Source organism: Actinia tenebrosa, unplaced genomic scaffold, assembly GCF_029948245.1.
Source record: "Actinia tenebrosa isolate PJP-AT-01 unplaced genomic scaffold, QUT_ActTen_1.0 PGA_scaffold10__47_contigs__length_13832649, whole genome shotgun sequence".
NCBI lineage: Eukaryota > Metazoa > Cnidaria > Anthozoa > Actiniaria > Actiniidae > Actinia > Actinia tenebrosa.
In genome coordinates, this window is record NW_028292570.1 from 8,865,809 (window position 1) to 9,008,746 (window position 142,938).

The 142,938-nt window shown below is 37.7% G+C and overlaps 9 protein-coding genes and 1 non-coding gene across 18 annotated transcripts; 6 read left to right on the plus strand and 4 right to left on the minus strand.

The window, feature by feature from the left end:
- Positions 1 to 202: 202 nt before the first annotated feature.
- LOC116305751 (uncharacterized) lies at positions 203 to 7,096 on the minus strand. Of its 2 annotated transcripts, none has more exons than XM_031715736.2 (6): positions 6,940 to 7,096; positions 4,431 to 5,070; positions 3,364 to 4,059; positions 2,321 to 2,449; positions 1,883 to 1,915; positions 203 to 1,191 (listed from the first exon to the last, which is right to left on the minus strand). In XM_031715736.2, exons 1-6 carry the CDS (start codon positions 7,093 to 7,095, stop codon positions 1,166 to 1,168), a joined length of 1,680 nt encoding a protein of 559 aa, XP_031571596.2. In that variant the 5' UTR covers position 7,096; the 3' UTR covers positions 203 to 1,165. The 2 variants fall into 2 exon arrangements, with proteins under 2 accessions (XP_031571596.2, XP_031571597.2); XM_031715737.2 differs by lacking the exon at positions 6,940 to 7,096 and adding an exon at positions 6,409 to 6,653.
- A 430-nt stretch (positions 7,097 to 7,526) lies between these two features.
- Positions 7,527 to 40,141, plus strand: LOC116305737 (spliceosome associated factor 3, U4/U6 recycling protein). Its single transcript, XM_089026827.1, has 27 exons — positions 7,527 to 7,695; positions 8,618 to 8,744; positions 9,718 to 9,822; positions 10,402 to 10,526; positions 11,042 to 11,101; positions 12,031 to 12,074; positions 12,555 to 12,616; positions 12,785 to 12,912; positions 13,072 to 13,227; positions 13,814 to 13,918; positions 14,332 to 14,365; positions 15,049 to 15,159; positions 16,639 to 16,701; positions 17,262 to 17,320; positions 18,137 to 18,243; positions 18,564 to 18,676; positions 19,694 to 19,770; positions 20,085 to 20,228; positions 20,751 to 20,811; positions 22,153 to 22,231; positions 23,645 to 23,726; positions 24,861 to 24,944; positions 25,781 to 25,885; positions 37,290 to 37,379; positions 37,827 to 37,910; positions 38,665 to 38,804; positions 39,609 to 40,141. The coding sequence occupies exons 1-27, from the start codon at positions 7,531 to 7,533 to the stop codon at positions 39,775 to 39,777; spliced, it is 2,679 nt and encodes an 892-aa protein (XP_088882953.1). The 5' UTR covers positions 7,527 to 7,530; the 3' UTR covers positions 39,778 to 40,141.
- Positions 40,142 to 42,656: 2,515 nt separating this feature from the next.
- Positions 42,657 to 57,121, plus strand: LOC116305741 (uncharacterized). The gene is made up of 6 exons (XM_031715724.2): positions 42,657 to 42,729; positions 43,391 to 43,543; positions 46,643 to 46,743; positions 53,814 to 53,919; positions 55,841 to 55,921; positions 56,528 to 57,121. Exons 1-6 carry the CDS (start codon positions 42,657 to 42,659, stop codon positions 56,779 to 56,781), a joined length of 768 nt encoding a protein of 255 aa, XP_031571584.2. The 3' UTR covers positions 56,782 to 57,121.
- Positions 57,122 to 59,033: 1,912 nt separating this feature from the next.
- On the plus strand, positions 59,034 to 68,185 carry LOC116305753 (DBH-like monooxygenase protein 1 homolog). Its single transcript, XM_089026830.1, has 14 exons — positions 59,034 to 59,351; positions 59,584 to 59,730; positions 61,399 to 61,566; positions 62,197 to 62,280; positions 63,741 to 63,929; positions 64,666 to 64,768; positions 65,501 to 65,667; positions 65,932 to 66,004; positions 66,232 to 66,317; positions 66,468 to 66,506; positions 66,587 to 66,646; positions 66,915 to 67,045; positions 67,393 to 67,546; positions 67,891 to 68,185. Exons 1-14 carry the CDS (start codon positions 59,088 to 59,090, stop codon positions 68,068 to 68,070), a joined length of 1,845 nt encoding a protein of 614 aa, XP_088882956.1. The 5' UTR covers positions 59,034 to 59,087; the 3' UTR covers positions 68,071 to 68,185.
- A 425-nt stretch (positions 68,186 to 68,610) lies between these two features.
- On the minus strand, positions 68,611 to 78,392 carry LOC116305729 (uncharacterized). The gene is made up of 12 exons (XM_089026831.1): positions 77,887 to 78,392; positions 77,273 to 77,335; positions 76,727 to 76,786; positions 76,022 to 76,111; positions 75,385 to 75,462; positions 75,000 to 75,071; positions 74,593 to 74,664; positions 73,880 to 73,957; positions 73,023 to 73,192; positions 71,749 to 71,889; positions 70,118 to 71,635; positions 68,611 to 69,937 (listed from the first exon to the last, which is right to left on the minus strand). Exons 1-12 carry the CDS (start codon positions 77,907 to 77,909, stop codon positions 69,651 to 69,653), a joined length of 2,652 nt encoding a protein of 883 aa, XP_088882957.1. The 5' UTR covers positions 77,910 to 78,392; the 3' UTR covers positions 68,611 to 69,650.
- A 1,836-nt stretch (positions 78,393 to 80,228) lies between these two features.
- LOC116305743 (scavenger receptor cysteine-rich type 1 protein M130-like) lies at positions 80,229 to 84,497 on the minus strand. The gene is made up of 5 exons (XM_031715726.2): positions 84,052 to 84,497; positions 82,861 to 83,016; positions 82,171 to 82,497; positions 80,929 to 81,270; positions 80,229 to 80,665 (listed from the first exon to the last, which is right to left on the minus strand). The coding sequence occupies exons 1-5, from the start codon at positions 84,170 to 84,172 to the stop codon at positions 80,304 to 80,306; spliced, it is 1,308 nt and encodes a 435-aa protein (XP_031571586.2). The 5' UTR covers positions 84,173 to 84,497; the 3' UTR covers positions 80,229 to 80,303.
- A 12,251-nt stretch (positions 84,498 to 96,748) lies between these two features.
- On the plus strand, positions 96,749 to 117,740 carry LOC116305738 (uncharacterized). 7 transcript variants are annotated; one of them, XM_031715715.2, is made up of 7 exons: positions 96,749 to 96,886; positions 107,439 to 107,679; positions 109,616 to 109,801; positions 110,120 to 110,479; positions 111,463 to 111,870; positions 114,649 to 115,200; positions 115,731 to 117,740. In XM_031715715.2, the coding sequence occupies exons 1-7, from the start codon at positions 96,866 to 96,868 to the stop codon at positions 115,748 to 115,750; spliced, it is 1,788 nt and encodes a 595-aa protein (XP_031571575.1). In that variant the 5' UTR covers positions 96,749 to 96,865; the 3' UTR covers positions 115,751 to 117,740. The 7 variants fall into 7 exon arrangements, with proteins under 7 accessions (XP_031571575.1, XP_088882961.1, XP_031571573.2 ...); XM_031715713.2 differs by lacking the exon at positions 96,749 to 96,886 and adding an exon at positions 101,991 to 102,084; XM_031715719.2 differs by lacking the exon at positions 96,749 to 96,886 and adding an exon at positions 101,991 to 102,084 and having other exon boundaries at positions 111,463 to 111,776.
- A 4,100-nt stretch (positions 117,741 to 121,840) lies between these two features.
- On the plus strand, positions 121,841 to 121,912 carry Trnae-cuc (transfer RNA glutamic acid (anticodon CUC)). Its single transcript has one exon. It is a non-coding gene; the product is annotated as a tRNA-Glu (tRNA).
- Positions 121,913 to 125,297: 3,385 nt separating this feature from the next.
- LOC116305744 (alpha-N-acetyl-neuraminyl-2,3-beta-galactosyl-1,3-N-acetyl-galactosaminide alpha-2,6-sialyltransferase) lies at positions 125,298 to 135,336 on the minus strand. 2 transcript variants are annotated; one of them, XM_031715727.2, is made up of 5 exons: positions 135,198 to 135,336; positions 129,162 to 129,255; positions 127,591 to 128,487; positions 127,370 to 127,483; positions 125,298 to 127,011 (listed from the first exon to the last, which is right to left on the minus strand). In XM_031715727.2, exons 1-5 carry the CDS (start codon positions 135,223 to 135,225, stop codon positions 126,852 to 126,854), a joined length of 1,293 nt encoding a protein of 430 aa, XP_031571587.2. In that variant the 5' UTR covers positions 135,226 to 135,336; the 3' UTR covers positions 125,298 to 126,851. The 2 variants fall into 2 exon arrangements, with proteins under 2 accessions (XP_031571587.2, XP_031571588.2); XM_031715728.2 differs by lacking the exon at positions 135,198 to 135,336 and adding an exon at positions 132,201 to 132,366.
- A 165-nt stretch (positions 135,337 to 135,501) lies between these two features.
- On the plus strand, positions 135,502 to 140,507 carry LOC148912962 (uncharacterized). Its single transcript, XM_089026836.1, has 2 exons — positions 135,502 to 136,020; positions 139,249 to 140,507. The coding sequence occupies exons 1-2, from the start codon at positions 135,732 to 135,734 to the stop codon at positions 140,271 to 140,273; spliced, it is 1,314 nt and encodes a 437-aa protein (XP_088882962.1). The 5' UTR covers positions 135,502 to 135,731; the 3' UTR covers positions 140,274 to 140,507.
- The last annotated feature ends 2,431 nt before the right edge of the window (positions 140,508 to 142,938 follow it).

Sequence of the window (142,938 nt, forward strand, 5' to 3'; positions counted from 1 at the left end):
GCAGGGTAAGACAATTAATTTTGCTTGTTTTGGTGGCGCGTTGTTCAGCGTTTTAGGGTCGCCCGGGCTGGGCAGTTGCAGAAAATCTCATTCGAGAAGCTGGACGTGAAGAGTGTGAGATTCCGCCTTACCCCATCTTGGAGCTCCAGCCATCGGAAATATTTAACACTTAAATTATTTAGGATATTTCACTTATGAAAACTGAAATATTAAACAGTTTATTTGGAATATTTCACTTAACCAAATACAGGGAATAAACCTATTTCAAAAAACGTTGTCATCGCCAAAGGTAATAGGCGATGTCATTCCGAGAAATGGTTTCGTCGACTATAAACAACATTGAATCAGTCTCAAAACTAAGGTCTATCTTCTTAACGAGAATAAGAAGCAGAAACACAAGTCATTCCAGCTATTCTTGGATCTTGGAATGACCTATCTCCTATTGCTTTTCGCCTATCTCCTATTGCCTATCGCCTTATCGCGATGGTAACGTTTATTGAAATAGGTGTATACACCTAATTGAAAAAACGTAATCCATCAAAAGAACGCCTGCTCTGCAGGCTAGGTTCGAGAAGGTCATATCTTCGAAGTTAAGACTGAAAAGGATTTTGGATACTCCGAAATGTGTATTATATTTGCATATAGACATGTAAAAATGTACAGTAGAGCAAAGTCGGTCGACCTAGATTAACAACATGCCAAAGCCATGATACATAAAATGTGCACAGGAAGGGAAAACTGCACTATGCATGAAATTAGCATAATTGGGTCTTCCCATGCTCCCCTTCGGTCTTAGCTTTGATGATATAACCTTTTTTTGAACCCGACAACGTTTTTTCAATTAGGTGTATAAGAGAAATATGAAGTCATAAAAATAAAACAAAGACGAGACAAACTAAAGGCTAAGTGAGGGAATAGCTCAATGGTCCCAATGATATTACGCAGTTTTTCAGTTTTCCCAAACTAGACAAATGTCTTTCAGAAATATGAAACAAGACCGACTAAACATATGCTTGAAATAAATGATCAAGTTCACACAATGTATTACCTAGAACGACTTGTCTGCAACATACGCTATATCTGTTTCTACCTTTTTATTTACTAGTTTATACTTCAGCAAGTTTTCCTATGGACTTGTTTCTTTCTAGCTTGAAAATATGGAGTGTCATGGGCTGTAATGATGCACCCTTCCTGCGAAAGCAAATGTGTCAAATCATGTTATGATGCAAGTATTTTTGATTAATATTTATATTCATGAGAGAATTATCTATTGTTAAAAAAAAGCTGTTTCAAATAGTTCTAAGATAAACCTGGTAAGCAAGGCATGAAATTAACTCTCGTAAACTTGCAAAATGCGAGTGAAATTTTAAGAAAAAAATTGACAAGCTAAGTTTTGCAAGTATGACCTCAGACCAGAAATTGAAGGACTGAAAAGTCTAGAACCCAAATGAAAATGGTTGAAGCCGAGTCTCCCCTTTCACTCAGTAAGAAACTCATGACCCTCTTATCATCCTTTCAGTTAAGTCAACAAGAAACTCAAAATAAAAGGTTGGATCTCACAAAAGTTCAAATGTTTACTAATAGCCTTATCCTCTGATGCCCCAGTGCCTCCCTCCCCTGCCCCCCCCCCCCCCTCCCCCAATTTAAAATTTAGGTAGATTGGAGATTGGATGGATGGATGAGAGATTTCTGAGTTTGCCGACCAAGAGTGAAAGAGATAAGTTTGGAGAGATGAGAGTTTGAGAGACACAAGTAGACAATTGATTTTTTAACTGGAATAAATAATTTGGACAGTTGGGTATAGTCTTAGACTATGTTTTCTCATGTGGAAACAAGTAATAAGCAAGTACAGTGGAAATTACAACTGACTAAAGACATTTACCTTGCTTGTGCCTCACTCGTACTTCATTGCAACCTTATAGTCAGGAAAAAAATTGTGTTAAATTACATGCTTACAAACTTGGAAGGTGACCATGCATAAAATTAATATAATCAATACAATTTGAAGAACAAGTTAGAAAAAATAATGCTATAAAAGGTGCGTTATTGGCAGCGTTTGCAGTGTGGTAGCGTGATGTCATTTGGCCACGGCATCAGTACAAAGGTTGTAGGAGCAAAAGTCGTATTTACATGTAGTTGCCATGCCCACCTGGACAAGAATTGGGTAACTTTTAGGGGTCATTTTCAAAATTTTGGATGACCATCCCTTTACATGAAAGTGCCCCCCTTTGATCTGTCATTTGTGGAATCTAAATTCAAGTGAATTATGTAATCTATAAGTCTTGTGCACAATTTAAAAAATAATAATACTAAAAAATACCTTTGTTAAGGAAGTTGACAGCTTCCTTGAGATCAAATTCACAAAATGTTTTGGAAGAATGAATAGCTGAGTCACAGGAGCCGACACTATTGACATCCACACCACTATCACTATTGTACTGCAGTTCCTCTGTTATAAAGCAACAAACAAACACTATTACCCAATGAAGCTCATTAACTTTGCAAAACTGTTTGGGAACTTAAAAGTGTTTAGATTTATAACAATTATATTTTATTCAGTTTGATTTCATGGATGTATTTTTGATTGAATCTGTCTAGAATCATGCATAATAATGGCCAATAAACAGACAGACAATCCCTTCCTCCTCTCTCCCAATCACTAGACGTACATGCAATATTTCAAAGCCAACAATGAGGACTGGACGGGATTTAGGACTTGAAATCCCATCCAGTCCGATTTGGAGGCTTTGAAATAACTTCTCATACTCAGTAATACTTCAGGAGGTTATTTGTTTAGGATTGAAAGACTTAAGGGACAGATATGTCCCTGAACTGAATTAATTTTGATCCAGTCCAAGGACTTGAGCAAAATAAATTTAGTGCTTTCGCAGAACTTTACCAGGTTTCAAGTACCATCATATTAACCAAAAAATAGCCTATTGATTGGCTAGATTACTCATGAAATATTAATGAGTATGAGAATTATTTAGCAAACACGTGATATGATATAAGATGGAGCTTACACTGACAAATGGCTTTCAAATATACAGCAGTTGGGATCTCAATGCCACAATCTTGATGCTATTTAGCCTATTTTCACGTCTTGTTTTCAGGATGTCACAATATCAACTGTTATTTTCAAAGCCATTCCTCTGCATGCTCACCATCCTCTTTCACATTGCCTTATGTTTGCTATATCAGTCTATTACTTTATACAAGATGACCTGAATAATTATTGAAATCTAGCATTAAGATTTCATGGACAAATTAACCACAACTCAGAGAAGCACATTTCTGTGCCATGTTTTTTTGAAAGTCACAATTCAAAAATAATCCTTTCTTCAGAATCTAAGGATAATATACCTGAGGATTTGGGCTTGCTTTTTAACGATGCATCTCTATAAGAAAATGTTTCCTTGGCATCTTCCTGTTTCCTGTCTTTTTCTTCATTTCTTTTTGAACATAAACCATTACCATTGTCCTTTGTTGCATTATTTGGAGTATAAGTTTCAAGAATTTCTTTACATTTTCCACTCTGATTTCTATTACTTGTATTGTTCTTAGAATTTTGCTTCTTAACACTATTGGTCTTGTAATCCTTTTGGAAGTTCTTTTTGCTTTTATGATCAGATTGACTTCTTTCTCTAGGATTTCTAGCAGCAAGCTCTTTCTTTTTCTTTCGATTGGATCGTCTAACCTGTGACTGCCATCCTCCTTCATCTTCCAATGCCGAGAGGTTGGATATGTCACCATCAACTGAATCAGTTTCCCCATGAGGTTCACATTTCTTACTGGTAATCTGATCTATTTTACTGTTACTCTCATTGCAATTTATTTGAATACATCCATTTATTTCCACAGTACTTTGTCTAACATCACCAATTGTATCATTCTTTTGCTGCACATAGATTTCATTGTCCTTATTCTGCATTCCTGTATGTTCATAGCTGCTAGTAGTTGCTCCTGAACAAGAATCAAGAAGATCAACTGCAGATTCAATAAGTCTACTGGCAGAAAGAGGAAACCCAAATGGAGGAGCAGACTGGTGATTATCAGAATCTGAAAAATAAAAGAATATTTTTTAATAGATTACAAAAAATACATAAGAGTCAATGATACCTTTTAATTGAGTTATATAGCTATGGCTTTGGAATTGAACTTAAAGCTTCCCACCCCCATGAATTACATTATGAGCACAACTTTTTGGCATGGTCAAGCCCAATTTCTCCATTGAAACCAATTTCCCTATTTCAGATCAAGTTTGTAGTGCTCTAAGCCTTGAGCCAATACATGAAAAAATATGAGGATGACACTAGAATAACAGGATAACTGACATGAAAAATATCATCTCAAATAGGTTCTTTCTTATCATAAATAATTAAGTACCACATTTAGGAAGACACAAAATAAATTCAGAAAGAAAAAATTACCATTGATATCATGAGAATAATTCTCATCTGTAGTCTTTGGCTTGCTCTCTTGTTTGGGACATATATTAGGATTGTTGCTATCTCCATCTTTTTCCTTACATATTTTGTTAGAAGTTTCATTAGAATTCATACCCTGGCTATTGAAACATGAAACTGCACAAATGTCTGCAACCAATGTTCTATTCATGGTAGCAATTCTTGAGCTACTTTGATCTGGGTCTATTAATTTATTAGTCATTAAAATCTTTGGATTTTGAGAGGAATCTTTGGCATTTTTGCTGCTTATGTCAACATTAGATGATTCAGGGTCTTCCTCTAAAAAAACAGCCTTGCTCTTCTTTTTCTTTCTTAATTTCTTTTTAGCAGATTTAGCACTTGTAACCTTATTCTCTTCTGTCTCTAGTACATTGTTCACATTGATTTTTTCCTCGTTTTTGCAGCCACCATTGTTAGATATATTCATAGTAATGTGATTACCAGCTGAATCAAATGTCATTTTTCTCTTTGTATTCTTTGATGAAGTGAGAGGTGATTCGAAGTGATCCCCTGAACCCAAAACTCTTGATTTTGTCCTGTACATATCAAACTGTATTTTAGGCAAGGCAGCCAGTTGTCTTGCCATTTCTTTTATTTGGTCAATCTGCAGAAAAAATTATCAAAGTGTTATAATAACTACATAAGATATGTGTCTTCAATGATGCTAGTCTCACTGTTTGAACATTTCAGTTCTACTAGTTACACACAAATTGCTGGTACTAAACAATGAATTTTAAATTTCATTTTTATTTTAATTCACAGCAATCATGACAAAAGGCAAAGTACCCTTCTCAAAATTGCCTTGAATGCGGAGCTAACATCAAAATACAAAGAAATCACACTTTTTCTTGATGGCTTTTGAGGCATTTTTTTGTAATTCCATGTTAGCCTCAAATTGAAGACAATTTTAAGAATGTTAACAAATGACCAAACCTAGTCATAAAGTAAACTAGACACACACCTCCCTTAACACTGTGGACTATATCCAGAGTTCTAGAAGCCCTCTGTACAAACTCTGAACGGCTGGTGGGAATATTAAACCACCTGGACCCGGTTGTACGAAGGGTGGATAGCACAATGGATACATACATTCTTATACAGTCGATAAGTCAATGCTGTTATCCAATAAATTCATCCACTGGATAAGATTTATCTGTTGGATTTAGCACTATCCACCCTTCATACCACCGAATCCTGGATCCAAAGATGATTAGGTAATTTAAAGTACAAGTTAATGTTATAACTACAAGGCAAATTGAACGTCTACAATAATTCTTTATCTTGAAATCATTTTTTAAATGCTGTGAATATTTAATTTCCAGTTCAAATCTGTAAACAGTAAGTAATTTATGGAACACTCTATCAAAACAAAGGATAAGTGGGATGTTAGCAATGTATTTAAAATCGCATTATCTTAAGCATCGATAAATAATGAAATTGATTTCTACAAGAAAATTGTTATCTCCCTCCATTAGCTCTTACTTAAGTTCTTGCAGTGAACGACAAGAAAAAATTAATATAATTGAATTATTTTGAAAACTGTCCTAAAGGGTCAAACGTTGAATTTTTTTTAAGATTACCAAAAATTATGACGCAATGCAGGAGTACGATGTGCACAATGAAACTTGCTTGTTAATGAAAAATCATAAAATATCGTATCTCGTACAAAATATTATGAAGCACCGTAAAATTTTATGAAGTACCGTATCTCGTACAAAATATTATTGACTGAGAGAAAAGATTACGCTACGAGTAAATGTTGAGTGCTTTACATTTGATGTAGGATTTTTTATATAAGTTAAGTTTCATAAAAGACTATATTAAACCCTTATATTCTAAGCTTTTAATGATAGCACGATTCTGCCTTTTTAACAAGTTCCTTGAGTAACTCGTCGTAAAACCCAAGTACTAGAGTAGAGACAACCAAGTTAGTTTTACTAACCTACGACAAACAGATCGACGTACGTATTCTATACCACAGTAACTGGACGTCCACGTAACACGTTGAAAAAAGACAATTGCTGTAAAATCCAGATCTCAGTCCTCAAGATATAATAAAGGCTGCAGCCTCCAACCACTTCAGTTCAGTAATCAACGAATGATCTCAGAACATTTGGTTTCAGCTAATAGATGGCTCAGTAACATCCCTTACTTCAATATCTTAAAATAGGAGACCTGAGTTCAGTAGCAAAGGGCAAGGATTGCATAATAAACTCGCCAGGTCACATGTCTTTTAATCTCATATGTTGAATATTAATACCTTATGATCTGGTACCTCACTTTTAAATTTATACTTACTTGCCCGGCAGCTAGTTAAACCTGGTATGACTGTATTACGGTGTCGAGTAAATTGAATAATAACGTATATAGATATAAGTATATAATTGGTACAAGACGGGAAAAACTCTATAAGGTTTGTTCAATAGCGTCTTGCTGTTATGGCAACCGTATAAAAGTCTTTAATACCACTTACCAGCTCAGTTTCAATACTTTCGGGAATACTGTCATAAATTTCGAGAAAATTTTCAATCTCATCTGCTCTCAGAGAATTTGCCAGGTCGAAAGCTATGGCTATTTGGTAGCTATTTAGCTCATTGTTCAGCAAAAAGTCATATTTTTCCTCTGCCATCTTCAAAGTCCATATCGGTTAAAAAACAATTTTTACTGCGCATGCTCCAACCACAGGAAGTCCAATAATATAATGAATTTTAAAAATTCAACTTTTTAAAAATAATTTGGGGTAAAGATAGTGTTCTCTATAACACAGACAAGTAAAAAGCGACCAAACGATGAACTAGTGAGTACAATTTTTATTAACGCGAAAAGGTACACGTATTCGTGGCTTCAACGCGGTTTTTTTTTCTTATCAAGTTGTCAACTATTTGAAGAACTAAGCTACTATAAATAATAGACAAGCTCAAAAATAAGAATCCACCAGGCCCTACTATTTTTGAGCTTATTTAATTTCTCTCCATTTGTTTTTCCCTCTCTCGAAATAGGGGGCTCTGATTGGTGAGTTTATTTGCGCGCGGTCCATAATCCCAGAAAGCATTGCGGATTCAAAATGGCGGAAAACATGAAGATGGAAGACGAAATGAAAACGTCAGTGGAACAGATGGAACAGGACCCTTCGAGTTCCGACGAAGATGAAGAAGATCAGGAAGACGATGAGGAAGAAAAGGAGCAAGGGGAAGTTGAAGACCCAGAAATTCACAGACTTGAACTTGAGGCAAGTTTTACAAAAGTTATACTCAGTATGTCATCAGAGTTTTATATGCGGGTATATGCTAAACCTACATAAGCTTACTTTACTTTATACAAAAAATATAAAAAATTGATTGATCATTGATGATTTTACTCATGCATCTTGAACATGACGACGTAATGAACCCTAGCAAAGAGCACCCTCGGTGCCACAAATGAAATTGGCCTGCAGTATACATGTAGGGCCAAAGCTACTGGTAAACTACCCTCTAAAGAATGTATTATAACCAGTAGTCTGCTTTGCAGTTGCTGGAAAATGAAAGCTAAGTATATGTAATATGACTCCATGCTGTCCAATTAAGAAATAATTGGATGAGGAAAATTCCGAGGACTGACAAAATTGGATGAGATCGTAGGCCGAGTCTAATTTGGCAGTCAGAGGAATTTTTTGAGTCTAATTATTTCTTGATTGGGGAGCATGAAATCCCATTACCTATTAATTATATAGCTGCCAAATTAATCCCATATCAACAAGACCTGTCCAATTAAGAAAATGATTGGACAGTTACCTATATGGAATTAATGAGAAGCTGTATAATTATGTCATTGGCTTTGGACATGGGCAAATTGGGCAGTGATAATTAGACTCTTCTAAGGTACCAGTCATTATTTATGGGGGAGGAGGGGGAAGGGGATGGGTCACCAATTCTTATGCAGGGAGGAAAGGGGGGGGTCATATAAATTTATGCAAGGACTCACCAAAATATTAGCAGGGCTGTAAATGTCACAAATGACCCTCAAAATGCTAGAAATCGCATTTGTAAGGGTCTAATTTTTCATTGTAGTATCGGCAGCTCTGTTTTGCAAACCAGGCTACCAGTTTTTCTTCCCTACTAAAATCAACCCTAACTAATTCAAACTGGTTCCTTTCTATTTGAATTGTTTAGATCCAGGCCAATCCATATAAGTATGATTCCCATGTAAATCTTATTGATCATTTGAGATCTTCTGGTGATTTGGATAAAGTTCGTGAAGCAAGAAGAAATATGAGTGAAGTTTTCCCTCTTACTGAAGGTATAACTGAACATCCTGTGCAATGCATTATTATATCAACATTGATAATATTTACATTTGACAAATTATTTTTTTCATATACATACTGAGAAATACTCACTGAAAATCTATTCAGTAAATTTTCATTCATTCACTGGTCTCAGCCAATCAGAGAGACGAACAACGTTATTTCACTGTGAAAAAAAGTCGTTCGCCAATCTGATTGGACGAACAATATTTTTGCACTGCACTTGAATGGTTTCCATCCCTGTGCTCATGGACTTGGTAGCTTTGTCATTGAGCGAAGCAGTAAATCTTGTCAGTGCTGTTGTTGTTCTACTAAAATAGGTCCTTTTTTACTGTAAAAAGTAAGCAAAGGCATAAAAAATGGGAAAAAATAGATTTGTTACTCCCAATGACACTGTAGAGGATTATGCAGAAAGTCTACAAAACAAGAATACTAAGGGAAAAAGCTATCTAACATCACAATATGAGGAAAGAGAAGTTCACAAAATAGAGCCACAAGAGCTAAATAGATATCTAGCAGAGTTTATTTGTTCAGTTAGACAAAAAGATGGAGAGCAATATGAGCCAACAAGCCTACATATGTATATAATAAACAGAATATAGCATGGAAAGTGCTTTGTACAGTTTTAATCACTTGTTTTGTATCAAAAAACTCGTGAATTAAAACTGTACACGCGCACTTTCCATGAAGTATTCTCTATTTGCTACATGTAAACTTTCTTGCTTTCTGATTGGTTGAGAGCTGCAGTAACTAAGAGGGTATACCAAGAAATTATGTCAACAAATTACATGTGCACAGAGACAGCATTTACTAAACTGTTTTTCTTTCAATCTTTTTGCGTGTTCTTTGAAATAATATTAGTTATGTACCCGCTCGCACTCATATTTTGGTAAATATTAAGAGGACATAACACGCTAAACCATTGGAAACTTGCTAGATTTAACATGTATCTGACTTGTTTTATAGAATTATGGCTTCAATGGATCAAAGATGAAATTCCTTTGTCATACACTCCAGAGAACAAACAAGAAATCATTTCTTTAATTGAAAAAGGAGTAAAAGACTATCAATGTGAGTCTATACACTGAATATAACATTCAATGTATGTAATAGTAAACGAATACCAGTTGTTTTGGTACATGTCCATTTCGTGTACAGAAACAACTCGACCCCAAGATGTATGTTTTGAATGCTTTTATTGTCACGTTGAATTGAAAGATCATTATTTGTATGTACTTGAAGTTCTAGAATGGTGCTAAAAAGAGTTTTGAAAGCTTTGTATGAAGTCGATTGAGAAGTAAATACCGATCAACACGAACGCTTTATGTGAAGCTGATCTAGAAGTAAAACATCAAGTCTTTTTTATGTAAATTTTAAATAAAACCTTTGAATTGAACATCCTACTGTACCAATAACCTACCAACAACCTACTATATACCCTATTCCTAATGGACCATTCTCATTATTATATTTAATGCAATGTCTAACATGGAAATACAAATTCCCTGGAGAAAAATTCTGAGTTCTTTTTTATTTTCATTTTAGCTTGACATCCAAGATAAAAACATTTAGAAGGGTCCATTGATTAGATGTAGTCATCTGGCCAATTAAAAAAGTAGCTAGAAGTTAATTCATTTGTGTTGTTTTTAGCTGTGAAACTGTGGATAGAGTATTGCCAGTTCATTATGGATAACATGGAAGGTGATGATAGTATTTCAAATGTCAGGAATACTTTTGAGAAGGCCATCACAGCTGCTGGACTTCATGTCACAGAGGTAATATGATGACATTAGTGTGTGGTGTTACTCACCATAATAGACCTTTCTCAACATTGTGGGGCTTAAACTTGAAAGCACAAAATACTCTTTTAGACTTTTTTCTAAACGAGGTTTGTGGCATTTCTTTAGTATTTCCTAGACTCCATGCTTAGAGACTGTAATGGTACAATAACCGAAAAGACTCTCTCTCGTTTCAATATTTTTTAAGATGGCAGCGAAAACGAGAGAGTTTTCGCTGCCATCTTGAAAATATTGAAACGAGAGAGACTGTGGACGAGTATTTTGGTTCCCAAAGCACGCCAGGTCCAAGTTTTCGGGAGCCATAGGTCCTTTCGGTCTTTGTACTGTTACAGTCTCTAAGCGTGGAGACGGAACGGACAAGCAAGAGACTGGAAGAGTCTATAGTATTTCCGTGTATATAGTGTCACAGGCAAGATAATAATTTTGAGAATGATCCATTACATTAAAGTACCAAATTATGCAACAAACAATTTTGTCTTGTTATTTTATAGGGATCCTCTATTTGGGATGGTTACAGAGACTTTGAAATGGCTATTCTTGATTCATTTGAGGTGAGATATTTAAAAAATCCCCTTGAAACATCTACCAAAGACTGTACTTTTTTACCAAATGTCTGTACTATGCATTAGTTACTATATAATGGCATGGGTATCATGCACTGCTTCGGCACTGTTTCTCACTACTGTTTACACCTGGAATTGAGTGGTTTAATGTGTTTTCTCTCCCTTACCACAAGGGTTTTTCTTCCATTTTCCTTCCTCTATATGAAAAGCATCATGTGAGTTGATTGTTGTATGTTGTAATTAGTGAATGTAGTGGTAGTGTGCAAATCTCATGGAAGAGCTCATTACTGGAAGTGGTCGTTGTAAAATATAAGTTGTAAATGTTGTTGAGGACCATTCTGTGTTGGCCAAATTCTGTGATCATGTGATGGCAGCCATGACAGGAGTCAGGAGCGATTGAATCTCATCTCATTTGATTTACATGAGAAAGAATTCAGTTTCCCAGGGAAAAAGACACTATTGTTGTGTCTCCTGTCATGGCCGCCATCACGTGATGGTGCAAAGCCTCTATAGTAAACAATATGACCCCCAAATTGGTATCAGTAGGATGTTGGTAGTTTGTTTGATAGTTTATTTGCTGATAGGTTGTTAGTAGGTTGTCGGTAGGATATTGATAGTTTGTCGTTAGGATGTTGGCATAATTAATGTCTTCAAGATGCATCACTCAAACCAAGAAATATTTTATCATTCAACTATTCACTTCATGTAGAATCAGTACTCACTGTCTGAAAGTATTGTCAGTTGAAGGGTTTGTGTGCACTTTAATTTCCTGCTAGCAGAGTCTCAGAACTCGTTATGAAAACCCAGCCAAAATGTTTAGAAACATGCTAGAAAGTTTCATGATACATTGCATCCAAGATATTTTTTACGATGTGTAAATCAGGATTCTGTGTGACTGTTACATTTTTTTTAAAAAGCAAATGTTAACAGATGAAAATATAGATTCAATGGAGGAGAAAATGTGAGTATAAATTACTGGTATCTTATTTTGAATGTCCCAAAACATTTGTTTCAGTGTTTACACTGTTTTTGCCCTGTTTTTGCCCCGTTTTTGCCTCATTAACTCAAACATTAAGTTGCAATTTGACCATTTTAGACCATTATTTATGTTTTTTGAATATTGTCTGTAAAGTAAGTAAGCAGAACTTTCGAAGATACAATGTAATTTTTCCCAAATCCACTTGGCTTTGCCACCGACAAAATTTTATGTTTGCTTTAAACCTGGTTTCTCAACATGTTCTCAAGAAAAAACATATTAACAGCATTATTGACTGTTACTTGCCAAAGATTCAATTTAAATGCCTTGTCATCCCTTTTGAAGAAAGTTGCAAGTTTCTTTATAGAATCTTATATACATATACATTGTCTTGGAAAGTGCCAGTTTATTGACGGCCAATCTCAAAAAATTTAATCAAGAACACCTCAAACATTTATTTTTCAGTGCATCACAAAGAGAGAGAATTAAATCTTTGTTTAAAAGACAGCTTGCCATTCCTCTCATGGGTAAGTTCACTAATAATTTATTCTTTATGGGCTACAGCACTTTGCATTGTGTAGTTCCAGAAATTATCCATACCCCTCCCCCCCTTTCCACTGTGGACATCTTTTTTCAGTCCCCTTGACATGGAAAACAACATACATTGTAAACAGTCCATGACTGCATGCTCACAGGTATGCAAGGGACAATGAGAGATTTTGAAACCTGGCTTGAAGATGATGATCTTCCTAGTAATGTGAGACAAGATTTCGAAAAAGCTGAGGCAAAATTGGAAGAAATACTGGCATATGAGGATGCTTTGGTAAGTGATTTAAATACTTACTAGGATTGAGCGCAAGAGATATTTAGTATACTAAATGCCTTTCAAGTTTAAGAAATGTACTTTGATTTTCCCCCCAGAGTTCCCCTTTCAGCTAGTGACAAAATTATATTAATCCTATAACTAATATTTTAATTGAAGGCAAGTGCTAAGCCTCCCAAGCTTACAGAGTACAGAACATATTTAGAATATGAACTTAACAAAGGAGACCCAGTAAGAATACAGTGTTTGTATGAAAGAGCATTGAAAGAGAACTGCTTGGTAGGAGACTTGTGGATAGAGTACACTGGATACCTGGTATGTCATACTGGATCAAGTTAGCTTCACTCTCTTAAGGCCGGTTTAGACGGTATGACTTTCGCCTACAACTATCGTATACGACACGCTCGCACCATCCTACAACTCGCCTACAACAGGCGCGAGCGTTTTGTATACAATAGTTGTAGGCAAAAATCGTACCGTCTAAACCAGCCTTTGTGATTCCCTACAAAACTTGCTACACAAAGACCTTGTTATGTGTATCCAATTGTTTTGGCACTTGACAGACTTGAGGCAGTTTCCATGAGGCTTGGAAGTAAACTGGAGAGTCAAAACATTCAAACCAGGCCCTTGATTGGGCTCTTGCTTTGTGCACAGATATTACACACTATTCAGTCCCACCAGTGTTCAAATAGATGCCAGTCGCATTAATTAGGGGTAGTGTTCTTCATGTGCTACATTTCAATGTATAAAAACATTTATCTGGAGTTACACAATACATTGTACGGACTTGAAGAGTTACACTCATATGCACACATCCTTTATATGTAATATATATTTTAGAAATTCAGATTATTGCAGCAAATTCCAGCCCTGAACTAAAGTTATATTTTATTTTGTGCAGGATTTCAAATTGAAAATGCCTTCCATTGCTATAACTGTGTATGAGCGTGCCCTACGGAACTGTCCCTGGGTTTCAGTCCTTTGGCAGAATTATATGAAAGCACTGGTAAGGCAGTCGTTTTGGAATTTTAAAAATAATAAGTAATTTGTGTTCATAAGCAAAGAATTACATTACGTAGAAAAATATGATACTCAATGTATTTGCACTTGTTTTTGTGAGAGTAACACTTTTAAATACCTTGTAGCTAACAAACCTGTGGCTCTTCTTCTGTAATCAAATTGGAATTTAGAAGTTGATTTTTGTGGAGGAAGGAAAGCCAGAGAACCCAGAGAAAAGAAACCTTGAAGTACAGAGAAAAAAAATACAGTAATGTGAATTGGTGTTGATAAACAAAAAGTAACATCCCATAACACTCTCGTGGGTAAAATGCCATTTACAACATATTTCTAGAATGTGGCACAGAGCGATAAATGTCTAGGTTCTAATTATGCTGATCTAAGTTTCTTTTACCTCTACAGGAGAGATCAAAAGTGGAAAAATCAAAAATCAAAGGTAATTTGTTCAAACAATAATGTTTTCCCATGGATTTCAAACCATGTGTCATTCCCTTGAGAATAAGATTATTTGTTTAAGTTGTGTCCATATTCATGTGTTTTCTCATGTGCAACTGTTAAACAAAGAAATTAAACTCAAGAGATTGCCATGAGGTCCAAAAACAGGTAAAGCGTCATGCCTAAGCTAAAAAGGTATAATGTTGGCATTGCAAATGCCGCCCTACAGATACACTAATAGGAATTATGTAGTTATTTTGTAAGTGAATTTGGGTAGGCTGTTAACACCAAGACAATCTTCACTTCTATGGTTAGTTCAAAGGAACTTTCACAAAGTCCACAACCCTCTGTTCAGTCATTTGCCAGGCTTTACGTCCTAAAAGCAGATGTATACTCCTGGTATCCATTTCAGAAATGGCAGGAAACGCAAATGAATTTTATGCAAGCAAGACAAGCTTGAACTCTTGCGACTACACCATGCTTGACATTAGCTTGAATTCTCTCTTTTCTTGATTACAAAACTCCAAGACAAGAAGGGGTCGCTTGGAGCAAGTCTATTAAAAATGCCATCAGGTTCTAGAAGGGTTCGAAGACATTTCCTTATAGAAAATGGAAAGCATGAGATTACATGGAGACATTGTCTTGGCCATGACATATTTCTTGTAATAAACCTTTTCCTCCCAGATACATTAGACAAAGCATTAACTTGTGGGTTCACTGTCAGCCAGGATTACCTACAGCTATGGCACTGTTATTGTTCTTTTCTAAGAAGGCAAGTCAAGGATTGGAATGAAGGTTCGTATCAAGGTTGAAAAATGTCATTGCCTGGAGACTGAATATTGTTTATTAAATGGTACTTGTAGCCATTATGGTAAATCAGGACTAGGGCTAGTTCGATCGGGTTCCTTGGCATACTGCTTTCAAGGGCCAGGGGGGGCCAAGGGGGGCTTAAGCCCCCACCAGCAGAAAAAAAACTAAACTAAACTAAAGAATTAGATGCTTTTTTTCATCGTTTTCTGTTGTGTTGACGGAAGTAACTCAATTAGCCCCTCCTAAACTCAATTAGCCCCCCCTAAACTCAATTATAGCCCCCCCCTAAAGGCTGGTTTTCACTAGCGACATAAGCATAAGCATAAAATCGTTATGTTCTAGTGAAAACGAATGTAACGGCAGCATAAGAAAAACTATAGGAAATTTTTCCGTGCAGGGGACTGAGTACGAGAATTTGATTGGCTTACCACTGTACCTTGTGCTTCTGTTTGTTAGCGACGGAAGCATAAGAATCTGGTTTTCACTAGCGACGTAAGGACGGAAGCAAAAGCATAAGAAAAAGGAAACCTTCCGTTCCTTCTGCTTATGCTTCCGTCGATGTTCTGCTTCTGCTTACGTCTCCGTTTTTTGATTTTCACAGGAACATAAGACGTCTTACGCTTCTGCTTCTGCTTCCGTCGCTAGTGAAAACCAGGCTTAAATTTTGGCTTTATCCGCCCTTGACTTTTCAGCTTCAAAGTGCTGGTCCACACTTCAACATCAACATCAACATAAGCATAAGAAACATGAGAATATCCTGGTTCACACTTTGGATTTCATAAGCATAAGCATTAAGCATAAGCATAAGAAAATGGAAAAGTTTTCATTCCTTCTGCTTCTGCTTCTGCTTCTGCTTCTGCTTCTGCTTCTGCTTCTGCTTCTGCTTCTGCTTCTGCTTCTGCTATTGCTTCTGCTTCTGCTATTGCTTCTGCTTCTGCTTCTGCTTCTGCTATTGCTTCTGCTTCTGCTTCTGCTTCTGCTTCTGCTATTGCTTCTGCTCATGCTCATGCTCATGCTCATGCTCATGCTCATGCTCATGCTCATGCTCGTGCTCGTGCTCGTGCTCGTGCTCGTGCTCGTGCTCGTGCTCGTGCTCGTGCTCGTGCTCGTGCTCGTGCTCATGCTCGTGCTCATGCTCATGCTCATGCCCATGCTGATTTACTTTGATGATTTACTTTGGCCTTCTCTGTTTTAATAATTAACATGGTCGTAAATTCAAAACTACTCGATAATTGTTGCAACATTTCATTCCTTCACTGACTTGAAGAACGTTTTCTTGTATGCTTTTTTGTAAGCAAGTTTTATGTGCGGCATAACTGAAAAAGTTACATAATTCAGTTTAAAGACACGGTGTGAAAACTGTACTTATCGATCTTATAGGGGCCTATGTAGATAATAGAAAAATTGCAGATGTCAACATATTTTACTGTTCCTAAACTACCTGTTGATGTACTTTGTCATTAGAAAGTCAAGAGGTAAAAGACTTGAGGGACGCATTCCAAAGCGCAATCAGTTACATGCAACACTGTAAGTACGCTACCTTACAGTTCCACGTTTTTCTCTTCTTTTTTTTTTTCTTTTGTTCTGTCTTTCTTTTTCTTGCCTTTTTCTTTTTTTCTTTTTTTCTTTGTTCTTTCTTTCTTCCTTCCTTTCTTCCTCCCCACCAACCAGACCTGAAAGTGCTAATTACCCCACCCCTTTTCAATCAATATTCTAGTGTAATCTCTTACTTGCAGAAAATACGAATATCCTCACAGAAATTAATGTACAAACACAGCTGAGCCGATTCTGACAGATGGCTAAAGTTTACGTTATGTCATAAGTTCTTAAATGTAACAAAAGCAGCATATCATGTGGACCAATGCCCCGTTTTACGACCATAGATGGCTCAATAATGAAGTCATCGTCCTCTTGGCCATCACTACTCCCACTATCATTTTCACTGTAATACAAAATTCTCTTAGACAAATAATAAGGCCCCCCCACCCACCAACCACTCTGAAACTTGTCCCCCCCCCCCCCCCCCCTCCTGCATAAATAGTGACCCGTTCCTTAGATAACAACCTTTGTGTTATCATTCTTGACAGATTTTGGTAAAGAAGGTGATGTTACAAGTCTACTTCCTCGGTACTTGGCTCGGATCGAGGTAATTTTTTTAGCCCTTAAAATAAGATTGCAATAATTACTAGACGACGTTGTTCAAAACTACTATTTATTCCTTTATTACAGTCTTTTGTAAGAATATTCAGGACATAGTTCATAGTTCGCCAGCCAAGCAGCGCGCGCGTTATTTTTATAAAACTCTATAATTACACCTTGAATTCAATTCAATTCTGATTTTAAAGATGTAAATAATTGATTGATCCTGATTAATATAGGAACTCTCTTCTAAGCGATCTGATGCCCTTAAACTGTGAATAACTTTTCCAGAGATTCACGGCCTTGGGACTGGGATTTCCAGCGGAACTTCCCATTTCCCAAAATCTGTCTCAGTATTATCTCAGGCCCCGTCCACACTATGTCGGATAAATTTCACACCGAAACCGAAAACAAAAGTTTTCCGTCCACACATGAAAACGAAGAAAATGTTTCACGTCCACACTTGTCCGATCAGAGGCGGCAAAAACGCTTCATTGCACATCTGAGCCTGTGCATCGAAGCTGAAATTGAGCCCGCGATGAATTGTTAGCCTTCCCGCCAAGTTCCCATGACAATCATGACGTCATCGTATTCGAAAAGTTCCGGATACGAAGTGTTCCGTACTAATACGGCTAGCCGGCGTTTTCAAATTGTCCCACTTTGAAGACCGTATTCGAAAAGTTCCGTTTTCGGTGAAGAATTGTTCTGGATTCGCCCGGACTAGTGTGGACGGTAGGCCTAACCGAATAAATAAAGTTGCGAATTAAAATTTATCCGGCATAGTGTGGACGGGGCCTCAGTACACTATGTGTATTTTGTCCAGGCTTTCAAGCTGAACAACCTAAAAGAGGCTCAACGTCTATGGGATCAGGTCATGGCTGGTCACGCACGTGAACTACAGTACTGGCTGGAATATGCCAACCTTACAAGGTTACAATATAAAATAATTTGTGTTTTTTTTTTTTTTTGTTTGTTTTTTTTTGTTTTATTTTGTTTTGTTTTTATTTTATTTTTTTTGTTTTTGTTTGCTTTGTTTTGTTGTTGTTGTTGTTGTTTTTTTTTTTTTGTTTTTTGTTTGTATTTTGTGTTTTGTTTTTGTTTTTTGTTTTGTTTTTGTTTTGTTTTTTGTTTATCATAATTTAAAATTGCAAGAACAACTTTTGGTTCCACAGACGAATATTCCAAACGGCACACAAAAAATGGAACAAAACTTTTAATTCCTAAGGTGATTCTTGGCTTTTCATCTCCAGATCTTGTCAGTCTCCATCCATTTGTCGTAAAATCCTTCAACGAGCCGTGCAGTCAGCTAGCGAAGACCCAGAGGGTGCTACACAAGCCTTGTTGAGCTTTGAAGAGGAAGAAGGTATGAAGTTTAGGTACAATAATCACCTTCCTTCGTGGCAACGAAGCACATGTAGCAAAATTGCGCGCAGTATTGCAGGTAATGTTGCTGAAGTAGGATCTTTTTCTTCTTCGAGTCACATGGCTTGCACATCCATTGCCTGCAACATTGCATCCCGTCAATGTTGCACCGTTTGTCCGTACCTTTAGTCTAGTCATAACATTCTTAGTTTCAGCCTGTGATCTTCAAAACTGGTAAAAACAATCATCTTTAGCCACAAGTATCTTTAATCATAAATCAATGATTTTTTTTGTTGCTTTTAATTTAGCATTATTTTTTAATAATAATAATAATGATGATGATGATGATGATAATAATAATGATGATGATGATATGATGATGATATGATGATGATAATGATGATAATAATAATAATGATAATAATAATTTTAAAAAAATCCCACATAATAATAATAACTTTATTGACAATAATAATTAACTAATAATTCATTATAATATGAGACGTGATAAGAATATTGCTATAATTATAAAACAAAAAAGGAGAGATTATGAATATAAAATAACAATTATATATAATATTTACTTATTTATCTATGAAACCATATTTGTAAAATAAATGAATAGCTCAAAACACGAGTCCAGCTCTTCACACTGATATAATACTATATTAAAACTATACATTTATTATTAAAATCTAAATATTTCTAAATTTCCGCTACATTGGCGTTAAGATTAAAGTCATTCAAGAATTCATTGTCCTTAAAAAAAGGGGTTCTTGTCCCCCTGACACACATGTGTACTGACTTAATTATTTCAAAAGATAATCGAGTTCTAATCCATGTTATAGTACTTGCATATGTGCCCCCTGTCTTCTTGGTTAATTTCTCAGTAAGGTGCTTTAGAAAAATCTGGCAATAATAATAATGATAATAATAATAATAATAATAATGATAATAATAATAATAACTATTGACTTGATGTTCTGTTTAATTAGTTTTCCATTTATTCGTGTTTCAGGGACACTGGACGAATGGGATGCATCTTATACACGCTGTCACACAAGACTAACAATAGTGAACGAACGGAGAGCCAAGGTCTAATTTTTTTTTATTACGTCATATCCATATTCCTAAGAGAAAAGTGATTTCGCCCTGTTTGAAAGTTTAATTCTACCAGGGAAGGAAAAGATGACTTCAGTTTTTCTTTACAACAACAACACCCACACAAACCCATTAGTTTTTTACGGGCGTTTTTTGAAAGATTATAATAATGTACAGCTGATTTAAACGAATAAAAGGCTACTAAGCTCACTATCCCCCCAAAATAAAAATAAAAGAACACCTAGTTACGTCCCTGACTAAGCTATAGTTGGAAGGGGGATAAATCCTTATTGTTATGTCTATCACAGGCGGCAGAAAAGGAAGCTACAAAAGAAGCAGCTCAAGTAAATTCAGAAAGAGCCACAGCTCATGAGAAAAAACATTCCAAGGGAACAAAGAAAGATGTAAAGAAGCTCGATAAAAAATCTAAACCACAAAACCTAAAGAGAAAGGTTTGGATTCTCGTATTTTTCGCGCGCTAACTTAGACATATAACGTAACTCCGGATTTGCGTCGTCGCGACCAATATGGTCTCGACGTAATTAGATCGAAACATGCCGTCAGTTATAGCATTGTGTGTGTCATGCTTCAAACAAGATGGCAATTATGGAGGAAGTAAGATTAAAACAAACCCGTAGGCACAGCCAAGACAATATTATCAATTTCTTTTAAGGCTTTTAGCCAATTTCCTTTGACCGGTAATGCGTACTAAACCTCGCGGCCATTGGCTTATCTCAGCATTGTCCCCATTTCAAATTATTTGGGAATGTGCCCAAGGGAATCGTCATGTGTCGTGAATTGGGAATTCCTTAAAACAAGGATAATAGCATTACTAATGGTATTACCTCCCCACGCCTCACTGGCGGGACACAATATTGTCAAATCGCCTACTCTTAACAAATGTTAATTGCTTCTAGCATTTTTTCAATTTTTCGTTTTCATTAATTTCTAACTATTTGTAAAAATGTTGACAGATGGATAATGAGTCTGAGATACCAAAGGAGACAAGCGAACCTGCTTTTAAAAAACCATATGGTATGTAATCACTAAAGAAACTCATCTTCATTAGGCTCAGGTCAAACGTCGAACTTCACATGAGCCGAAACTTATCACATCAAAGATGACCGTCTTGTTTTCCATTGTTTCAATTAGGTTCGGCTCATGTGAAATTCGACGTTTGACCTGAGCCTAAGAATTTTAATAAGGAGCTTACTTTTATATTGAAGAAAGTTTTGAAGGGGTAAGACGGGAACTTGGATTTGCTTATTTTACCCTGGGAAAAATGGGTTTTAGGTCACTGAGAGTTGGGGGACAGGGGCGTAGGTTACTGAGAGTGGGGGGGGGGGGGGGGGGGGGAGTAGATCACTGAGAATGGAAAGAAACAACAAAATGGGATGTAAATGTTTTTTAAAAAAGTTTCGTATTTAAACGCCGCATGGGAACTGGATTTTGTTACAAAAAATTGGGTGTGAAATGGGATTGGTCCCTTGAGGACCCTCGTAGTTATTAGGATGACTTTATCAGAGATGAAGGTTGCATTCAAATAAATACGAAGAACAGCGCAGACACTAACTGCGCACCTACATCGAGGGATTCCCGCGACATTTCAAAACCAGAACTTGAAAATGAATGGAAAAAACATTGGCTTAGGATATTTTTTATGTAGTCAAAGATGGATCGACTTGGGATTTTTATTTGAAATAACTAATAACGAAATAAAATATAAGTCTAGAGTCTACTTAATCACGAACAATCCAAAGCAATTAGTTCTTGTGGCCGAAAACTTCTCTTTCTGAATAAACCAATTTCTTTCTATTCATGTTCTCAGGGCTCGGTTGTACGAAGCCTGGATAGCGCTATCCGGCGGATAAATCCTTATCCAATGGATAAGTTGATGCTGTTACCCAATAAATTTATCCACTGGATAAGATTTATCCGTTGGATAGCGCTATCAAGGCTTCGTACAACCGGGCCCAGAAGGACTAGAGAAATGGTGACACAAGCCCAAAAGTACTTTCCCAAGTCCAGAAAGGAAAGTTTTCGGCCACAGTCGCTGCTAAAAATTCCGATCGGATTTATTGCGAAACGCTTTCGTCGAAACTTCGTTTACATAAATACGATCATTTGAACTTTATAACAATTAAAGTACGACCCGCGAAGTTTGATGTGTCGTTCGCCGACAAGCATTTAGTCGATGACTGTCAATCAAAGAACTGCAATAAAAAAATACTATCTCGAGGGAAGTTTTAAGCTAAATGAAAGATTTTAATACTCTATTCTCTTACAACTATTTACTTCTCATTTACTCATTTAAATCAGACAATCGTTTTTTAACGCTTTTATATTAAAATACAAGTATTGTACTTTGTCTCTCAGGGAAAGGAAAAGTGGAAGACAACGTTCAGGAAAATAATGAGACCGTTGAAGAAGAAACTAGGGAACATAAATACGAGAGGTAAGATCAATCACAGCCACGTACAACTAAGACCAAAAGGTCTGAAGAATAACTTGTAAGGATTTTTCTGGCATCAGCTAGCCCTGGTCGGCCATAGAACACTCCAGCCCAGGTCAGCATGGAAGACTGGTATTGATGGTTTTCAACCATTCCCAAGAGAATTAAATAAGAAAAGACACGGCGGCCATGTTGGAGGACATAACAAAAGAATTCATTGACAGTTCTTTTGTTAAGTTCCTCCAACATGGCCGCCGTGAAAACCATCAATACAGCTATTTCAAAAATGGTTGGTAAAGGTTTAGTTGCATATTGCATGCCAAGCCAGAGTTGCACTATGGGTAATGTGAGTACCATCAGCGAAAGGTCACAACGGTATGGAATTTTCCTAAACGTTATCTGCACGTTTATGATAATCTTTTCTTATGTGATGACATTGTTTACATATGAATATAATACACTAATTTTAAGCTTAGTATTTAAAGCAACAAACAAGATTCAGCATGCAACAAAAAATTCACGAACCTCTTATGAAATAACTGTATAACAGAAAACGGATACACTCGGCTTCCTGGGGACTTTGACATTGTTATGTATCTTAGTCTTTAAAAACCTAAAGACGTAAAAACTGGTTGTCATACTGTTAGAAAATACAGTTGAAGATAGAAATAGACTATGCATTGTAAGACGACTGCTACATAGTCCTACATTGATTCCTTCAGTTCTACGAATTTCATTGCTTGCGAAATCAACAGTCCTCAAAATACGGAAACGGAAATATTTTTTTCTAGAGAAAAATTGTTTTTTCAAAGTTAGTAAAAATTCCAAATTGACCGAGAAACCACATGATACCAACAATTTTAAACTTGCATTGCAGTGCAAATTACTAAAGGTTAAATGAAGATCTTGGTGAACTATTCACAAACAAATACTCCTAGCTCAAAAAAAAGAAATTTTAAGATCGTGCGAAAACTTTTGATTTTTGCGATTTTACGAGCCCTTCAAGAGGATCAAAAACAGCAAATAGACCATTTTTGCATTAGTCAAACACCGCTGTGTTCCTTGATCACAGACTCGTTCTTACAGGGTTAGCCTCGTTGCAGTGTTTAAATATTCACAAATACCAGCAATAAGGTAAAGAATGCACAACTTCAACAATATAAACACTTTGAAATTCCACGGACCTTGACTGGAATGCATTTAAATGGTACCAACATTGTCGCGATGACGTAACGTGCAAACGAAGAATTCCATACGAAATCGAGGCTAATCATGTAGAGCAGAGAATTCGAAACTGGAGTATTGCCATGGAAAAAACGATACTTTTCTACCCTTCCGAATTGTGTACCATAGTTAGCCCAGCTTATCATTTACTGATAAAAGTCTAATAGTGTTTTATTGACTTCACTTCGACAGGTCTTCAGATCCTAACAAAATATTCGTCAGTAATTTATTGTTTTCTATCACTGAGGAAAAATTGAAGAACAAGTTTAAAGAGGTTTGTATCTATTTGGCGTAATATTTATTATATAGAAACAGTTAACAGTTCTAAATGTTTCAAATACTGATAGGGCACTCCATGGCCCCGCTGTCGTGATACAGCAGTTTTCGTATGACCGTGAAAAGCTCACGGCACGAACACGGTCGTAACACGCTCGTGACACTCTCCATCCAATCAAATACTCAGAACACGGCGCTGACACGAAAGTTAATCACTGAGCCAATTGAAATTCTAGAAAATATCAAGGTCACTCTACGGTACGCTTACGGAACTTAGCTTTTCACAGTTATGCGAAACTGCTCTAAAACAGACACTTATTTACTTTATCTCTAAATACACGACGTACTTTAGGACGTGGAAGTATTAGTATAGGAAATACAATCTAGAATTAATAGACACTCGTAATGTTTTGAAAGTTCTTTAATTGCACTCGCCTAAGGGCTCGTGCAATTACAAGAACTTTCAAAACATTACTCGTGTCTATTAATTTCAAAATTGTACTCGAGATCGTACGATTTTTTGTTTATAGTTCAATCAACAAAATTTCAGGAAAAAAATGCGAAGCCGACGCCGCTTTGTCTATTTGGAGGCCGATTTTCAGTCCATCGCGCAACTGAAATGCATAAAAAAGATTAGTTCTTACGGCTTTAAAATTTTATTTATATGTTTTTAAGTACAAAATGATAGAAAATAATTGTTTTGACATTGTTTTGGCCGTGTTGCCATAGCGACTTAATTGGGTACTCCTACGGAGTACAATTAACGCTATAATTGTACTCCTCTCGACCAATTAGAGTCGAGTAATTTTGTTGAGTGTACTATAAGTGATATAATCCGCATATCATCAAATTAAATACCCTACGTGTCCTAAGAAATCAGGTCAGTATGCTCGAGAGGTACCTGGTTATGCTTTTGAAATTTTACTTCATGCCCGGCCTAGCACAGGGAAATTCTGTGTACTTGTAATCCTCTTGGGATACTTAGGATTCTAATAAGATTCTACCTCAAAAATCTCATTTTCTACTGCATCTGCCCTTTCTTTACATCCATAGTAAGGTGACCCGCATCACCTCAAATTAAATAAGATTCTAACTACTTCCTCTTCGTCTTGATTGTCCTTTAACTACATAGCTTGGCGAAGTGCAGGACGTGCGAATTGTGAAGAACAAAGCGGGAAAGTCTAAAGGATACGCATACGTTGAATTCAAAGATGAGGTCAGTAAATTAAGTGCGATGTGAATCAAGGGTAATACAGCTAATTTTCTACTTCATTCTCGCATTCAGTGAGATTTCGTCTTATTCCCTTGAGAATTATAACTTTTTCTACCAGTAACACTCGTGAGTTAATGAATGAATATTAATAAAACCACGTGGCATTTCGTTTCGACAATCTCCTTTTTTTAACCGATAGAAGATTATAAGAAACATTTCATTTTCGAGTATAAAACTTGACCCCTCGGCTTTAAAGTTGGAGTGTCTGCTCTTTTGACCCCTTCTTGCCTACACTCCCCCTTGCCTTCACTCCCCCTTGCCTACACTCCCCCTTGCCTTCACTCCCCCTTGCCTTCACTCCCCCTTGCCTTCACTCCCCCTTGCCTACGCTCCCCCTTGCCTACGCTCCCCCTTGCCTTCACTCCCCCTTGCCTACACTCCCCCTTGCCTTCACTCCCCCTTGCCTTCACTCCCCCTTGCCTTCACTCCCCCTTGCCTACGCTCCCCCTTGCCTACGCTCCCCCTTGCCTTCACTCCCCCTTGCCTACACTCCCCCTTGCCTACGCTCCCCCTTGCCTTCACTCCCCCTTGCCTACACTCCCCCTTGCCTACACTCCCCCTTGCCTTCACTCCCCCTTGCCTTCACTTCCCCTTGCCTTCACTTCCCCTTGCCCTAATATTATAACTGAAAAAGGGTGATCGATTCCTTACTTCGTACCATCTAGTTTTTCCAAGGGACCATTCAATTTTTATCGTCAATAGATCCTCTTCAAAAAACGAGTAATTCTGAGCTACTTGCCGATTCTATCATATTTCTAATAGTGTTACTATTTTTTCAGTCTCCAGTTCCAGCTGCTTTGGCATTAGATAGAACCAATATGGATGGAAGACCTATGTTTATATCACCGTGCGTCGATAAAACAAAAACCCCAACCTCGTTCAAGGTAAGGTGTTATTATTTACGTCTAAGGCACCGAAAAAAAACGTGTCCACACGTAGCGTTTTCGAATCATTATCGCCCGTTTCATTATCACAGGTTTCTGATAACAATATATTTTTCAGTGGTCGCCCCATTAAGCGTGTACTTGAATTTAAATATCTAGGAATTACTTTTGACGAACATCTTTCATGGAATTGCCATATCCAGTGTATTTTATCCAAAGCTGGCAAAAGGCTAGGTATGCTAGGGCGCATTAGGAATAATTTAACATCGCATTGTGCGAATATTATTTATGCATCCTTTATTCGCCCTGTTCTTGAATATTGTGATACTGTATGGGGGTGCTGTGGCATAGGAAATGCTACATCTCTAGAGAGCCTCCAGCGGCGTGCTGCAAGGATAGTTACTGAAATTGGTGAGAGTAATATAGCCTTAGATGCAGTTAAATGGCCCTCTTTACAAAGTAGGCGGGATGATCATGTGTTTAAACGTGTTAAGAAATGTATCAATGGGAGTTGCCCGCAATTTTTCAAAAATTATTTAACTTTTAACAACGCTATTCATAGTAGAATTACAAGACAAAGTAATATGTTACATTTGCCAAAGGTTAAAACTGAGCTTGCCAAGAAATCATTTTATTATCATGGATGTATTGTTTTTAATAGGTTAAGCAAATGATTTATAGGTCTATTTTATATTTTATGAATTCATCATCATATTTTATTTATATAGCTCTTTGTATTTATAGCTTAATTGAATACATTATTGTAAATATTGCAGATTAATAGTATTATAGCTAGCTCCTTTTAGTGTCTATTTTATATTGTATATTGTGTATATGTTTAAAAGAGCTCCTTCTGATAGCCAAAGGCATTTTGCCACTGACTGGACTACCCTGTTGTTATTTTATTTAAGTTTAAATAAAGGTGTCTATCTATCCAAACGCAATTATTTTCGGTGAAAAAGTTGCGTCGTTAAGGCCAATCCGCAAGGGAAAAAATCCGTTTCCAAATATATCCGGATACGTGTAGGACGCGTGGTTTCCTTAGCAGCGGTCTTAATTGTCGCGGTTCCACTCCCTCAAACTTGTATTGGTTGTAACAAGGTGATTTGATCCCGGTTCCCTGCTAGAAGAGTCAATTTTTATTTGGTATTAAAGGAAGGAGTAGAGACTGCTCGCAGGGATCCGGAATGATCCTGGTTACTCAGCTCGAAATGTCTCACCATTAGCAAAGATTTTTCCTAATAGATTGACATTTTCTTGATGTGATCTCATTTTAACTGAGGGTTTAAAAAAAACATCCAAAATTGATTGTCTTGTCTAAACCTTTCTGAAAACTGTCTCCTCGCTAACCGAACCTTTTTTTTTTTTTTTTGTAAATGACTTTCATTTCAATATGAAAGTAATGAATAATAAATCGTTTTAATTTTGATCATAGCAGGTCGTATTAGAAAGGGATTTTTTATATTTGCACCACGCGCGCCAGCTGTTTGTGACGCGGCTTATCTTCTTTCCCGCAACTTTACCAAATAAGCAATAAGAAGCTAAAATAAGAAGTAATAGAAAGTGCACAATCTTTACTAAAGTATACTGACGCACACTGTCTGATACATTAGCCATTCTTTACCCTTTTGGCTATGCCGATGGGTTCAGAAGTAAGCTCAGTAGCTATACGTATATTGGTAATTTTCAATGGGAATACAAGGATATAGTTCTGTCTGCCTAGGTCAGGTTTTGTTGGATTTCTGGTCCAAACAACCAATTGTCTATAAATTTAAGGGTTTGGTATATGTTTTAGCTTAAGGCTCGAATATAATAACTGGAATTTCAGTAAAGTCCGAACACCCAGTGCACATAAAAATGCGCTATACCGGCAAACTTGGGCTGAAATTGAAAAGGCAGGGAACCAAAAAATGAAGGTTTCAAAAAGTCTCTTATCGCTAATTATATCGTATTTCCCTTTTCATATTTTAGCTCGAAGGTGGCTTTATCCTTTCCTTCACCATATTCCAAAACGAATTTTTCTCTAGTTTGCTTTTTTTACACCAACACCTTTTCCAGACCTACCATTTACATCTTCGATTTCCGCCGGGCGCCGGCAACCAAAATCGATTTTTTTGGTTTTCTCAATATGAACATCCGTACATTTAATATAGGTGATAATATAGTTTCTCGTTCAATTTGGAAGAAAAATTTGCGCTCGTTTGTTTACGGCCTCATGCAATTACAGACTCTTTCAAAAATAAACTCGTGCAAATTATTTCCAAATTGCACTTGAAACTATACCTATACTATAAATAACATACATGAAAAAAATTACAAAAGAAAGAGACGAAAATATGTGAAATATTCAACGCATTAAGCTTAATATTTTATGTGAAATTCGTTCGTTCACAACCAACTACATTCAAATCGATTTTGGTTTCGAATACATGTAATTCGTATAATTTTTTATCTATTTTGAACGAAAAATTGGCTATATGTTTATTGTAAGAAGCTTTTTTTACTGTTAAGTAAATCTGAATCACTATGAATGAAGACATTTGGATTGGCTGACTTTGCAGCTAACTAAAGTTGTAAGACATATATTTAAAAAATTATACGTGACACTAGTTAATGAAAGTGTTCAGAAAACTTTGCGGGTCAGCTTGGGATCTTGTAGACCAAAGTATCGTTTAAGCACTTACCACATCGTGTTTAATGGTCTTGCTCATAGTCTTTTTCGTTTCTGTTTTAGATTTTTCTTTACTTCGGCAAAGAATCGCTCGAGTATTTTCTTTAGTTCGGCTGGCTCATTTCCCTCATTTCCCTCAATTCATGTCATACTTTGTTTCCTTCCCGCTATTTCTTCCATATATTCAGCCATAACGATGTACTCTTACTTGTGTTTTCTTTTTTGAACTGTTTTTTAGTTTTTTGCATAGTAAAATCCGTAAAATCTTTGCTTGCATGCTTTCACCTAAAATAAAATGGCTTCCATTTTCCCCCTCGATTTGCTTCAAATTTTCCTCAAATTTTTCGTCATAAAAATCTGTCATCTTATTGGCTGAAATCATTTTCTATTGTTCATTATCCAATCAAATGCGAGTATTCTGTTTGTAATTTGCACTGTATTACACTTTTCTGCACTTTTTTGCACTTTTTTGCACTGTATTACGTTTTAACAACACTGCTCTAAGCCAATCAGAATTGAGTATTTTTTTCATGTATGTTTTACTTATGTAATATTCCAAATAAAACCAAATATGAACAAATGTCTGGCTGTGGCTATCGATGATTTTTACAGGCATGCCCTCTTTAATAATAGCTACGATTACGAGTATTCCATGTGCAAACTCGCGTCATGCCGGGGCGTTTTGGTGCTAATTCAGCGCGCCGGAGATTAGTTGAGCTCATTCCACGTGATTTTCGCGCGCATCCTAAAGAATACTCAAAAATGAAAACGAACAACAATTTTTATGATTTCATGCAAAAGAATACTTGATGATTGTAAGAGGTTACGCGTTAATACAAAGCCGGCTATAGTTATTAAACTTGTTATGCGTTACTTGAGTTGCGTTTATAGAAACGATATTATTGTGCTTTCGTGCGGCTGCTGCCTTTGAAACAGCCGTCAGTATTAATGACTTAAGTGATCATTTTATACACCTATGTTTTAAAACGTTGTCGGTCGGAGAACGTATAACTCTAAGACCGAAATGAATTGTGGGCTGTAAATGAGCTGTGAATCGTATTCAGTATTATCTAAATATGCCAAGTTTATGCGATGACCTGCTCTAGCGAATCGTCTGTCTAGTTGTTTTAAAACACTCAGACCCCCACAATTCTACTCGGTCTCAGATTTCAGATCTCCAACCGACAACATTTTTTGAAATAGGTGTATACACCTAATCCAAAAAACGTTGTCATCGCCAAAGGCGATAGGCGATAGGTCATTCCGACATGGAAATGGTTTCGTTGAATACAAAGAACATCGAATCAGTCTCAGCACGAAGGTCCATACTCTTGACGAGAATAAGAATAAGAAACACAAGTCATTCCAGCTATTCTTGGATCTTGGAATGACCCATCTCCTATCGCTTTTCGCGATGACAACGGTTTTTTTGAATTAGGTGTACAATATTTTGTAATTATAGCTTGTCTATGTAACGGCAATATTTTATTGTATTTGCATAGTGCCAATATACGTTCAAAAATCATCGCAAGCACTTTCGAGAGGCCGTTCATTAACTGAATTAAGATAAATACTTAATATAAGAATCTTTATTTGTACAAAAGGACTCGAAAAAACGTTCTTTATTGATTTTTAGTAGACTGAAAAATGATTTTATTGAGTAGATATCCAAGCAACGCTTTCGTTATTACTAACTATAATTTATTATTTTCTGATAAATTTATGGTGTGACAATCGAGTAAAATTCTTAGTAATCATGAATTTATGATTTTCTGATAGTTTTGTAACTTGACAATTTCCCTGCTATCAGTGTCTCTCCTCTTTCTCTCCCTTCTTTTAGGCGGGGAGGAAGGAGACTCTGCCAATGTAGAGCGTTTCCTTTGATACACCGCCGTCCACGATTGTGGACGAACAAAACCAGTTTTAAAATCGGTTTTTAACTGGGTACATGTAGTGCGCATAAGCAAATGTAACACACCGTGGCGCCAAACGTTGTTTGACGAGAGCGGCTGTCAAAATCATGACAGCGTTGCTAAGTTACGCCACGCAGGCGCGACAAATATAACATCCTACATCGGCAGAGTCTATTTTTCTCACTCCACCAAAACAAAAGGAAAATAGGCTCTGCTAGCCGGGAACTTGACAATTTGACAAGCTAGTAAATCAATGAGACACTCTTGGTTTTAAAACTTACAGTCTGCCAATATAAAATAAAAAGATTGAGAAAGGACAAACGCTTTTACCGGAATCAAGGCTCAAGAAAAAGTCATTAGAACCCACTTCGTACTTGAGATTTCACTTTAATGTTTAGTTCGTTAAGCTGGCATGTTCAGTAGGAACTACTTGAAATTGTGATATAGTTAATCCTGACTTCAAAGGTGTACTCTAGAACAATAGTTTTCAGTGAAATATGTCACCCATGCACTTTCAGAAGCGTGGGAGATAATCCACTCACATAAACGTACTTTCATATTGTCGTAGCTTGAACAGTTACATGGGATTGTGCGTTTCATTGCACTTGATATCCCAGATGCATTTCTTCCGTTCAATCATGATATTCGATCTCATTTTTATTTGATTTTGTGGCATGGGTGGGTGGCACGGGTTGATACTGACGGCGCTGACTCTCACTACTGTCGGTACAGGTAGTACATGAATTGAGTTTGTTTGTTTGTTTGATGTGTTCTCTCTCTTGCGACGCGATTTTTTTGGGGGGGGTCCGGTTTTCCTCCCTCCCGCGTAAAAATCAACTGTCAGTTTGAGTGTTATGTGTTGTAAATAATGAATGTAGTGGTGATGCATGCATGTGGTGCAAACCTCACGAAAAAGGCCCCTACGGTGAGTCATGGTTGTAAAATATATTTTTTTATACGTCAAAAGAAATCAATTTTTTTTTACTTTACTTTACTTTACTTTATTTAGTGTATTTTATAAAAAGTTTGTACATTTGTGGGCAAATATATATATATATATAAACAACTCAATATTGTTAATTAGACTAGAAACAATGACTTTCAAATGTCTGTTTTTATCATAATATTTTGTTATTCCTGTCACTGATAATGACAGTATAGTAGAACGGTCGAAACATGTCTGGTTACTAAATCTAAACCTAAAGTGTCGTGTTTTCCATGACCAGTTACATTATTATGATATATGAGTGTGGACAATGACATGCCAAATATTAGTTCACTACTTTCAGTTTTTGTCATAAATTTTCAAAAAGTTGAAGGAAAGCTTTTTTTGTTTTAGCTTCGACATACATCTAGATTCTGCGTGTAAAAATTATCCAATCCATGGTAATTTGTTTCACATTTGATTATGTTTAAAAGGAAATTTTTTTCATTAATGAGCAATAATGGCAAAAAGCGCCAAAAACTAGACTTTCGTATGAGCTTTGATCCAAATTTTCGTTTTGGGTTAACACTCAAAACCTTTTTTAGACAGTTAGAAACTGATGTACTATGATAAAATGCCTGTTTGAAGCGGTAGTTTCATTTTGTATATGTACAAAGATGTTTTGTTGCATTTGTGTTAGAATGTTGCTTTGTCAGGCTTTTTTATAGAAAATATACGGGAAATAAGCAAATGAAGGCGTAAACCTCATTTTCGAATAAAATTTTTGCTTTGGGTTAAGACTTTGATTCCATTTTCATCGGTCATCTCCACTTCCAAACAAGTTTCTGAATAATACGATTTTAGCCTTGTACAACAGCCGTTATTCAAGAATATAGTTTTTGGCGCTCACTCCTTGAATACGAAAAGAATTATCTCAATCAATTATGCGTGGAATTCCCTTGGAATATATCGGGATATCTCAGATATCCCTGATTTTTGCCCTTCAAATTAATGATATGTTTCTGACTCATTACATAAAGCTAATTACCTCACAAAAACCCCAGGTTTTATACTACTGCTATGTTTTGGTTTTAAACAGGATTTTCCATCTTAATAGTCTCTTATTAAATCTTTAAGGATGGTGTGTTTTATGTTGGTGGATGTAGCTCTATTAGAAAAAAACTTCGCCCTAAAGGTCTGGAAACTCCTCGAAAAAACCTTCTGAAGTCTTTTATGAATATGAAATAAATACATGGGCTTAAGGCGGAGTTCAATGAAATGAGATACCGGAATAAGTACATGAGATTGATTCTTTTTTTGCAGCTTGTTTTTTGAGGGTAAAGTTTGTCAAAAAATACGAACATATGATAAGGCGTTGAAAGTAGGACAAACGCGCAAAGCGACCACTGAATCATCCTCACGGCACTCCTGATCTTCTGTGATCTTCGTTTTCTTTGCCTTGCTTCTGATACGTTGACAGACCCTTCAGACTTGCTCAGCTTTCTTAGAGTTTGGAATCCGATGAGAAAAACGGATATGTAAAGAAAAACGTAAGTCGTAAAGAGTGCAACTAAGTAATTGAAATAGTGTGGATTGTTGCCGTCGGTTGGGACACAATAGGACTTGCCTTGATGCTTGTGAAGGTCAACCCTGAATAGTTCTACGGCGTAGAGTATAGAAGGAATAATCCAGCACATACTCAGACATATGGACCGCGTAGAATACGACATACCGTTAACTCTAGTCATCGATGTAACTCCACGATATCGCTCTAACGTCATGAAGAACAGGGTCAATGGGGATACCAATAGTAACATAGTACACATGAAGTTCACCATTCTACAGGTCATTCGACCAGGTAAACCTTCGATTTTCCAGTTCCATGTGCCAGAGATCATTTGTTCTGCTATCAGTGTATTCGTTAGAGACGCAAGCAAGATATCGCTGACCGCCATGTTGATGATGAAATAGTTGATGTTCTTTCGCATCCGCTTGTACTTGTACACTGGATAAATTACCAACGTATTCAGTAGAATAGTCACAACTAGAACAGCAATACAAGCTGTAATCTTAGCTGTTCTTGCCGCCCTACCATCGAAACAGTCCTCTGCAGCTTGTAATGTAAAATTTCCCGGTGTTATAGTTGTATTGAAAACACTATAATTGTCAATTGATTGGTAGTTCTGCTCGTCCATGGTATCTCTGTAAAATGAAATGCCTTTGTTTATCAGCAGCTATTTTAACAAGTAAGATCTCCTTTAGCTCTGTCGTGCTTTTGTTAAACGCTTGTTTGCTTTGATATTCAACTTCGTTGGAGTGTAAATCCTCTTATTATTAAGTTAAGTAAAAAATCGGTTAATCCCACATCTGCTTTGTGCTCACATAGATAAAACCTAATTTTCCTTTCCAGAATTCTTATTCTGAGTTTTTAATGAAATTTGTCCGCATATAGCATTTGATCGAGTGTTTTCGTTCGATGGTGGCATCATCGTTCCTTTAAAAACCTCTTTGCTTTCACATGGAGTTTACCAGAATCTCTCCGTGATAATCGGCCTTATAAAACACAACGGAATCACCTTACAGGACTGAGATTACTTGTATTTACGTTAAATAAATGTTAAAACTCGCGGGTTTTTACGACGATCATTAGAAATGTAATTACTTCTTTACTCAGTTGCCGCGTTTTACGTGGATCAGGAAAATGAATTGCAAAACATGGAGGAAAATTGATCAAACTTGCTGTTTCTATTGCCTTTCGCCAGTTACGTCGCAGATGAACGAATGAAACGATGTAACGAATGAAGGATTAAGCGGTGGAGTACTAACCTGTTCTCATAGATTCAAAATTTTTTCGGATCGTTTTTCTAGAAAAAAACACTAAAAATTCGCAGCTGGACTCAATTAATAAAGTAGTCTGCAAACAGCCACACTTAAGACAATTTATATGTCATTTCTCGAAAGAATCGTTCTTTCTTGATTGGAAGGAAACGATTGACTTGAAAATGAAACGTGAATCTTGAGCTGTCTGATTTATTTATCATTCGTGAATTTTGATGTTTACCTAAGCATCTTGGTCACCTGTTTTCACCTCTCGCTTGTAAATTGATTCTTTTCAAAGTCATAAGACAAATGTGGGATGGATTTAAAGCTCTTAATGAGCTCTTGCGTGCGTCATGACAACTTCTAAAATGTATTGCCTATCGTTAAGCTTTTTCCTTACTCTTTCTGTAGAGTTATTTCTTTATTTCTCACCCAACAACAGTACTCAAAACACTTCCAAAGAAAGAGAATTAATCATTAATAGTTAAGAATAATCATTCTTTGCGTAAACGCGATCGGCTGTGACAGATAAGCCTTCGGGGTTTTACTTTAACATTCAAGATAGTATTATCTCAACTTCAAAATCGAGGACCATTACTGTTTTTTAATTAGATGATTATCTTCTTGAGCCACTCGTCTTAAAATTGGCTTACATTTATGCAGATGACTGATTTGAATTAATTAGCAAAAGTACCTTGCAATGCCCAATAGTGTCATATGTACTCTCAGGCCCCGTCCACACTATGCCGGATAATTTTGAATCCGAATTTTTATTTATTGGGTTAGGCCTACCGTCCACACTAGTCCGGGCAAATCCGGAACAATTCTTCCCCGAAAACGAATTTTTTCGTTTTCGATTTCCAGAGTGGAACAATTTGAAAACGCCGGCTAGCCGTATTAGTGTGGACGGAGAACGTTTCGTATCCGGAACTTTTCGAATACGATGATGTCATGATTGTCATGGGAACATGGCGGGAAGGCTAAAAATTCACCGCGGGCTCAATTTCAGCTTCGATGCACATGCTCAGATAAGCAATGAAGTGTTTTTGCCGCCTCTGATCGGACTAGTGTGGACGCGAAACATTTTATCCGTTGTCATGTGTGGACGGAAAACGTTTTTTTCGGTTTCGGTGTGAAAGTTACGGATTCAAATTTATCCGGCATTTTTTCTTTCACAATGCTCAGTATGGTTTCTCCGATCCTCCCTTATCATAGTATTTTCTCAGTATTACTATATTTAGGAGGTTTCCATTTTGTTATTAATTTTCATTGGTATATTAAATTTATAACGTTCATCAATTTTGCAGATGTCATATTTTTCTTTCATTCTCGACTTTCACATCCCCATAATCCTTTGCGTCTTTGGGGGGTAACGAGAGGGTAAAAACCCACTTATTTTGCTGAAGGCTGATCAGACAATGTTGAAAATACCTTGTTTGGTATCCAAAGACAAAATGAAGAAGTAAAAAACAGAAAAAAATAGAAGCTTGAAGACGTTTAAGGTAAATTTTAAACATTTTTTCGTAAGTCAATACATTTTCTGTAAGACCAAAACTCTTGACGATCTGTACATGCAAAAATAACTTGGAATAAACTGATAATCAGTATTGTACAGATAAAAGCAGGTATAGTATAAATTCAATCAAGAAACCTTTGAATTTGGGACAGTTTTTTGATTGGTTACCTCCCAAAAACGCAAGGCATTATGGGGATGTGAAAGTAGAGAATTCTGTAAATTTGTAGTCAATACAATAAATAAAGGTTAAAACGCTAGGGCGAGGGTTTGCATTGAAATTCAAGATAGAGGGCCGCAGGCATTTTAACTGGTTTAAAAAACAACCAAACCCTATTGTTAATGTTTGATGGAGGGTTTGAATTTCGATGGAAAACCTGTGCCGGGTTTTGAATTCAGCCCCGCTCTCCCCTGTTAGTATCAATGCTAAATTCGAAACCCGGGACAGGTCTTCCATCGAAATTCAAACCCGACATCATACAATAGAAATAGGGCGTGGTTGGTTTCTAAAATTGCTTAAAGAATTATGTCCTATTAACAAACATAACAAGGACAAAGGGAATGAAGGACCTCCTGTGCTGTGCAGGTGTAAAACAATGTACGATTTTCATCTGTACCCCCTGCTAACGGAGCCGTATAAGTAGAGTTACCAATCCAACGTGAACTAGTCCATCTTGCCGCGCGCAACTGACTCATGCGCTTGATAGATTTTTCCCCACTCGGCAGATAAAATTATGACCTTTTTAAGAAGAATCCGCAGTTTAATGGAAGTCTATCGATTTTTGAGCAAGTTGTGGAAGACAAGAGTATGTAAAAATCACTTTTAAAAAGTTGGTCCGTAACGGCACACGCGACTCAAACACAAAGTTTCGAATACAGCTGCTTTAAAAGCCAAAATGCCTAAGCTACTACGGGAAAAATTCAGAAATATCCGAGGGTTTTTGACCCGATACGAGCAAGAAAAAATTACAAAATGCACTCGCAATAGACCTCTTTACTAATACTGTAATACGGCAACCATTCTGAATTATAAGATGCCCAGGGAAGCAAACGTAGAAATATTTATACAGCATTTTACGCTTTGGTGTTTTACCTATCGCTTCAACTACCAGTAATTTCAATTGGTTTTTAGATGTGTTTCACATTGGATAAACGTAAAGTCATAAATAAAGACATTTTCTAATATTTGCTCTCTCAGCATCCCTTATTCTCTTACTTAAAACAAGAATGAATGGCGACTACCTCGTATCTTGCCGAGGTTTCGCCGCGGCCATTTTTCTCGTACTGACTGAGTAAATGGTTGCCGCAAAAGTCCCTTACGGCAATATAGTGATTGAATGCCTGCTAGCAAAAAACTATACTCGTACGAATTTCGTAAGATCAATCTAATTGAAAGATTAATACTACATAAACTACGTTGGTATTTGATTAGTACCACAACGTTACATTATTCAAGTAAATCAGTGGATTTGCGAGGTTCATAAAATAGCCGCCGATTATCAGAAAAACAGTATCACTGGAATTGCTAACAGAACATAAGAATTGTATATATTTTTAAACAGTTTGCGACGTCGTTGGACAAGAACACCTTGTTTGTATCAAATTTACCGTTTGAGATCAAAGAATCTGAAGTGGAGCAAGCATTTAACAAGGTATAGAGATAGATGTTTCTGAAGACTGGTGCTTATATTTAGTATGAGATATTCGTTGACCCAACCACACAATCTTATATTGATGGTTTTCACGTCGGCCATGTTGGAGGAACTTAACACTGAAAAGAATTGTCAATGAATTCTTTTGTTATGTCCTTCCAACATGGCCGAAGTGTCTTTTGTTATTTACTTCTCTTGGAAATGGTTGAAAACCATCAATAGGTTGCGTTTTTCAAGCCTTCGTTCAGTTTTTGCCTTAACGCCCCAATGTCGCACCCTATAAGAAGAGCTGTCGGGGTTGGCCAAAACAAACAACAGTTTTCATTGTCGACTCGTTCTATTTTTTTCTGTTTCTTATTCTATTATGTTCTTATAGAGCTGCGAACTTGGCCCAGCGCTCCCGCCATTTTTGGTCTCCTAAATGTTTGTATTTTTTCTTGTTGTTAGCATGGCAAGGTTAAACAAGTACGTCTCGTTACCACAAGAGCAGGAAAACCAAAGGGGTATGGTTATGTTGAATATGAAGACGAGGTATGTTATGTCGCACTTAAAAAAATCACTTTGGATGCTAATACTTTTAAGGATGAGGGCAAAACAATTGTCATCTCACGGGACCCGATTTAGGGGGGAGGGGTGGTGTTACCCGGTACCCACCACCTCTGGAAGTGAAATCTTAGATTTTGTCCCTAAATATCTTCAAAACCAAAAGCCAAATCACATAAATGAATGGACTGTCTGTCTGCATGTATGCTAAAAACATATTTGTGTACAGAAATTGCCACTACATACCCCCAGTATCGAGCATTTGAACAGGTCTCTGAGGGGGGAGAGGGTATGTACCGGTACCCACCACCTTAATTCATAAAATCGGATCCCTATGTTGGACGATTGTTTTGACCTCGCCCTTGAGGTCAACAGGAAAAGGGTCCCATATAAAGACATACATTGTACATAAACCATTCCGAAGTTGAGAAAAAGAACCGTGAGTCAAGTTGGCATTTTTGTAGTGCAACGTTTTAGGGGAAGTATTTTTTATAGCGAATTAATGAGCAACTGGTAGTGTCAATGAGCTGTCAACAGGACATGTCAACCTCATACTCTGACGTCATAGGTTGCGTTACTAAATATCTCTAGGACCAATCAGTGTTAGACTTGCTTGGAAAAGACGTTTGACTGCACTCTCTCATCTTGGTTTAAAGTTTATTTATTTATTTATTTATTTGAAGGAGTATATTGGCATTTGTTTTCGTTTGCTAACCCTTGTCATTTTATTTTATATTTTTAGAATAGTGCCTCAAAAGCAATAATGGTAATGGATGGCTTTATTCTGAACGATCGGACTATTTCGGTAGCCTTATCGAATCCACCATCCAGGAAACCATCTCATTCTGAACCTGCTGCACCCCCTCTCCCCGCTCCAGGAAGGTAGGTGGCATACTTCACATACTTCACATACTTGACATACAGTAAAAACCAGTAAGAACCTAGATTTAAGAACCTGTTAGATTTTTAAGATTTTCCATTTAGCCTCCCTTGACATAAGGAAATGCTTTAGACTAAAATTTCAAAGTAGTTTCTTATTTTATCAAATAGAGTTAAAACAAAAAAAGTATAACCCAAAGAAAATAAGTTAGACAAAGATTTTGCACACAGTAAGCTTTAAATTATGTACAGTGTAGCTTTAAGGTTCACATAGGGTTTGTATATAGTATTTGCTTGGATTTCAGTCATGTAGAGAAAAGATATGCATAATTTATATGAATAATAGACTACACCTACCATAGAGTCAATGCATTTAACCCGTGAAATAGATATTAGACTAATACACTTTAGTAGACCCCAATTCCATTTTTTTCTTTTGTGTCTATTTGATCATTACACGTTGACTAGTATTTTTATTTCACGGGTTAAATGCCTTCACTCTGAACAAGTCGCTTTTTTTCTTAAGAAAATAAGAAAGTTTTCACTGCTGTTGTTGGCGAGTAGCGAGTAATATTGTTCGAACAAAGACATTTGTGTAGGCTATTTCTGTCCAAATCATTCATGTTGGTGTTCTATAGTTGAAGTAATCTTGTCCCAGTCTACACCATACTTTGTTGTTAATTTATTTTCTTTCTGTGTTAATTGCCCTATAAAACACTACTTCACCTTGTTGAAGTAAAAGATAAAAAGGATGGCCTTTTTTTATCTGACTGGATTTGGTAATGATGAATAATGTTTTGATTTAAGTCGAGGACGTTCCAAGACCCAAGTGATGCTGGTCCCTAGAGCGCTTCAGAAGAAATCCGCGCCCACGTCATCAACGTCGTCGTCAGTTGACGAAACTGTCGAAGGGAAAGAAGAAGCTAGCAAAGGGTTTAGCAATGATTACTTTAGACAGCTGTTGCAGAAGAAATAAATAGTTTTTGTTTCTCGTGTGGGTTACGTGAGCATCGTGCATGTTATTAGTGTAGGAGAACTACTTAAAAAAAATTTACTACGAAGACGTAATGATAATTTTTTATAGGGCTTTTCTTCTCTCTCTTTCTGTTACAACAGTCGACAACAGGAAGTCTACACAGATTACCGACCGATAGTTTAAGTAAAGGGTCAACACGCCGTTTTAGCATAGGATATATAATCTTACTCAGGTAATACAGATATATAGTGCGACTAGTTTTACTTTTAGTGCTGAACACTCTTGTATATAAAGAGCAAAACTAACGTCAAATTCATGATAAAAAAATAAATGTTACTGTTATTAAAGTTCAAAGTTTATGAAATTGTCTTATGAGTTTTGGAGTATTTCAGGACGAGTGCCAAGGAAAGGCCACTGACACACGTCTTAATGTCAAACAAATTTGTAACAAAGCAGGACGATATTGTGGTTCTTCTCCAGGGGCGGATCAGGAATCTTAGAAGAGGGGTGACTATAACAAAGGTTTTACCAGGAATTGGAGGAAAAGGGGTGACTGATACTACAACATACTGAGAAATTTGAGCTAAAGGGGGGTGACTAGTCACCCCTTTTACCACCCCTGGATCAGCCCCTTCCGCCACTTTGTCATGTTCAGTTTTGTAGGGGGAAAATAGATTCTAACCCTACTATACTTAAAATGTGCAACACCATCCCTAATGAAACCACAGGTGGCCCAAGCTATGGCGATACTTAGAAACCTCAACAAACTCGTCAAAAGATGAATACAAAATCTAAGTACACAGGACGAAAGAGGTACTACTTTTCAAAGGTCAGCTAAGGTTTCTTTACTATATTCCACATTTTGACGATTTTATAGAGGTTTTTAAGTATCGCCATACATTTTCGTATAATATGACACCACAGGAACCTAGTTGAGCTACCTTTGATGAAACCTAAACTTTGATTTCATGATCATCCTTATTGGCATCTTGATTGAATCTCTCGACTTCCCGCTGTTCTTGATGACAACATGCACACAATCCATCCTGAGTTCATCTTCCACATACATTACCAATCCCTTACCAGCATTCGGTAGTCTTCGGAGTTTACTCATTGATAACAGTGATAAAGGTAAGATTCTATTGCTGCATAGTTAGTGAACTGACTTGGTGTGTCTACGTCAAATGGGAGTTACAGTATTTAGTTTAAGTAGCTCTTGAACCAGTTGTTGACTCACGGCTTTTGTTATCAACTAAGGCACCAAGGGGTTACTAGCAAACGAAATTCGACTTGGGTTTGAGGGCTGTTTTAAATGATGATTCCGTGATGAAGAACAACCTAGATGATACGAAAAACCTATCGCTAGAAATCTTAAAATAGCAAGCATGTAACGGCCCGCGCGAGACCAATATGGACAAAAACAATGCAAATACTGTAATGTTTATATCGAAGTTCATGATCATCAGTCGCTAGCGCTCCAGTTTCTTTGTATTTTGTATAAATCAAAATATCCGCTAGTTTCATACTCAGTATTAAAGAAATGAGACCAAAAAATGATTATACCCACAACCTGAATGCACGTTAAGTCCCTCAGCGAACCTTTGGGCGTAATACACATAGTAAGTCATAAATTACAGTACTTCAAAAGTAGTGTATTTTATTTTATTTTATTTATTTTATTTTACTTATAGCCAACTCTTAGGTTATCAATAGCTAGTGGGTTAAAGAAAAGAGACTACAAAATGTATCGCTGAATAATAAGAGATAAATAAGAGAGGCTAGGAATCTACTACAGGTTTTCCTCAATTAACATAGATCCTATCAACTAAACGGCATGAATGAATGATTTAAACTAAACTAACCTAAATTGGTCCTTAGAACTTAACCTAATAATTCTCCAAGCTAAACTAAATGGATCCTTGTAACTAAAGCCGGGAAAGAGGAACAAATGGTCTATACAGAGTAAGACCTTTCAATTAACTTTTCTATTTGATCCTTAAGTCAACTAAACGACTTAAATTAATCCTTAAAATGAAATCGTCCTTTTAGCTGTTATTATACTAGGCTAGGCTAGGCTAGGCTATGTTATGTTATGTTATGTTAGTGTTGAGTAGTTGACGTAAAACACCTATACAAATTCCTAGAAATTTTATTACACCCTTATATATTATTCCAATGAAGTTTCAGCCTTTTTTTTTTTTTTTTTTTTTTTTTTTTTTTTTTAATTTTTAATCACAATTGTGAATGTTCTCGCTTTCTGATTGGTCTAGAGCCGGGGGAAATAAGAGGGCATACCGATAAATTGCGTCAGCAAATCACGCGCGCCCTTGGAACTGTTTTTCTTTAAGATTTCCCCCTTGTTTTTGTAGTAAAATTGTCAATTTTCTGTGGCAAAAATATTTTTTCCTCCAGTTTTCAGTGGTATATCCTCTTATTTATCACTTCTAGCCGTCAAATTACGTTGTAGACTCACGAGGCGTAGCCGACGTTTTACAGCTTTTTTGGATGGTTTGTCTGAAAATGAAATATAACTAAAGATAATTCAACACAATATCAGATTAGTGAAAATTACGATGCATGTCTTTCATTGAACTTGAAATTTCATGATGGTGCAATTTTGTCCTGAAAAAGTACACGGAATCTCCAAAATTTCAAGTTAAATGCAAAAAGTCTCAGTTTTGTCCAGAATTGAAAGTTATATATACTCTTTCTTCATTTAAAAGGATATGAAAGCTACGAAAGAAACTGCTACCACTTTGTGGTTATGTAATATTATCTTGATCAGTTCTCAAATTCTCACAAGTTTGGTGTCCTGCCAGAAAACGTTTGACGAATGTAAAGTCCATGGTATTTTCAGTGATGTCACAATATCCTCAGGAATGAAGGCAGGATTGTATATCCCCTACGATAATCCAAGCGATCTTGCGCAGATGACTGTGACAAAGTGTACAGGTAAATTGCAAATCATAACCCTTTGCGAAGGTCATTAGGACTGATAAAGACCATTTCGTGCATAGGATGTGTATTGTCAGTCCCACAATCCCATATATATAACATTACGAGGATAGTACTAGCTTGCCTATGGTCACTGTTCTATTTTCCACTTACACCCAGAATTTTAGTTAGGCTTTCTAGTGTGAGGTCAATGGGCAGGGGCGGATCTAGGAATTTGTTCAGGGAGGGTTAACCAAAGTTAACCAAGGGAGGGGTGGTGCACCCCTTAGAATCAAAGAGAAAAAACATTATTTTGTATTGGTTATCTTCGAAGTAGGGGCACAGAGTTGAACCAGGGAGGGATGCCCACCCCCTGCACCCCTCCCTTGGATCCGATGGATTTATATGATGGCGTCATTTGACCTTCACTACCAGAACCCGTGAAGGTATTAAGATTGCTGTATGATCTTAAAAACATGATTGCCGACTTGGAAGAGACCGACCAAATAAGGAATGATAGTCCTAAAACTGATTTGTTTGATCGCGCCTTCTTGAAGTCTATTAAGTCTATAAACCTATGTGAGGAAGTTTTGGAGTTTTCGATATTTTTTGGGGGTCGTGTTAGACTGGCGGAAACACATCCAATAATAATCTTGAATTTATTTTATATCCTTTTTAGAGTATTGTTGTAAAAAGCCCGGCATAATCGACATCGTGTTTCTCTTGAACAAATACTGTTATTGTGTCAGTTGCTATTCAGTCAAGCTCTGTCGACTCTTCTCCATCGACCCACCCGAGGGATTCCATCCCGTTGCTGTAGTACTAAACAAAGGTACGTTCGATCAAAAACAAACCCTACGGATTGTATTTGTTACTTATTTTTCTTTTAGCCATGCATGGAAAATGAAATCTGCAATGGCGGATCCAATGAGGTGCAGGGTTGCGGACCCCCACTGTTATGTTTTTGAGTCTTTTTTTATTTTTATATTTTATTTAGAGTTTCAATATTTCTTATTTCTTATATACACACACACACACACACACACACACACACACACACACACACACACACACACACATATATATGATAATTCGTTTTCCGCATGCCCTTTTTTCAATTAAATACCGTTTTTAACATTCCAACCCGGGACACTTACAATGAAGTTTGCGAAAAATAACTGCGATCAATTGAAATATATAGAAAATTCGAAAACAATTTTTGGTTCATCCTGAATCCGCCCATGATTTGATGGGGGTTCATTTATCATTTAATGGAGGCTGCGTAGGAAGATGAAGAGGCTATGGGGTTTACAAGGGGAACCATGCACAAACACCATTAGGCAGGAATCAGCTAAACGCAACTTTGGTAGTACTTTTTTTTATTATTTATCAACAATATTTATACAGAGGTGCCCAGTTCAGCAAAGCTGCAATAAGATCGATAATTTTTTATACCTCAAAACTTCAATACGAAATTTCTCGAAAATGCTCATCACAGATTTTCTTCAAATTTCTCAACCTTGAGCAACTTACTTATCCTCCAATACTGTCGAAAGCAATTTAAAGACTTTGGTCAAAAAATGGAGAAAATAGGCAATAAAGTAAAAGCACAAACGCTTAACAGCGATCTAATATTAATTCCGATGTCAGTTAAAACATGCTCATTCAATTAGTTCATCTTTCCCTTGAAATGTCTAAAGATAATTTTATTATTGGATTGTTTGCGATTTGAAGTTGCATGGTATCGCGCGGATAAAACCACATGGAGTCACCTTAACTGTTAATGCTGAATGATCAAAAAGAATATCATCCAAAAAGTATTATCAAAAAAAGTAGAGAGAAAAAAAAAAGAAAAGATATAAATCCTCATTTTCTTGAATTAGTAAAAGTCGCTTTAAAAATAATAAATAAATATCAAAAAAAAGAAAAAGATCTAAGGCTAGAAGAAACGAAGAAGAAGAAAAAAGGGTCGAAGAAAGGGACTTTTAATACGGTGGGAATCGTACACACATCCACCAACTTTAATTAGATAATTAATTCCGAAATGTATAAAAACAAAAGATAGTGCCTTCATGCCATACCCCTAGACATCCGCTGGGTCATCGTATGGTCTTCGGACATGACGGCGATTAAGTCCCTCTGCCCTTGGGTGTACGGATTACGCAGAATAGTGTTCTAGCCGAAGCATCAGGGGAGAGACTAGCCGGCCCCCAGACCATATCTACAGCTAATCCCTTGCACTCTGCCACGCACTGGCACGTTGATTTGAAGTGGAAAATAATCTAGTCTATCTGGTGCATTGTTGTCTTGGCTATTGTTGCGCTAATTTCCTGAAATCGTGGCTCAGTGGAAAAAAATTGGGCTTCCAAGACACTGAGTCAAGCACGTTTGAGTGAGATTAGTACTTGGATGGGTGACCTGAAATTCATAGTTAACCAACATCGGTTTTTTTTTTTGTTTTTTTGTTTTGTTTTGTTTTTTTTGTTTTTTTTAATATCTTTTTTTCATATTAAGATACTCATTCCTGTCTACATGCTGCAAAATGCTTAGTGAGGCTTTTGAATATCACCCATTTTTCAGTTTTGTTACTGACGATTTTAATGTTTTTTTATTTTTGGGGAGTTGGTTGTCATTATTGTCGTTGCGGCTGTTTTGAATCTTTATGGTATTTTTATTGGGCATTATACTTCTTCATCTTCATTCGAGTCATTCATTTTGACCGTCCCGATGTGCCTTGCGAAACAACAAGGCAATCCAAATGTGTCAAAATTGTACTTCCGCCGTGAAGTAGTTCACATACGCCACGAGGCAGTTCATTTCCGCCGTGAGTATTGGGGTGGTTGTGCCGTGATTTTCGGTGATTGTGCCATAGAAATATAGTACAAATATAAGTTGACTAATCATGCTGGCAGGAAAATATATTTTGACTAATATATTTTGACTAATCATGCTGGCAGGAAAAGCTAAATAAATGGCGAATTCCCTATTTACTAACACCCAATTACCGCGCGATAGGAAAATCGCGATACAAAACTAATCGCGACTACGACGGCCAATACGTACAGGATATTCTTGTTTAATACGGCACTTCCTCGATTCGAGGTTTTTCTTCTTCTTACTTCGCACTGTAAAGCCTAACACACTATAAATTCCAATTCTATTAGCCTAGAGATTCCACCACCGCAACAAGGATATCTTGACGGTAGTTCATCGGTGTCCGTGGAGCTAGGTCCAGCTGGTGAAAAACTTTCGGAAGTTTTGGAAAATCTTTTAATGTTCTGTGATATACGACTATTATTTCAGAAGACGTAACCCACAAAAAGAAAAAGCGGCAGCCGTTTTTGAAACCACTTTCGGCATCGCACGGAAACCACGGGGTCGGAATAAAATCATGAATTAAACATTCGCTAGCTGTATACTGCGAAGAATTCCGATCGATCATTGTTGTGATAGAACTATATAGTGGTCCTTTACTGTCCATTCTACAAACAACGAAGTAGATCAGAGAAAGTCACAGTCTCCATAAAATTTGTCTATTTTGACTATTATAATACGAATCTACTTTACACTCACTAGACTTTTACATCGAAATTATTTAACATGATGCCGCAAGAATAGTAAAATTACAATCCGAGAATAAACTTCAATGAGGATGTTTTTTCGACCTTTTTCTCTTCCCGCCAATTATACCTTTCATATGATTCTTAATTGTTCACGTGAAATCAGCCAAACCACAAAGCGTCTTCAACATCCCTACCTGATTTCAAATCTAAATCATATATACGGTAATTGCTATATTTTACCAACACTAAAGCATCCCCGTAGAAGTAAAGCTTATCTAGGTGTTGATATAAACTATTCATAATTAATGTCCTACATTCTCAGTATGGATGCATGGTTAATGATTGGCGTTACTCGTTGTCATCTATAGATATTGTGGCGACGTTGGTTTCTCCGACAAGCTCTCAAAGAAGGCCAAGTCCTTGGATGTCTGGCTCTGGTAGAGTCTTCACTAACCATCTATTTACAAAGGTAAGGACTACGACTTGCCACTAGCTGAAGATTATATATCCATGTTTTAAATATATATACATAAATTAATTTAAAATGTCTTTAAATGTTTTTCTTATCTCGTTTTTTTTTTTTTTGTTGTTTTTTTTTTTGTTTTTTTTGTTTTTGTTTTTGATAAGGTTGATGTATTTCAATCTTATATCTCGAATTATTTTTCGATCTCTTGAGCCTGTGTGAGCCTTCAAAACGATGTTTTTGTGTTGACGATTCTTAAAACTTTACTATCAAAAGGATGTACAGAAGGTTCCAATCTTATCATCGCGTTCAGTTTTTGCAGTTTTAGTTTAGATTTTTTATTGAACCTTGAATCGTTTTCTAAAACAAGAAAATAAATTGTGTGAAATCGGCTTCTCTTCGTATAGATTTACTGATTATAAAGTTTTGGTTATCTTTCAAAATTGTTACTTTAGTTTACTTTAAACACGAAATTCCATTTTCCTGGCTTTTCCTGCTTGCCCATGCAGTGGGACTCTAAATGCATCTTTCAGTTATTGAACGAATTTGCATGTCAGATATTCATCACTTTACAAATGTTATTGTACTATTCATTTTTTGCATTTGATTCTATCCCAAGAAGGGCATTATTTTTGCAGTCACCTAATTGTATTTCTAAGGCTGGATAGCGTGGATTATCATGCATAGCCTTCATTTTTCTGAGGATTATTTTTGTTGTGGCAGCGGTATTCTCGTTTATTATTATTATGGACATTTTTATTTAATCTGTGAGATAGGTTACACTTTACAACTTTGCGGGATAACCTAGGCTAAGTTGCTATCAGTGTCTTTCGTAATATGTTATCGTCATTCCTTATCATTCTAACAATTACACAAGTTCTCTTTTCCATTCATCTTTCTTGCAAGAGTGCTTTTAATAGCGATAAAATTGCTTTACGATTTCCGCATTCTCTGATAGGATCCATTTTTGGCATTTCAGCAGCAAATATCTGTTTTCTTTCTCACTCATCATCTTTGAGCGTTCTCGTCGTATGTCTGTATTTCCTCTTCTCCTTCTTCTTCTTCTTCTTCTTCTTCTTCTTCTTCTTCTTCTTCTTCTTATAAATGTTGTTATTGTTTTTTGGGGGGCTTTCGATACAAAAATATTAATGATAATAATATAGATGCAAAAATTTCTCACTTCTGATTGGTTGAGAGCAGTGCCGCTTTCCTGAAACACCAGTGCAAAAATGTGAAACACCAGTGCAAAAATGTGAAACACCAGTGCAAAAATGTGAAACACTTTTCAGTGATTGGTTGAAAACGGACAAAAGAAATTCAAACTAGTCAATCAGATCACAGCAACAGAACAGCCTTCCCTCTACTACTCTCTGGAAGTTCTCAGAAAATTCAAGATGGCGGATTTTCATCTTCAAAATGGATTCAAAAATGCTAAAAAAGTCAAGCTTCATCAGTTGAAAACCAGCAAAAAAGGTTGAGAATGGCAAAAGGAGGACTCGCTGCTTGTTATTTGAGAATTAAGAAGGAAAGAAAACATCAGTTGGGCTATTTTACAGCTGTTCAGGGTCACTTGACACGAAAGTTGAAGCGAGAGACGTTGAATCTTGATGTTGAAACTTCAAGAGCTTTCGCCTAATTTATCCGTAAAGAGGTACATAATACTTCTGTACAAAGAAAGCAGCTTATTCAACTTTCCTTTGAGTGTTTAGGAATTGAAAAAATAGGATATTTGATGATTTATGTAAGTTTTGCAGAATTTCTTCGCAATATGCTTACTTGTTTTCTCAAAAAATATCAAATATTTGAAGTCTTGAAGATGACATAAATGATTTCTAAAAAAACATGTTTTTACTTTTTAAAGATCAAAAGTAATCTTTGTTATTCATATTTCTTTCCTGTTTTGTAAATAGAATATTGTTTTATAAACCGGTTTTTGATAAAAACAAACGAGTTCTTCGCTTCGTGCATTTTTTCCAACACGTCTTTTTTATATCTAATTTTGGTTCGAAATTTTTGCATCTATATTATTAACAAGAAATCGCATGGTATTCTCGTGCACTTAGGTATAAATTTGCACTCACGGGTTTTCGAAAAGCTCAAATAGCACTCGCCTATCGGGCTCGTGCAATTTTGAACTTTTTGAAAACCCGTGAGTGCAAATTTATTCCAAAGTGCACTCGAAAACATGCGATTTCCCATACTAATAAGGTCTTTTTACTATTACTATAAACCTACTAATGGTCTATCATGCATCCCGCGCTCTGATTGGCTGAGCTACTAGTAGTGTATTAGTGATAGACCACTAGTAACGAAGAGTGCCAGTTTTGAAAACTCAAACAATAGCGGCTTACTCGCGTTTTCAACCTAATTTCAAAATTGTTTTTATCCATTTATATGACCGATTGGTAGGTTTAGACTTAAACAATTAGAACTCTTGCCCTTATGGTATACGAGTCAAAGGCCATTCGCATAAATAGAGCATGCGTAGTCTAATTTCTGTCACGTGATCAACTAGCTCCACCCTCTCTTAATCACTTGGCAACAGTGGCAACAGTGATTTCACGAAGAGAATGTTGAAAAAGCAAAAGTAATTTTCGAAGGTAGAAAACTCACCAGCCACTTAGCTAGGATAACTGGATAACTAGCATCCAACTAACCAAGATTCGCCATCATCGTTGTTACTGGCCACACATGCGAGCGTTCTCCCCGCGCCGCGACAGTAAAGGAGACAAAACGAGCAACGACAGATATGGGTGCTCGTTTAGGCCAGCACATCCCGCAGTGTAGACGGCCACTCTCTACTATTCCTTGCGCTTGACAGTTTAATAACCACTTTCGTGGTTGTCAAGTCACCATAAACTAGAAAGCTTCTTCGACACTCAAGTAACAGCAAGTTTCACAAACTTTGTATCATCAATCTTCTCCCATCTTGTCAGTCAGTCAGTCAGTCAGTCAGTCAGTCAGTCAGTCTGGTCAGTCAGTCAGTCAGTCAGTCAGTCAGCGTCAGTCAGTCAGTCAGTCAGTCAGCGTCAGTCAGTCAGTCGGTCAGCGTCAGTCAGTCAGTCAACGTCAGTCAGTCAGTCAGTCAGTCAGTCAGTCAGTCAGCGTCAGTCAGTCAGCGTCAGTCAGTCAGCGTCAGTCAGTCAGTCAGTCAGTCAGTCAGCGTCAGTCAGTCAGTCAGTCAGTCAGCGTCAGTCAGTCAGTCAGTCAGTCAGCGTCAGTCAGTCAGTCAGTCTGTCATTCATTCATTCAGCGTCAGTCAGTCAGTCAGTCAGTCAGTCAGAATTGCTATTACAGCAGCTTTTAGTTTCGAAGTATGATGTAACCTCTATATAAAAAAATATTGCGCTCCGTATTTTAAAAAGTATCGGGAAACACCCTTCATCGCTCACTTTATCTTCTCGACATACGCGCATGCATCTGTTCGGGAAACATTTTATTTCAATTTATATTCTTTAAACCACATATCAATCTATCAGAATAACATCAAATTTGATTCAAACAGAAACATGCCGTCACGTTGTTTAGTTTTGTACAATCACTTTCCAAGTTCATTCAAATTATTAAAAGGTTTGTGAAGGACGAAATCATTTTTAAAGGTACTTAGAAGACCTGCTTTTGACATCAGAATCTGTAGTAAAAAATCACAAGTAAAAAAAGGTAGGAATTTAGTTTAGATTTATCAACGGCGCTTCTTGTTCTTGTTCTCTTTTTTCTTCTGTTGCTGTTTCCAACGTCCATTATTCCCTCTGTTTTGTGTTTTACTTTGCTGCTGTGTTTCGTCACCAAATATTTCCTTTAGGAATTCCTCTTGTTGTCTGTGGATGATTCAACAAGAATCACTAGTAAACATTATTGTCCACTTTGATATCTTTTCACGTAGCAGATTTCCATACGTTTGATTTACCTACCTTTTATTTCGCCTCCTTTCAAAATATCTGACGGTAAAATGAAAGGCAATCAATCCTGTAATAATGTAGGCGGTGACGGGAGTATAGAGAATCAGGGTGATCTTGGTTGTCTTTTGCTGTAAGTACAAGGCCCATTCTTGTGTTTTTGTAATGAGAGCAGATATGGCATCTTTTAATTTGATTGCAGTGACAGAAGGTGTAGGAGAAATTTCATATAATATGGCATCGATTTGCTCGTACAAAAGCTTCCATTCTTCTCTTCCTGATCTTCTCCTACTGGAACCAGATTTAAGATTCCTAGGAACATATTTCTTTGTGTGTAATGAGTCGCGTCTTTTGGGCTCGTGTTGTGTGGCTTCATCACTAGTGGATTTACGAGGTGTTGTAGAGTCAACTGTTCTTCGTTGTGGTTGAGCCTTGTCATTTGATGCGGGTTTTTTCTGGCCATGATCAAAATCATAGTCACCATGTGAAGCGGTAAATTCTGTGCTTGGGGGTAAGCGGCTCGTGCCTGTTGAGAAATAAAAAAATCTGTGTCAGAATGAAAGGAAGAAGACTTGAGCAAAAGCAACTGCTTTCTAGATGTGATTCAGTACGCCTAGTAAAGGATGAGATGTTAGTCGAAGGATGGGGAAGGATGGGGTTTTGACGTCTTGACGTAGGTCTGTATCAACACGGGTTACCTCACCAGAGACACCTGTTACAGGGCTGTAACCTTTGCGCTGAGTCAAGTCATATGAATGAAAGCCTTTACAGAAAATACAAGAAGTTGGTTTTTCAATAAGATGAGGAATGAATAGGAAAACAAGAAGCCTTTCTAAGCTCCTTCTTCAAGCGGGTCCTACAGGAAAGTGCGGTTGTCTTTTTATATTAAAAAACCAATCTAACATTTACCATGATGTAATTGCATGTCATCTACAACACCAAGGGTCTTTTTGTCATGCTTTTGGTCATCGTCCAGGGTCAACTCGATTTTATCAGCAGAGACAACAGGTGTTGCAGTTGATGACAAGTGCATGTCATCTACAGCACCAAGGGTCTTCTCGTCATGCTTTTGGTCATCGTCCAAGGTCAACTCGATTTCATCAGCAGAGACAACAGGTGTTGCAGATGATGACAAGTGCATGTCAGTTACAGCACCAAGGGTCTTCTCGTCATACTTTTGATCATCGTCCAAGGTCAACTCGATTTTATCAGCAGAGACAACAGGTGTTGCAGTTGATGACGAGTGCATGTCAGTTACAGCACCAACGGTTTTCTCGTCCTGCTTTTGATCATCGTCCAGGGTCAGCTGGATTATATTAGCAGAGACCTTAGCTGTTGAAGGTTCAGTACTGTAATAACGAGTGTCATTGTACAGGTGCTTGTCTTGTACTCCTGCTGGAAGATGAAGAAAAAGTATGAATGAAATTAAAACTGTTAGATAAGACCACATACTATAACATGCCTGATAAATCAGTAGAAACAAGGAAACTCCCCAAAGTTCTTTCAACAAGTTGGATAGAAGAGTATTTAGAACAATCAAAAGTCTTTTTATTAACAGCAGTTAACTAGTATTGGAGGGATATTGTACGTGTATGAACAGAATCCCTCTGGCTTAGAAGACTTGATAGCCTTACTCAGTAAAGATCTACTCGCCTTGACTTTGCATGTTTGTTTAATACTGATCACTTTTGTAGTTTGATGTAACATCATTGACTCACCATCACTTGGCAATTTCTCCTTTACTGCATGTTGTTTAACAAGATGTTTAATTTGTATTCTCCAAGTGATAGTCGGCATGGTAAAACAATCAAGTATTTGTACCACGTAGTTTCTCAGTGAATACAATAAAGATGGTTGGGCTTGTGGGATCGGAAGAGTAACATTATTGAACTCCGTAATGTTACACTTGGGCCAGCCTCCTTGCAGTGGACAAACTGTCGTCAAAGGAAATATAATCATTATTAATTATTCAAGTAGGTTTTTGGTGTAGAATTGCGTACATGGGAATCATATGAGAAAATAGAATTTAGCTGGGTGTTGGTTGGTTTAGAAAGAAACAAAAATCTCACCATCCTTGGCCAGTTGTTCAGGTTTTTCTTCGTACACTTCTATATATTTCTTCTGCAATCTGCAATCTTTTGCAGGTATCGAATCGTAATAATAATCATGTATCCCATCGGTATGGTGGATACACGTCACATACATGATGTCCGGGTTCTCCACCATCGTAGCGTTTAGTAGAGATGCTTCTAAATTGAAAAACAAGAATAGAATAATGAGGTGAATAAGATATAAGATTATATAGGAAGAGTGAATAAAACAAGACATGATTGACGCTGATGATGATAAGATGTTAGATTACGTAAGAAGAGTGAATAAAGCAAGACATGATTGGCGTTGATGTGGTAACGTTCTTTTCAATTACTAATGACTTTTGCAATTCTTTAAAGACGATCGAACCCTCATTCGACAAAACTTCGTAACATGATCTTTCTTACCGAAATAATCACCATGGTGATGAAGTTTGCACTGAATGTCTCTAATTTCATTTTTATCAATTTTAACTGGATTTATATACGTCGAGATTAAGATAAGCACGAAAGTAGAAGAGAGCGACATCTTGATGTCCACTCTCGTTGCTATTCCTTGCAAACTAATTAGATCAATGTGTGACGTAACAGAAGCCATCATCAGTTAGAATAGTGACGTATATACACAGGGTGACCGCGCGTTGATGTTGCATTTTAGCTTATTCTCTTTAATTCACATACGTTGTAGATTTTGGTAGTATGTTAATTTTAAGACAAAGAAAAATTGAAGGTCACCGACTTTGTTTTCGCGCATCTCTAAGGGTTTGAAGAAGCGAAAAAGTGTTTCCTTGAAATTTGGCTCATCAAAACATTGGAATGACGCCATTTTGATGAGCGCGCACGCACTAAACTCATGCATAGAAAGGCCTGAATTTAAACGGCAATAGACTGCGCGAGCTTTCGGCGATTTTCGAATGAGTGGATCTCGTTTTTCAGTCAGTCAATATAATATATAATAATTATAATTGTGTTATCAAATGATACAATTATCATAAATTCTAAATAGCTATAGTATAACATTCCATTCATATTGAATTCAAATTTGAATGTAGATTTGTAAAACCTGACATAATGTTCTGTTTGGCTTTAGAAGTTGTCGCCCACAAAACTATCTGTGTCAACCCGTCATGTATGGAATGCAGCTACGAGATTCGGACGAGAACGTGAAGAAAGAAGGCAAAGTACCACTAACAAAGGTAAGTACGACAATATCTACTTTTTATTTGCCAAATTCGAAAAAAAAAAAAAATCTAAAAATGCAATTCAAACCAGTGCCAGAGTTTTGATAGTCTCGTTCACAGCCGTCATTAGGTTCGGTCCCAGATACTAAACTGACTATGATCGTTGTGTTTATATGTCACTTGTATTATAGCGTCATTTACTTCCATTACCAGAATCCCTTGCAACCAGAATTCCTTGCACACTTTCTTTTGTACAGTTAATTAGCACCAATCGTTTTACTATTCTCATGAGGGAATACAAATTTGAATAAGAAAGAAAATTCGCGATGCATTTTGGTAGTTGTAGTAAAATGACGCCATCATGCAAACAGCCTTTTGCAAAAGGTTTTGGGTTCTAATTTCATTCAGGATGGTCTTTTAGCTTTTTTAATCTAATCACATCCCATAATCGCCAATAATAATTGTTTAAAGTAACACCCCTGGTGCTGTCAACATCTTGGAAGATGCGTGTTACTTTAATTGGCCAAAGCCGAACTCTTTTAATGGCTCGTTGCTTGATACTTTAGTTACAATATAATCATGCATATCCTCATCTTTCCCTTATCTAGAAGTTTACTAGATTGTTCTCAAGGAAGTACCATCCTCGTTTAGCTCTATTTTTTCGCTACTTATTATGCTTCATGCTTGGAGGACTCCTTGGTCTTATTCCTTACTTCATATTCTTGGTCGAGCTCTGCAAAGGTTTGCAATATTCCTGTATTCAAGAATATGCTGGTGAGATGTGCAAAATAGCACACACCATCTCTTCGTTTGTGCCATGTTTTTTTCCTCTCCTTTTCCTGTTTGTCTTTGTCAAACGTTTGTTCTTGTTTACTGTATTGATGTTATTTTCATCAAAATGACATCATTCATTCGAGTGAATGCCTGTCCAAGGTGTTAAAAAAGGTCTCTATCATTGCAAGGTCACCGCCGTCCACGCTTCGGTGCAAAGGCACGGTTACCTTTCAAGATGGCGCAGAGAACTTTGGAGGGAACTATTGCTTTCTTATTCTTTCTTCTTTTTCCTTCTTCATATTTCTTGTTTTTGCCTTTCCCCTTTGCTTTCCTTTCTGTTTTCTAGAGTACAATTTTCTCTTATTTCATACAGCAAGTCTCGCAGTCAAAAATGTTTATCTTCCTTCTTCTCCAAATGGCGGTAGCGAAAGCCTCTCAGGCAACGCTCGAAACGGCAAGACCTCAATCGATAATTTCACTAAATTGCAGCTGTTAACACGAGCTAAGAGGGGTAGGTTTTCTAGGAGAATTACTGCATGTTGCGTCTTTTTCCACATCAATGGGCTATTTTTACTTCTATCATATCATCTTAGCATCTAAGTTGTAGACTGTTAATTTTTTACTTTGGACAACTGGTTTAGGTTCTTAGAGATTCAGATAAGGTTAACGGCCCGAGATAGCCTGCAAGTGTACCATAACCCAGAGTCTTGTTTTGTTTGTGTTATTTCTTTTGTTATTTCAAAACTCAATACATTATTGTTCGGCCTTGTTTAAGCGTCAATAGGAATGTCAAAAGTGTTTAATGGGAACAAAAGGTTCCGTTAGTTACTCGTGGGATTTAAGATTAGAATGACTTTTTCTCCCTTGTCTTGTATTATAAAGCAAAAACATCTAAGATTTTTAGAAGCTTTAATGACTGCAAGGTATGCATTAAGGTCTTTTGACATGGTCTTCCTAATAAATAAAATTTATCTTAATCATACTAATTTCCTCTTATAATACTTACTCTCTCCTAATATTTCTAAGGCATCGGCAATAAAGATTTGACGGGTTTTCAAAGTACTGACCTAATAGTAACAGACGTCCAAGGCGTTATTGTGCCGAGTACTTTGAAATCTCGAAACGCTAATGCGAGTATTCATTGCATGTTCTTTGCTTGTAGTTACATTACCACCAATACCAGTGCCAACCTCTTTTCCAACATCCCTTAGGCCAACGAGAATAGCAATCAAAGAGAGAACAGGTATGATGACAATTTCCATTATTGTTGCTAGCTGTCTTGATTATTTCCATCGCGGCTTACGGCAATCTTGAAGTTCTGTCCCTTAGTTCTGTTGAAGTTGCCGCTGTCACTGCTGCAGTACTGCTGCTGTTCTTCAGAACACTGGGGTTTCAAACGCCTCGCGTTACTGCTGCTGCTCTTCAGTTGAATATCGTCTTTTTAGTATTTTTCTTATTATTGTTGCTCCTTTTTTGTTTTTTATGCGCAAAATTAAATTTAAAAATGCGGCTAAAATCTTTTTCAACTAAAATAGATTTTAGACTTGTTACTGCATAATTTGATATTACTACTCTACCCAGTATTTTTTATCGCCTTCGTAGCGTCTGTTATATATGAAATACATTTTAAATTGACCACGTGATACCAATGTTGTACCACGTGGACAGGTTTTTTTTACACCACGAAATGCACTTGTACTTAACATGACAGACGCTACAAAGGCGATAAAATATCACTGCCTCGGTATACTGGGAAAAGTAGTAATACTAAGTGCTGTGTGGTTGTTTTTGTTGCCACAGCCATTCATTCTGATGCCATATTTTGTCGTTGAAATTTTGTGTTTAACAGTGGAAGGCAAAGGGAATGAAGATATTTCTATCCAGTGCCTCGGTACTTTCAAAATCACACGCGTCTTGGCGTTTGGTATCGTAGGAGACACAAAGACTGTCACCGATTTTGATCGATATTGTCAAGCTAATATCAAGGACGTGGATAATGCTAAAATTTGCATCATCAGTCTCAAGAGGGTCTACAAAACTAATTATCCTCCGTTTATAAGCACTAAGGTTACGTATAAGTGCACCTACTTTACACGAAACTGAATCTGTCTGACGAAATGCCGTTACTCCGGCTTTATAAAGTAGCACTCAACAACAATACCAGAGAATCGAGTTGCCCCGTTATTTTCAAACAAAAACTTAAAAAGGACATATCTCAACTAAAGATGTAATAACTCTTTCCAGTCAAAATATTAAATTATGTAATAATTAGCTTAGTAGTAGATAAGATCGAGAGAATGAGAGAGAGAGAGAGAGAGAGAGAATGCGTGTGGGTGAGAGTGAGAGGACTAGTATAGCTTAGGACCTAGGATTAGAACACGACCACATCAGCTACGCTGTATATAACATATCGTGTATAAATAAATATTATTATTATTATTATTATTATTATTATTAATCTGATATTATTAACTGATCTGAAGAGGTTTAATAAAATCTCATGAGTTTCTGGTAGTTTTATTGTTTCTTTATCAAAAACAATTTTGTATTGAGCTTTTCAACCACTTGTGGGGGGTTGGACACAGCGAAGCATGACATGGCAGTGGAAACTGACCAATATACAGTCAATTTAAAAATGTTGTCGTCGAATAACTCAAGACTACGCGACTGGACCGAAAGGAACTCTGGGTAGCAAGTCATTGAAGCCGAGTTGAGTCCGTAATTTTATCTGACTAGTTATGCCTGGTCAAAAGCAAGAACCTTCGTAGGCGAGCGGGAAATGTTGAAGGAGACGTTATTTTGATGCCTTCATATTTTCGGAATTGTGAACTGAATCATAACTACTTTGTTTTTCTTTCCCTAAACTCGAAGACATGCATTTGATGGATCGTTTCTCGCCATTATTATCTTATTACTAGTGGGAACAATTAATTCAGAGCGAATATTCAACCGCTTCAGTGATTTTTACCCATATTCCTTTCGGTCCAGTCGCGTAGGCTTGAGCCGGTCGATGACAACGTTTTTTGAATGGACTGTAAGATCCCTCTATTTCGAGAGAGGGAAAAACAAAAATGGCGGAGAGAAAACAAGTAATGAATTTCACAGGTCAGTCATAAATTTTGGCTTCAAAAGTTGATTATGAGTATTGTTATCCTCATTCATTGCCGTGAGTTTATTTTCATCTCGATTTATTTTGCCTGAAACTGCTTTTTTTCTTATTTCTGGATGGGATGTTACAGACGTAATTTCGTTCTGAAATAACTTGTTCGCGACACAAGTTTCGGTTGCATAAGTGGAAAGCAGTTCTACTTTTCGTGAAGGATGTCGCTTAGAAAGTTTCACAAAACCTAAATTGCACCTTGTAACACCCCTGTGAAGCCACAGGCTTAACACCCTAAGTAGTAGTGGTTTGGGATTTCTCTGGTAAGGGATCCCTGTGGTACAGAGATGGCTGTTTATCGATAGAGTTGAAATTCTGCTTCTAAAATCTAAGTAGTCGTTATTCAAAATAGAATTATCTGGAAATAAAGATCAATAATTTATTATGTTTTGAAGTGTTTCTTTTTTTCTGCCAAAAAGCCGCAAAAACGCTTGTTTGGGGCTTAGAAAGTTCGGCGGCTAATTCGACTCGCTCACCTAGTGTAAAAATGAGCGAGTTCACCTCGATCAGGAAGATCAATGTTAGCAGATTCCACAACCTACTTTAGTCTTTTAATATCTGCATAGTCTGGATCCTTTCGAAGCTGGCCTAAAATAAAGCATTTTAGCGAGGTAATGTTAGACGCTCTACCCCAGCCAGCCAATTTTGTATGAAGTGCGACGCATTTTCTTATGGGCCACAATGCATTTCAAATTAGAACAAAAAATGTAATAATGGGTACAAATAAAGTTCTTCTTCATTTGGCTCATTAACCTCCCAATTTTATAAATAATGCATAGGTACATATGCACTGGGTGAAGGATGGTTTTATGTTGAAACTGCGCCTCCTCAAAGACAAGAATAAGAAACCACGTAGTGAAGCTTTATTGGCAAACTGACAGCTTGGTCGTATAAATGTCACGCCATGGCAACGTGTGTACAGTATTGCAAAAGAAAATGCAGAATAAATGATTCTCGGTTTTGTTTAAAATGATCCTGGGCACTCAACTTGCTGCAACAGTTCGTGGAACATAGTATAGATGACGATGATGATTGAGTCAAATGCATAAGTACGTCTTCTTTTCAAGGGTTACCACAAAAGAAAGGAATGATTGACAGGATGACAGGATGAGTCATGAGACCTGAAAACATCTCTTGACCTAAGATATTAAAGATCATTCATGACGACTATGACCTAATGTGTGCAGAGCAACCCTTTGTATTTTCATCCGTCTGCATTAACGGACGGGCATCTCTATTTGGCTGAATCATGCTTTACGCAGCCTTGGTTTTCGTTCTTCTCGGCCAGTGCCTTGCAGATCTTTCTTCTGAGTACGACCATTTCGTTGCATTGGATCCTTCACAGAAGATAAAACTCTACTGGACTGTGGACCAAGCTGAAGAGAGCATCTCGTTTGCTGTGGAGGCCGTCACTACTGGATGGATTGGCCTTGGATTCTCACCCAGTACTGGTAGAATGAAGGGAGCTGATATCGTGATTGGATGGGTTAAGGATGGAAAACCGTATTTAACGGTATAAAGCTACTGTGTTGTTGCTACCGGCCTTTACTTTGTCGGAAATTGTCGCTGCGTGCTGCTATAGATTTTGTTTAGTTTCTTGACAAATTTGTGTACAAGCATTTGCGCATAGATATAGATGTCTAATCGCCTAGGATGGAGCATTGCTACAGTCGAAACAGCGATGACTACATTATCTATCAAAGAATTTTCCAACTAACTTAATTAGTTCGTATTTCTGTTAACAGGACCGCCATGGTGAAGGTTATTTCTTACCCCCGTTGGACGATTCACAGGATTACAAACTCATTTCAGGCACGGAAAAAGACGGTAAAACAATGATAAAATTCAGCAGAAAGATTGACACTTGTGACAACCAAGACTACAAATTCGAGGTATGTGTTGTTCAATGTTGTTGGGGGTGGTTATTGATAAGATATCGAAGGGTGGTTCTGGACCAGCACAGTTTTTTAGAGGGTGGAACGGTGATACCTAGACAACGCAAAAATGACAAAGTCATGTTTAATTTAGATTTATTTGATTTCAGAGCTTTTAATTAGGAATAAAGTTAGTATCAGTTACCACATATGTTTATTTTCATTGCATAGTTTCTTTATTTGCACATTTCAGTAAGTACAGCAAAAATCATCGGTTTGTTTGCAGTTTCTTCTTCGGTACTAATTTGCCGGATCTTGAACAAATTACAGCTAGTCTAGTCAGTTTTCCCACCTCATTTTGTTTACAAACCCGAGATTAACCACAGGGAGCCCAATTTAGATAAAAGTGAAAGTTGAAAACGAAATCAGGATATACATTGAGTAGTTATCTATAAGTATTAATGTATAATGATACTCTAAAGAGTATTTACTATGGAAATCACTAGAGTGATAAAACATCCGTTGGAATGCACGTCTTGCTGCGGTAGATTTATGTACCACGTGACCATGAAAAGGGATTCACAATGTATGGCATGTTTTTGAGTGAGTGGCCGTAATGCTTGTTGCTGTCATAAAAGGAAGTACCGCTCTCGTCAAGAATCTTCAGCTTGAACGGGTCAACTTAGTTCACATATAGTCCAGATGATCATGGAAATCATTCAAGTTTGCATTAGTGAACTCTTTAATTTTTCTATCGAACGCTACTACAATCACATCACATCAGGGGCGTAGCGAGGACCTAGGAGCTGGGCTTTCGTTTTGGTTTAATATGTTTTGTTGTGTTTTGTTTTGTTTTGTTTTGTTGTGTTGTGTTGTGTTGTGTTGTGTTGTGTTGTGTTGTGTTGTGTTGTGTTGTGTTGTGTTGTGTTGTGTTGTGTTGTGTTGTGTTGTGTTGTGTTGTGTTGTGTTGTGTTGTGTTGTGTTGTGTTGTGTTGTGTTGTGTTGTGCTGTGCTTGTGCTGTGCTGTGCTGTGCTGTGCTGTGCTGTGCTGTGCTGTGCTGTGTTGTGTTGTGTTGTGTTGTGTTGTGATGTGTTGTGATGTGTTGTGTTGTGATGTGTTGTGTTGTGTTGTGCTGTGATGTGTTGTGTTGTGATGTGTTGTGTTGTGTTGTTGTGTTGTAATGTGTTGTGTTGTGTTGTGTTGTGATGTGTTGTGTTGTGTTGTGTTGTGTTGTGATGTGTTGTGTTGTGTTGGTGTTGTGTTGTGTTGTGCTGTGCTGTGCTGCTGTGCTGTGCTGTGTTGTGTTGTGTTGTGTTGTGTTGTGTTGTGTTGTGTTGTGTTGTGTTGTGTTGTGTTGTGTTGTGTTGTGTTGTGTTGTGTTGTGTTGTGATGTGTTGTGTTGTGTTGTTTTGTTTTTGTTTTGTTTTGTTTTTTGTCTTTTTTCAAAAAAGTTGTTTCAAAATTAAACGTGCCCCCCCCCCCCCCCCCCCCCACCCGCTACGCTACGCTACTGTATCACATGCTAGTCTTGTGTTTTGTTACCAATTCAGTTGTTTTTTTCTATTTGCCTGAAGTCCCATTCCTTTCATCAGTTTTCCTCAGCTTCTAAACTTCCAGTTAGATTTCACTGGTCGAAGAGCCATTCTATGGAGATGCCATTGCTAAATCCTTTCTTTTTTCCTCAGGAAGGAACAACTAGAGTGATTTTTGCGTATCACGACGAAGATCCCACCTCTGACAACAACATGACGAAGCATTCTGATAAAGGTTCACGAAGCCTTCTCCTGCTAAACTTTGTGAAAACATCGAAACCTGATCCATCCTGGAAAAAACTAGAACTACTTATGAACAATGTAAGTCAGTCTATTAAAGTGCTTTTCACACTTCTGACAATATTCACAGTACTGATTGATTCCACGGCCTCCCCTCCCCAAAACACATGCTTGTTACATAAGGGACTTCACTCTCTTTTATCTTAACAAATCATTCCTCCCTACCTCCCCTCCCCAAAACACATGTCTTGTTACATAAGGGACGTCACTCCCTGTAATCTTAACAAATTATTCCTCCCTACCTCACCTCCCCAAAACACATGCTTGTTACATAAGGGACGTAACTTCCTTTAATCTTAACAAATCATATCATTCCTCCCTACCTCCCCTTTCCTAAAAACTCAGGCGCAGGAACAAATAAACGGCCACTGGAAGAAGGGTTAAATGCATCCTTGGGTGCTTACCATTTACCCGGAAAAACTTGAAATTCATGTTAGAAAACATAATATGGTATGTGTCATTCCGATCGGAAGGTTCCGGAAAACTCGGTCTTCAGATTGAGGTAATAAAATAAATAAATAAATCACTTTTACTTAAAGTGTCTAGTCGTTCTAGCACTTTCGCACTAATGGGGACACTTTTCGCTCATACGCACTACCACTTCATTCAATATCATCATTTCGTCTGGGAATTAATTTTTGTTCCTTCAAGATGACTGTTCCAAAACTTCACACCAGCTACATGTGCAGACCCTTCAGGCTTCCCGATTTTGGAGGAAAGAAACACATTGTGAGGGTGAGTTTGCTAGAGTATAGACGATTCTTCATATAAATAAATAAAATGAATAAATAAATAATAATTCCTGAGCATTATTAGAACTCAATGCTCTTACATAAGTGTCCTAATTAAAGTCAAAAACAATAAATAAAAATTAACAGAGATAGATACCTATGAGATAGATAGATACCTAGAAAAAAACTCAGGATGCGAACAAATAAGTTTTAAGCGCTGATTTAAACGAGCATATCGTACTAGCAGTCCTAACGTTGTATGGTAACGAGTTCCATAACCTAGCAGCAGCCACGGAAAAAGATCTGTCTCCAGATGTCTTAGACCTAGATTTAGGAACAACTAATAAATTAGAGCTAGAGTATCTTAGATTTCTTTCTGGTTGATATTTAGCTACAAAATCAGAAATTTAACTAGGAGCCTGTCCATTTAAAGCCTTAAATGTAATCAATAGGATCTTAAAATTAATCCTCTTAAAAACTGGTAACCAATGCAAATTACGAAGAACAGGTGTAATGTGTTGGTTTTTCTAGATATTATGATATCATGATATTATACGGCATTTTGTGTAATTGAATGTACCATGGTATGGCAAGACTCTGCAAACTTGATAATGTATTTCGCCATGATAATAGAAACTTTTCACTGGAATGCTTGAGAAATTTCGTATGAAACTAACTTAAGGGACGAGCCATGCCATGAATATGATTACTGTGCATGAGCATTTGTATTGGATGCGCATCGGCGCTTTAATTTGCTTAAATAATGTCGTCACTTCTGTTCCGTGACCGCTCCGTGCGTTGTGCCGTTTCCGGCACAGTTATAATAAATCAGATAAGGGAGCCGTGCCGTAACCACGATGGTATACAGTCAATTCAAAAAACGTTGTCGTCGACCGGCTCAAGCCTACGCGACTGGACCGAAAGGAATATGTGTAAAAATCACTGAAGCGGTTAAATATTCGTTCTGAATTAATTGTTCCCCCTAGTTATAAGATAATAATGGCGAGAAACAATCCATCGAATGTATGTCTTTGGGTTTAGGGAAAGAAAAACAAAGTAGTTATGATTCAGTTCACAATTTCGAAAATATGAAGGCATTAAAAAAACGTCTCCTTCAACACTTCCCGCTCGCCTACGAAGGTTCGTGCTGTAAACCAGGCATAACTAGTCAGATAAAATTATGGAGTCAATTCGGCTTCAATGATTGCTACCCAGAGTTCCTTTCGGTCCGGTCGCGTAGTCTTGAGTTGGTCGACGACAACATTTTTTGAATTGACTGTATACCGCGTCCCTGCAGCAAACTGATTACACGACTACAAAGGAGCATCATAGTATCATATGTGGTCTTTTTCCATTTAAAATAATTTCCTACTTCTAGATACTGCACCAGTAATTGAACCTAGCAATTCATTGTCAAGGTATTTAGTTGAATTCATAATTGCAAGGGTACAATATTTTTTCTAGTTTGAGCCCGTAGTTCAACCAGGTAACGAAGGTTTCGTTCATCATTTTGTCATCAACGAATGCAAAGGAAAAGTTCCTGATCACCTGCTTAACTACACCGGAAACTGTATCGACTATGCCAATATGCCCGCAGAGATCCTGAAGTGTAAACAAGGGGATGTAATTTATGACTGGGGTGTTGGTGCTGGGGTAAGTTACACTTTGACTATATTAGGGACCTTAAGCTGCAGGACGGCAACAATGGGCGACAACGTCGGCGAAATTGAAGCGCTTCAACCTTCTATTGTATTATTATGTTTACCTAGTATTTTACTCAATCAATAAGCATCCCCGTTTTAGAGTGAAATGTCGTCTTTTGGGAGCGCTTTACTTATAACGAAAATCAGCAAAGATAAGCTTCTGGCCGCGTAGCCGTTCTCTTTAGTACGTAAAAATAGGACCTTTTCACGTCTTACTTTCAGCATAAGACGGCAATGTTGCATAGTATTTCGTACATTCCAACGAGTATCTATTGAATAGCGCAATTGGTGCTATCGTATGTTTACCGTCGTCGTTTTCGTTGCCGTCCTGCAGCTTAAGGTCCCTATTATCAAAGTTAGGAGTTTCCGTGAATGAAAGATAGTATTATACTTGGAAAACTCAATGTTCCTCATTTCAAGAAGTAAATATTTAATTCAAGCGAAACGATACACCGTTCTCATAATGGCTGACAAGTGCTCGAAAACGAGGTCATGCAACAGTCATTACTTCACGATAAAACATATAAAAGCATATAGAAGAAAAGTATAGACATTGACCTTTTTTGACCTGAATTCCCACTATCCACCTTTATTTTGTATGAGCAGCCTTGCAAGATGACTGGGCGGCCTCGTTTTCGTGCACTTATCAGCCATTGTGAGAATAGTGCATTCTTTCATTTTTTCAGCCGTTTGTGTATCCTGAACACGTTGGGTACCCTGTGGGAACGAACGACAGTGGCTCGGTAATTATCATGGAAATTCATTACGACAATCCTAAAAACATAGAAGGTAAGAAATTCTGAAATATGTCGGGAATAATGTCCACTTGCCCGAAAGCTCGGGGAAGGGAGGAACAGCCAGGAAATGTGGTTAGTAATGAGGTGTAGACACTGAGGGTGGTCAGTTTACAATCATGAGAGGTGGTTAGTAATGAGGTGTAGACACTGAGGGTGGTCAGTTTACAATCATGAGAGGTGGTTAGTAATGAGGTGTAGACACTGAGGGTGGTCAGTTTACAATCATGAGAGGTGGTTAGTAATGAGGTGTAGACACTGAGGGTGTTCAGTTTACAATCATGAGAGGTGGTTAGTAATGAGGTGTAGACACTGAGGGTGGTCAGTTTACAATCATGAGAGGTGGTTAGTAATGAGGTGTAGACACTGAGGGTGGTCAGTTTACAATCATGAGAGGTGGTTAGTAATGAGGTGTAGACACTGAGGGTGTTCAGTCTACAATCATGAGAGGTGGTTAGTAATGAGGTGTAGACACTGAGGGTGGTCAGTATACAATCATGAGAGGTGGTTAGTAATGAGGTGTAGACACTGAGGTTGGTCAGTCTACAATCATGAGAGGTGGTTATAGTTATGGAGGTAGTGGGGGGTAGTGAAAGACGATTTGATGTGACCTTGTTTACGCCCTCATTCTCTCTTTTGCATCCTTATCAATATTTGGTATCCTGCTTGGAAGAGTTTCTTTCTACAATTTAAAAAGATACGTAGATTTATAAATATTTGGTTGAAGGACGGCTCGACAGCTCTGGAGTAAGGCTCTACTACACGTCTGATCTACGTACATACGATGCTGGTACTCTGAGTATAGGGGTTGGCGTTTCCTCGTGGATGGTCATACCACCCAACCAAGACGACTGGATCACTACGGGATACTGTAGAAAGGAATGCACCCAAAAGGTAGATTGTCGTTGTAGGGGGAGAGGAGGTGAGTGACGGGTCACTGGATCACTACAGGATACTGTAGAAAAGAATGCACCCAAAAGGTAGATTGTCGTTGTAGGGGGAGAGGAGTTGAGGGAACAGGGAGGAATGACCATAATATCTTCGAAAAAACTGCCGGCATTAACTATTTTTGCGAGGGTAGGATTTTGCGAGGGGAAGAGAAAGTGGATAAAACTGTATATTAATTTAATTTCTATTTACTAACCTTCTATCCTAAAGGCCCTTGAAAGCAGTCCACTTCAGGACAAAGGAATCAAAATCATTTCTTCTTTTTTACACACACACTTAGCAGGTAAGAGCTAAATTTATTAGAGAATGATTCTAGGAGGACTTATGGAGTTGATAAAGTCCACATGGAATACCCTTTGCTTTTTTCTAACAAAATAATCCATCCCATAATATGCCATGATGCTTTTAAAACATTCAAAATGCGCAAACTAAATGAGAGCCCCGACTAAACTTTTTAATTAAACAATTTTTTTTATTTGTTCTGTGGCGTTCTTTTCGACGCATGCGCAGGTCGTGCGGTCTGGACCCAACATATCAGGGACGGTGTTCAGCTTCCAGATATTGCAAGGGATAACAACTATGATTTTAACTTTCAGGTACAGTTTTACTATACATGTTTATTTTTATGATGTTTTTTGTTTGTTAAAGATTTTTGTAAAAGCATAACCTCGCCAACAGCAGCTCTTACGTGTACTAGGTTCTTGATTTTTCATCATTTTCTGTATTACTTTTTTCGTATTTCTCAGGAGATTCAAGTTCATGCTAAAGAGGTTCACTTTAAACCCGTAGGTTGCTTCACTAGTTAATTGCCACTATTTTGATGCCTCGATCACGTGATTTGATGTTATTTTTATTTCCATACCAGGGTGACGAGATGATTCAACAGTGCAAGTACAATACCAAAGATCGTACCAATACAACATTCGTGAGTCTAAACGATAACAATGGCCCTATCTATTTGTCCTCCTAAATAATCAATGGTGTAGCATGTGTATTAGAGCTGGGGGACCGAGAAAAGCGCACGCGCGTTTTGGCGCAAAAAATCCCGCCAAAACCTTGTCTGGAGTAAAACTGTCGGGTGTCTAAGGAAGGAAAAAAGAGAATCTTCCCATTTCCAGTCTTCTCGAGCATGCGCAGTGTATGCAGGGAGCCCAGCTTCCTTATTTCAACATTCATCCTGATATGTTTTGCAGGGAGGACTTAGTACATCAGAGGAAATGTGCATAAACTACATGACATATTATCCACGATTAGGAGGACTACGTAAGAGCTGCTTCAGTAGCAACAGGCCAGCAGTCTACAAGTTTCTCTTAAAACACTTCCCGTAAGTCGGTTATTCCTTAGGCGTTTATATATTATGAATTTCCAGTTAAGGATAAACTGTGTAGCACTTTATTTAGAGTATGTAGATGAAAAATAAAATTTATATGGTTTTAGTGCTTACAAAAATGTCTACATTAGGCGTTTGTTGCTTTCCTTTCATCCAGATCGTCCCTTCTTTCACACATCGACTCGTTGATCCATCTTCCTTCCGTCGTTCCTCTCTCCCTCTTTCTTTTCCTCTTCCCATCCTCTCCTCTTTCATTCCTCCAACTTTCCTCCGTCTTTCTTGCACTTTTTAAATATTCATTCACTACTGAATTTTATCTAATGCGTTTTGTTTAAATTCAGGTCTTACAAAGCTTATTCTAAGAGGTGGTACAACCCTCTTGTCGCAGCTAAACCCAACTGGACCGACGAAATGGCAAACGATTTGAGAAATTTCCTCGATAAAGAAAACTTGATATCAGACTGCTCAAACAAAGGAAACCGTAGCAACTTTGAAGTAAGTCACAAATCGGAACAAGCTCCATTCAGCATACTGCAGTACAGGCCTGGGAATGGAGAGGGGGGAAGATTTCAATCCGAAATGTTTCAAAACTTGCGAGGTATCTATCCTAAACGAAATATGGGGAAACCACTTGGGGTGAGGATGGGAGTCTTTAGCACTACTGTGCTACTATCTTTGTAGCATAAAGCGGCTACGAACATTTTCCCCCCTAGTCACCCGAACGAAATGTCTTTTACTTGGTGCCGTACCCCCAACATTAGCTGGCACCATTTATACACCTGGGTGAAGAAACGTACGGATGTTTTTGGCCTAATTTGAATATCTTGTTTTCCTTCCAGGAACAAATTGACCCAAAGAACCTTAGGAATAAGGTTACGTTCAGCAAGCCATATCAACCACCGCCTTCGGCTTGTGATGTAAACAGTTCGTCGACGGCTTTGAGAGTCAGCATAATTCATCTCTCGTTGATCAGTATCTGGGCTATCTGGGCTCTTGGAGCTGGCGTTCTCTCCCTCTAGTGTAGTTCAAACCATTGTTTGCTTGTTCTGGTTCACTATCTGAATCGCACTTCACCTACATGATCACTAAATTTAGATGCTAATCAATAAAGAAAAAATGTATGAAAATGATAAATCTCATGTCAAACTCTCTAGAGGTAAATACTTGATTTGTTGCATGCACACTGTGACGTCATTCTCATCGAATGCTGCCAGCTTTTTTGGGAAAGATTTATTCATTGAATTTTAGCTCTTTATATAAATTTCATCAGGGAAAAAAATAAAGCTTCCGGTCGAAAATGTGTACAATATTTCCCCATCGTGATCTAGAAAATTCACCTCAAAACGACTATGTACGGCTGTATGATGCATCAGTGTGCTGCTTATCACTGTTTTCATTACCATGCCGCTAATTAAGACAACAGTACTTGCAACAGGGAAATTGGGCAATACACTGCCGTCAATCAGAGTATGTAAAGATATCTGAACAATTTTCTTTTGATTGATGTGCTTTATAAACTCAATATACTCATAAATACTAATAGGTTTATTTGTTCCAGAATTAGTTGAATACCTCTGTATCACCATAGTAGCGCATCTTTGGTGTCCCATGAATACTCTTGTGCAATGTTTACAACTCGGCGCACTCAAACTGAAAACTGAATGAAATCTGTTTTGAGAAATTCAGAGCTATTTAGTACTTTACAGGTGTTTAAACAGAACTTCGAGGAGCTCTGAAAGAAATGAATCAGGATCAGATCAAAGACCGAGTGAGTAAAGAAGAGACAATTGGGTGTTCACCCTTTAGCCGCTAGCCATATGTGTGGCGTCTTGGAGAGACGAGAGATTGATATACAGCCACACGTGAAGTAATTCTCAGGGAATCCGTATTGGGTTGAATAATCAAATCTTTTTTCATTTTCGTCTGCGTTATTTTCTATGAGATTGGGTCTGTAGCAATTCATGATGACTTTTATTACTAGCTATCTTGCAACGTAGATTTACTACGCGAAGCATAAACACCCATAAATAAACATACCAAAGAAAATAAACATTGCAGGATAAATAGAGTTAGCTTACGCGCATACCCTTGCACAAACCAGTCCTATCGTTCATGGACTGTCTCTCAATTTATATTACAAGCTGTATGGATCATGCATATTCCTATTCTTGGAGTGTATGTTACTTCATAGCCGCCATGTTGGTTGACTATATAAAGCATTGCTCATTACGCTTCTCTTGTGCTAGATCAACCAAGATGGCGGCTGTTTCATTGTTATTTTTATCTCAAGGGATCACGTGTTTGCACTCCAAGAATAGTAAGAGTTAATATCCGTTTGCGTTATAGGAAGAAAAGAGGGAAAAGTTTTTCCAACTTGTGAAAACATTATCTAGAAATTAATGTTAACAAATTTGTAGTCCTTAAATAATCGGCAGTTGAGATTTTAAAAAGTCGTTTTTACAAATTTGTAATAAATGACCGAGATCCGCACCCTGCTTTTACCTTAAAACAAACAAACAATAGAATGATAAGCAAAGCGATAATATATGATAAATAGCTGTCACTATTTGGCTTGGAATTCATACATGGTCTTCTAGCTTTAGGCCGTAGTTACTTGACGATCAATCTCGCCTTCTTTTTCTTCTTCTTGTTCTTCTTCGTCTTCAAGCTCAATGTCAAATCCCCCGGGGCTCATTTCCAGTTCTGGTTGTTCAACACCAACGTTCATGTCTTGGTAATTCTTCAGGTCATTATTACCTTCTATCCCAGAAACGTCACTCCCTGCTTGGTTTATGGTCAGGAAGAGGTACAAACAGCACGAGATAGAACATTGTGGGTTCTTCCTGATGACCTGCACAGTCTGTACTAACGTTACCATATAATTGACTGTGGAACAAAAACATGAAACAAATAGAACAGATCAGAATTTAGAAATGTGGGGATGGCTAATCCCCGACAACTGTTATACATCACTGAGAAGCCTCATGTCATGTAACAAGACACTATGTTCGATTCAAGGATCGTACAATAGCGTACAACTAAGAATGCACATTCTATTCTACTAACCAGCCATGATGGCGATGACAGCAACATTAGCAATCATCAGCACCGCTGTTACAAAAGCTTCATCAACGTGGGTATTAACACTTGAAGACAGGCTGTCACTAGGGATCTTCAGTAGCATCCCAACGATCATGTTCACCATGGTAGCCAATAGTGACGTCAACTGTAGCCAGTGTTCAAAGGTGTCTGTGATTGGCTTGTAGTAAGCAAACAGCACGGCATATATTCCTGATATTATGGCTGTTACACCAAGGTATGTACGACTTTCAGCATGAGCCAGCAGAATGACGGACGTCAGAAGAACTTTGCGCACCAGTTCGATGATTTCCCAAAACCACACATTACTGGCGTAGTTCTCGTACACGAATTTCAACCCTTCCACGATACCATCATGCTTTGTATGCACTCTTTCCTCGCGGGAAGCATGCTGTCCTCCTTTGTAGCGATATTTCCAAAGCAGGTAGAAGATGAGCGATGGAAATCCAGCAGGATAGACGACAAGGACATAAAAGAAGAGGCTTTTGACCTTGAAAGTTTTGCTTCCACATTCTACAGAGTAGTCAGATTTCAAGTACGACTTGCAGAACTTCTCATCTGTCGAGGTGCAGACTTCCTGGCAAGTCTCGGGGAGAGCCTGGAAAATGTAGCTGCATGTCATGGGGAACGAAATGAATAAGATCAGGAAGACCGTGCGGTAACAACGCTGTTGAAGAAGAGACCTCCTCTTGCTAGGGATTTGTCTGACCCTGATATGATAATATACGATTCCAGCCATTATAGCAACAACATTAAATAGTACTGCAGCAAGCAGTTTGACGTGAACATTAGTCTTGAGGGAGTCTGATATGCAATGAAGTGGAGCTGCTTGTAGAAGATTCATCTGGAATACCTCTGCATACCTGACCAGCTTGATCATGGCATAAGGCCAATGGACGTACGAGAAACTGGAGATTGTTCCTGAAGTGACTTGGTAGAATCCAATCAGGATCTTAAGTCTGGCTGTCATGATATCAGAGAGAGATCTCCCACTTGACTTTTTCTTTTTGTCTCTTATCAGCAAGACAATCAGACCCACTACAATCACAATGACAAGTATGATCTGGGTTACTATCCAGGGTGGGGTGGGGCATTTGCGGCATATCGATGCGAGCATGTAAAAATGTCTACTGCACATTGCACACATGGGACCCTCGTAACCAACAGAGCATTCCGAGTCTATACCACCTTTGCACGCCGATGCAGTAGGACATGCGTAGGCTTTAGGAAGACCTTGAGTATAGTGAGCCAGATTTTTGTTATATGATTGGCTAGTGACTTGTAACTCGGCAGAAAAGTTCAGGTACATGTGTTTGGTTTCTGTAGAATTCCACTTCCAATAGAAACCAGGTAACAGGTTGATGGTCTCGTTTGTACATTTGTATCCTCGTGTACATGGGAAACAGGCCGCAAAGCGATGTACACGGTAATGGTCGTCACGGCAAAAACAGGCTCTGAACAAAGCTGGGTGATCAGGACTGGTTCCTGTAATACGAATGTGTTCAAATGTCAATGAGAAAGGAATATGTTTTGTCAAACATTTTATGAAAGGGAGTGTGCAGTTTCCATGACACTTGTGCATATATAATATTTAATACCTTCTGGACATTTCTGACAGTCGGCTTTTTGTACTCCTGGTGAACTTTGCAGACTCACAAAAGTTCCGTCTGGACACTGTTTACATCCTATACCATGAGAAAGTATTTTGTATTGTGCCTGCTCATCTTGATAGAAACCACCTTGTTTTAAAAGGAAAAAAGTTTTAGGAATAGGCGCAGCATACTGGGCTATTGGGACCGCCAATAGTTTTGAACATTGCTGGCATGTGTCATTGTGAGACCTTTACATTTTAAACTTTTAAAGATTGGAAATATCATTTCCTCGTTATCGTGGTCGTGAAACTTCGGATTGTAAAAAATCGAAAATCGATCACGATTCAGTGTTAACTACGCGCACGAGACCAATTTTAAAAAACTCGTCTTCGAACTTGTTCTCGTACTCGTCGTTGGATCTAAATATAGGTATAGTAACTTTTAAAGATTGGCAATATCATTTCGTACTCGAAAATGACAGGAGGATAACAACAATATCCTGACCCTTTTCGGGAAAATATCACTATCCTAGTTTCTGAAACATCGACCATGGCGAAACGTGGTTCAAATGACCACGAGTTTTCCTGGACAGGAACTACGATATATAACTAGTGGAAAGTGAAAAAATGCTTTATTCGAAGGAGATGGAATGTGGCTTGATGTATCGTAAAGAGAACGTTCTATGATGATGTTCATCACGATGATGATGATGATGATCAAAGTTTTAAAAGGTACGTTTTTTTATTACAAGCAAAGTTTGATTTTATTCTTTTAATGGGTATTCATGATCATCATGATATTTTGGTAGATGATGGTCCTTTATGCAAAGACGCTTCTCATATACTAAAGGCGGATTCAGATATTGAGTTATGAGAAGGACGGGTATTTATGGAGTTACTCGCTTCGAGTTACGCGCTTTTCGAGTTACGCACTCGACCACACCCAAATTTGACGTTGTCACGCAGTGCGCGTAACCACATACATACTTTATTGCAATTCGATGTCATTAAGAAAGTTGTGTGAGTTCGAATAACGCTATAGGCGCGTAACTCGACAGCAGGAACAGATTTTTTGTAGTTCAAGTTACGCTCTAATTAATGAATAAATAATACTCAAATTTTGAAATGATTGGCCTAAAAAATTTTTAAATTTTGCTTCAAACTTATGACTTATTTTATTGATACCCAATAAAGGTTGTAAATTAAAAAGCCTGGAAATCCTATCAAATCCTATTCAGATATTGAGTTATAAGTGATTCAGATATCAAGAGGACATCCTACCTGCTGGACATGTATTGCAAAAGCCTCCCTGTTTGAAAGTTCCGTATGGACACGGAAAACATTCAAATTGGCCATGTGGATTTCTTTCAACAATGTATCCTCTTTCGCTATAAAATCCTTTACATCTATCACAAAGAAATGCAGTTGTTTCCGATGCGAGATTTCGAAAACTGTGAAAAGAATAATTACAAACAAATTACCTTTGTTACTGCGAGTCCCAGGGTCAACAGTATAACTATTTCCTACGAATGGTCAGGGCTGTTTATAGGTTTATATCTTTATTCTTCTTTAAAACACATCTCTTTATTAAAGTGTCTAGTCATTCTAGCACTTTCCTACTAATTGGGGACACTATTAATTTGCACACACTACCACTACATTTAATATTATATGCACACAACGCTTAACTCACATGCTGATTTTTACGTAGGGAGGAAACCGGAGAACCCTGACAATACCCTCGTAGCATAGGAGAGAACAATACATGAAAGAAACTCAAATTACATGTGGCGACCGCAGGACTCGAATCAGCGACCCGACCCGTTGGACTCGGGTGAAAGACGACGTGTTTGCAGCGTACGCCACCAATGCTACCCAGCAACTTATTCATAATCTAAGAAGAACTGGCGCACGGGTTCGCAAATCAATCCTAACTAATTCAAACTAGTTAGAGCTGTGCTCCAGGGTCATACATAGACTGTATAGCGACTGTCAAAGGTGTCTTTAATATGTCAGTTAACATATTTTGAGCTACCTCACTGGTGATTAACGATGACACGTCTGTATTGTTATATAAATAAACTAATATTTCAAAGGATTACGAGGATAAAGTTTTAAAAATTGATTGAGTAACTTACACCTGTAGAATGATTTGTTTATTTTGGTTCATCAGGGTGGCAGGGACAATCCTCTGCAACTTAGTATCAGCCAGATTTCTGATAACAAAAATAATGAATGACGATTCTTATAAAGAACAATAACAATAAGAATAATAGTATATATGTTATAATGATGGCACGAATATTATTGCTAAACCTAATATTGAAGAGGCTCTAAGTTTAAACAAAATCAAGAAAAATGCTAAAATTCGATCCTAAAAATGTGAATCAGATAGACTGTTAGTGTATGTCAAAACTAGCCAGCGTAGCGGCTCTCGGGAGCCGCTACGCTGGCTAGTCAAAACGGAAAGGGAGGCTGCACGAAAAGCGCCGACAATTTCTGAATTGTGAAAAATCAAGGCTATTTATCTAGCCAATGAGAGCACTACAGCCCAGACCCCACAACATTTGCTACAGACCAATGTCACCAATTAACTTGAATGAGTGGTTGTGCAGGGGCCGTGGTAATCGATCTATCGTTATCTTTCCTTAATTTATTAACCTGACTTAGTGGGGGTTGACTTCACATATGGGGATTTAGTTCCTCCCTGTCAACATCCTTTTTGCCTTTTTTTGTCATCTTTTTGCAAATAAAGTCGTTATGAATAAATAAATAATGCATGCCCATAATTGGGCCTTGCGATCTTGGAACAACGTTTATTGAAATAAGTGTATTTGTTAAGACTTCTTACATATATCGAAGATAGGACATCGATATGAATGCTCCATCTTCGATGATCTCCAAAGGGTTAGAAGAAAGCCATCTAAAGCAAGCGCATGATTCAGAATTAGGAGACCCGCGAATAGTCGATTTTTCCCCGCATCACCACTGACTTTGACCTGTCGTAGGTCCTTCATATGGACAAGCAATAGAACCCAGTAATGAAGCCAGGCAGGCAAAATAGTAATAATAATAACAATCATCATCATCATCATCATCATCATCATCATCATCATCATCATCATTATGTCATGGTCCTTATCAGGCCCTTGAAAAATACCGCTATCAAGGAAAGCATACGTTGTTTAAATATGCACCAAATTTCAAAGATATAACTATAGAATTGTTTACTTTATTAGTTTTAGCATCCTGACTTACAGCATTGCTGTACTATATAAACGTCCAAAAGTTGTATTTCTGATTCTTCTTATAAGGTTATTCTGTAAGAGACTGCATAAAAATTAATGTTTGATTAATTTTAATTTACTACCGCTACCGCTACCGCTACTGCTACCGCTACTGCTACTGCTACCGCTACTGCTACTGCTACTGCTACTGCTACTGCTACTGCTACTGCTACTGCTACTGCTACTGCTACTGCTACTGCTACTGCTACTGCTACTGCTACTGCTACTGCTACTGCTACTGCTACTGCTACTGCTACTGCTACTGCTACTGCTACTGCTACTGCTACTGCTACTGCTACTGCTACTGCTACTGCTACTGCTACTGCTACTGTCTACGTTGAATATCAGATACTCACAAAACAGTAGCTCTTTTTGCCTCAGAATATTCAAAAGCGCCATCTTCTATATCTTCTATTTGGTTATTCGGTAGAGCACTAGAACAACAACCACAACAATGAGTTTTTTACCCCAAAGTATTCGTGTCAGTGATATGGTTGCAAAATCATCACAGCGTTAATCTAAAATAGCATTCCATTTTATTTTTCAATTTACCAAGTTACGCGTTTATCCTTGGTTCAGAGTCACGAAGAGAAACCAAAACTGACCGAATGGGTTTTCTTGTGTGTCTAGTGTTTCAGAAAATCCGCGAAAAAGCCGACAAGTCATTTACGTAAGCTAAGCTGTTACAGTGTTTACAATAAAAGGGACTTATAGCGGATAATATAATCATCTTCAACGTCATCATCACCCTCGCCCTCACCCTCACCCTCACCCTCACCCTCACCCTCACCCTCACCCTCACCCTCACCCTCACCCTCACCCTCACCCTCACCCTCACCCTCACCCTCACCCTCACCCTCACAATCACCACCCCCATCATCACCACCACCACCATCATCATCATCATCATCATCTTCTCCATCACCGTCATCATTTATGATAATAATAATAATAACAATAATAATAATAATATAATAATAATAATAATCTCACATGAAATCCCCTGGATGTATGTTATATAATGTCATGTCAATAAGTGTCTGGTCCCCTTTTTGTAGTCTTTTCTTGAGTTCCAAATAATGGCTGTAAAAAAATAGATATATTTAATACATTGTAAGAATGTACCTTGTTGATACCTAAGCACTATATCAATGGTAATTGAACTGAGTGAAGTCCAAAACTAAATATGCTTGAATTATATTTTTTCTAAGGGCAATCAGCTTGCAGTATTTGCTTCCTTTTTACAAAAATAGAATAGATAAAATTAATGCACGCAGTGATTAAATGACAATAATATTAACACGATGGGATTCGGTTGTCAAATATGTGGGTTTACGAGTACGTAGAACTTAGGTAATTAACCCTTTTAGGGAAGCACGTGTGGCGTAGCTGTGAGAGCGCGCGCCTCTCATCCATGTTACTCGAGTCTCGTCAGGCTCGGTGTTGTATGTGAGTAGAGTTTCTAGTTGGTTCTCTCAAGTTATGCTTCTCCGGTTTTCCTCAGTGCCTCCACAAAAATCAACTCCTAAATTCCAATTCGATCATGGAACGAGGGCCACAGGTTTGTTAGCCACTGGCTATTAAGTGTTTTCCTCGTAAAAACAAGATTAAGAGAAAGACAATGATAACTATGACGATAACGATAAAGATAATGTTTATTGACATGTATTTTGGTCGTTCTAATTTTCATATATTTACCTTTTATTATAATAAAAATGTTCTTGTTTGATTTTAGGGATCTTGTTTCCTTCGATAATTCTGCGGCGATATGCAGTAAGGTCAGAATGGCAAACATGTTAAATACGCTGTTTATTGCTACTGTTATTGGTGTAATGGCCATAAAGGGTGAGGCTTTTAAAGGCCCGTTTACCAGACGATCTTTTCAGCGATTTGCAGCGCGATTTCCACTGCGATTCCAGGCGATTTTTAGGCGATTGATTCGCGATTTTCGCGCGATCTGCTGCGATTTTGTAAAAAAATGTTAATTCTAAGCAGCGGTTTTTAACGGTGAATATCCTTTCAAATTCTAATTTTTTTCCTCATTTCTTTTCTTGCTACTTGTTTCTTATCTTATCTCGTGATATGAAGAACTAGTCATATAAAGGAACTCATACTTGGCAAATCGCCGAAACAATCGCCTGTGTAAACGGGCCTTTAAAGTCACAAACATCAAGGTTTAAAGGAAATAAAAACTCAAAGTTAATCAACAATCGACACTCTAAGACAAAACAGAGCTGTACTCACACGGATTGGCTGATTCGAAACGCGTTTTTTTCTATTTCTCTTATGTTGTTTCTCACCAATGACCTACAGAGAACATTCAATACCAACAATGACAATAACGATGATATAGTGATGATGATGATGATACTGATGATTTTGAAGTTTTTATGAAGTTTTTATCACGTGGTGTAAAATTCATGCCCACGTGAACAGCATTGGCATCACGTGGTGGATTTGAAATGCCCTTGCACTTAACATAACATAAAGCTACGAAGACGATAAAAAATCACAAATGCCTTGTCTTGGGAAGAGTACTACTAAGACGCAGCACTCGCGATTGACAACATTTTGTGTGCCCCTTCTAACAATAAACAATAGTTTACATACAGGATAACGCTTAAATGGAATCCGCCAAACGCACTCGATTTGATTGTAGTGATATCGTTATCGTAAATTTCTCTGTTGAGATACGCACCGGTCTATTAATAATATTAATTAATCGACCTACCGACCTACCGACCTACCGACCTACCGACCTACCGACCTACCGACCTACCGACCTACCGACCTACCGACCTACCGACCTACCGACCTACCGACCTACAGGTTATTAACAGGGGATGTTAACTACATACACGTTGGAAACTACAACGCCCATCAAAAACCACGGGTCGATAACCTTTAGCTCGTTATTATGAAGAATTCTGAAACAAAGCAAATATGCGTTTTAGTACCAACGAAACTAAGAAAGAAAATAATATATGGCAAAGGTTTTAGAAGGATATTGTTCGTTTATGCGATCAAGGGTGGCGTAGAAGTGGAGCAATCACCTCCCACCGGCCTCTGTGGTCCTGGACACTAGCATCACATGTCAATAGAGTTTCTCAGGTCTTTTCCTTTTTTTTTTTGAGGACTTTTCTTTGGGGTCCACCGGTTTCCAGTCCTCCCTCCTCAAAACCTAAAACCGAGATGGCGTCTATTTCGTCCCCTAAAAAATACCCAAAATGCACTGCAATGCCAACTCAGTTTCCCCTCAACCTCAGAATGGCTAATAACGCTCAATCATATCAAACATTGGGTGTCGTGTTTCCCTGTGTCTGTTGTCTGCGAGGCAGACCCACGAGTTAACATCGTCCCCGTATCCTTCCTCGATTTTCCAAAGTTTTTCTTTTTTTGCTTGTCTTTTTTTTTCTTTTCTTCTTCAAAAATGATCATGTCGAATTCGTTATAAAACGACGGCCTTTTTGTTTTCCGCTTTTCCGAACAATCCAAATATGGAATTGATCATACCATATATGGAGCCGGTGAGCTTTCTCTACTCCAACTTCGACCTATGATATGTTTAGGGTGGATAACACTGATTATCCTTACAGATTGGTTAACTCTCTCCGTTCGAGAAAGTAAATTCGTTTTAACCTCGAAATTCTGTATCCTTTGATCGAGCTAAAAATAAAGTTAGTATCATTTTAGTTTCAATTTTTGTCATAGAATCATTGCGATGCTTGTCTTCATGTTTTCTTGTGGCGGACAAACTTTCGTTGATGCGGCATCAAAAACTGAGCTTATCATATTATGCTGCAATACGTGGGGCTAGATTTCATAGCGTAATGCAGTTACACATGCGGTCAAATGTTTCAAAGTATACCAAAAACCTCCATGCGTTTGCTCCTGACGACGTAACTACATTAATTTTCTCACCCGATAAAACTGAATTATTTATATTGCACTTTGGCGGATATGTAAAATGTAAAACATTTCGTTAGTTCTCCATTTCAAGAAGGCTAAAAAACCTGAAGAAAATTACCTAGATTTCCCGTGATACGTAATAAGGATTTGACTGCATTTCTCCTTGTCCGATCTGCGTCATTCATGAGTTCAATTTAATAAATCAGACGAACGTTTTGTTTGTTATTATGAATAATGTAATGTTCTTCGCCTGCCTTTTCACTGATGAAGGATTCAGAGTGTTATCGACAATCAAGGGAATGAAAACATTACGCCCAGACTAAATTTCAACTAAGGTGAACATACAGAGTGTGAAGAGAGAGGGGAAGTCGAAGTAGGTGATCTTCCCCAAAATCCACCATGCTCTTGGTATTCTGAACAGACCTGGGGAAAAAAACGAAAAAAAGAAGACGCAGATGGAACCAAAAATTAAGGAGTGAAGAATTGCTTCGCATATTAATACGCATATTCTCGACGTTGATTGGACAAGTTACGTCTAACTTTCAATTAACAGGTTTCTCGTACTTTTGTAGTTTTGTTGTAACTGAAAAGTTAAAATATACTCCCGGTTTCACTTGCTCCAATCCGCAATTTATAAGGTCCCCAAGGGTATGACTTCACCGACTAACTAGCGAGATGAGGAAGATATACAATATGCTGGCATGAAAGCTTTCTGATTTATGGCATAGCACAAAAAGAGATAAAGAGATAAGGATAAGATGCTTACTTACAAAACAAATGTGATTATGTGAATGTTTTGCCAGACTGCCGTCAAATTTCCATTAATACAAGAAACTTTAACATTTTTATCAGAACACTGACAGCCAGAAGGACAGGAAAAACCTGTATGATAGGATAAAATACTTGCTTAAACTTTTTCTAAATTTTATGAAACATTAATTGAAAACAGTCACAACGATTGAAAAAGGTCAGTATGGGAGGTTTGGGCGCTGTTTTTAGGCTATGACACGGATCCTCACAAATATGCAAATGAGTCAAACGAGCGAGGTTCATAGGTACAATGAATGGGATTAGAATGTTTGCCAATTGCAATGGGTTGAAATTTCTATCCCTGAATCGAAAAGAAAGGCTTAGGTAGAATGTAGTAATCAGTATAGGCAATCACATGGTAACGAGGGAAATGACTCAGATTAAAAAAAAACAAAAGGGAGCATTTATACCTCATTTCACGAGTACTCCTTGAATATACTCCTAAATACTCTGAATTTACTCTTAATATCTCTCTGTTATCTTTCTGTGTGTCTGTCTAACTTATGATTGATCACGTCTACGATCTAAGTAATCATGCGGACATAACTAATTAATTTCACAACATGACCAACCTACCTTCACTGCAGATTAAAATTTGCCGTTTTACACTAAGGAAATAGAAGCTATGAAAACTCGCCGATGTTATTGTATAATTGCAATCTAGTAAAAACTTCTCGTTTCCTTGACAACGCACTTGTGACAACACCAGCTCCCAATTTCCGGGAAAGTTACCACTTCTAATCCCTCCAATGTGGTAAGCAGGTGTGGGGAGCCCAAGCATGCGGCAAGCCACGTTTCCATTTACCAAGAGATCAGCACTAGAAAGAGTCTGAAAGTCAGTACCTCCCTCGATGCCATTAAAGTATGCCTGGATAATTCCATCTTGTTCGTTCACTCCTCTGCTTAGCTGCAGAGTAACTGTTACATGAAAGAAAAAATGTGTGATGGTATTCTGTTGACCTATGCGTATCAAAAAACTATATCTTAACCATGGAGCTCGGATTTATTCCCGCGAAGACCTCGCTTGATGAACGTAAATGAAAATCTTTAATATAATGAGTCTAGTCCTGTTAGTACTTTTATTTTATGTTATAGTTTTAACACACAACAGCATTCTGCCAGATGCAAGAAAGGTTCAACATTGATGTAGCAAAGCCGCTATAAATGGTCCCTATACTTACGGTTCATTTGTCCACAAGCTACTAACGCTTTTTCATAAGAGCCAAATAAACTGTATTGATTCTTGTTCCTCAGCCCTGGATGATCACAGTCCAGTAAAGAACTCTCGTTTCCTAAGCACTTCACGTGGTCTACCCACACACCATTTTCACTATCCTCCAAAAGCATAGTTAAAGGAGGTGCATCATGAGGTCCCTCGATGCCCATCATTCGACACACTACATCCATGGCGTTCTTATCCCAGTTGTTGACCCCGAGAGGTGCTCTCACGCCGTTGACAGAGAGCAAAACTTCTCCTATGGGTTGCATTTTGTTTGGGGAGGTTGCCTTGACTTCAACTTTAGCTTTATAAAATAGAAGAATAAAAGGTAGCAAAATCATTAGGTTTTAACCTAATAAGGAACGATTGTTATGTAACTTAAAAGTTAAATAACTGATAGTTCCTTATAACATAGCTACGATATAACGCCACTCGAGAAGCTAGACTGGTCATATATAAGTCACTAAAGAAGCTAGAGTAATATAGTCAACCAAAAAGCTAGAGTCTCATTCGACTACGCTTCGTGCGACCTTTACGCTTCCTTCGTGATTAGCAGCCTCCCGCGTGCACCCAAATCTCGATGGAAGCAAGCTAATCAATGGCCAATCCGGCCTTTTTTTTCTCATTCGGTAAATATGGCTCTGTTTTCAATGATGACTAAAGACTAATTCCGGTTACAGGTATAGCCTCGTTTAAGAGCAAATCATTTGCCAACCTCAACTGTAATGTAAATGTACAAGTTGAACGATACCAGGGTTTTGGAATCCCACGCACTTTTACTATGTCATTTGTGAATAACTTCAAATTTATGTGGATTTATGTGGATTTTGGGTAGAGACGTTTGAGAAAAAAAAAGCCTAACCAAAAGATCCCGTTCTTCCTTTGAGTTTCAGAGGGTTAATCAAAGAGGGTTCGTATTATTTGGGGATTTCAATTGCGGTTTTAAGACGGGGTTCGGTCAAACTCCTCAAAACATTCCAATAACGGCCCTTAGATAAAGAGATAAAGAGACCTTTAATATTTCGTGATTACTAGTGCTATGTTCCATAGATGTTTTCTGAGAACATGCTGCATTGTGTTCTAGTTTCGGCACAAACATTTTTTGTTCATCATTCCTTATATGGTGTTGTTTGTACCGAAGCTAGACCACAATGCATTCTGTTTATTGAACTCAAAAAAGGCCTATGTTTGACTAAAGAGATACCTCTCACATAACCACATATTACTCCCGCTGCATAACCCTGTCCATAATTATTAGCGTTAGATAAAAGACGAACACTGCAATCAAATATCGATGTCTCGTGTCCTGTGCAACGTTCAACCTGCATTAACGTGTATCTTGTTGTAGAAGGAAATATGGAACCTTCTGGTGCTGCTGTTGCATTGGGAAGACCCAGCATTCGACAGACAATGTTAGCTGATTGGATGGTCCATCCTCTGCTGTAAGACACCGCGTACCACTGTCCATCAACAAACACTTCTACACGACCCATAGACTGATTCTTGGTAGTACCTACGATCTTGACTGATACTGGAAAGAAAAAGTATATATAAACCCTATATGGACATTAAATATTACTATAGAAGAAGAAAAGGAAATAATTAATTAGTTCCAAAGAATAGTTATCAAATTTCCCCCGTAGTTTGTCTTGGTATGCTTTCACTTCGACCCGTCTAAGCAACGCCACTGCTCTATTTAGGGAGGTACCTTATGTATTTTATTTGGATGGAAAGAAAAACATATTGGTTTTTTGAAAGTAGTACGATGATGAGTTGGGTTGATCGATACCAACTCATTATTGCTTAAATTATTCACTGCTTTGGTAGGCTTCCGTCTGACCGTAGCGGTCCTTATAACGGTCCTCCAGGTTCGCAGTTGCTTTTATATACTCACAGCACTTGGGAAACACACCAGCCCACTGGTTTCCTTCTACGCATGTCAAAACTGTAGACCTTAAAGAGAAATATCCCATATTACAGGTCAGCTGACAGGTATCATCTGAGCAGGTCAGGTTTCCATTTTTGACATTCAATGGCGAACACTGCGACACTGAAAAAAATAAAAAAAATAAAAGAATCATGTTAACTCTAATCTTCCAGAGAACTTTTTAAAGTTAAAAGTTAAAAGGTAACGTTCGGTTTGAGGATAAATATTATGATTTAAGCTACATGTACGAATAGCCTTATTTACAGAAGTTTTTTTGTGTATGGCAAAAAGAGGTTGGTCAGTGAAGGCTTTGTTGCACCTTGCACCTTGCATCTTGCTTCTTGCTAAAATCAATGTATTATATGTTTCATATGTAAATAATCTCAGCACAGAAGAAAAAATAACGGAAAATATGCAGACATGCAACATGAAACATACGACAAACTCTTCACCAACCATATGTGTGACAATTGGTAAACGCTTCCCTCACCCTTAACTCAATATTCTCAGTATTGATTCTACATGAAGTAAATAAGAGGCATAAGAGCGAAACGAGACGTCATTAAATACCGTAAATCCTCTATTTAGCCCCCCCTCTCAAATAAGCCCCCCCCCCCTTTTTAAAGCAAGAAATTTGTTAAGCCCCCCCCTCTTTTTAGCCCCCCCTCCCTTTCACAACTAAAGAATCACGTATACAGATTAAAGGGGATTTTTTAAAGTCTTGGTTGTTCAGAACATTTCTTTTTAGCTTGCTTTGTTAATGTTACCGTGTTTTAGTTTTGCTATTCACAATAATCGTAAATTATACTTGAGAGACTAACACAGGTGAATCAAATAATAAAAATGCCATGTACGTAACTACAGATTATGCGAGACGGTCTATAGTAATGATTCCGTTTAATCCTGAGTTACAATCATATTACATACTGCGTTTCGACTAAATCAATAAGCCCCCCTCTCAATTATGCACCCCCCCTCCAATAAGCCCTCCCTCAAACGTGCCTGAAATAAATAAGCCCCCCCCGGGGGGCTAAATAGAGGATTTATGGTATACAAAAATCTGCTCGAGCCATGCAGCAAAACATCCTTTTTATTTTCACCATTCACTTTAATCTAAATTGGGCTCCCTGTGATTTGACTAAACAAAATGTTAAATACCTTTCTTTTTCTTCAAGGCTTTATATTTCACTGTAAATCCGTGACTGGTATACCTTTTGACATTTTTCAACCACAGATGGCGTCCACTGGATATTACCTCTCGATAAAATTGAGTATCCATCGTCCTTGTGGATGAGTTGTGTGGTGTAGCAGCATCATATGCAAGGAGTATCTCGCTATACGTTTTCTTTATGAAAATCAGCTTGATACTGTGACCAATTGGTGCTGTCAGTAGCCAATCACATTGCTTAAATTCTCTATATTCATCAAGGTAGCCATCTGTTCGCTGCGTGACAGTTACGGCGATGGTAATGGGAAGGCTTGACGATCTCCTTATGTAGCATCTTTGACAACAAGGAGCAGCTGCTTAGAGATAGATTTGAAAATAAGTATTGTTTTCTAAGATGCTTACATTTGTCTAGTTCTATAAACATACTTACCTAACCACCTTTATACCGACCTACCTACCTACCAAGTACCCACCTACCCACCTACCCACATACTAAATAGAAAATAGTAAGATAAATAAAACATTGCACTTCGAGATCTCGACTCATTTATTGGATATAAAACATATGATTTAGTTTTTTTACAGTATATTTCTTTTCGTTAACAGGGTCATAACCAAGGGGGGTGCAATGGGTGCAAGTGCATCCCCACTCTCTTCCCTCCCGCAAAAGCTGAAGGTCCGCTGACTCTTCCATAATTTTTGTACCTTTTTTCATCTCAAAATTGTAGTATTTTAACTATTAATTAACACCCATTATTGGATTTTTTTGTTGTTGTTGTTCTGCAAATTCTAGGTTGCTTCGGATTGATCATTCATCTTTTTAAAAAAAATTTTTTTTCGTATTTTGGTTCTGCAAATACTTGAACTGTTATACCACTTCTAAAGACAGCTGTTCATAGAAGTTAAGACATAGTTCCAATCCCATTCCCTGTGCACCCACCCTGGAAGACTCCTGTTTACGTCCATGGAACGATCTCTTTTAAAGTTCATCTGCTATGGAAAGATTATTATTAGGATTTTTAATTCCTGACTTCTTAAACCAGGACCATACCTCCAGACATCTAGTGCCGAAGCGCAGTATGGCAGCGCGAAGCATTTACGGCTATGCCGGAGATTTCGACCCCAACACCGCTATTCGAAGAATTACAGACTGATCAGGAAGCTCGGCCGCAGCCTAAGGGAGAGGTTAGTCGGTCCCTAGACCGTAGATGATTAACCCCTTTTTGTTTTAGCTTCGCACCAGTGTCCCAAGATGTGCAAAAGGGACAGTATGGTGGTCTTTAGCAAGGGGGGGGTCCTACATGGACGCCAGAGACACGCCGGGGTAATGAGCCCCGCCCCCCATGTAGACCTACACACTACAGATTACTACAATAAACACTAATACAAAAAGATAATCAAAACATCATTTACATATAGAGTATCATCCTGGTCTACCTAGGATTATACTCATCAAAACACTTCATAGGTTATTCAAGCAACACAACGTTTTCCCTTGCATAAACGTTACACAAGTACAAGTGAAAAGAAGACAAAGAAAACTACTTTTAGGCTGACCAGGTTATAACAGTAATATCCGGAGAAAACTTTCCCAAAACATTCCAGGATCTGTTGAAAAAACGCCTTGATTTTCGACTAACCGAACGTTTAGAGTAACAGAGCAGATGGATATTAAGTCGTTTCACAACCTTTGCTTTAACCACAGAGGCAACAGGGAGAGTACCTTCAAAGCAGTACTCATTCCTAGCCAACCACACAAAGTACTTCAACAGATTAAGAAAATAGGAAAAAACAGGTGGAATAATCTGCCGTTCATGATTGTCATATCCAAATAGCATATGACGAGATTGAAGGGATGGCGACAAGGGAGTAACACGCAGAAATAAGGTCTGAGCCCATAGTAACAGTTCTTGCATGAGGTTACATTCAAAGAATAAATGAACTGGAGTTTCCAAACGATGTCCACAAAAGCATGAAGGATCAGCAATGTTCATACCAAACTTGACAAGTCGATCACAGGTATAGAGCACTCCATGCCAAATCTTCCCCGATAGATCACGAACTTGACGATCCAAAGGCATAATGTTCACTTGTGACCATGTGTCTGTCCAATAGAGCTCGCCAAAGATTGGGCAAAATTTCAAAACGCAATTAGGAAGCATAACATTCCTTTCAATGATATTTGAATAAACAGATTTTGTAGTAAGAGATGAGATAGACAATGCACTACCATCAGAGGACCGCAGAATAGCAAAAGTTTTCAATTGAACTGAGAAATGGCCACCGACGTATGCCCAAGCATCTAAAAGTGAGGCATAAAAATCCGGTAGTAAATAAGAAGGATAATATGCAGGATATGAAAGAACAGAACGTAAATCATCACCAAATACTTTCTCCACAAAAAAGGAGAAGAAAGCACACCATTTCGATGGGGACAGGGCCCACCGCTTTATCCACTGACAATGAAGTGCGCGCACCTTTGATTGTATATCAATTAAACCAAACCCACCTTGAGTGGTGGATTGGAAAAGGACGTTTTGTGACACCAAATGCTTTTTCCCCGACCAAAAAAAATCCAAAGTACACTTGGAAGCTTGCGCCAAGACCCAGTTTGGCATGGCTAGTACTGAGGCACAAAACAATAGACCTGCCATGCCAAGTGCATTCAGGACAAGAGCCTTACCAGAATAGGAAAGATTACGATGTTTCCAAGAATCTAGTACACTAGAAAGTTTGTTTAAGCGACCATCCCAATTTGGATGAGAGACATCATCATTTCCTATACATGTGCCAAGACAAGGAATACTGTCTGAAGACCACTGCAAGTCAATGGGAGGATCACTACGACCTCTCCAAGAGCCTGCCCAAAGCCCTTTAGATTTCTCTTTATTAATCTTAGCCCCAGATGCCTTTTCATATTCCTCATAGATGGAGAAGACAGTGGATATTTCATCGTCATCTGTACATAACAGGGTCGTGTCATCAGCGTATTGGGAAATAAGTGCTGGTTCATAATCAGGGTGCGGAAGAACCAAACCTCTTAAATAGATTGACGCACGGATACGACACGCTAAAGATTCAGCAATCAGTACGTAAAGGGGCGCTGACAGTGGACAACCTTGTCTTACACCCCTCGATAAATTTATAAAAGGTGTAAAGAAGCCATTTACCAATACCGAAGACTGAGGTCCAGTATAGAACAAGCGTACCCACGAGCAAAAGGAAGGTCCAAACCCCATGCCTTCAAGGACTCTGAGCATGTAGGACCATTCCACCCTGTCAAAAGCTTTTTCCTGATCCAAAGACAATAAGGCCAGAGGTGAATTAGTTATTTTGCCATATGTAACAGCATCTTGAAGAAGCCTGATGTTTTCACCAATAAATCTGCCAGGTACCGAACAGGTCTGGTCAGGAGATACAACATAAGCGATCACTTTTCGTAGACGGCCCGCGATTGATCTTGAAGCTATCTTGTAGTCTGTACATAATAGGGAAATGGGACGCCAGTTTTTCATCAAAAATCTATCTCCCTTTTTATATGAGAGCGTTATAATCCCTCTCCTCTGAGAAACTGATAGTACACCACACCTAAAGGCATAATTAAGTACAGCTACCAGGTCCTTTCCAATGAGATCCCAAAACTTTAGATAAAATTCTTTGGGAAGACCATCAAAACCAGGTGTTTTACCTGACGGCATCCCCTCAAGAGCCTCAAGACATTCCTTCATGGTCAAAGGACCCTCACACACATCTTTCACTTCTAAAGGAATTCTACGTTCCAAGTTAGAAATAAAATCATCTGCAATGGTTTCATCAGTTTCTTGTGAAGTAAATAAACCCTTGTAAAAAGAGAACCAAGCCTGCCTCAAATTCTCAGGATCAGAAACGTATTGATCATTGCTATCTAGAATAAGATCAATCATTTTGTTGGCCCTATTCTTCTTTCCCATACGGAAGAAAAAGGAAGGGGATCTCTCACCCTCTTCAGTCCATTTGGTACGAGCTCTTATTTCTGCCGCCTTGGCTGCCTCTCGATCAAACAATTCTAATTCATTGAGTACACTATGGTATTGATTTAGAACAGAGAGATCTCCCCCATCTACCAGAACTTTTAATGATCTTGCTTGAGCTTCCAAGGAATGCCTGGATGCCCGTCGTTTGAAAGATAACTTGGAACAAAACCTAGTGGTGGCTTGTTGGATCTTTCTTTTACCTATATCCCACCAAACAAGCAATGACGTACATGACTCTTTCTGAGGTTGCCAGGACTTCCATAAGTCCCTTACGAGCTCCACGTATGCATCGTTATCCAAAATACTAACATTGAGTTTCCAAAAATAAGGGCCTCTGGGTGGAACTTCAGGCAATATGAAATCAAGGAAAACAGCAGAGTGATCAGAATGCGGACAAGGTAAAATACTACACTCAGAAACATGAGGAACAAAACGCAATGGAAGTCCGATCATATCAATGCGGGACGCAGCCATGCCATTAGTACTGATATAAGTAAATTCTTGGGTTCTAGGATGACAGTGCCTCCAAATGTCAATCAAGCGATTTTCATGGAATAAGATGGGAAGGACAGTAACACTGTCATAACTAGCAGGTAGTACAGAATTAAAGGATCGACGATCCAGAATAGGTGTAAAAACCGTATTGAAATCCCCTAAGAGGAGAATGTCAGACGTAGGATCAAGCCTATCATTTACTTGTGTCAAAAAACCATCTCTTTCAGGATTGTGATTGGGAGCATACAGGGAGACGATAGAAACTTTGCAAGAGTCATATTGGACATCTAAATAAGTGAAGCGGCCATTGATACCCGAGTACTGTTTAAGTACAGAAAAAGGAGAGGCACGCTTTAACAAAATTGCAGTACCACCAGAATGCTTTGTGTTGAAATCTCCAAAAGCTAGATAAGGAGAATTATCAAACCAATTATTGAGTTCTTGTTGTGAAATACAGTGAGTTTCTTGGATGCTCACAATATCAGGCGGGCGAGATAAGGAAGACAGCCAAAAAATAAATGTTGTTCTTTTCACATACTCTCGCAGACCATTTATGTTTATAGTGAGAGCCCTCATTTTAAACAAAAATCAACAAGTATTTATGATAGTTTCAATATTCTGAATAACTGCTTATTAATAAACCATCAATTTCAACATTTTCAATAATCATAACATTATTTGTAACATTATTCATATAACACATGACATTACGTAAACAATTCATACTTCAATACACTTTTTTTTTTTTTTTTTTTCTTTTTTTTTTAAACCTTCAATATATGATTAGAAATATAGATAACTATATAAATACGCAAGAAAAAATAGGGTTTCTTTTTAGAACGTTGAGTAATAACCTCCTTTGGATCCACAGATCTTTTGAGGTTACGTAAATTAGTAAAGCAAATGTCCATCCCTTCAGCAGGTTTTTCCTTCGTCGTGTTTTGTTTGACCATATGACTAAATGAAGGAGAGGACAAAGATGTTCCCAAGGAAATTGAAGAGTTAGAATCACACGACAGAGATAGTACCTCAACATTTTGAAGAGAATCCTGAGAAGAAGGATTAGGAAAAAGCGGTTGCGAAGAAATAACTTCTGAGGAGGAATCCTTTTGCAAAGAAGAACGCAAATCTGTAGGTTCCTGTACAACTTCAGTGATCACACCTGACTGAGATATATTTTCTGTCAACTCTTGAGACTCCTCTGGGAGAGAAAGAGCAGGATGTTGCGGAAAGTCCTGTCCTTCAGGACGATCTATAGCGTAACGAGGGGGTTCAATAAGATCCTTCGAGCAAGCATAAGAATGGTGACCTTGCGCACCACAGCGGTTGCAAACACCTTTTAGGGGACATCTTGTATTTGAATGTCCCCACCAGTTGCATGAGAAACAACATAATGGCTGACTACGGTATCTAATATGAGCAATAAACGGGTCCAAAAGAACACTCGTAGGAATATGCTCATTTAATGTCACAAAAAGCCGTCTATCTCCAGTTTCAAAGCCAAATTTGTCTAAATTTCTCACCACTTGATTTACGCTCCCATATTTTTCAAAGTATTCCTTGATGTCGTCATCCTCCACCTCACAAGGGAGGTTTGAAACCGTCACAACTTGTTGAGGTGATTCAACCCCATTGAAAAAGCAAAAACAGCCCCTAATATAGATTCCTTTCGTAAATAACTGTTCCCTTTGTCTATGAGATTCCTCCTTAAACGTTACTCTACAAGAATAACCTGTATTAGACACCTGAACACATTTTATGGCAGTACGCAATTCGTTTCCAAGAACTTTTCCAATGGCCGCAATAATTTCATCCCTAGTGACCGGCTGTCTAAGCTTCTGTAATTGACGTGGAAGCCCTAATTCTAATGTATTTGGCCTATGTACCGAGAACATATTTGACCAAAAAATAATATACCAAAAATATTAATAATCAGTGCCCTTGAAGGAAATATTCCTAGGTTGTCGAAGTAGGACAAACCTAGGGAATAATCCAATAGAGGGAGGAGGATACAACTTCCAGTTCTTGACTTCAGAAATCTTGATTCTTGAGTCTTGAGAATCTTGAGCCTTGAATCTTGAACTGTGAATCTCAGATCTTGGACTTGAATTTCTACACCGACTTGTAAAGAAAAACTTCACCAACCATCGGCAATCGTGAGCTTACTTGCAAAAGATGATGAACCCCTTGCTATGACCAGCAAACTCAAAATTTTGGTTGTGACGCTGATGGCTTTGAACGCATACTCACTCCTTTCCATGTGGGATGCGTTTATTAAAATTCATAGTAAATTGGATCTCTTTTAAAGTTCATCTACTATGAAACCATGATTTTAGGATTTTTGCTTTTCGATTTATTTCACCAGAACCATACTTGCGGATGTCGAGTGCTGAACCGTCGTATTGCAGCGCGAAGCATGCGCCGTACTGACCATATTGTGAAGAAAGAAAAGCCCATTTTTGACCCATGCTGTTCCACAGCAGGAACCCCGAGTAATAATTTCAAACGCACGGCTTTTCATGATACGTTGCCGAGTAGTTCTGAATAGCGATCAAGAATCATTGCTGGGGGGTAAATGTTATTTTTACATCTGACCACTTTCAGTAAAGTCTACGTGACGAACCAAATAATCATAATGAATTAGACATTCTCGAAGGTACGTTGAGAAGTCAATAAAAGTGAAATTCAAATCGTCAACAATTATGATCGAAACTATTTAAAAAAATTATTAAATTGAAGATGGTAAACCAATAGTATATGTGGGTTACACAACCCGATAACCTATCACAACGCATCCAAGAGCACCGGCTATCAAGCTCGTCCATAGATAAACATCTGAAAAACATGCACCAAGAAGATCAACGTTCAAATAATATTAACAACAACTATGTAGTTCTGAAGAAATGCAAAGGAAAACTTGATTGCTTGATCTACGAAATGTTATACATCAAAGACCTTAAACAAGAACTTAACAAACAATCAGAGCGAAAGTTTTCATTTAATTTTTGTTCTTCATTTTTTCATTATTTTTTTTTGCATTATTTTTTTTTCATTTTTCTTTTGTCGTTTTCTCACTTGATTTATTTCATTGTTATGCGCTTTTATTGTCATTTTTTCCACTTGATTTATTCTATTTCATTGTTATTCATTGATTTTTACACTTTCTTTAGCTATATTTACATATAGTAGAGTTTAGAGTTTTCATTAGACCTGATGATGTTGTCAAGATGACAGCGAAACGTTGTCTCTTACAACTAGTTTTCTTAAATCGTATACCTAAAAGTACCTTTATCAAGTTTTTAACTTGAATATACTTTCATTTTCCCAAGTACGAACATATATTTTTTTCTTGTCAGTGAAGAAACAGCTGCTGACAATATTGAGTTTCACTGAGAAACAATCATATGAATAATATCTTACTGATTAAATACAATTCCATCGAGTAACAAGATCACGTTCATGAAAACTTTCTGACGAAAGAATTCAGTCAGCCATTACGTAGCTTTTTTTTTTTTTTTTTTTTTTGCGATTGACCGACTACTGAGCTCAAAGTTGTAGCAAAAAGTAACTCAAACAATTTCTAAGAAAGCTTCAACTAATAAATTCTGTACATAAATTAAGAAAAAAGGGGTGTCCCGAGTTACTTAAATATCAAATATTACCATCTTGACAGGTTTTCGAAAGAAAAGTCGAAAACAAAGTTTCGCACAAAAAAATCAAACTGAGCTCGAAACCTAAAAGATACGAAAAAAAAATTGTTACTATATCTACTTTAAAAAATATTTTCGACAACTAACTTAAAATATATGAAGAAAAGCTTCTAGAATAAGCTCAAAATTCAGAATTTTGCTCGTTAAATGAACCGCGTTTACAAACGAAAAGACAGCCGCTAAAAAAAACCAGAGCGCTTTTTCTATTTTCAAACTTTAACAACGGTTTGGTAGGGTAGCATTGTTGGCGTACGCTGCTCAGTAATGTGTCGTCTTTCACCACTATGGTTCGGGTCACTGGTTCGAGCCCTGCGTGAATATGTGAATCGATGGAGTTCGTTTGATGTGCTGTTCACTCCCATGCTACGTACGAGGATTTTCTCTGGGCCCCTTGGTTTCCTTCCTCCATAAAAATCAATAAGTCAGTCATAAGCGTAGTGTGTGTGAGTGAGTTAAAAGTGTGTGTTTGTGTGAGTGAAAACTAGACACTCAAATAGAGCGATATATTTATTATCATCTATTATTTATAGCTTTTTACCTCGGCTGTCGTTTTAGGAAATTTTAAAAAAAAACTCATGGTGGAAGGGCAAAGTCGAATGTAAGGTTTTATCCTTTTCAGTGATGTTCAAAACATGTATGGTTCCCTAATAAAATTTCAGTGACTGAGTAGTTTTTTTGTGTGTGTTTGCGGACACAAATTGAACGTTTCCAAGTCACATCTCAAGACTTTCTTTGTTGAACCTAGTCATTCCCATTCGATTCTTGTTCTTTTTCGTTGGTCTCAGTTTCATTTCGTTTTATATTCTAGAGCATGATTTAAACATCGAGACTCTAAAACTCCATGATAGGAAGGGTGTTACTACTGAAATCAAAACCCGGCCCTCTACGTTGTCCTTTAAACTTGGTTTACGAATGATTTACTTCGACTACTCAGTCTTTCGTAAGAACGTTTGACTCAAACGCCCTCTACATCTTTTCATCTGTTTCTTCATCTTTACGCAGAAGAACTGATTCAAATAAATTTTCTTTACCTTTCGTCAGGTTCACAAGACTGCATTGCCAAACGGCAAGTAAAACCACGACACCAACAACACCACAGAAGGACATTGATCTGGCAAATCATGTTTGTTCTTCTCGGTTAAGGAGTAACAGAATATTGATCGTTCTGCACAAGTGGCTGAATGACAACCATACGGGATTCTTACCGGCTTTTAGTAAATCATTTTGGATGACAAATAATCCCCAATTACAAACTATACTTTCAACAACATAATCTTGTAATTGACTTTTCAACATTTCTTCAACAAATTAAAGCTTAGAATTTCGAGACTTTATGTTTAGTTACAAGGACATTACTTGATTTCATATTGATGGTTTTCACGGCGGCCATGTTGGAGGAAATTAACGAAAGAATTGTCAATGAATTCTTTTGTTATATCCTCCCACATGGCCACCGTGTCTTTGTTATTTAATTCTCTTGGGAATGGTTGAAAACCATCAATACAATATGGTTGGGATCCATTACACGTACACAATTCAATAATGTGCTGATCATGTAATGTCATATATCTTACGTTCTTGGTTGTTGTTTTTTGCTTGTTTGTTTGTTTGTTTGTTTTGGTGTTTTTTGTTTTTTCTTGTTTGTTACTAGCTGTGGGACTAAAAATATGAAGACTTGTACTGGATTTATATACAATCATTAAAAATACTAGCTTCCCTTATGAAACAGAATTTGATTGACGATGATGATGATAATGATTTTCCTCGTTAGTTTTACTTAGTTTTCATGGGTTGGCGCTCTCGGAGACAGGATCACCCTTCAGGACGCAAACAAACTTAATAACAAACAGGATATTTGCCATTATTTTATTTACCATATGTCAATAGCACTTTAAAAAAGTTTTCAACAATTGATTCTCAGGTGCAAAGGAGGGACTGATCGAGTTACAGGGCTCCCTGTGCGCTGCACCAAGATGGCCGCCACTAAATAACAGGGTGAAAAACATGTTCAAAGTGCATAAAACCTCGTTTATATTTGCAGTATATATCAGTTAGATCTGTCAGAGTATACTATAGAGTAAAGGAATGTATTGTATCCAAACGGTGATGAAACTGGTATATTCAAACTTTTAATTGAGGATCGAAAACGAGAAACAATTTCTGGAACAGAGATATTTTAAAGGCCCGAGCAAACGAGCGCAACAACACCCAACATTGTTGGACCCAACATTGTTGGCAGTCGTTGGATACTGTTGGCGATTGTGTTCAAACTGTCCCAACAAGTCCCAACATGTTGAGCATTATCCGCCATTTTGCTTGAACTTATAATGGCTGCCTTTTATAATACGAGTGAAAAAAACAAAAAAGCATAGCAGTCATGGTTCTAAATAAAGTCCTTTGCGAAAACAGTACTTACAAAAGTGTTGTGGAAAAACGAGAGGACGGATCAGAAGAAAGGATACTTCAACAACATCGTCAAAGGGTTGAACACACTTCAGGAAATTTGATTTTTATTTACGTGTTGAAGACACTTCCTCAGGATTTAGAAATGTTGCGAATGACTTACAAATCGAGCCTTTTCCAGTTCAACGTGATTGCTTTGCGTTTTTTTTTTTTGTTTGTTTGTTTAAAATCTCCATGGATACGGCGTGCAGTGCGCCTGCGCCAGTACAACTTTGTTGGACGTGCTGTCCAAACCAACGCAACATTGTTGGGCTACGCTTCGTTGACCGCGAAACAAAAGAAATGTTGGGACTTGTTGGCTCAAAAGTTTGACGAGTTTCAAACTTCACCCAACAACATCCAACAACGTCCAACAAGTCCCAACAACACGAAACATGGTGTTCAAACGCTCCCAACATGTTGGGCCCAACAATATTGCATGTTGTTAGCCAACAATGTTGCGCTCGTTTGCTCGGGACTTAAGAATCTATTAAATTTCGTTTTAAAAAGTTCCCTCTTACAGAATGCTTTTACTTTTTCCTTATGTTTTTGGAAAAATAATTCAAAGGCATATGCAAAATTTAAAGAAGATTAACTTACGGTTTTTGAGAATTTTTGAATATGAAAATTAATTTTGAGACAGAATTTCCCTTTGGCAAATTCCTAATTAAAGGAAAACCGTTTCAAGTCTCTGATAAATGGCATTTGGTATCTTTGTTAAATATCGCATGAGTTGAACTCGCGCGCCGGGACACAGGTATCCCGCCTATGTTGCAGTCAAAACTATATCTGGCTCTCTTTTCTTAGTCGTTCTAATCAACAGCATTGCATTATCCGGCACCTAGAGTTAATACACAAGAATAAAGTCGGGAAACGACAGTTATATACTTTTACGTCCTGAGCGAGTTGCTAATGACTGGAGCATCCCGATTTGCGTGACCTTGCATAGGGCTCTTAGGACACTCAATTATAACTTTCAAATAATGTGAAGAATAAGAATAAGAAGAATAAGAAGTGCGTTTTATCCACTTCATTGTTAGTGACTGAGTCAATTATATGAGTGCATTTAATAATTGAAGAAGGCAGACTTAAAATGAAAATTCATTCAAACTTTCTTGAACCAGTAATTGCAGGAACGTTGTCATATATAAAAAATAGAAAATAAAATTTCAGTATTTGAATGTTTTGAAAGTATACTCTGACATTTTTGATATTACGTGGTTGACATATACCAAAACTGCTATTTGCCTCAAGCTAGGGGGCCTTAGAATCAAAACAAAAACATGTTCTAATTAACTCCCATTTGTTATTTTGTTATTGTTCGCTTTTATTACGTTCTTGCGATAAGGTGTAACCGTTAGAAATGCGAATAATACTTTGAATCTTGACACGAGTCTTTTAATCAACTTTCATTTTATGTTCGCTTTGTTTACTTAAGCTAGCGATTGTACTGGAAATAATATTATCAAAAACAACTTCGAGTCATTCCAAAGAAATTGTCGCGCGCGGTCATATTGTTTTAATGTCGCTATACTGTTGTTAGACAAGTTCTTACTTCTCCTGTACCATATTCTTTCCTGTGCCTGAATTATACTGAAAGTCATTGCAACAGGGTTTTTTAAAATTTCATCATTGATTACCTTTTTTTTTGATTTTGATTTTTTCAAAATTTTGACAATGATGAAAGAATGCAATGCAGCACACAATACGCAAATCCTTTTTTAAAATTCAGATTCAGATTCTTTTGTATTGTCATAAAAGTCTCAATCAACCTATTGATGTAAGTGATGTCTTTCCCCATTATCCAAGTCACGTGATTATGAGATATAATATGATTACTAATGCTGGTCGAAAGTTTCTTCTTCAGCGGGGCGCCTCGAGTCTGAGTGGATCAGCATTTTAGATTACAAACATTTTAAGCTTGATTAGAAGTCATGATTTACTCTGTTACCAAGTTACTTTCATTTCATCGACGGCTAAAGAAAATACTTTATGAACACTTTTTTTCGATTAAAAAAAAGTTTTAAGTTCATAAATTTAAGCGTTTTTTGAAGACAAAAATCATGGACATAATGGAAGGATTTTCTAGTAATACAAGACGACTGAGGATGTTTTTGGTCTAAATGTTAGAATCCTAGAAAAACATGAATCATTCTGCAATCAAGGTAAGACCATCTTGACATGATTAGTTAACTGACTTGACAGATTGGCAGCTTGAAAAAATGTTACGATGACTTTGGTTTTTTTCGCGAAGTAATTCAACCAGAACTGAGTTGTGAAAAAGGCGGTAAAATGAAATTACATTATCGTACTTACTAAGTTAATATTACTTTACGATTTCAAGTGATACACTTCAATATAATAATTCGACATTAAAACCTCAGAATATTTATAGTATTTGTCAAAGAATATTGAAGTAGTTTTGACGCCCCTACTTTAAATTTCGTCATGCAAGCAAAATGCAAAACGCCCACGTTGGCGCCTTCCTGTAGTAGAATAGCTGTATCCAAATATCTTTTTCGAAACTTTAAGATACTCGAAACGACTATAGATATTTAAATGTATCCTTTTAGATTCAAGTATTGGGTTATGATACAGACTGGTATGAATTGTGAAGAAAGAATTGTTTATGGATACATGTAATATTTTTTGATTCAAGTCGGTCCTCGGTTGTCAGCTGGTGATAAGATTCAAAACAAACGAAAGCCTGCACAGCAGCTTTCTTTATGATAATATATATTTTTTAAAGTCGACCTAAAGCCTAAATTGATCAGGTTATGAAAGCATTTCATGAAACAGATATTTTCAGGATTTTGAATTATTGCTCTAATTTAGAGAAAAGAAACTTTGCCGGGATCCATTATATTTGTCATTGTCATATTCTATAATATATAATATACCGATGGTAAGTTCTTAAAAGTTATCAAAATATATCAAAATCCGAAAAATACCTATCAAGACTATTTCATAATTTACAAAATAAAAGTTTATTTTTGTCGCGGAGAATTTCCAGTTTTTCTTCGTCTTTTTCCTCGCTTTCTACTTTTTCCCATTTTTTCCTTTGAATGAAAAACCAAACTTTGAACTACGTGTTCGACAACACGGCACGATTTGGCCAAATGCTATTAAACATTAATGACAGCTTGATCGTTCGTTTTCAGCTCATTAACATTTTTTTCAAGAAATTCAAATTTAACGCCAAATTGAACGAGAATTATTAGAAAAGTGATAGCAAAACTTGATATTCGGTAGTTTGTGATGCAAGAAAAGATGGAGAAAACATCTAATATCGGATCACTTAGCATTCAAATTTAGAATAAGCCTGAAAAAAGACGATTATTTTCACTGGAATACCAATAAATAAAAGCGGGCAATTAACACCAGCCAACTAGTGTCTTGACCTAATTACCCGGGGGGGGATAGGGATGAGCCGCTGAGCCCTCTGAACCCTGACCCTGTTCCAGAGTAAAATCGCTGAAAACCATACCCTGTTTGGCGGCACGTACCCCCCCCCCCCCCCCCCCCCCGGCCTAATTAGGGCTAAAACCTAAAGGAATGAACGTTTCACTGAGCTTTTTAGTGTTAAATGCTACGATGGACATCCGTTATAAACAGATATAATTAATGTACTAGGCATAAAAAGGTTCAATGAACTATTGTTAGCATTCTGAATTCTAATCAGCCATGTTTGTTGACATCATGGTGCAGCTGCTGGTGTGTAGCTTTCCGTAAAGATAGAACTTAAATTTTTAAGGTTGCTGCCTACCATAGAAAAATGAATCTAATGGGCACACTATAATGCAATACGCTATCTTGAGCCTACGATGTGCGCGCGAACTTTAAAAGCGCAAATTTCTCAATTTTTTATTTACGACTCTATAACTGATTTTTTTTTTTTTTTTTTTTTTTTTTTCGAATTTCCAAAGATTACATGAAAAAAATTGAAAAAACTATGTGGGATTTACTCAAAAAGGGTTAATAGACAATAATTGTCAAGTTCAAGACGAATAAAAAAATTAATTTTGACTAAGATTTCTCAACATTTTCCAAATGTTTTGACTTTCAGTGTTCGTAAAGTATAATATAGGATTCCTGGGGGGGAAAACGTCTAAAGCTTGATTACTGGTGCTAATCTTTTCGTATAAAATTCTTTTTCTTCGAACTTTTTTTATACGCTCGTGTTTACAGCGCTTCCCGCACAATTTTCTGTCTCAACAAAATAAGATTTTGGTGGACGCCAATCAAAGTGTTTCCATGACATTGTCGGAAAATGATATACAAAGTTTTTTACTGAAGAGCACTTGCCTTGGAATGGACCTTTATCACATGAGCAATGAAAACTTTTGCATTCCTAACTGATTTACTTTCAAGGACTTGAATGGGTTGACTCTATTGTTCTAACCAAAATGGCTGCCGCGCGAAAAATTGTGAAAACGCCTTGATTTACGTGCCCCAAAACCAAGTTTGTCGCCATAGCAAATCGTGCGATTTCTCTTTTGGGATACTAAAAAAGTGCTTCACATTTCGGAAGAAAATCTGTTTTCGTAACCTTTTAAGGATTTGTGTCATTTTTCTATATTTCGTAGCTAATGTTTAGAAATTCCTCGTCATTTCATGAAATTGCTCTTCGAAATCGGCAAATCTTGATCTGTGTATTTTAAAAACTTACGAGAGGCAGACTCGAGGAGGTAGTTCACCGGTGTAATAAACCACAGGTTTTTGGATGGATTCAGCCAATCACCGCGTGCGTTAGAATTTAGCTATATTATAATCGGGTATAAATGCACTCGGACGACTGCTTTTTATACCTGATAAAAGACTGTCCCGTTAGCCTTAAAACGGCTCAAGTTTAGTCGTTAGGTGTAGTTTAGTCTATGACTAAGGTCCTTTAGACTCGCGACCTGGTGGATCTTATTTGAAAACCGAAAGCTTCCTTTTCGTAGGACGAGGTTGTCGCAGCTCTGGTATCAGTTCTAATTGTATCTCATTGTATTACAGTATTTTGGATTATGGAAAAATCTATCGATACAGTCGAGATGTTGGAAATATGTCTCAAATATTTGGAAATATGATGGAAATATGTTGGAAGAATAGTTCCCAGTTCCTTGTGCCATCTTGAAAGGTAGCCGTGCCTTCGCATCGAAGCGAAACGTACCCTGAACTTGCAATGATAGAGGCCTTTTTGAACGCCTTGGAAAAAATTATTCACATGCTTTTCTCTTTCGGGGTCGCGATGGGAGAGATCATAACTTCGAAACCTAACTTTCAACCTAAGGATTCTCAATGGATTCAAAGCGCAATACAACAGGATTAGGAATCCCCAAGTACGAAGAATCCTGATACTAGCCTCCTTTGCAGTCGTTCTTAGTGTCGGTCTGAACTGAACGCTTCCCTCCAAGAGTTTTGGACCGACACTAAGAACTGCTGCAAAGGAGACTATAGGGATACAGCTTATTAATGATTAATCCCTAGTATTAATATAAAGTATAAAGGTGAAAGAGAAAATGTGTGCCCTTGAGTGGGACTTGCAGAACTAGACTAGAATACCGAGGTCCGTGTATATATTATTTGATTAAAGGGTCGAAAAGTTCTTGTACTTGGACTCTATTATAGTATTTCTATATAGTATATATATAGTATTGCTATATTTCAATGAACCTTATTATTGCATACTTGTAAATATGTAACATTAAGATTAATTGAAATATAAAAATACTGATATACATAAATATATACAAAGGAACATAGCTTTCGAATGTTATTGATACCCTTAAAGTCAGGGTAGGGCTAATTCACAGATCGAATTGGAAATGATTAACGTGTTAGACTATTTCGCGGGAAGAGGCCAAAAGGAGCCTTTGCTAGCATTAATCGCATCCTCATATTCCATCGGAATGGAAGAAAAAAGAAACTTAATGACAACGTAAATGACGACTGGATACGAGCTTAGTCTGCTCTACCTACATGCGAGCCTGGAAATCGAACCCGGCGAGCTCCAGAGGTGAGAGGCGAGTGCACTATCCCTATGCGACGCTTGTTTCCCTACTGATATCACGTGATTAAAGGAAAAAAATCGCATACACCAATCATATAATTCTTGTAAGCATCATTTGTTCAAGTGCAAAACCAACTTACCGCTTATTTCAATCAAGAGAATATTCTCTTGTTTCAATCAAATATGCACACAAAAAACCCTCAACTTTTCTTGAATTTCATTCAATGGTTCAAACATGTTACAATTCCTTATATATATAGACTTTATGACATTCCTTTGGTGTCTGGCATGTTATAACGCGATATTTATAATTGATAAATTCGAAACCAATTTCTCGAGATAAACATTTCAATATACCTTGATTAACATTTCCGAGGCATTGCAAATTGTATGTGTCTGGCTTAAACATCAAGATTACTTTTAAAAAATTTATGATCGTAACAACATGCACCATAAACTCTTTCCATGTTTCCTCAATTTCCAGCAGATTTTCATACATTTTCTTAGATAGCCACAGTTTTTTGTTTTGTTTTACGTGCTTTTCAGCTGCACAAAAGAGTAGTCGGTTGTGTGAATCGATTTCGCTATAACAAAAACAACCTGTTATAAAAAATTAATAAAGAATAGCATCCCCATTCCGTCAAATACACAAATAAAGGAAAACCACTATATCACTAATAATAATATACCGTAAATACTTACTTTGTTTTCGTCATAAAACTGTCATAGATCGTTGATCATTGATCGACGTAGAGTCTGACAAAATCATTACGATTAATGGACATTCTTAATTATCATACAGCATGACATCTTTCAAACTTTCAAGGTATCTTGAAAGTAAACCAATCCTCAGTTAAAGATCAATCTTGTTGCCAGTAATAATCGAGGTCTTGGGATCTCCAGCCAGCTAGAAGAGAATGCTATTCAAGATATTGTATATGATTTGCAGCTAATGAATAAGTAATAGTTTATGTTCTTGCTAATTTCTAATCTTATTCAAAATCATTCTGATGGCAAATGATAGCTTTTATCGCCTCTCAAAGCTTGAGCCTAATGAATACGAGTTTTACTCGCTTTCTGCTATTGGATCGCGTTGATCATTGGAGGGATTCTTAATAAAAGAGTAAGGCGTGTATAATTAATAGTAAGAGAAATGATTAAGAGACTCTACTTAAGCAAAATATCACATATCATACATAGGTTTGCGTTTGGAGTTACCCAGCTCTAAACAGCGACATGATTTCTCGTTGGAATGGCAATTCTTGCAGAGATCTTCCGGTCATGGATAAAGTGGAGCTTTCGAGAAAACTTAGCTCTGAATTGATGCCAAATTCCGCTCCTCTGGATCATAAATCGCGATCAAAATCGGTAAGAGAGGGCTTTTTGTGTTGAGCTATAAATCTAGACTAAGCCGGTATACCTATACATATGTATATATATATATATATATATATATTGACCCGAGACTGAACAAGGCCGAGCAGGCCTACGCGGACCCGTTCATGGCGAACTGCTCAAGGCTGGTATACATACAGGTGATCACAAAACTGGAAGCCAATGTGTTTTTTTAAATGAAAAAGTGACAATGCGATCTAAAAACAGATAAATAGAAGAACAAAAAGGAAAAGAGAAAGAAAAAAGAAAAGGTCTTCCTACCCCTAAGTGAGAAGCATTATTTGATTTCGACTGAAAGGCTCATTTTTTGTGTGCTAGACTTTGGTGGTCTCGGAGAAGAAAAAAATCAATATCAATTTAATCCAACGAGGTTCACTGAGATCATATAGATCTTTCTTGCGGGTTTTTTCATATTTACATAATCAATTCTAATCAGTTAGCTATCAATGTCTTATTAAGCTGTCTTTTATACTCCTCTCACAAACTTTTGCTATAGTATCGGCTATATTTAACAATTATTCTGACAGATACTGCCTGACTTCAGATTTCTTATTTATCGAAAACAAAATCGTCAGTGAAATAAAAATTGTTATGAACCAAAACTCATAGTTTTTACCCTTTTTCTTCAAAGCTATTTTTCGTGCTGTTTTTAGCTAAGCAATCTGTAAAAATTATATTCATGATTTCGAGTTCTCGATGGGTGTCCTTGACACCCAAGTAACTAAAGCGCAGAATTGATGTATTCATATTAGTTGAAGCAGCGGAAATATTCAATGTACTTGATCAGAATTAGAGAAAATATATAAGTCAAATTTGTTGGGATAGACAACCAGTGGAAAGTGGATCCGAAGTGAAGAGGATTTCCTTGAGTGGTAGAAATGATTCTTCATCTGAGACCATTGAACATCCAGAGAATTTCCTACACGAAGCCCGTGCTGATTTAAACTAAGTTCTAGCAGATTCTATTGCAGATTCAATAGCCGGTCAGCTTTGGTGAGTAGCGTGACTGAACAACTAAGCCTGCCAGTGAGGAAAGATTTTAAAAGCGACTCGCAGTTTTTGATTTGAATTTTTTCGCAAAAGAACAATGATCTTCGAATGGCTTGGGCTGGCAGGTCAAATCCTTGGCAAGTAAAAAAGGTTTCGAGTCAATTGAACGAAAAGTTCTTTTCCAACATGCTGACATACTGATAATTCAGACAAAATATTATTAGATAAAAAATTTCGGCGGGACAGAAAATAACAAGCAAAACATTTCTGTGAAAACAGCTGTCAGCATTTTGCTAAAAAGTCAGTGAATTTAGGTTATTTTTCTATGGTTGAGGCATTCCATAAAATATTTTTTATCAAACTGACATACAGCATGATGACGTGTAATGATTATGAATTTATTCAACTGTAAAGGACAGTCAGTTGTTCATATGTCTATGGTAACCGATTCAGTTTAAACGGTTAGTTCTGTGCCCAATAATAACCTGGGAATCTAGCAGATGTATCTAGTTATTTGGATGAATGAAGAGATTTCGTAAAGATGAATCGCAGGCAAGTGTCCAAGAAACGAAATTGTACTTAATCTAACATTAGGGCAAACATCCCACTACCAGTAAGTTTATACCTTTCAATTTTATGTATTTATTAATTTCTTCATTTTCTTGCAAACTAAAGGTACAAATGTACAGTAGTGTTTGAATAATTTTATGATTTAGTATCGCAACTGAGTTCAAACAAATAGAAACATGTAAACGTGATAAACATGTGAACGTTTTCTAGAGGGTAATCGTCTTCACGACTAAAAATGACGGTCATTATTTTGAAAATTCTCGATTGTGCTTGTATTAAGTGATCCTGAGTGTGATATCTCATCTAAAACTTCCAAATTAAACGCGAAATTCGAGAGAATAAGATAAAGGTCTTTGAATCAGAATTTGAATATCGTGGCACCAAATGCAAAAGAAGTCTCCTAAATGTTGAGCGAATGTAGTTCCGAAATTACACCCCAATATCGTTGGAAAGGAAAAACACACTGTTTAACAAGATAAATAACGTCATCTGAAAACATTATCTGGAGATTTCATTGAGAAGAAAACTTAGGGAAATGATCTTTAGAACTTGAATTGGTCAAAGTTGATGATGTTGCAATTGCATGACAAAGTATCATCACAAACATGAACTCAAGTGCGTTTATCGTTAGATTAGATTAGTTGAGCAAGTTAAACAACAGTAAGGATACCTAGTTAAACTGTAGCCCTAATTTCTATGCGTTAAGCTAGACTTTTCGACATGCCAGTCAAATACGAGGGTTATTTATATCGTGGCCGGGTTATTAGTTTAAATCTAGATCACCTTGACAACGTTTTGTCGAATATACTATGTGATATGTCGAAATCTATTATTGCAGGATAAGGATGATTATTTTGTGTGAAGTTAACTTAAAAACTGAATAGGAAAAGCGGCAAAGAGTCGACTATCGTTTCTTAGGAGTCGATATATTGTTTTCGACGTAAAACTGGCATGGTTTTCTATCGCAAATCCGTCCCGATTGTAGAGGTGAGAAGCTAATACCGTGTACAATTGTCCTTCGTCTTCTGCCTCTCCTGATGATGCAATTAATTCTCGTTCAGGGAAAAATGAGCAAAATATATGGTTTACAAGTTAAAAAAGGATTTAATTTTATCGCGTTGTAATAGCTTTCAGACCAAAGGTAGCCGAAGAGTCTAAACTTAATTGAATGAGAAATATCGCCTTCTTCAAAAATTTAAGAGCAATCAATTAGAATTTCACTCAAATCAGTCAGTATCCCGCGATGGTCGGGCTCAAGGTGAAGAACAGACAGGCGCTACGTGTGAAGATCAGTCACAAATCCGGTCAAATTACCTTGAAAAATAGAAATCTAACTTTTAGTTTGAATGCCACTTTTTGAAAACACAGGATAGCTAATTAAAACGATCATCACGATGAAGTGAATCGGAGGAATTTCTATATTTTACCACCGTCAAATCGTCTTTGCAAAAAAATGTGTATGTATTTATTGGTTACAAATATTTTTCTCCATTTTTCTTTAATCGTCATTTTTTAAGATTTATTTTTATCTTGTTAAGGTTTGATTTTTTTATTAGAAGCCTTCTTAGTTATTTACTATACTGTTACTATAGCTTTTATTTTGGATTTTGGAGGTTTAATGGCCTGCAACAGATAGTCTGAAAGTTTTTGAGAAAAAAAAGAAAGAGGAAAGCGTACCATCAGTTTTTCGCGAGAAATGAGCGTTCGCTCAAGTGCTATATATAACAGTAACTGAGAGGGGCTACCTTTTTAAGGTTACAGGCGTCGATTATACATATATATCTTGCTATTGAAAGTCAGTCAGTTCTTTATGACGTTATTAATATTGCATTTAAAAGTGGAAACTCGACTGAGAAGAGAATCCGAAAGCAAAACCTATATTCGGCTGTCGGTAAACCTATTCAATGTCAGACTTACCCGGCAGCGAATCGTAAAAACGGCTTTTTTAACAACTTTCATAGATAGAAGTACAACTGTTGGAAGAATAAAAAACTTGAGAAGAATTAAGCTAGGAGTAAAGCACCATGCCCAATGAAGAACCGCGGGAGGGCTAGAGTGATGATAATTGAATGATGTTTTTCCTCCTGAAAATGGAATTTTGAGTGAAAAAAAAAAAAAAAAAAAAAAAAACTATGACTGTCCAAATGGAACACAGCAGAGTTGGGAAAACCTCGTACCCCATAATTTATTTGGGATATATATTTACATGGAGTAAAAAAAGAATGTCGGAAATGCTGATGTAATTATCGTAAGACAAAAGATGAGTTAGGAATAGATAAAATCTTAGGGTAGTACCTTTCGATCGAATTTAAATTAACTCTCTACTCAGCAGCACTATTAGGTGACCGTCGGTAATCATGAGAATATCTAAATCCAAGTACTTAGTTAACGAATGAATTAAACTCCAATTCATACACAATATCAAGGGCGGATCCAGCCAAAATTTTAGCCCTCCTCCCCCCCCGCTCCCCTGGATCCGCCCTTGAATATAAACACTTATTACGTGAAATGGCAGTACTATTTATAGTAATAAAAGGGAAAAATGTAGACAAAATGAACTTTTTATCTTTGAGAGAACAAAGTGATGCAATATAAGCGCTGCATAGGATCTCTCATAGACTAACTTTACATACATAAACATACTTTTCTCAAAAAGGGATGAAATAATTTGTCATACAATAATAAAAAATTCAAAATAAAAGGTTTGTTCAAATTTTTATTTTCGATACAACAAAACTAACAATAGATCAACATGAAAGAAAGAATGAATGAATAAATGAATGAATGGGCGAATAAAAAAAAGTGAAGTAGAGAGACTAGACAGACCGAAAGAGATGTTGAATTTAATATTATTAATCGTGATGATCTGCCAAACGAGTTATCAAACAGAAAACAACTTTTGTGGACCAATTAAGCTAGGACGAGGTGCATGTTCTTTAGTGTTACTACATAACATTTTCAGTACTAAGCAGATGAATGGGTTCCAAGTTCTCACCGGTGTTTGTCAATATGTTTCCATAGAAACCAAATAAAGGTGCCAGATGGTGACAAACTAAGAGTTGAAACTAACATATTTTCAGGATATGTTTACGATTCATAATTTATAATATTCATTCCTAGATGACAGCAAGTGTACGAAGCTGACATACGAATCGTAAGGGCTGTTATAATCGAGAAATAGTACCGAGCCAGGATAAATCTGAATTTTTAAACTTCTATATTTGAAATTTAAACTTTTGAATAAGACAAAAAGATATAAATATGTCTTGATTGATAAAATTTCACTATGGAAATGCTAGGTATCAAGATATGTATGAGCTAGTGTTGATGACAACTTCTTTTGGTGAAAGTGGAACCCGCTTTTTAAACCAGACTAGCAGGTATTAGAATTGTGGCATGACAGACCGATCTATACAGGCTTAACACTGCAGTTTTTAAGAGATTTTTGCTTGTTTACACAGATGGGAAAAGTTGTTCTTTAATGTGAAGCAATTAGGAAAATATCGTAGTTTGTATATGTTGTATATGAGTAATTTGGACGTAGTGTTCTGAGTTGAATTGTTTCAAATGAATAGACAGTATGCTAATAAAAACCATTTATCATAACTGTTGGCCAATCGACCTGTAGTCCATCCATTAATTATTAAGTAAAAGACACAGAAGTAAAAACACAAGTTAAGCTACTCCAAAAAGATCTATCTACGTGTTCTACATCTTATGATGTTGCATTAAAGTCAGTTTTGATGCCGACTTTGTGACTCTTCTAGGTCATGTTTTCCTGTTCTCTGCCTGTCTGCTCAAGTGACAGAAAGGATGCAAGAAAACAGAAAGAAAAAGAAAGGAAAAAATCCCTATCGAAAGGAAGGGATCGTTATACGATCGTTAAGGGACTGGCTGGAGGGCCGGACGGGGTATCCTTCGAAAGCGTTACAAAAAAGAAACATTTTCTACGAGTCAGAGAAAACAATATACTGATTGTAGAACCATACGATGACTCAGAAGAATACCGTAAGTACTTACCTTTTTATTTTACATTTAGCTTTTATTTGTTTAACTTCAGTTTCTCTCATTATATCTTACAATATCTAGAGTATTTGTTAACTTATAGCTCCTAATTTTAAGCCATTAGTAGCGGAAGCATCTTAAACAGATTGGATTAACGTACTTTTTTGTTACATTTATCTGTGCAAATCCATGAAGTGTGCCTAAATCATGAGTATTCAGTTCTATCATGACTTTAGCGCTATCTAAATATTAGATTAATTCAATAATATTTATCGAACTTCTTGAATAACAAAATGTTGATTTTTGTCTTTTAAAGTGTAAGCGCCATGCCTAGAACATATTCTTGTGTTTAAGCTTTTTCATTTTATGTGATACAAAGGAGATTTTACGCAGTCCAGAAATTTTTGCGTGGTGGAATCGCCTGTGCTGAAGGAGCCTATGTAGTTAACGAGTTTGAATATTAAAGCATTTATCAAACTTTAGGTTGTTTTTATTTATTATCAGTTTCAAAAGCTTTTCAACAGAATTTAGTCTTCGTTCACTCGTTTCTCAACCAATTTCAGCATCCCTAAAGTCAACTATGTCCAAGACATTCTCTTTTATTTAAATTATAATTCAGTTTCTTTCTGTCCTTTAGTAATACATTATTTAAATCGATAGAGCCCTAAAACTGGCTCCCGCTGCAAAATAAGAACTAATACGAGCACTTAATTCAGCATATCATGGCGAAAAAGCTTAAATTAGCTGAACTATGTTTAAGTTATGTCCTTAGTTTAAAACTAATCATATTTCAATCAAGGTAAAGGGATTTGTGGCCCACTTTGTGGTTCCTGATTAAGAATTCATTGCAATGAAATGTTTATTTTCCAATTTTACCTGCTTTTCAACAACAATACAAGTCAGTGTTTGTTTTCTGCGAATACCCCGGCGGCAAAGCTGATGTTGAATGGGGAAAAAAAGCAACCAAACTTCAGTCAAGGGTTTATGATGACCATTTTCAAAAGAGTATGATGAAATAACTCTAAGTTGGCCCGCGACGCTACGAAACAAGGAAAATATAATACAAAATTAACATGAAAAAAATTTAAATGTCAGCCCTGTAAAAAGTTTATATTTGACATTTTTGGTTTTACAAAATCGTTTCAACAATTCATTTTTTTCTATATTTGCTGTGGAGGCGAAGGTGGTCCGAAAAGTGTAAAGTTTTGATGCAAAAAATCCTACGCCTGGAAATCCCACATAATCTCGAAAACCTTCTAAGCGGTTTCTTTCACATGGCTATCTCATATTCTATTCAGTCTTGTTGTGTTTGAAGATTTGTTCTTTCCTGTATCATAAAAATAAGATTAACAAATACCACATATTTTAACCTTTTTTGGTACTAGGTATTTTATTTAAAAACTCATAATTTAAGTCGAGAAATGGTTGAATGATGAATTAACAGCACATTTGTAAAGAACTCCACTGAAGATAAAGAATTATAAGCAGATATGAATAGCAATTTTAACTAGTAATTCAAACAAAATTATATTGCCTATAATATTCAGACCTCATCTTTTTACAGACATGGTTCTGTTTTCTATGCAACGATAAAACTGTATTTTGAACTTCGCTCTACGCCCATCTTAAGTGTGGTTCACAAAATAATATCAAAGCACTATTTACTACTTGTATAGTATATATTTTCATCTATCTATCTGTCAGTTCGGTTTGTTTTTGTGGTAATCATTTCTCTCGTGTTTTACCAAATTCTCAAGACTAGGAAGCAATAAAGCTAATAGTGGTATTGGCGGTAAAATCGTTGACCAGACGCGTCTTCAATTGAAATCGTGTCAAATGGCGCGAAAAAGCCCGGGCGAAAAAGCTTATATTTGCTTCTAAAACTAATTGTTTTGAACATTTTCTTGATTGATTCTTCTTTGTTTCATTTTCATGGCAGGAAAGCAGAGCACTTACATTCCACTTCAGGACATGTGGTATTTTGGGTATATAGTTTTCGAATCACTAGTCGAGCCAGCTCATTTTATTCGTCGCTGTTCTGATCAACTCGTACTACAAAAATACGAAAATACACCCTTCTTCAAAGAAGACGCAAGCTTCAAACTGACAAGAAAAAGATGTATTGGTAATAACAGTAGAACCATAAGTTCTTTAATAGTATAGGAAATTGGAATACCAAACACCACTCTTTATTTATTATTTATATAACAGCGTGTGAATCTAAAAAAACTTGAACTGAAATTAAATGAAATGTTACTAGTATTACATAAGGGAGACGAATCGGCGTCGAGCCAGACAGCCTTTTTTTTAAATTAATTTTTTCTGTTGGTTATTTCACATTTAGCAAACAACCCCCCATGTGGTCAAGTATTTTAATCTAGAAAACAACTTGGTTGTTCGCAATTTAAAAAATACCTATAATAATCGTTCATTTTGTTCACAGCATGTGTAAAGATTGGATCTCGAGTTTGGGCAAGAATCGAGAAAGGTTGTTTTCTACGAGGTACTGTGATTGCAGTAGATGATTTGGTTCATATAGAACTCGAAAACGGAAACAGAGTGAAGCACAAGAAAATTACGACGGAAGGTGACTGTGCGTACGTGCCTGACATCGTGCCTCATTCTTTAGAGATTGATATTGGTACAAGAGTATTAGCAAGATGGTTTAACAGGCATGACAGCTACTACCCTGCTACTGTCACAGCTATCAGGAGAAACCTCTTCAGCGTTAGATATGATGACGGTGACAAAGGAACTAATAATATCAACGAAATACGAATTCTTAAACAACCGGAAGTAGAAGGTAAAGTTTTGCAAGTTGATCGTAAACACCCAAACTGGACTGAGCAAAGCATTTGGGTAGATATGAATCGGGATTACATTACATTACCATATCTATTCTATTATTTTTGATTTTATTATTATCAAATTGAAAAAGAAAAATGAAAAAGTATAGGAATAAAAGCTTGAGTAGCTAAATTGTTTAGGTCACCCATCCAGGTACTAATTACGATGGATCGGGCTTAACTCACTAACTTGGAAGCCCAACTTTTTTCCACCGCGAGCAACGGTTTCAAGAAATTAGTCGTGAAAAAATGCACCAGATAGATTAACGTGCGTTGCATACACCCTTCTCATAATGGCTGATGAACGCACGGAGACGAGGTCACCCAGTCATCTTGCAAGGTTGAGCCAAGCTGCTCATTCAAAATAAAGGCTGTTAGCGCTAATTCAGGTCAAAACAAAGGTCATTTTTAAAATATTTTTCTTCTTTAAAGTCATTTCATGTAATTTTATATCTTTTATTGTGAAATAATGACTGGGTGACCTCGTATTCGTGCACTTGTCAGCCGTTATGAGAAGGGTGTAGAGTGCAAGAGATAGGTGGACATTGGCATTGTAATGTAAATGTGCCAACCATTTTAATAATAGTATTGACAACATAACATTCGACCAAAACAAATTCTTCATCGTACGCCTACCTATTAGGTACGGTCTGGCCGGTCTGGTCTAGTGTCTCTGGCCTGATGCCCTAGGCCATTGGATATATATACATATATCGGGTAATTAGCAGAGTGGAATAATTTTTTGAAATTTCGATCGGTGGAAATTTCTTTCTTTTATCAAAACACCAAGCCATGGATTGCAGCCATGTTGATGGTACTAATTGCTACTTTAATATGTGTAAATATAAACAACATGGCCTCAATAGCATAATACTTGAAGTTAGCGCCTTGAGCCTCTGCCGAGCTGTTCTTGACACCCTACGTTTTGGTTTTCATACAGGTGGCGCCAACTTACCGTCTTGGTCGTCCCTAGATGGATTGCCAAGAGTTGGTGGGTTGTGTATCGATAGCACAAGTAGTGATCAAAGCACAACAGAAGAAACTATTGATAGCCAAGAAACTCCACAACACGAGGACTGGTCTCCATATCCTAGGGACATGTCCATCCCTGAACAGAGACTATATGAAAACCAAAGCGAACTACCACGAGAACTGGATAGGGACGCTGATTTTGGCTACGAAAATAATCTACAGTATCTGACGCCGAATATTCAACCACTCTATCACGCACCTGTCATAAGGAACGTTAGTCAGGTTAGCGGTGGTTCTGCGGACAGCGGTTATCACGACAACGCATGCACAGGAAGTACACGCCAGAGGAGGACTGGACTATGGGCCGATTTACATTGTAAGTGATGACTCGCATTCAAAGGAATTCAGAATACAGTTGTTTTCTCATGCGGCTACCCTTTTTTTCTCTTGTAGATTTTTAAAGTAGCAGTTCGTTGATTTCTCTTTTGACTTAAATTGTATTAGTTCCTAATACTAATAATTTATCAATAGCTATAAGAAGACAATTTTTAGCATTTTTTTTCCAACTCCGCCGGTGGAGCCAAGTGATTCCCTGTCAAAATCGTTTTTGGGTCATCGTAGCTTTTCTTTTTGTACGAATTTGGTATTGAAAAGTAAAAATATTACCTAGTCCATGTATACTATCGGAAATTGTTTATTAGTATTACTATAAGTACTTGGTGTTTTAAAAAAAGGTTGCAGTGTTGTGTGCGGTTATTCACTGTCAACCTCTGGCATAGTGACTTCCCTTGCATGCGTTACTTAAACAGTCGTGAGTAAATTAATCATAAAATAACAATATATTAATATAATTAACGATACTTCTAGAATATAGAAAGATCAATGTTTTTTTGTTGTTTTTTTTTTTTTTGTGTGTTTTTTTTTTTGACAACGACTGAACGACAATTTAAAAAAACGACAAACTTATCAATTAATCGACAAACAAATGATGAAAACGATAGCTCAACTAAAGATATTGATAACTACGATGATTAATCCATGACGCCGTCCGTTAACAACCAAACTAACGACACCAACCACTAATGAATCTAACAATCCGTATAGAACAAAACAGACCTAACAATCTAACCTATACTCAATTCAATCGCCGGCCTTTCACAATCTTTTTCGTATCCGAAAGTGGAATCAATGAATACAAGTACTTAGAAATCTACGCACCTGACTAAATGGATATCTATTTATGTTACTTGCTTCTTACGTTCGCCCTTTTTTTCTCGAATTTCAAATAAGCTGCACTATATTTCGTTTGCTATTATAAAAACCCTGACATTTTCGTAATCTTAGGTTTTTAAGGTATCTAGCTAGACATATGTGTTATCACTTGTGAAATGTTACTTTGCAATACGGTCACTCACTTTGCTTCTGTCAACTTGCTCCTTTATCTTTTCTCACTTCTTCTTTTCTCCTTCTCTTTCCTCAGCCAAAGAGAAGGGGTGCGGCGGACAGTTCGGCTTTGACTCGCGCTATCTCTCTCCCTTCTCGTGTCACTCTAATTTTACCTCCTCTGGGGAACGAAAACTAAGCAATCTGAGCGTCTCATCAAGTGTAGACTCTGGCTATCAGGGGGGGTACAGCAGACATGACCCACGCTCCTATCTTAGAGACACTACTAAGACATCTAGCCCTACGTGTAAGTGATACGCATAATTTCTCTGCGCAATACATTAGTTGAATGAGCCAGTTGATGTTATGATATGTTGAGTGATTTGTCATGCAAAGTAGTTAGACAAAAGACTTGATCCATGAAGAACTCTGAATCCTGTTGCTAAAAAGAAATTTCCTCATGCCACAATAATGAGGCATAACACAATACTTCCCACTAAAGCTTGCTTCAAACTTCAATTCTAATCTTTCATCGCGCCTAACTCTCAAGACATTTTAAGCCACTCTGCATTAACGAACACGCAAAGATTTTTTTTCTTCACTCGAGCTGCCACAATGCAATTTTGTTCCAAAATAAGTAGCTACATTAGGCGGATAATGGCAAGTTCTATTCTTTATTCTTCCCCTTCTTAACACATCAAACACAGCATCCGTGGAAGGGCAGTTTACGTATACGTCTTGACTGTCAAGTGTATTATAAAGAATGTATGACGGACCTTACTTAAACAAAAGACTCCAAGACTCAGAACTTCTTTTGTTTGAGAATCTCCGTGAGTTTCTATTAAAACCTCTTGCACATAATTCGCATCTTGGATGGGATATGAAGTACGTAACTGATCTGAGAACGAGACTGTTAAATAAACGAAATGAGCATGCGCACTGTTGCATCTTTCATCATCAAATTTGTTACTATCTCATCTAAGTCTCTGTTCATTTTGTTCTTCATCAAACCGCGATGGGTGACAAAATTAACAATAAACCAAAAAGACATTTTTTATCTGACTGGCTAAACAAACTCGCTTTCGTCCTTGGGGCCAACATTTTTATGACGTAGTGTAAAAAGAACGTGGACTCACAGAACGAGACAAAAATCTCATTCACACTACTTAATGTTATAACACGCATGCGCATGCTCTAATTACAAAACGTAGATATTTTACATGCTTTTCTTACTGTTTTTATTTTTGTATCAGTTGAAAACGCGCTGTCCATGTCCGAACTTGTTATTTCTTGGTCTCCATCGAAAAGAAGCGTATTTTATTCTATCGTGATGCAGTTTAACGTCCAGAAAATCTACTTATGACCAGGACTTGACCGGCAAAGAAATGCTGTTGTTTTTGGTGGAGATCAGACCATATATTAAACTATTTTGCGCATGGAAATAAAGACTTTTTACATACAGCTTTTTTAAAAAGATTGAAGGGGAGAACGGCGAATGGCGACCGAGAGGAACTCAAATGTGAGTATTCAAATAATCAAGGTGTTTTAAATGGTTTGGTTGAGTACAAACAAAACTAAATATCTCAACAGTAACCTCTAATTTTTTGATAAGAATAATAACAAGAAACACCAGTCATTCCAGCTATTCTTGGATCTTGGAATCACCTATCACTTATTACCTATCGCCGTTCGCCCCTTCAACCTTCTCTTCGAATAGCTGTATGGATAACAAGAGAATCTACTGGATAACGTTGGAATTTAACTTCTCTAGGTCAAAGAAGAGCAACCCCCGCCGGCAACAATTCTGAAAAATACTCCTGGGAACACGAAGATAACGATCCCCTGTCAGACAACGAAACGAGTAACTCTACAAACTACTCCGCAACAAATGAACTCGATTTCCCCGACAGTTTCTCCAAGGAGAACCACTCCAGCTTCGCCCCGTCTCATACCAAAGATCACGCAACTGGTATCGCAGGTCACGCAAAGAGTAACGGAGGGCCTAACGTCACAAGACCAACAAAATCCTACGGAAACGAACTTGTTAACAATTACTCCTCGACCAATGGTTCCTACGTCACCCAAAATGGCGAGAGCAATGATGACTCCAGAGCCAGTGAAACCAAAAATTATGAAATGTTCGCCCAAAATGCAGAAGAAGGTGACAGAAGCGCTGTCCCCAAAGCTGTGCCATCGAAATACTGTCCTATCCATCACCACGGATTCAAAACAGATCAACTTCAAAGCGACTCAGGCAGAAGAAAACATCATGAGTTTAACAACGATGCAATACTAGAAGGGGAATGTGGCCCGAGGTTGATCGGTAAGAAAACACATATTCCCTTTTACAAGAACAAACTTAGTTAAACATAAAATCATTCTTGATTTTGGTTATCTATATTAGTGGTACGTAAAGAAATAATACTCAAGGGAATGGCACGTAGTTTGGACACAATCTAACCGTAGCGGTCAACAATGAATATAATGACAATATGATCATAACAATATTTATTTTAATAGAATAATGATCAATTAAAAGAAAAGATTTTGGATCGCAAGGTATTATGGGTAGCCAAAGGGGCAAGACAAAACCGCGAAGATGGTGAAATAACGAATTAATGATCTTTGAGAACTTGGCTCAGTTGTGGAACTGTCCATTTTTTAAAAAAATTATCTGTTATCAAGTTGTCTTGTTGTGAACTGTTAATGTCAATCTACGCCATTACTATAACAAAGCTTCATATATTTGCCCCGGGATGACCCATAATGCCTTTCGGTTCAAGATGGCCGCTGCATCGTCGAAACAGTCTATTATACATGAACTTGCTAATTCAGTATTCTTGTGTTTAACAGGACTGGAAACTGTTATCTAAACTGAATTGTCTACTTTCAAGAACAATTCTATGCAAAAGAACCCAGGAGGTGAAGGTGTGACAAACAAGGCTGCTGCGTCACGCACACGCATGACAACGGCTTCCTACCAATACCACGTGAAGCATGTAGCTGCTCTCTCTCTACACTTCCATCTCCTTTGATACAAGCAAGGACAATTTAGAGTCGCAAAAATATTTTCCTTTTTGAAAGTTTAAAGAAATACAAGTCAAGTATGTTGCTGTGTTGTTCCAAGATAACAGAGCTTTTTGACCCAAGATTCCATGCGAGTCAATGCCCTGGCGGTTATTCTCTGAACTTTAAAAGCAGACAAAGCTTTTTGGTCACAGTGTCATTGGTTAGTACGATTACAGGATGATATATTATATAACTAGCACTCGTCGTTGGTTAGTCGATCGGTAAAATACTAAAATGAAGAGAAAAATAGGACACATTTCAAAAGGCAAAAAACAAATTTAAGTAACATTTTGAATATAATTTGATACGTCTAGTGCATCAAATATTATATATTTAGTACCAACAGTTTCATATTCAAGTAAAAGATGAGCCTGAGTAGATTTCATTGCACGTACATATTAGCCATTGAGGAAAAGTCTGGATCCAGTTGGATTTGCAGTGCATTGTGGCACTGTTTTAGAAAACATGTTTCCAAGATGGCGTCTATCTTGTCCCAAAATGCGCTGCACACCCTACTCGACCCAGTCTTTTACTCAACCTCGGAATTGCCACTCAGGTGCAGTTGAAATGAGACGGATTTTGTATGAGATACAAGAATAAGGCATACTTTTAGCCGTACGACATTCCTGGATATTTTCCTAAGATCGGGCTGCACACAGGTTAATACACCCAAACATAGATGTAAGCACGTTTAAATTTGTAACATTACGATGTTATGGTTACTCAATACCATGACTCGGTAGTGAGTCGTTCCTATTCAGTGTTTTTTTATTTTTCACAAAAATGAAAATAGGTGAAACTAAAAAACACTGAAGCATTTTATCAACGAGGAAGTTGACTTCTCGGTGTAAGAGGTACAGGAGAAGGAATGGTTTATAATTTATCCTGTTTCCTGAATTCGTGGCTTTGTTTAAAATCATGGTATCGTAATGGGATATCCATTTATTGAAGAGATTTATTTGGGAAAACTTCACTGTTTCTTTTTTGCTTTACGAGATCCTGTTACATGAATCCACATACGTCAGTCCGAGGGCAGTTTGAAGGTAACGAGGAAGCAGCAGTGCATTTCGGTATTATTGTTGTGCATTATTTTGCTTGCTTGATGTCCTCGATCAACCCTACAGTTGCACTTCAATATTAAGTTATCAAAGTCGGTTTGCAAGCAAAGAAACGCGTATACGACTTCTTTTTTTTGATATTAGGAAGAAAATATCAGTTCCTTGAACCGGCTTAAGGTCTTTTTTATTTACTAAAGTACTACTAAAGTTAACTGTTAATCACACTGTAATGAACTCGGAGAGTCTGAGAGTCTGTAAAAGTTATTTCTCTTATTAATCTAGCAAGATACTTTACAAGTTGTTAATCTTGTGCTATCGGGTCGCGTGACTGGTTCCTACCATAATTTAGGTTGACAAAACCGGCAATTTATACTGTCACCTACACTCTTACAAACATATCCCCAACAACACTGCATCAACACCAGTGTCGTTAAAAATGGCGCGAAAAAGATCACGTGATCCGTTAGTCACTTAACGAATCATCCGTATTTATTTCATAGAATTTAGTTTTTTTGGCAGTTATTTATTTTAGAGATATATACTTTATGGCTTAGCTGGCTAAGCCTTTTCAATGAATTTATTAAATTTTAATTAACAATAATGACAGAAATATTATGATATAATAAAGCGCACGGTTAGAACAGGAATAGAATCTTATTCAAGATATAAGCTATGTAAAACTATCAACTGTAAGGCAGTTCAATATTCTAAAATAAACTGAAACTAAATATTAAAACGTGTGTATCATTTGAATTTAAATTTGAATTTGAATTTGTTTTCAATTTGTGGGTTCTGACAAGAACGCTGTTATGGCGTCCGCTGTTGTTAATCGTCTATGCGGGAAGCAAATTTTTTATTTGTGGTTGTCAAACTCATGACTAGCTTCATGATAAGCTTAGCAAACTGTATGGACTACTTCGACAATAAAGCGGCCATCTTCGAACACAAGGCGTTTATGAGGCGTCCAGGGGGCAAAGCAAAATGTTTGCCTTCAATTCATGGGTAAAGGTGTTCGATGTGCCGTCTTTAGCTGTAATCACGACAGGCGATATAAAGAAACTTTGAAAATGTAGCATCAAACCTCACATCAGCTGTATATTTGTCCCCTGGACGCCCCATGACGCCTTGTTATTCTAGATGGCCGCCGTATATTCTAGTAATCTATTCCTTTATAATGACAGAAGTGAATCAGAGTGCGAACTACACTAAAGCAGCAATACCGGGGATTTAAGGCACATTTAACAGCAAGAATGCACGGGTATACAGGGAATAAAAATACCCCATACTTTAACATGAGAGATGAGCCGGTAAGCCGTTTGGGATGGGCCCGGGTCTTTCACAACTTCCAAGTCGCGTAAAAAATGAGCCAGCTCAACTAGAAACCGTGGACAGCTGTTTCGGCCTGTATTGGGCCTCGTCAGCACGGTGTATCTAGTGAGCTGGTAGAATCCCAAGAAAAAGTTCTCTAAAACATATCAAAGAATGAAGTCTATAACATTCATTATTAATTTTAAGTTGTTATTTTCTTGGTCTGTGACGTCACGTGCAAACGAAGAATATGAATAAAACGCCGTCTCAAACAAATGCCGTCTCAAACCGCCATTAAATGTAATTAAATGTCGAGGGATAATAGACCAATAGAAAAGCTTGTAAGAATGATTATAACGTCATCTTAACAAACTCATCACCGTTTACGGTAGGTCAGCCAACTAGCCTGCGTAGCGGCCCAAAGGGAAGGGAAGGGAAGGGGACTGGGGACTGAGGAGAGGAAGGGGAGGGGGACTGGGGAGAGAAAGGAAGGAGAGGGAGGGCCTGCAATGAACCCCCTCTATTTTTCCTACCAACTTTCAGAATTCGAACTTTAATTTTGATTGGTTGACTCAAAGAAACAGAAATAAACATGACTTTACCTGTCACTTTTCCTGTCGATCACTTCCACTGAAATTGAAGAAGAAATCTCCAATTTGAATATTTCAAAGGCAACAGGTCCTTTCAGCATACCAACCAGGTTACTAAAGTTACTTAAAAATGTTTTGGCAAAGCCTCTTGAGATCTTGTTTAATGCATCGTTTTCAGCTGGTATAGTACCAGACTTTCTTAAGTCAGCTAGTGTTATACCAGTTCATAAGAAAGGCTCACACCTTTCCCTCAACAATTATCGACCAATATCATTACTTTCTGTATTTAATCGACTCCTGGAAAAACTTATGTACAACAGGTCATTAAAATTCTTAGACAAAAATGAAATTCTTTCCAGCAAACAGTTTGGATTCCGTGCAAAGCATTCAACTGATCATGCTATTCTTAGCATTGTTGATAAAATTCAAAAAGCAGTTGATGAGCATGACTTTTCCTGTGGAATCTTTCTGGATTTTAGTAAAGCCTTTGATACGGTTGACCACAGAATTTTAATTAGCAAATTAGAACGCTATGGTGTAAGAGGAGTGGCTAAAAGCTGGTTCACATCTTATCTTAGTAATCGTAATCAAACTACTGTTGTTAATAATGTTACTTCAAACCCACTGGATATAACATGCGGAGTGCCTCAAGGATCTGTCCTTGGTCCTTTACTTTTCCTACTCTATATAAATGATTTTCACCTTTGCTCCAATCTCTTTGAATTCCATCTGTTTGCTGATGATGCTAACCTTTTTTATAGACATAGAGACATCAAAACATTAGAATCTCATATTAACTCAGAAATTAGTAATGTTCACATTTGGAACTGTGCCAATAAATTATCACTCAACATAGAAAAATCCAACTTTGTTCTTTTCTATGCACCCCAAAGAAAAATCACACACCATTTCCATCTAACCATTAATAACAATTCTATTAAGCAAACAAATTGCATTAAATATTTAGGAATTTACATTGACTCAAATCTAGGTTGGAAACCACAAGTAGAATATATTGCCAAAAAAATCAAACGCAGTATTGGTCTATTATCAAAACTTCGTTACTATGTGAATTCAAGGATTTTGAATAATTTGTATTATGCTTTAATTTATTCTTTCTTAATGTATGGTATAATAGCATGGGGAAATACCTATCAAACTACATTAAAACCTTTATATTTATTACAAAAGAAAGTTGTGCGTATTATTACATTTTCTTCATTTGATGAGCATTCAAGCCCTATATTTAAACAATTAAATTTCATTAAAATCTTTGATCTTGTAATTTTCAAAATATCAACTTTCATGTACAAATTTAATAACAAGTTATTACCCTGTACCTTTGAATCATTTTTTACTACTATTTATAAGGTGCATGGATATAACACAAGAGCAGCAACAAAAAAGTCTTTTTATTTACCCAAGGCTAGAACTAATTATGGAATATTTAACATACGATTTCAAGGACCTAAAATCTGGAATTCTATTGATGAATCATTTAAGAAATTGTCTACAGTTATCGTAGAATGATAAGTTATACACCGTAGTGAAAATAGTAACTGACGTTTCGGACGTTAGTCCTTCGTCGGAGTCAATAGAAAGTAAGAGTAAGAGAGATGTTTATATAGTAGAGGAGAGAGAAAACAAACCAATAAGAAAAAAGCAAGCCATTTAACAAAGGAAAACAAAAGGATCGAAAACAACAATAGGTGGGAAATAACTTAATTATAAGCGAAGCGTTCGTTCATCCCGTGGGGATTAACGGTGCCAAGTGAATGAATTAAGCGCATTTCTTTTGTTTTACGATGATTGTTGCTGCAGTGGGTTAAACACAGACCAAAAACAATAGCATTAAGCTCAGAGTGATTAGCAGAGTTAAAGTGCCGAGCAACTGGTTTAGATAAATCTTTCTTGCGAATGTCGTAAAGGTGGTCTCTAAAACGATCACCTAATCGGCGGCCAGTTTCTCCAACATAGAGCATGTTACAGCGTGAACATTGAATGCAGTAGATGACGTTAGAAGAAGTACAATCAAAATGATCTGTAATATTAAAGGTGGATTTGGGACCTTTAATAGAAGTATGTGAAGCAACAAAGGGGCAAGTGTAGCAACGTTTGCGAGAACAGCGAAAAGTACCGGGTTCTTTATTAGAAGGAAGTACACCTTTAACTAAGAAAGAGCGTAAATTACGGTAAATCCACGCTAGTGTTTACTAGCCATCATCTAAGAAATTGTCTCTTTATCAATTTAAGAAAAAGCTGAAAATTGATTTAATTTCTAAATATTAAGATCAAGTTTTAATACTTTTACAAATTAACTTAAATATGCTGTAAAGACTGATGATGCTCTTGTGTGCTGCGTGTGTATTTGCATAGTTTTTATGTCTTTTTTGTCACTTTTTCAATCATATTGACTTTTTTGCCTATGTGTTTATACGGTGTGTTATTATGCTCATTATTATAATTGTAAAAAAAGCAGAAATCCCGACCCTAAATGTAATGACTTTTAATTAAGAATATGTAAACCGACTTCCAAGCATTTTTAGCTTTCTAGTTATTTTTGGAAGTTGGTACCCCTGAATCTGTTTATAACATAAATAACGTATCAAATTAGAAAATAATGTTAAAATGGGTACAAATAAAGTTCTTACCCTTAATTTGATTGGTTAACAGTTTGCATATTAATTAGGGTGCGGTAGGAAAAAATCGAGGGCGTTCATTGCAGGCCCTCCGGCCTCTCCTTCCTTCCTCTTCCCAGTCCCCCTCCCCTTCCTCACCTCAGTCCCCAATCCCCTTCCCTTCCATTTCGGCCGCTACGCAGGCTATTTGGGCCGCTACGCAGGCTATCAGCCAACATGATTTGGAGTCGGCCGAGAGGACTTTGGGACGAGTTTGTAATCGATTGACATATTTATTTCCATCATTTAAAAGTAAGATTTCCCATATGGTCTAGTGGTTAGGATCCGGCGCTCTCACCGCCGTGGCCCGGGTTCGATTCCCGGTGTGGGAAGTAATAATTTTTGATCTTTTTTTTAAATCAGTGGAATTTTGATTTTTTTTTATGTGTGTTATTTTCTTATTTTATGGCTGCGAATGCACCTCAGTATAAGAATTTTTTTATGATTTTGAAGTTCAAAACGTGTATGGTTCTTTAATAAAATCGTGAAGATTATCAGTCAGCGGTTTTTGAGCGCGCGCACATCATGGGCTCAAATCGAATGTTCAAAAGTAGGCAGTCGCCTGAAAAGAGCACACCAGCTATCAAAATTTTATAGAAAAATGGACAGGAAACCTAATCTAAATAAGAAAACACTACGCATGCGCGCATACAAAGATTAGTCGTAGTCAAGGCCAAAGCTACCCAAGTGAATAGGTAGGTACATCTCATCTTCTTCTTTTCGGATTAAACTGAAACATGAAATAAAATAACAGTAATTTAGCCGCCAATAGTTTCAAACCGTATCCCACATGGAAAGGAATGAGTATGCGTTCAAAGCCATCAGCGTCACAATCAAAATTTTGAGTTTGCTGGTCATAGCAAGGGGTTAATCATCTACGGTCTAGGGGCCGACTAACCTCTCCCTTAGGCTGCGGCCGAGCTTCCTGATCAGTCTGTAATTCTTCGGATAGCGGTGTTGGGGTCGAAATCTCCGGCATAGCCGTAAATGCTTCGCGCTGCCATACTGCGCTTCGGCACTAGATGTCTGGAGGTATGGTCCTGGTTTAAAAAATCAGGAATTAAAAATCCTAATAATAATCTTTCCATAGCAGATGAACTTTAAGAGAGATCGTTCCATGGACGTAACCGGGGGTCTTCCAGGGTGGGTGCACAGGGAATGGGATTGGAACTATGTCTTAACTGCTATGAACAGCTGTCTTTAGAAGTGGTATAACAGAAACATGGAAACATGAAATAAAATAACAGAAAATTAGCCGCCAATAGTTTCAAACCGTATCCCACATGGAAAGGAATGAGTGTGCGTTCAAAGCCAGCAGCGTCACAATCAAAATTTTGAGTTTGATGTTCATAACAAGGGGTTAATCATCTACGTTTGGAGGGGTGATATGGACAAAATGGTTATTCGTTATACAGCCTTTTATATTTTAGCGTACCAAGGGCCTATATATGTAAAACCTCTATGTGATATGCCGTACCTCTAAGCGACATATGGCAATATTTAGTGTAATATGGCGTACCGCTATGCGATATGGCGTACTTGAATGCGATGGGCCGTACTTCAATGCGATATGCCATACCTCTATGCGATATGGCGTACTTCAATGCGATATGCCATACCTCTATGCGATATGGCGTACTTGAATGCGATATGCCGTACCTCTAAGCGATATGGCGTACCGCTATGCGATATGGCGTACTTGAATGCGATGGGCCGTACTTCAATGCGATATGCCATACCTCTATGCGATATGGCGTACTTGAATGCGATATGCCATACCTCTATGCGATATGGCGTACTTGAATGCGATATGCCGTACCTCTAAGCGATATGGCGTACCGCTATGCGATATGGCGTACTTCAATGCGATATGCCGTACCTCTATGCGATATGGCGTACTGTAATGCGATATGGCGTACCACAGGCAGCCCAACCATATTAGTGTCCCAAGATTGATTTTGGGCTTCCTGTGGCAAGATCCCGAGAAGGTCCAAGCACGACTAAACACAGCATGGCCAAAGCGTGTTATAACAGCAATAAGCCATTCTACTCGATATCTGATGTAGTCCACATTGACATTGGTACAAACGCCAGATTCCAGGCGTCGAATTATATCGAGAAGAACTTCCCTAGCATTAATGACAAGCAAATCTTGTGTACTTCGTTGCTGACCTTCATTTGCCGCCGCCATGATATTTGGCCCATGAAGACTATGCTGTGTTTAGTCGTGCTTAGACGGCTAGCGCAGAAAAGGTGAATTCCCCTACGGTATCTAATATCCTTTTTCACCGTCTTTAAACTTCGAACACCCGAAAAAAGATTTTTGGCTATTCCTCGCAGATTTCTTAGACCGAAAAGTTCATGCAGAAAATTTATCGTTCGCTTTTTGTTCGAGATTTTCTGTCACATTTCTGTGACTTGCGCGGGACTCGGGTGAGGACGAATTTTCGTCCTTACTAACTCCCGCTCATGAGGAATTTTGCAATACGTACCGGCTACCCATCACGAAATACTTCACAAGTCTAGTTTTGTTTTTGTTTTTGACGTTGCTCAAGGGATGCTTTATGGACGCCACAAGGTAATTGTCTCGGGCTCCGGATTTGTTCCTGTCGGACTGGATACACTAAGTTAACAAAGTCAATTGAAGAAACTGCTCGGCCTTGTTTAGGTGAGGCCTTGGAACGCTTACTTTACGGATGGCTCTTGAGACGTTGCTTGCACTGTGTTGGGTGGAAATAAGGGGGTCGTTGTTTAGTGGTATTTGGGCATCAATACGACACTGATCGCGTTGGGTTCACATTTCTCGAAAGGTGAGTGTGAGTGTGAGTGGATGTGTGAGTTTAAGGATGCAGCGACTATAGCCAAGGTTAGTGGTCTTGAGGTGGTAGTTCACCTTCTAGCTCAACCACAGGGTTCTTGTGAAGGGTTTTGGCGCATCCTTGAAGGGTAAGGGGTATGATAGCTCCACCTAGTAGGTCTTGACGTGGTAGTTCACCTTCTAGCTCAACCACAGGGTTCTTGTTAGGAGTTTTGGCGCATCCTCTCAGGGTAAGGGGTATGATAGCAAGCTCCACCTATAGTAGGTCTTGAGATGGTAGTTCACCCTCTAGCTCAAAGATGGTCTTTTTTCTGCCACAGAGTTCTCGTTAGGGTTTTTGGCACACCCTAGCTCCAGTATGATTCTATATTAATGTAAGAATTTATAACTTTGCTCTTCAGAACGGCCATCCCTTATATCATGAAAGACTTCGTGATCTAGTCTACCTGTACAAATGCACTTACATTAAAAGCAAGATCAATACCATCTCGTAAGATAAGGAGATCAAATCGGCCACAGCTGGCCTTCTCCTCGATGAAATGCGGGTTATTTGATTCCCAAATGTTTCGATGTATCTACAAACGCAGGAAGAACACAAGCATTCTCGTACCCAGAGCTCCTCGGTTTCACTTCCTTTCCTGAGTGGAACACAAGCATTAGGATGTTGCATGAGATGGCGCCATTGATCACTACTACCAGACTCCCTTACACGCTTTCTTTTGTACAGTTAATTAGTACCAACTGTCTTGCTATTCTCATGAGGCAGGAATACAAATTTAAATAAGAAAGAAAATTCGCGAAGCGTTATGGTAGTGGGAGTCAAACGACGCCATCAAGCAAACATCCTATTCTTACTTTCCTAGGTGTAACTTTCTTGAATCAATGAATATAAACTAAACTTCAGTTTTTAATTTTATTGTTTTTGCAATTATTCCCCAGCCCACCAACCCTTCACTTCAGTTTCAAAGAACAAGAAATGGCGCACGCGCATTCGTCCGATCCTTTCAATAATCGAAATATGGCGAGTTAAACAAATATCATCCAACTAGAAAAGACCCTAGCTTTATTCGTGTTTGACCCCCTGAATGGCTGATTTATCTATAAATCGCGTTTGAAGAAAGATGATATATGTTTATAATATACCCTCGGAATTTTGGTCAATTATTTACAAAGTATAGATATAACAATATCATCCATTTTCAAATCACCCTGGTTGACTTCATAGATAACCATATTTTCATTTCATAATATTTTTTATGCACTTTCCCCTTAAGACGGATTACAGTTACGTTTCCCCTGATCAACAGGCCCTTTGCAGGATATAACCACGTGACGTGACAGGCAAACATCTCGGATTTTCCTTCTTTAAAAAAAAGCTTTCAGAAATACTATTTTACCCTTGCAATAATTTCTGTCTCAAGATACTAAACTTTTTAAAAATAGTTCGTCATTCAGCAAATCCTTTTCCACGGAACCTTGGGCTGAATCGATTAGATATCAAAGTGGTATATCATCATGACATTAATTGGAAGCTTGACTGGACGAATGACTAAAAAATTCCCCTTACTTCTTGTCTTAACCTTAAGGCTAACAGTATTTCTTTAATGATATCTTACAAGTATGCTTATTTTGTTTAGCATGCTTAATGCATTGTGAGCATTTCCCTCTAGTGTTTATTTCCAGCATTAAACGAAACAAGATCTCAACCAAGTTGTTAAAAAAAGCTTCAACTATCAACCATTAAAAATTTTGTTTAAAAACTGTTCTTGTGTTACAAGAAACATTCTCCACTTATAAAAGTTGCCAAATGAAATATTTTTGGTAGTTGATAATCAATAATAATTAATATTAGCATTTTTACAAAATAAATGAATATAATAAATCCGGCGCGCTCATTGGTCACTATTTACGTCTTATGCTGCTATATATTCACTTACAGGTGCCGAATATAACACACGCGCGCACGCTTGTTTGTCGATGTGTGCCGTTTACAGAGATTTAAAATTAAAATAATAAAAAAATTAAAAAAAAAAAAACTCTTTCCCGTTATTCATTAAATTCACTCATGCTAAAAATAAAAAAATAAAACAAGACTCACGTCTCGGTAAATATTTCCCGATATTCACTTCGCCTTCGGCGAATAATTGTTAAATAATAATATAATAATAATCAGACCAGCTGATTGTCTATGTTTCAAAGGTGTGTATGGCCGCAATGGTGGCTAATTAACACATTTTGTTCTATTCAACCAACATGGCCAGGAACTGGATATTCTTTGTTTGCATAGCCGCCATCTTAGTTAAATTTAACAAACGAATTGTCCATAAATTCTTTTGTTATATCAACCAACATTGCCGCCGTGTCTTTCGTTATTTCACTCCCTTGGCAATAAACGCACGGTTTTTACGGATACCAGACCGGAAAAAAATTAAATAATATATTTGCAGATTTTTTCACGGGTACAGAAATTCCAGGTCATATTGATCTTCCCATTTGTCGTAGATTTCTTTTTCGAATCGGTATCGTTTGATGTCCTTCACGATCTCCGCTCTGCTCCCGTCACAAGTGATATAATCATTTGGCTGCCAATAGCTCTTCTTGTAAGAGTGGTCACTGAAGAAGTACGGAAAAAGAAAACTATTAACATGACAAAACAACGCTCCATATCGAAAATGGGCGGGCGCGCGACGAGAGTTGTCGATGAAAATAAATTTCGTATGTTTATGCGCAGTAGCTGGTTACGGTGCTGTAACGGTTGAGGGGTTGCAGGAATTTATGTTGCACGAAATTAATTTTTTTGGTAACAACCCCTGCACGATATTTATTGTTTTTCTGAAAGGAGAGGTTGCGCGATATCTCGTAGGCTAAGTGCTCGCTCGATATTTTTTGGGAATTTACGCAACCCCCCGTTCAATTATCTGATGATCCGTCACTAAGATATATGAATACATGAACACCACAGTTATCTTACCTAAGACAAGGGTGATTCGCTTCCACTCCAAACACCCTCATTTTGTTACACACTTTCCGCATAGTGTTTATGGCGTGGAACTGTGTTGAAAGTAGAACGGAGTCTGAATATTCACTGAAATGAATCCAAAAAAAAAAAAAAAAAAAAAAAATCCCATGTCGAAAATAATATAATATATAAGTTTGAAATACTATAAATTCTAGACAATTGCTAGTCGGTACCTTTTCCTCATTCTCTTTGCCTTTCTACCAATCTTTATTTGTTTTTCAAGAGGTTTTGTGAGCCTTATGAACTTGTCTCCTAAATATTCCTCAGAGACGTTCTTGAATATCTTGAAGAAAGTACAGTTTTGGCATAGAGCATTTCTCCTCCCGAATGTGATGACGTAACGGAGGGAACGCATTTCTTTGGGTTCGTGCCAGACGTAATGCAAAAGGTCCCCTAAATGATGCTGTGATACGACCCGTACAGTGGTTTTGGCACCAACGTCCACCTCATACCCGCTCGTGGGTGCTGTATTCAGACGAATTACGCACTCATTCGAATCGATTACAGAGCCTGCGTTGCTGTTACGAAGATCAGCGGAATTGGTTACCACGGCGCATGAGCTACAGTCCAGGTTGAGGTCTGCAGGAATGCTGGGATTCATAGCAAGAACAAATTCTGATTGAAGATGGTTAGTCGTTGTTGGTAATATGCGATGTGTTGTATCTTTTGAATCAGTTTGTGTAGGTTTACTACTCTGAGATTTATTACTGAGGGATGACGAAGTGGTTGAATGTGTCACATTTTTCTTGGTTGACCTCGTAGTTGGAGATAAAATCGTACTCTTTACAGATACTTTTGAATCGTTTTGTGTTGTTTTGAATGAAGATTCATACCCCCCTGTTTCTCTACCTACAGATTCCAGAGTCTTTGCTGTCAAGACGTTTCCCGTGGGGGAGGTAGAGGCGGTATCTGTAGTGTCATGGCTGACGACAAGTGGTTTAGAAGCATCTTGAGAAGCTGAATGGAAACTAAGACTGATGAAGATAATAATGGCTACCACAGTGATTACAGCGGCTGTCATCTTCTTGACCCTGCTGAGAGGTATCTGCTGGTAGCTGACACCAAGGATTCTGGAAGAACAACGTGCAAGAAATCTTGAAAGTTTAGTACATCATAGTCAATACTATTTATTAACTATAACTACATATAGTCACTCTACGTACTTGACAATCGCGGTATAAGCACCGCACAAACGAATGGAAAGTGGAAAATAATCTAACTGCGATTCTGCAACTCTTACTGTAAATCATGGGTTAGTCGTCACTTACGTTTTGTTCTTTTTTTCCCTTCCATTCGCAATGTAATATGGGAAGGCGACTAATGCGCGAGAACGCGAACTTACTAAGTCCTTCCCATTTACCCCTGCGCGAGTAAGAGAAGCGACTGGGCATGAGTCTGTAAATGAGTTCCGTATGGGTTCCGTATTCCGAGATAGAATCCCTACTAGGGTATAGACACCCAAACGGCTGGAAGAATACTGATTAAGGCATTGGTCTTATGCGTCTCATGCGTCTGCTGGAGACGAGATTCCCCATCCTATTCAGACAAAAGCGCCGGAAACACGCCTAACGGGGGGGAAATGATAATGATGATGTATCAAGCATTCTGATTGGAAGATGTATAAAGCATTCTGATTGGATAGTGTGTATCAAGCCTTCTGATTCAGTGCATGATGAGGGGTATGTTTTGATGATTTTTCGAGTTGTTTTTAGTATAAACCATTAAAGAGTATATACCTACATACCTCTGCAAATCCATGGTGGAGCTGAAGCCATGCTCAAGGTGTTTGTCTTTCTTCAACATTTCTTCTAGCTCGTCATCGTCACTTGCTACGCCAGCTATATAAAAGAACAACGAAAGTACGAATTATTCCTCAAAGGCGAAGTGATTATCAGTGGAATATTTACAGAACCACGAGTAAAATAATATCACCATAATCACTGATCCTGAGGGGAATAATTGTTTTAGTATAATTTTAGACTTGAATATAAGAGAAAAGTCGAAATTCAGGATTTAAAAAAAAAACGTTTTAGTATTACTCGTGATCTGGAACACTTTGCTCAGCGGTGCTATCGTCTCAGAATTATTTACTGGTCGCTCGACCAATCACAGCTCGAGAAACTCTATATTCAAGTCTAAAATTATACTAATATATGTTATTCAGTTACAAAAACGTTAATATCACAGCAGAACGAAGCGCGTACCGAAGGATGCAAGTGGGAGAAGGTCCATCTTATGAAATTTCATGTTTTGTTTTTTGTTATGTTTTCTAATCTTATCATAAAAGTCTAACATTCATATTACGTATGATGATGTAGAACAAAAGAAGGCCTAAAAGACTCATGACATTACGTTTCTCCCTATGGGCTATATTGACGGAGTTCAGTTCTGTGTCGATTAATTTAGCAGGAAACGTTCCCACCAAAAGAACGCGCGCGACTCCAGGCTGTTTGTTAATTTTGCTACTATCACTAATTTCAGACATTACCTTTTTACTGTCTCAATGGCGGGATAAAGCCATTATCACATAAAATAACCTTTTAAAAGTGGAAATATTTGTTTTCTTGAGTATTTTAAAGTAGTAGAATATGAAACGAAAGCAACCGCGAATAGTAGAAATTTCGTTCGCTGTTATTATCTTAAAAAGGAATTGCAGATCTTCCCAATATACCTTATCCGTTGGGGTGTAATATTTTCCCATTTCAGACCACGTGTCATAACGGTTTAACGGTTTAACGGTTGCGCATGACAAGAGACATGAATATGGATACAACGCAACGAAGAATCTTCTTCACTATTCATTCCACCACAACAAATCAACGAATGTGGTCAATTACACCAAGTAGGTTTTGGTGGATGTCAACCAAGCCGTTTCCATGACATTCCATAGGCACGTGCCCGGACTGACGTCCACCAAAACCCTTTTTGTCACGACGGCAAATGATTGTACGATTCCGCGTGTGTGATTGGGTAGCGCTGTAATAATTTGATGATGATTAAATTCTGAAAACCCATTAAAAGATAACCTAAAAATCAAGCTGATAACAGATAAACAGACTCTTAATGATGATGATGTTGGTATTACCATCATCAGATAAGATATAACCATTAGCCTAAGCGTCTCCGACGACCTATTTTACTGATCAAATCTTGTTGAGGGATTTCAAATGCTTAACTATTCTTCGTTTGCACGTTACGTCATCGCGGCCATGTTGGTACCATTTAACAAAAGATTTCTCATTAGCATCCATTGTTAACGGTCCCACAACTGGCCGCCAGGTTTTTGTCTTTTTACTCTCTTGGGAATGCTTGCAACCCATCAATTGTGATTGGAGGAAGCCAAACATTTGGAAATATGGTAAATAAGCACTGTGTTTGAAATCTTTGATAATAGAAATATTTATTTAATAAGATAAATAAACAATCCGTCAAACAAAAATCATCATCTCAGTATTATTGGCATCATGCATCTCTGGAACTTTAATACAAGCAGAAAAGAGGGAGTCAGGTTGTCACAGCGAACGATCAATATACTTCACGTCTAACACACTAGAACTATATTAAGATACATCAGTGGCTGTTGGAGCCAAAGGCGATAGGAGATAGGTCATCATTCCGAGATCCAAGAATAGCTTGGACAAGAACACGGAGGTTATTGTTGAGATATATTTAGTATGATTTGTAGTCGATGAAACCATTTTAATAAGTGTAATAGCCTTCGATAATTCGTTTTTAGTTTGTTTGTCCTTGATTCTTGGAATGACCTGTCGCCTATTGACTAACCACTGTGGCTCCGCGGACGACCCTTTTTGAAATAGCTAGGCGTACATTACAACGGAATTAAATGGCATCTCAATTGTCAGTATTGTATAGAAATGGAGAAATGCGATTTCACACTTGTATATTTACAGTATTTAGCAGTATTTGACTTAAGAGGTACTAAAAGGAACCAGGAATCCAATGACATTTGAAGATGACTTTGCACATGCGTCTTTTCCTTAGCGGATGTATTACACGTATTTACATAGAGAGAGAAAAAAAGGAAACGAAGATAATATGAAGACAATAAAATTGAAAGCAAGCAATATAGCATAGCCATGAATTGAATACCGCGAAATGATGTTAATCTCATCACTAATGATAAAGGCAATGATGTTGACGCTGCTGATAAACGGTGTTCCTTTAGGTTGGTAAATAAATGAATTTCTACAATCTTATCAATACTTCCTAAAAAGTATAAGAGAAATGAGGGAAAAATAATCAGGCTTGTTGTTCGAGTGATGAAATACATCACCAAAAGAATAACATCAGTGAGTGATTTGAAAGAGAAAAACAGAACATTTTTTGACATTTTCACAGAGGAAGGAAATAACAATGGACAAAAATATCTTTCTATGAATAGCAAAAAGTGAATACAAGATAAAAGGAAATGAAGTATGATTATAGTTTAGTCATAAATATTTATATTACTTACATTTTCTAAATATTCTTTATTACTGATTAACTTGTGTATGTAAGAATACCATACGCAAAGGATCGAAAAAACCTGAATTCGTAGCTTCTAAAAAACACTCATGAGCATGATGCCTTAAGGCTTCGAAGCGTCGAGAATTTTAATTGTCATAAACTTTATGATTAAAAGGGAAAAAGAACATCGAAAAACATAGTTAATATTAACTATGAGGAAAAAAAAAAAAAAAAAGGAGAAGACTAAGAAATAAAAAGGAAAAACTAATTATGGATATTAAAACATGTATTGAAATCGTTCCATTGTTTTACCTACATTTTATGTGTTTTCGTCCAGGTCAAGGGAGCTATAGTGAATTCCCGATCGGCACTGATTCCTACGATTTAGGCCGCTGGCCCGGAAACGTGTTGTTTACAGAAATCCACAATCGTGCAGTTCTTTTTGAACATAACCACATATAATTACGAATTAAGATTATTCCCGACCACAGATTGAGAAAAACATAAAGACAAATGCATCATGTTTGAATGTATTATATGTGTAGGTGTTTACGTGGGCGTTCGAACATACAACAGGAAATGATCAAGGCAAAAACGAACATTCTCGGCACAAGCCGATTTTCTACTCATTTGTCTTTCACCGATGCCTTCAATAACAACCATGGATCGAATGGTTTCTGATTGGTTGATTACGAGGATAAAATCTGAGGAAATTGGATTTCTATCTGTTATAATTCTTATACTGCAATCGCACATTACTGACCAATACTGGATCAAATGAGGAAGAGGATAGTGTAAACGAAACGACTAAATCATTAGCTTTTATTTCACTGGGAAAAGAGAACATTCATAAAAAATAATTGAGAGACTAATTGACTCTTCCACATATTCTTGGGGGGAAAATAGCTTCCAAAAATAAGTACTATCGCAAATTGAAATATTGAAATTGGGAAAAAATCTCGAGTCTCAAACTTCAGCCTACAATCACTTTCCTTAACTTGACTGAATCATTAAATCAATCATAGTTACTGCTCAGAACTCTAGAACACTGAATTAATTCCCTAGTGAATTATTACACAGTCTTTTGACTGGTTGACGTACCACAAATGCCTGGACATAGATGATGACATTCCTAGTCTAGCCGGCTAGTAGTCCACTAATGTATTTTTTCTGCCACCATCAAAAGAACATTGAAGTTTGAATACAGCAAAAAGACAAAGTTTTTACAAAGTTATTTCAATTACATGTGACACTAACGAAAGTAGAACTTCAAAAAATGCCAAAAGAGAAAATTACCCTTGAGCATAAAACCACACTGACGACACATCTCAATTTTCGACATGAATTTTCCGGTATAAAGTCAGTTATAAAATTGTCAATCCTGTTAATTCTTCCAAAACGGAATGAAAACGAAATGAAGACAAGATTTAAAGAGAAAGCGTGGAAAGAGAATAAAATTCGGCTTTTTAAAATTAAGTCGGTAAATCAATCCTTGATTGAGCGGGGGGAAAATGAGGAGTTTTGAAAATAAGATTACAATGGCGTCGGTGGGGAACAATCTATGAACCTTAATACATAAATGGATTATTTGACTTTTGAAGACCATTTTGAACTAGAAAACAAATATTTAGAAACCTCAGTTATGTACTTATCGAAAACCATTGAAATCCTTTTAAAAGTAGAAAACTTTATTTTCATATTTCCAGATAAGTAGTATGAGAAAATGAATCAGAAAAAGGGACACGGATTTAAGGCTTTAATACTCGTGAGTTGAGCCACGAAACAACTTTAATTGTTATTTAAGAAACAATTCAGAATGAATTCGTGGGTAAAGGATACAAATATAAGCATGTTAATAAAACAAGCAAATCTAAATTTGATTTTGAAATAATTTTCTATGTTGGCAAATGTAGTTGACTAGTGCTTGATTTTTAAACATTCTATACTAAGGTTATTCTCTATCAAAGTATCTATCAAATACGCTGTGCTAAAGGATTATATAGAAAGGACGTTTTATGGCCTAAGGTAATGTGTTCTCATAGATTGTAGCACGTGCTTTCCTTTTTGAATTGAGAAGTTAATGCATTAGTCAAATCAAGCGAACTCCCTCGCACAAAATTAGAGGATTAAAAGAATAATATGCTTCAGTTGATGTACCGTTTAAAAATTCAGTTTTCCAAATTTCAAAGAAATTTAATAAAATAAAGTATGTAGGGATGTTTTTTGATGGAAAAGTCATGAATTTCTGTTCAAGTTTAGATTTTCAAATATTATTTGAAGCAGTCTAAGATATATGTCAGGTCTATGGAAACAGTTATTTGATCGAAGAAAAAATCGAAAAGAAAGAATTCGGGTTAAACTTATATTCGAAAATCAGCACTAGTGTATCTAGTTGATCATCAAGGCTGCATTTATTTATATAGATGTATATACATCGCTGTTGAAGTCTTACTAAAATACACCTTTATATACTATATCAGTGGTGTTTTCACACTAATCTCAAAAACGGCTTCTCGAAGTCCATTTAGTTACCACCAACCATAAAAATATACGAAAACACAGAGTTCAAAACGTAAAAGAAAACTCAGTTTGCATTAAATAAATTTCCAATTCACCCAACATTCATCAGTCGTGGAAATATTAAATTTATCAATAAAGGATTCGACACTTGAAGTCGCTTATTTTCATGTGTAATTTAAAAAGTCAAACCGTGTAAAACTATTGTTGGGATTTTTAATTAATGAAGTAAATTTCGTGAAAGCTTAGTGCTTCAATGACGGGTTTGTCAAATTTGAAAGAAAACCCTTTTTGCATCTACGTCATAAAATATACCAAAGTGAAAAAAGCTTACTTTTGATTTTCCAATCTGTCACACTAGACTTAGCAAAATGCGGTTGATTTTAAAATATATTTTGAAACTGTCAAATCTAGCGACACTATTTTTGAATAATTTTGCATTTAAATTTCTAAGCCATTTTTTGTAGTATCAAAAAAATTTAAGGTAAATCCTAAGGCATGCATTGAATGTTATAAGATTGAAAAATAAATGTTATTTTAAAACATACGCAAACAAATCTTACAGCCCTTACATTATTCTAACCAGTACACTAAAGCATACATCCAAGAAAAATTTAATTTATATCCAAACATGTGTTGTTTTCATTCTTATTATTATTTTACATCTAAGGAAAATGTTAACATTTTGGAATCTTAGAACTGTCAATGGTCAAAAAACCTCGTCGTCATTAAAAGATATTAGATTTCTGTTCTGGCCTGAATCGATTTTTTAGACTGAAATAAAGTTTAGTCTTACCGTAGTACAAGGGCATTGACGAAGACATTTGGCTCAAGAGCTTGATTTTTTCACCGCAGCAAAGTTATCGAACCATGTACATGCTTATGATGCCTAATTTTGCCGCTTCCTGACAGATCGATCTCCAATTTGCATATCAACTTAAATATCGAGAGAAAAAAAGCGGGGGCAGAGCGCAAGTCAGTTTAATCATATGCAGCGAAAGTGTTTTGTTATTGAGCAAACATAATTGGTTCTAGCCGATTTAGAATATTTTTCATTTATATTATTATCATTCTAATTTTTGACAGTGTAGCTAACATCTGTTTTATATGTGGTTAAATAAAATATTTAAGCAAAGTTAGACTTGAACTAAGTTGCCTGTTATCGCAAGTATCTGTCATCAAAAGGCTATAGCTTCGCGGCCATCTGATAAGCAAATTAATGTCTCACGCAATGAGATGAATGATGAACAGATGGTATCTGGGGACGAAGCTTGCATCGGGTGCTATCCAATTTCGCTAACGCCACGTGCTATCCGATTTCGCTAACGCTATGCGCTATCTCATATCGCTAACGCTAGCTTACGCAGTTTGTACGCTACACCAACGCTATTTGTTTTTACGCTATACTCTCGTTATGTCTCGGGCTACACGAAGTAGTACGGCCGTACTCTCTGCAGAAGACCGGCAGGAGATTATCCGGGAGGTTGTTCAAGCGGTTTTGGAGGCATCCTCTGCAAATGGGTCAGGAAACTCGTCCTCCTCGCCACCTTATTCTTCACAGCCTGCACTGCCAACTTCTTCCACCTCCGCAGTGGTTTCTGCTACGCAGGACGCTACAGGTACGTCTATTTTACCTGTACCTTCATTCGCCAGCACTTTTACCCTACCATCGCAGTCATTGGCTGACACGAGCGCTACGCTAGCTTTCTCAGCATCTGTGCCGAGCTCCGTCTCGTCGGTTTGGGCGCCATCATTGCCATCTATTTCGGCGGTCTTGCATCAGCCTTTTATCGTTGGCCCAGGTTGCTCTCCCGTTCCCGCAAAGCTGGTTACCCAGATCGTCAGTGGCAAGTTCGTCGACATGAGCGATCTCATTTCTCCTAACCTGGTGGAGACGGAAAACGAGCCCCAACTCTTCTTTGATGGTCGCATCGTTTTGACCTCTACGCCCAAGCGCCAGCGGCGAAAGGTAGAGGACATAATGACGTGGGTCGAGGCGTTCAGCATTTACTCGCTCGTGCTGACTTCTTATTTTCCCAATCGCTGGAAAGATCTTTTGCTCTACAAGCTGCTTATTCTGCGAACCTATCGCCAGTTTAGCGGCCGGGCTTGGCTGTCTTACGATAAGGCTTTTCGTGAGCACGCAGCAGCAAGCAAACTCACAGACTGGTCGCACATCAATAGCCAGCTCTACAGTTTCCACACCGCGGGATCTGTCCCACGCGCTCTCAGTGCTACAGCTGCTGAAGGAGCAGAACCCAAGGGCTCATCCAATAGCGACACCATATGCCGTTCTTGGAATCGGGGGCAGTGTTCTTCGCGTTATAGTGGCTGCCGCTTCGCACACAAGTGCTCTTCATGTTCTGGCCGCCATCGCTTGGTAGATTGCCCGAGTGGGACCGACGAGTCTTCGGAGTCCAAACGGAAATCCACGTTTGCCGAGTCGTCGGGGGAACTTCACAGGTCTAAGCGCCGCTAATCCAAGCACGCTAGTACTTTATGTTATACTTATGGTTCTTACAAAAAAACAAAAAAAAATGTTCCGTTTAATTTGTTCTTTAGCTTTAGCTATCTTGTATAGCACTCTATAATTTTCGCTCGTAATCTTGTCTAGACAGTTCAAGTGCATTTAGATTGTGTATTGTCAATTGTCTGGAACGTTTCAATGGTCTCGGGACATTTCGTTCCGTCGTTATTTCTTTTCTGCATGCTAGGCTTTATAAGAAACGCAGACAATGTCATTGGTATTTCATTGCATATGATATATATACATATATATATTACAAAAAAAAAAAAAAAAAAAACCTTTCGTGCTAGGACTTTTGTGTTATCTCTCTATGCTGTCATACCTTTTAGCGCGTTATATTTACAAAACCTTGATACAATCTTTTCGCGTAACCAGGCCCTTAATAAATTAGCTTTGCTGTCAGTCTGGCCTCTATGATTGGCTGCGGCGTTATTAGGACAATTAAGCCGTCTTCTAGCTGTCTCTGTAGGTCCCTTTGTATGCTATCGCAACAGCATTTCACGCTTTACGTCGGGACCCTCTTACGCGTTTATTTTGCTAATTTTTCGTTCTTTTCGAGTCCCGCGTTATCGCCAGAGTGGGTCCTCCCCCTCCCATAGCATATACTTTACTCTCGATATATTATGTTTATGTGCATGTAATTTTACCCCGTCTAAGTTCCTATCTAGGGTAATTAGCTTTACTCGTCGTTTATCGCCTCACGTATCTCTTTTTAAGTCGTGTGAGCAGTTCGGAACATCTGCCGGTCACTATTATTTTCACGGTCGTATTGTATCTTCTTTCAGCTATGCTTGACCTCCCGTTGGTATCTGACGTCACGCCCCTTAGTGTTGAGTGGTTTTCCCAAGAGTTGCTATCACACCCAGACCAGATTGAAGTGGCTTATGTTTTAAGTGGGATTCGATATGGTTTCAAAGTTGGATTCCAAAGTCAACTCAGCTCTTTAAGATCGGCCAAGAGTAACAAGGAAACCGCTATCCACAACCCTCAGGTGATTGATTCGTATCTGCAAAACGAGGTCAGGTCGAACAGGGTCGCGGGCCCCTTCTCCGAACCTCCCCTTCCTGACCTGCACGTCAGCAGCTTTGGGGTGATACCTAAGCGTGGCCAGCCTGGAAAATGGAGGCTCATAGTCGACCTTTCATCTCCCAGGGGACTTAGCGTGAACGATGGTATCGACCGCGAGGCTTTTACCCTTCAGTATGTCAGGGTTGATCAAATCATTCGGATGATCTCTAGCCTTGGTACCGGAGCACTGATGGCAAAGTTCGACGTCGAATCGGCCTACCGTAATATTCCGGTTCATCCTTCTGACAGGTACCTTCTCGGTATGAAGTGGCGCGGAAAGTATTACGTTGACTTAGCGTTACCTTTTGGTCTTCGATCAGCCCCGTTTATTTTCAATGCGGTAGCCTCGATGATAGAGTGGATTTTGGTGAACAATTACCAAGTTAGCAATCTCGTTCATTATCTTGATGATTTTATCATGGCGGGCCCTCCTAACACTGACGCCTGCGCAGTTAATCTAGCTAAGTCACGTCAAGTATGCCGCACTCTAGGTGTTCCGCTACATCCCGACAAATGCATAGGCCCTGATACTACCCTGGTTGTTTTAGGCATCGAATTGGACTCAGTGAACCAAATTGCTCGTTTGCCAGCAGATAAGTTATGCAACCTTAAACTGTTGATTGCTACCTGGCGGTCGCGACGCTGGTGTAATAGACATCACCTAGAATCGTTGATTGGCCACCTCCACCACGCAGCGAAGGTGGTGTGGCCTGGTCGCACGTTTATACGGCGCATGATTGACCGGCTAGGCTGTTTCCGCAAGCGAGACCATCCTATACGTCTGAATTGCGAGTTCCATCGCGACTTAGACTGGTGGCACCAGTTCCTCTCTACGTGGCACGGGGTTTCTTTTTGGCTGTATCCTGGTATCCCAGTCGTAGGCGATACCCAGGTGGTATCGGACGCCTCAGGAGCAATTGGTTATGGAGCTTTTCTGGACCAAGCGTGGTTCAACGGTGTCTGGTTGGAGAAGCAGGGTTCTCAATCTATTGCATATAAGGAACTCTTTCCGATCGTTCTAGCCGCGCATGTGTGGGGCCATCGGTGGTCCAAAAAGCATGTCATCTTTCGTTCCGACAACGAGGCTGTGGTGTTCATGCTGAACGGCAGGACTTCTAAAGTCCCCGACCTGATGCGGCTGTTGCGCAGTCTGTTGCTAGCGGCAGCGCGCTTTAACTTTTCCTTTTCGTCGCTCCACATACCCGGCGTCCACAATGCAATCGCTGATGCCTTATCCCGTTTTCGTTGGCAGGAGTTCAGGCGTTTGGCTCCTTCAGCACACCGATCCCCAACTCCAATTCCGCATCAGCTTCTTCTCAACTTGACCAGTCCACTCTAAAGAAACAGTGTCAGGAATTCCTCCTAAATGGCCGGGCTCCCACCACACGTCGCACTTACGCGTCTGCTCAGCGTAAATTTATTGATTTTTGCCATCAGCTTGGCAAAGTTCCTGTCTTACCTGCAGATGAGAGAACTTTATGTCTTTTTGTAACGTTTCTGGCACAGTCGCTTCAGCATCGGTCTATTAAAGTCTACCTGTCAGCGGTTCGGGCCCTTCACATCGAGCAGGGTCACGCAGATCCATTGGTAAATTGTCCGCGGCTGCATCAAGTCTTTCGGGGCATTAAACGTTCCCAAGGGTCCCAGTTTTCACAGCGTCTACCGATTACCGACGCTCTCATGCTCACCATTTTCAAGGCCCTGGATATTGACTCGTTTGACCATGCCATGTTTTGGTCGTCATGTACGCTCGCATACTTTGGTTTCCTGCGATCGGCAGAGTTTACGGTCTCCAGCTTGGCCAGTTTCGACCCCACCATTCACCTGCAGGTCTCGGACTTGTCGTTTGATAATTTGGACCGACCATCGTGCTTACGGGTATGGATCAAAGCATCCAAAACCGATCCTTTCCGCGCAGGGTGCTATGTTCACATTGGTTGTGGCGTCTCCCCACTGTGTGCGGTGACTGCAATGTCCGCTTTTCTGCATAAAAGAGGAAATGCTTCAGGTCCACTATTCTTATTAAAGAATGGCCAACCATTGTCTCGAGAGTTGCTGACGTCGTGGCTGAGGGATATTTTCGCTGGTGCGGGAGTGACTGGTAATTTTTCCAGCCATAGCTTCAGGATTGGAGCCGCCACAGTTGCAGCGCGCAACGGTGTTCCAGATCACATGATCCAAACCCTTGGCAGATGGACTAGTAATGCTTATCAAAGTTATATCCGGACACCTACAGAATCCTTAGCCTCGATCTCGCGCTATCTTTCTCAAGCTTAATTTCCTGGAGTGACCTTAGTTTGGGTTGGTGCTTGGATCATTGTGGTGGGAGGCCCTTCTTCCTGTTCCTCCTCTCCAAGCACCTTGGAGAATCATTTGGAGGTGATAGGGTTGCCATAGTAACCGCTGACCTCCGCCGAGTTCCCGAGGCTCCTCCCACCCAAGCACCAACGCCAAGCTCATCTACGTGTGATGAGTTTAAATGTGGTTAAATAAAATATTTAAGCAAAGTTAGACTTGAACTAAGTTGCCTGTTATCGCAAGTATCTGTCATCAAAAGGCTATAGCTTCGCGGCCATCTGATAAGCAAATTAATGTCTCACGCAATGAGATGAATGATGAACAGATGGTATCTGGGGACGAAGCTTGCATCGGGTGCTATCCAATTTCGCTAACGCCACGTGCTATCCGATTTCGCTAACGCTATGCGCTATCTCATATCGCTAACGCTAGCTTACGCAGTTTGTACGCTACACCAACGCTATTTGTTTTCCCACCCACCCTCCACTAAGGTAAGTATAGGTAAGTATTCCCCTGCCAAGTCAGTGTGACGGTGCTAGGTGGGAGGTGATAGGGTTGCCATAGTAACCGCTGACCTCCGCCGAGTTCCCGAGGCTCCTCCCACCCAAGCACCAACGCCAAGCTCATCTACGTGTGATGAGTTTAACTTTCGGAACTAAGTTTCTTTTGTTACTTCGCAATAGCAACCATTAATAATTGACATACATCTACAGCGTTTTAAACAATATTGCAGATCTCGTTGATTTCATAGCTTTAGTCTTAAATAACAACCTTTAAAGTCAGAGGGCGTCCATTTAGCTTTTTCGTGAGAATAATAAGTTCGTAACAGAAGGATTTTAAAGAACATGTTACTGTAAAGAACCCTAAGGGCAGCTTGGCGTGCGTTTTGTTTTTAACACAAAAACTGGCGCGAATGTGCCAATGACGTCATAATGAGACTGCGCTTTGGTTAGGTAAATTCCTTTGTACCTTTAAGATAATAAAAAATAGTATTGAAGATCAGTTTAACACTGAAAAACGCCCAAAGTTGCTATTACGCAAGGACGTAGTAGACCACAGAATTGTTTAACGTTTTCTCATTACTTCCACCCGCATGGTGGTTAGAGCGGCTTTGCCTGATCCATTTTCTCAAATGAATGTGGTCTGAACGGGCTGAAAAGGTGGGATGATGGCTTTTTATCTTCCAGAAAAATATCAATAAATCAAATATTCTTACGTTCTCTTAAGCCCCGTTTACACTAGCGATTTTAGCGGCGATTTTTGCTGCAATTTTTTTGCGATTTTGTCCATAATAATTAATGGTTAAGAATTTACTTGTAAAGTACCCTCGAATCGAGTTTTGAAGTGTCTTTTGATTTTGCATGCAACCGATAAACGTTAATCTTTTTTAGAAAAAAGGTATTGAAAAGAAAAAAAAAAATCAAAATTCTTTTTATCATACATGCTCATTTTGTCATGTCAGATAGGTCGCGCTTTTTAGAAGCTCGAAGGGAGACTGGTGAGGGCCTTCGTGGTACGTTCATATTATTGAGGGACTAAATTTGGGACGGCATCGAAAAGCTCCTCATTTGTCTAACGCAAGAAATAGAGTTCAACGGTTGGCACTCTCAAAGCGTAAACTCGGGCTTGTTTTTTGGCTCTAAACAAGCTAAGGCGTATTTCACGGGTTTATGAAAACCACTTAAACCTTCCTCAATATAACATCGCATGGAGCCGGGCCGAATAGTTAACAATGAATTAATTATTTTTACGAGTCTTCTCGAAGTTTTCACATAATTCCATTTTCAAAAAAAATCTTTATTGAGGCAACCGGCATCACGAAGTGATTTACAGTGTTTTTTTTAGACCTATTGTTAATTTAAAGCGACGCGCGCGAACAAGAAAACTTAGTTACGCATTGTACCCTGTTACTTCGCGGTTCGTAATAGATATGTAGGTTTTATTTTGAAATGAAAGCTGAAAATCAATTTTTAATCGGTCTAGTAACGTCGCTTCAGCCATTTTCCCTGCATTTGAATCTCCCGCCAATGGTTCACCGCATTCTTAGACCTTAATGAGATGCCAAAATCAATTTGTCCACTCATTCTTATCATTTTAATACAACGGGCAGACCACAGGAGCCCGCGTTATAAGTGAATACTCCAGTTTCGAGTCCTAAGGTGGTGTTACTCGGGCCAACTTGCAACCCCGATTTTTCGCGCAACGCTGTTGCACGAAAAATCGTTGCCGTGTAACATAGCGCCGAGGACGATTTTTCGCGCAATATTTCACTCTGCAACACGTTGCAAGTTTTTGATCCGGCTTCAAAAACTTGCAACGCAAGATGACAAATTTGCAGCAAATCAGTGTATGTAACATGTCCATCGCCGATTTGAGGCGCAACTTTGCTCATGAAAGCGTTTTTGTAAACAAACAAAATGGCGGCTGCTGTTCAACAGGACGTAGTGGAGCAATTGGGTCTTGAAGGAGTGCAGCAAATTCAAGAAGTGTCCAAACTGAAGGAAACAGAGAAAATTAAGCTTTTGCAGTTGATAAAAGTATCAAATTTGCGCGGTGAATGTATTCTTCGTTTGCATTACGTCATCGCGGCCATGTTGGTGCCATTTAACAAAAGATTTCTCATTAGCATCCATTGTTAACGGTA

What these genes read in the sequence shown, in the direction of transcription:
- LOC116305751 (XM_031715736.2), bottom strand. Translation starts at nt 7,095, where the DNA reads ATGGCAGAGGAAAAATATGACTTTTTGCTGAACAATGAGCTAAATAGC. An exon ending in TTATTCTCATGATATCAATG is followed by an intron (nt 4,060 to 4,430) that starts GTAATTTTTTCT and finishes TTTATTTTTCAG; the next exon opens with ATTCTGATAATCACCAGTCT. An exon ending in ACGAGTGAGGCACAAGCAAG is followed by an intron (nt 1,192 to 1,882) that starts GTAAATGTCTTT and finishes TTGCTTTCGCAG; the next exon opens with GAAGGGTGCATCATTACAGC.
- LOC116305737 (XM_089026827.1), top strand. Translation starts at nt 7,531, where the DNA reads ATGGCGGAAAACATGAAGATGGAAGACGAAATGAAAACGTCAGTGGAA. An exon ending in AGTTTTCCCTCTTACTGAAG is followed by an intron (nt 8,745 to 9,717) that starts GTATAACTGAAC and finishes CTTGTTTTATAG; the next exon opens with AATTATGGCTTCAATGGATC. An exon ending in AGAATTATATGAAAGCACTG is followed by an intron (nt 13,919 to 14,331) that starts GTAAGGCAGTCG and finishes TTACCTCTACAG; the next exon opens with GAGAGATCAAAAGTGGAAAA.
- LOC116305741 (XM_031715724.2), top strand. Translation starts at nt 42,657, where the DNA reads ATGAAGGCAGGATTGTATATCCCCTACGATAATCCAAGCGATCTTGCG. An exon ending in GCAAAGTACCACTAACAAAG is followed by an intron (nt 53,920 to 55,840) that starts GTAAGTACGACA and finishes CTTTGCTTGTAG; the next exon opens with TTACATTACCACCAATACCA. An exon ending in AGCAATCAAAGAGAGAACAG is followed by an intron (nt 55,922 to 56,527) that starts GTATGATGACAA and finishes TGTGTTTAACAG; the next exon opens with TGGAAGGCAAAGGGAATGAA.
- LOC116305753 (XM_089026830.1), top strand. Translation starts at nt 59,088, where the DNA reads ATGCTTTACGCAGCCTTGGTTTTCGTTCTTCTCGGCCAGTGCCTTGCA. An exon ending in GAAAGAAACACATTGTGAGG is followed by an intron (nt 62,281 to 63,740) that starts GTGAGTTTGCTA and finishes TATTTTTTCTAG; the next exon opens with TTTGAGCCCGTAGTTCAACC. An exon ending in AAGAGGTTCACTTTAAACCC is followed by an intron (nt 66,507 to 66,586) that starts GTAGGTTGCTTC and finishes TTTCCATACCAG; the next exon opens with GGTGACGAGATGATTCAACA.
- LOC116305729 (XM_089026831.1), bottom strand. Translation starts at nt 77,909, where the DNA reads ATGGGCGTTGTAGTTTCCAACGT. An exon ending in CATTTTTATTATAATAAAAG is followed by an intron (nt 76,112 to 76,726) that starts GTAAATATATGA and finishes ATTTTTTTACAG; the next exon opens with CCATTATTTGGAACTCAAGA. An exon ending in CTGTCAGAAATGTCCAGAAG is followed by an intron (nt 71,636 to 71,748) that starts GTATTAAATATT and finishes TTCGTATTACAG; the next exon opens with GAACCAGTCCTGATCACCCA.
- LOC116305743 (XM_031715726.2), bottom strand. Translation starts at nt 84,172, where the DNA reads ATGGATACTCAATTTTATCGAGAGGTAATATCCAGTGGACGCCATCTG. An exon ending in AGCCTTGAAGAAAAAGAAAG is followed by an intron (nt 83,017 to 84,051) that starts GTATTTAACATT and finishes TATTTTTTTCAG; the next exon opens with TGTCGCAGTGTTCGCCATTG. An exon ending in TGGTGTGTTTCCCAAGTGCT is followed by an intron (nt 82,498 to 82,860) that starts GTGAGTATATAA and finishes TTTTCTTTCCAG; the next exon opens with TATCAGTCAAGATCGTAGGT.
- LOC116305738 (XM_031715713.2), top strand. Translation starts at nt 101,998, where the DNA reads ATGGATAAAGTGGAGCTTTCGAGAAAACTTAGCTCTGAATTGATGCCA. An exon ending in CGATGACTCAGAAGAATACC is followed by an intron (nt 107,680 to 109,615) that starts GTAAGTACTTAC and finishes TTTTCATGGCAG; the next exon opens with GAAAGCAGAGCACTTACATT. An exon ending in ATGTGGCCCGAGGTTGATCG is followed by an intron (nt 115,201 to 115,730) that starts GTAAGAAAACAC and finishes TGTGTTTAACAG; the next exon opens with GACTGGAAACTGTTATCTAA.
- LOC116305744 (XM_031715727.2), bottom strand. Translation starts at nt 135,225, where the DNA reads ATGTCTTCGTCAATGCCCTTGTACTACG. An exon ending in GTCAATGCCCTTGTACTACG is followed by an intron (nt 129,256 to 135,197) that starts GTAAGACTAAAC and finishes TCTTTTATATAG; the next exon opens with CTGGCGTAGCAAGTGACGAT. An exon ending in TCCACCATGGATTTGCAGAG is followed by an intron (nt 128,488 to 129,161) that starts GTATGTAGGTAT and finishes TTGTTCTTCCAG; the next exon opens with AATCCTTGGTGTCAGCTACC.
- LOC148912962 (XM_089026836.1), top strand. Translation starts at nt 135,732, where the DNA reads ATGCGCTATCTCATATCGCTAACGCTAGCTTACGCAGTTTGTACGCTA. An exon ending in TGCTACGCAGGACGCTACAG is followed by an intron (nt 136,021 to 139,248) that starts GTACGTCTATTT and finishes TTTCGTTGGCAG; the next exon opens with GAGTTCAGGCGTTTGGCTCC.